The sequence below is a fragment of the Denticeps clupeoides genome, chromosome 4 (genome assembly GCF_900700375.1).
Source record: "Denticeps clupeoides chromosome 4, fDenClu1.1, whole genome shotgun sequence".
Taxonomy (NCBI): Eukaryota; Metazoa; Chordata; class Actinopteri; order Clupeiformes; family Denticipitidae; genus Denticeps; species Denticeps clupeoides.
In genome coordinates, this window is record NC_041710.1 from 28827840 (window position 1) to 28970022 (window position 142183).

At 43.4% G+C, this 142183-nt stretch overlaps 10 protein-coding genes across 23 annotated transcripts in view; 6 read left to right on the plus strand and 4 right to left on the minus strand.

Annotated features, from left to right (window-relative positions):
* The window catches only part of chrnb3a (cholinergic receptor nicotinic beta 3 subunit a), a 12938-nt gene extending 11875 nt beyond the window's left edge, over positions 1-1063 (plus strand). For both annotated transcript variants that reach the window (XM_028977498.1, XM_028977499.1), the window contains exon 6: positions 368-1063. In XM_028977498.1, coding sequence (XP_028833331.1) covers positions 368-502 — 135 coding nt within the window. In that variant the 3' untranslated portion in view covers positions 503-1063. The remainder of the gene's footprint in view (positions 1-367) is intronic.
* Positions 1064-7611: 6548 nt separating this feature from the next.
* On the plus strand, positions 7612-38309 carry chrna8 (cholinergic receptor, nicotinic, alpha 8). Of its 3 annotated transcripts, none has more exons than XM_028978210.1 (12): positions 7612-8052; positions 13954-14093; positions 18356-18400; positions 20039-20148; positions 30430-30509; positions 31237-31404; positions 33679-33816; positions 33976-34032; positions 34795-34881; positions 35314-35423; positions 36512-36844; positions 37379-38309. In XM_028978210.1, the coding sequence occupies exons 1-12, from the start codon at positions 7923-7925 to the stop codon at positions 37568-37570; spliced, it is 1590 nt and encodes a 529-aa protein (XP_028834043.1). In that variant the 5' UTR covers positions 7612-7922; the 3' UTR covers positions 37571-38309. The 3 variants fall into 3 exon arrangements, with proteins under 3 accessions (XP_028834043.1, XP_028834046.1, XP_028834044.1); XM_028978213.1 differs by having other exon boundaries at positions 7706-7746; XM_028978211.1 differs by lacking the exon at positions 7612-8052 and adding an exon at positions 8640-8753.
* A 12865-nt stretch (positions 38310-51174) lies between these two features.
* fbxo10 (F-box protein 10) lies at positions 51175-59279 on the plus strand. Of its 2 annotated transcripts, none has more exons than XM_028976836.1 (11): positions 51175-51721; positions 52190-52798; positions 53531-54301; positions 54448-54597; positions 55667-55803; positions 56304-56374; positions 56462-56614; positions 56690-56980; positions 57106-57416; positions 58392-58582; positions 58939-59279. In XM_028976836.1, the coding sequence occupies exons 2-11, from the start codon at positions 52208-52210 to the stop codon at positions 59123-59125; spliced, it is 2853 nt and encodes a 950-aa protein (XP_028832669.1). In that variant the 5' UTR covers positions 51175-51721; positions 52190-52207; the 3' UTR covers positions 59126-59279. The 2 variants fall into 2 exon arrangements, with proteins under 2 accessions (XP_028832669.1, XP_028832670.1); XM_028976837.1 differs by having other exon boundaries at positions 57109-57416.
* A 716-nt stretch (positions 59280-59995) lies between these two features.
* On the minus strand, positions 59996-65484 carry polr1e (RNA polymerase I subunit E). Of its 4 annotated transcripts, XM_028976842.1 has the most exons (14): positions 64813-65480; positions 64520-64585; positions 64262-64372; positions 63978-64081; positions 63817-63893; positions 63589-63674; positions 62425-62483; positions 62164-62308; positions 61826-61936; positions 61402-61498; positions 61175-61305; positions 61005-61086; positions 60611-60742; positions 59996-60535 (listed from the first exon to the last, which is right to left on the minus strand). In XM_028976842.1, the coding sequence occupies exons 3-14, from the start codon at positions 64356-64358 to the stop codon at positions 60379-60381; spliced, it is 1278 nt and encodes a 425-aa protein (XP_028832675.1). In that variant the 5' UTR covers positions 64359-64372; positions 64520-64585; positions 64813-65480; the 3' UTR covers positions 59996-60378. The 4 variants fall into 4 exon arrangements, with proteins under 4 accessions (XP_028832675.1, XP_028832674.1, XP_028832672.1 ...); XM_028976841.1 differs by lacking the exon at positions 64520-64585; XM_028976839.1 differs by having other exon boundaries at positions 64520-65480.
* zbtb5 (zinc finger and BTB domain containing 5) lies at positions 64564-69448 on the plus strand. The gene is made up of 2 exons (XM_028976838.1): positions 64564-65083; positions 66178-69448. Exon 2 carries the CDS (start codon positions 66181-66183, stop codon positions 68203-68205), a length of 2025 nt encoding a protein of 674 aa, XP_028832671.1. The 5' UTR covers positions 64564-65083; positions 66178-66180; the 3' UTR covers positions 68206-69448.
* Positions 69449-69817: 369 nt separating this feature from the next.
* On the minus strand, positions 69818-72515 carry grhprb (glyoxylate reductase/hydroxypyruvate reductase b). Its single transcript, XM_028975889.1, has 9 exons — positions 72281-72515; positions 71949-72079; positions 71774-71846; positions 71557-71673; positions 71398-71486; positions 71174-71278; positions 70528-70663; positions 70264-70394; positions 69818-70106 (listed from the first exon to the last, which is right to left on the minus strand). The coding sequence occupies exons 1-9, from the start codon at positions 72403-72405 to the stop codon at positions 69985-69987; spliced, it is 1029 nt and encodes a 342-aa protein (XP_028831722.1). The 5' UTR covers positions 72406-72515; the 3' UTR covers positions 69818-69984.
* Positions 72516-73848: 1333 nt separating this feature from the next.
* On the minus strand, positions 73849-97727 carry frmpd1a (FERM and PDZ domain containing 1a). Of its 5 annotated transcripts, none has more exons than XM_028975883.1 (16): positions 97587-97727; positions 87653-87757; positions 87052-87215; positions 85764-85866; positions 85627-85672; positions 84865-84969; positions 82537-82632; positions 82326-82451; positions 82037-82156; positions 80811-80947; positions 80578-80701; positions 80334-80426; positions 79127-79309; positions 78890-79034; positions 77828-78784; positions 73849-77730 (listed from the first exon to the last, which is right to left on the minus strand). In XM_028975883.1, exons 2-16 carry the CDS (start codon positions 87751-87753, stop codon positions 75278-75280), a joined length of 4953 nt encoding a protein of 1650 aa, XP_028831716.1. In that variant the 5' UTR covers positions 87754-87757; positions 97587-97727; the 3' UTR covers positions 73849-75277. The 5 variants fall into 5 exon arrangements, with proteins under 5 accessions (XP_028831716.1, XP_028831715.1, XP_028831717.1 ...); XM_028975882.1 differs by having other exon boundaries at positions 79118-79309; XM_028975884.1 differs by lacking the exon at positions 84865-84969 and having other exon boundaries at positions 79118-79309.
* Positions 97728-102614: 4887 nt separating this feature from the next.
* LOC114787929 (zonadhesin) lies at positions 102615-116595 on the plus strand. Of its 2 annotated transcripts, none has more exons than XM_028975887.1 (26): positions 102615-102836; positions 102925-102977; positions 103431-103517; positions 104115-104329; positions 104713-104794; positions 105172-105554; positions 106246-106804; positions 107474-107670; positions 107848-108228; positions 109292-109578; positions 109692-109957; positions 110099-110161; positions 110255-110392; positions 110483-110739; positions 111149-111233; positions 111345-111416; positions 111498-111635; positions 112755-113011; positions 113514-113598; positions 113715-113999; positions 114126-114334; positions 114427-114580; positions 114712-115010; positions 115478-115607; positions 115702-115871; positions 116125-116595. In XM_028975887.1, exons 1-25 carry the CDS (start codon positions 102727-102729, stop codon positions 115857-115859), a joined length of 4950 nt encoding a protein of 1649 aa, XP_028831720.1. In that variant the 5' UTR covers positions 102615-102726; the 3' UTR covers positions 115860-115871; positions 116125-116595. The 2 variants fall into 2 exon arrangements, with proteins under 2 accessions (XP_028831720.1, XP_028831721.1); XM_028975888.1 differs by having other exon boundaries at positions 113718-113999.
* A 1050-nt stretch (positions 116596-117645) lies between these two features.
* Positions 117646-119480, plus strand: LOC114789149 (uncharacterized). The gene is made up of 6 exons (XM_028978267.1): positions 117646-117766; positions 118143-118277; positions 118360-118503; positions 118596-118685; positions 118765-118838; positions 119123-119480. The coding sequence occupies exons 1-6, from the start codon at positions 117688-117690 to the stop codon at positions 119204-119206; spliced, it is 606 nt and encodes a 201-aa protein (XP_028834100.1). The 5' UTR covers positions 117646-117687; the 3' UTR covers positions 119207-119480.
* An 8849-nt stretch (positions 119481-128329) lies between these two features.
* The window catches only part of pax3a (paired box 3a), an 18788-nt gene continuing 4934 nt past the window's right edge, over positions 128330-142183 (minus strand). The window contains exons 5-9 of one of the 2 annotated variants that reach the window (XM_028977186.1): positions 135450-135649; positions 134574-134739; positions 134217-134440; positions 129664-129922; positions 128330-128838 (exon numbers count right to left, since the gene is read on the minus strand). In XM_028977186.1, the coding sequence (XP_028833019.1) occupies positions 128804-128838; positions 129664-129922; positions 134217-134440; positions 134574-134739; positions 135450-135649 (884 nt within the window). In that variant the 3' untranslated portion in view covers positions 128330-128803. Of the gene's footprint in view, positions 128839-129658; positions 129923-134216; positions 134441-134573; positions 134740-135449; positions 135650-142183 lie in introns of both variants that reach the window. The other variant, XM_028977187.1, reaches the window with a different exon arrangement.

Below are 142183 nucleotides of genomic sequence, written 5' to 3' on the forward strand. Positions count from 1 at the left end.
CAGCTACAGTCATTATAATCACAGCTGAGGATAGACAGCTGAATTTGGCGATATTGGGGGGACACAATAACAGGACAAGAGATATTTTTTGTAAAATTCCCACTGGTTACTGGAATGAAACAGCCTTCTCAATTTCAGACTCGTGGGAAAAGAAGAGGGGTCATGTGCATGTCCTTGTTCTTCGGAATTCATGGAAACCTTTGGCCCATTGTGGGGTTGAGATCATTTGCCCTCCTTCAATATTGATCAGAATGAAAATTAGTTTTCAGATTGTTTTTACTACAGGATGTGTTGTGAGAATAGATTCTTTGATTCATTGATTCATTGATTCTCTGCAGCTGAAAGTGAATTCCTGCATGTTTTTCAGGTGGTGCAGGACTGGAAGTTTGTGGCTCAGGTTTTAGATCGGATCTTCCTGTGGGCCTTCCTTTCTGTGTCCATCATTGGCACCATCCTCATCTTCACCCCAGCTCTGAAAATGTATCTCAGCACTCCACCATAACATATATTTCCACCTAGACACACACGTAAACACACACACTCAGACACACACAGACAACACACAGACAACACACAGAGACTAAGAATCCTGACAACCATCCCCACCTCAGGACCCGGTTCCAGCAAGAGAGATGCCTGATTAGAATTGAATAAAGAAAGGAAATATATGACAGAGGTGGACAGTTTGATTGACAGGTTGAAATATAAGGAGAGTCCGGATATGACCAGATGACCTCTGACCTTTGCTTGTGAAGTGGAAATGTGGAAATATTTTCTGAACTTGTTGTTTTGTGTGCATCCTATATGTCAGTATTCTATCAGATCAGATCACCTGTGCCTGTGCGCCATTTGTCTTTTATTTATTGCACCCGAGTATAATAACTTTGCCAAATTGTTGACCAAATCTGGATTAACAATTTTCCCTCTAACATTTTGTTTGTCATTTTGCTGTCATGTTGTGATGAAAGAAAACCGGAGTTAAAAAATTTATTTAAATGTACAAACCGGATTCCAAAAAAGTTGGGACACTGAACAAATTGTGAATAAAACCTAAATGCAATGATGTGGAGATGGCAAATGTCAATATTTTATTTGTAATAGAACGTAGATGACAGATCAAACGTTTAATCCGAGTAAATGTATCATTTTAAAGGAAAAATATGTTGATTCAAAATTTCACGGTTTCAACAAATCCCCAAAAAGTTGGGACAAGTAGCAATATGAGGCTGGAAAAAGTAAATTTGAGCATAACAAAGAGCTGGAAGACACTTATTAGGTCAATTGGCAACATGACTGGGTATAAAAAGAGCTTCTCAGAGTGGTGTGGCAGTGTCTCTCAGAAGCCAAGATGGGTAGAGGACCAATTTCCACAATGTTGCGCAGAGAGATAGTGGAGCAATATCAGAATCATCATCAACTGTACATAACATCATCCGAGAATCTGGAACAACCTCTGTGCGTAAGGGTCAAGGTCGTAAAACCATACTGGATGCCTGTGATCTCCGGGCCCTTAAACGACACTGCACCACAACCAGGAATGCTACTGTAAAGGAAATCACAGAATGGGCTCAGGAATACTTCCAGAAACCATTGTCAGTGCACACAATCCACCGTGCCATCCGCCGTTGCCAACTGAAACTCTACAGTGCAAAGAAGAAGCCATTTCTAAGCAAGATCCACAAGCTCAGGCATTTTCACTGGACCGGGATCATTTAAAATGGAGTTTGGCAAAATGGAAGACTGTTCTGTGGTCAGACGAGTCACAATTCGAAGTTCTTTTTGGAAATCTGGGACGCCATGTCATCTGGACCAAAGAGGACAAGGACAACCCAAGTTGTTATCAACACTCAGTTCAGAAGCCTGCATCTCTGATGGTATGGGGTTGCATGAGTGCGTGTGGCATGGGCAGCTTGCATGTCTGGAAAGGCACCATCAAAGCAGGAAAATATATTCAGGTTATATGCTCAACATATGCTCCCATCCAGATGTCATCTCTTTCAGGGAAGACCCTGCATTTTTCAACAAGATAATGCCAGACCACATTCTGCATCAATCACAACATCATGGCTGCGTAGGAGAAGGATCCGGGTACTGAAATGGCCAGTCTGCAGTCCAGATCTTTCACCTATAGAGAACATTTGGCGCATCATAAAGAGGAAGGTGTGACAAAGAAGGCCCAAGATGATTGAACAGTTAGAGGCCTGTATTAGACAATAATGGGAGAGCATTCCTAGTTCTAAACTTGAGAAACTGGTCTCCTCGGTCCCCAGACGTCTGTTGAGTGTTGTAAGAAGAAGGGGAGATGCCACACAGTTGTGAAAACTGTCTTGTCCCAACTTTTTGGGGATTTGTTGACACCATGAAATTCTGAATCAACATATTTTTCCCTTAAAATGATACGTTCTCTCAGTTTAAACTTTTGTTCCGTGATTTATGTTCTATTCTGAATAAAATATTAGAAGTTGGCACCTCCACATCATTGCATTTAGTTTTTATTCACGATTTGTATAGTGTCCCAACTTTTTTGGAATCCGGTTTGTAAATGTAATTTTAGGGCTGTCAAAATGAGCATTGTGGTACTTGGTGCATCAGCTGAATTTAAATAAAAATAAAAAGAGACAAAACAGTTCATATTTTTAATCAACAGACAGACCTAGTTTTTTTTCATTTACTTTCATGCATTTTATATGCACAGCACAACACAAACACACATATAAACCTCAAAGGCAGATTTGGGGTTCCAGATTTACTGAAACCGGACTGGAACGAGGCAGCAGTAGCACCCGCCACAGTTCTGGTTCAGAAGGGAAAGGTCCTCTCAGCAGATGTCCACAGGGTGGCAGTTTTTGACTATATCTGTGTGACCGGATGTGTGAAAAGTGTATTAGCGTCTCAGAAGATTCAAGATTTCCTCACACAGGAATTGAGGATTTTAGAGTTTTAGGACTCCATTAAGGGCTGATGGCAGCTTATTGTGGTCAGCTTTAATGTAGGACAAAAGTAATTGAGGAACAGAAAGTCTGGTAGTGAGCATATAAAAGTTAATATATATATATATTAAAATGTGGACGCCTTTCAGAGGAAAGGGGTAAAGGAAACTGTCTTATGGCTGCAGAATAGGTGATAAGACTTATGTGTGTCTCAGTCATCTAGTGCTTTTAAAGTTCACAGTTATCAGTGTAGCTAATTGAGTGGGTTAAATTGTATTATCTGTGTGTGTGTGTGTGTGTGTGTGTGTGCGCACTTGCATGTTTCCATAGTCTGACTTAATCACTCTGTTTTATAATTCAGGTGGTGAGATGTAAGCTGGTGTGACAGTGTTGCACTCCTCTCATCCTTTTGTTTAAAGGAAAGGACAAGAGGACAAATCTCAGCAGCAGACATCTGTATGTGTGCCTGAGTCTCTCTCCCTCTCTCTCTCTATGTATAGTGGATATGAAACATTTGTACATCCCTGTTAAAATGTCAAGGTTTTGTGATGTAAAGACATACTTTCTCACCTTTCATCTGACCTATAAACAACAATCACACAAAAAAAACTAATATTATTTTGGAAAAGCATAAGTGTGCACACCCCTTCTTTAAATAACATTTTCACTTTGGGCAGCAGATTGAAGTGCCACAGACAGAATGACACACTAACACAACTCACACATAATAGCTGTGAACGTAAGCAGCATTCCCATTACCACCCCATTAGTGATGAATGTGTTCACTCTCTGCAATGTGACTGATGATTTATGATTTATGAATACACCTTGGAGAACAAAAATGACATTGTTGGAAATGTACATCATCACATGTTGCCAGACACAACTGGCGTTGATATCAGGCTGCCATTTTAGCTCATGCTCAATCTTCCTTCTTCCTTCTGTAACACATGGAAATTATGAGCACATAACACAACAACCAGCTGAATCAATGCAGTGTACACAGTGCATTTATAGTATATAGTGTGTAATAGTATAGGATTTACTGCAGCTGACAGCATTAGTTAGTTTAATGTTGTGATTTAATGCAGTGGAAAGTTCAAGGTGCATTTGCATAAAATATGCAATATAGAGAAACACTGATTGACTGACGCTCTCAGAGAAGGCCAGCTTTTCGATATCTGTACCTGCTACATTCAGTAGAAGGCAGAAACATCCGTCACACATCTACCTGGCAGCTGCAGTTTTTACCTGGTTAGAGTCCATTTCCAGACAGCTCAGATGTACGTGAGGTGACCCTCTATTGCATTCTATTTGCTTTCTCATTAAACAGCTCTGCTGAGTCAGCCGCACATGCTCACAATATTCTGTGCAAACAAAGCCAACTGGAGTGTAGTAAAGGAAGAAAAATGCACAAGGTTTGACTTCAAAAAACGAACATCACTACAGGGGTGTCCTGGTGTGATACAAATCTTTCGTCCTTTATAGACTGGTTACTAGTATACATTTACAGGATTTATTAAACACCCTTAGTTACAGGGACAGCCCCTCCTGGAGACAATCAGGGTTAAGTGTCTTGCTCAGGGACACAATGGTAGTAAGTGGGATTTGAACCTGGGTCTTCTGGTTCACAGGCGAGTGTGTTACCCACTAGGCTACTAACATGAACTACCACTGAAAGGCGAGTTTTTTATGGTACAAGAGAAAAGTTTCAGGAATTTGTATTGTATTGTAGTGGAAAAAGGGATCAACGAAAGTGATTAGTTGTCAAATGTGACACCACAGCACAGCACCCATTGCACACAGTGAAATATGGTCTCTGCAAAGAACCATCACCCTTGGTGAGCTGAAAGGTGACATGAAAGGTCAGAGAATGACTGACTCACCCTATACAACCAGTAACATGTAGTAAACCTTGGGTTATACATTGTAATTGCAAGAGGATTGAGGCAGAAAACAGTGGATTTTGCAAAGGCTACAAAATCAAGCCACCATCTACATAGTACAGCACATTCGTGATTTGTCACGATTAGGTGCAGTTGGAGACTCACCTGGCACCAATCTGCATGACAGCAGGGCGGTTCTAAGGCGCTTCTGAGCAGCCATTAATGGCTGCGACATTTTTATGTGGACCGTGCAACATGTATGAGTACAGTTGTTTTCAGTTCTGCCAATCGCCACACGCCTACGGGTTATTTTTTGTTCTCCCCTTTGGTTTCCACTGTTTTTGGCCCTCGTGCCATTTTCCTTTGTTGTGTTATTATTAATAAAATCCCATTCCCAGTATGTCCCGCCTCTGTGCTTCCTTCCCCCATCAGCTCGCAGACGTGACAGTGATCCATCAAGATCTCTGCTGGATTTTCTCTTATTTCCAATCTCTGGTCATCTCAAAACTAGACTGCTGCAGCTCACGTCTGGCTGCTTCTTGACCTCTCCAGCTGATCCAGAGGTCTGCAGCTCGACTTGTCTTCAACCTTCCCAAATTCTCCCACACAAGTCCACTGCTACGTTCACTCCGCTGTGTTGCTGCCGCGGCCCGCATCAGAATCAAAATACGGATGTCAAACCCTCCAGTACAGGTATCACCATCTCTCAAGGTACTAGGAAAGCATTCAAAGTATAAAACAAGAGTTGAGCAAGCGAAATGAATATCCATCCAAAACCAATACTGGGGCCACGCCTGATGTTCAGTGTAGGCCACTTCATGATGGAGGCATAAACTCCTCACTCACAACAGGAACATTCCCCACTGCTTTCAAACAGGCTGTCATTACTCCCCTGCTCAAAAAACCCACATTAAACCCATCTCTACTGGATAGCTACCGCCCAGTCTCCAACCTTCCTTTTCTTTCAAAAATTCTTGAAAGAGCAGTCCTGGCTCAACTTTCCTCATTTCTCCACAAGCATGATCTTCTTGACCCTTTTCAGTCTGGTTTCAGGAAAGGGCATTCTACTGAAACCTCCCTCCTGGCAATGATGGATGACCTTCGTGCTGCAAGAGCTGCCCGCAGATCATCCGTCCTTGTTCTACTTGATCTATCTGCTGCCTTCGATACAGTTAACCACGAAATTCTTCTCACCACACTCTCTGATTTAGGAGTCACAGGAACCGCACTAGATTGGTTCACCTCTTATCTCTACGACAGGTCCTTCAAGGTATCATGGGGAGGTGAGACATCTGTCCTCTCTAGGGTAACCACAGGGGTTCCACAAGGCTCTGTCCTTGGCCCCCTTCTATTCTCAATATACACTCTCTCACTTGGTCACATCATCCAATCACATGGCTTCTCCTATCACTCCTATGCTGATGACACCCAGCTCTATCTGTCATTCCCACCAGAAGATGCTACTATAGCAACAAAAATTTCGGCCTGCCTCTCAGACATATCGGCATGGATGTCTGAGCGACACCTCCAACTCAACCTATCCAAAACCGAGATTCTGATCTTTCCGGGCAACAATTCTCCTCAGCAAAACCTTTCAATTCAAATTGGATCGCTATTGTTAACACCCACGGCATCTGCAAAAAGCCTTGGGGTTTGGATAGATAACAAATTGAGTTTGAACCATCATGTTGCTGCGATCTCCAGATCCTGCAGGTTCACTCTCTACAACATTCGCAAGATTCGGCCTTTTCTCTCACAACAGGCTACGCAGCTCCTCGTCCAGGCAATGGTAATCTCCAAACTCGACTACTGTAACTCTCTCCTGGCTGGAGCCTCTGCAGTCACCATAAAACCACTCCAGATGGTCCAAAATATGGCAGCCCGCCTCATCTTCAATCAGCCAAAATACACCCATGTTACACCTCTCCTTACCTCCCTCCACTGGCTCCCGGTAGCTGCTCGCATTGAGTTCAAATCCTTGATGCTTGCCTACAGGGCTGTAAATGGAACTGCGCCCTCCTACATCAACACACTACTACCTAGATACACTCCTACACGCTCTCTCAGATCGGCAAACGAAAGGAGACTAAAAATTCCTTCTTCACGGGGTCTCCGATTCCAATCATGTCTGTTCTCCGTTGTTGTCCCTGGCTGGTGGAACAACCTACCCTCCTCCACACGACTAGCCGAGACTATCACCACTTTTAAGAAGAAGGTGAAAACCCTCTTATTCCAAAAATATTACAGACAAATTTAACACATACACATGCATACACATTTAACAAACAAATACAAAATGTATAAATACATTATAATTTTTCTTAGTCTAGCACCCAACACTCTCCGAGCATGTTCTTCAATGACAAGTCTAAGCCTTATCAGGGCTCTTAGTTTGTATACTTGATATTCTATAGAAATCGAACGAGAATTGCTGGTGTCTTCCCATTGTAAGTCGCTTTGGATAAAAGCGTCTGCCAAATAAAGTAAAGTAAAGTAAAGTAAAGGCACCGAGGGCCCAAGGGTCATCATCCAGAAAGCTTCCTCAAGAAGACACACTCAGGAGCCATCTAAGCACACGTGGACGCCAGGTGGACCACACGGGCTCTCCAGAACGTGGGTGTCTGTGTGCCTGGAGAATACCCGACGCGCGTAAAAGGCTTCAGACCGGAACAGGTTGTATTACGCGCGTTGGAAGCGCCCGCCATTATGTAACGGCCCGCGTGTGCAAATCCTGGAACGAGTTCCCCTCGTTTGCTTCCCGACTAATCTGACTCGACCACATGGCTCTGAGATCGGGGAGCGGAGAGCCGCGACACTCGCGCCACACGCAGTCACTCGGTTCATTACGCATTCCCGCTTCCTCTCGTCCACACTGCACATTGTCGCTAATGCAAACGTTCGCACGAGAGCAAGGGACCCGGATGATCGAAGTTACGTTCGTGTCAGTACAGCGGTTTGGAGCTGGGCTATTACAGTGACACCCATCAGAACCACGGAGACACGGGTGCGCGCACGGACAGCCTCCTGGGTGTGAGCGCTTACAGACAGACAGAGAGAGAGAGAGAGAGAGAGAGAAAGAGAGCCAGAGCTCCCTTCGCTCCGTCGGATGCAGGGCTGCGCAAAGTTTGGCCAAGGCGCGCAGAGGGACCATAATAACCCGTTTATTATAATGGGGGAGTCGAAATCCGGCGGATTTTTAACGGCCGCGCTTCTGGTCTGGACTTTCTGCGTCAGAGGTGAGCTGCGCGGGGTTCGGGGTCCGGTGACTCGGGGATGAGCGGAGGAATGGATCGTGCACCATAAATCTGCCTGATACCGGCGGTCAGACGAATGAATGTGTTGTTGCTTTAACTTAACATCAGTGATGCGATTAGATGACAGTAAGAAAGTTTTTAAAAGCGCGTGGTGGAAAAGGGAATAAATCTGATTCCCCGCGGGCAGATGCGACGGCGCTACGGGATCACGCGTGTGTACGAGCGTCTGTGCTATTGTGTGATTTTTTTCTACCTTTTAACCTTTAATTGCTCGCGAACATGTGGCCAACATCCGCAGAGATTGCGCACGGACCGCTGGAGACGTTGCCGCGCCAATGCGCGCAAAGTTACTTTTGCGGTTAAGGGCGCACAGCGGCGCTCTAGTTGGAGGTGTGGGTTAGTATTCCGGAGCTCAGGCTATGGCTGCTTTCAATTCACCCGTTCCTCCCACAGGCTCCAACTGCTCTGAACGGCAGCCGCAGTTGCCTTTCAGAGTCAAGGGCAAAGTTTCAGCCAAATGCGCAAAGAGCGCGATCACATGCGAGGCCAGCTCCGCCCAGGATTCATTCATTCGACTCATTTCACAGAGAGCAGCTGACGTGAACCTGTTCCAGGTAGAGCAGCTTCAGGAAACCAGGTGGACGTCGCTGATGCATATCCGTGGGGGGCATACGTGCATACATGTAATGACTTCATTGGAATTTTAATTTCATTTTAATTGGTTTCTGATTACACTTCAGATTATCGCCAAAAAATGCATTTGTAATGCAAGCTCATGATTCTTAATCATTCTGCAACCCGATGATTAACATAATGGTACAAAAATAAATGAAATCCACAAATGTTTTCAGTCTGGGATTTTCTATTATCTATAGAATAAAAAAAACTTAATAACTTTATTGCACTGATGATTTAATCCAGTCAGGCAAAATTGTATCGCAGGAGCTAGAATTATATTCCTGTGCAGGAATGTCGGGTCTTTTTGAACATTTATGTGTTCTCCTCAAATAGTCACGGTGTGTTTTGAGAGTTTGCTGTTGTAGTTTATCTTTATTTTTATTCAATGACTACTATTAATACTAACATTCTTATATGAAATGAATGAAATATTTATTTTTATTTGTTCAGTTGAATTCTTCTATTTTACACATCTCCCTCATTTTGGAAACAGAAAAACGAACCCTTTACCCATCGGTGCCCACCAGCATCTCCCAGTAAATGGAGACCCTGCAGTCACCATTACCTCAACCTCACCATTCCTGGTGGTGTTCATGTCACCACGACAAATGCAAAGACCAAACGTTGCTGATAGACACTCAGATTTGCGTTCGTTTCTGGTTAGGTGAGTCATGTGTGACGTGCCGGCTCTGCGTTGCTCTGAATCTTTTCTGGTGACCCCATCAGTTGACAAACCCTGACTGATTGCAGAGGTTGTTAAAGCTGACGGTTTCTTTCCTACAAAAAGCCTGAAGCATATTGAGCTAAACGCACTGCTGATTGAAGTCAGAATTGAACACCTCTTAGGGACAAAAGACCTGGAATGGAGAATGGCATAGAAACTAACCTCAGTCCATTTAAAAGAACTGGCTGGGATGTGAAATGAGCTTGAATGGAAATGAAAGTTTTGTTGACAAAAGTTGTTTTACACAGAAATAATTGATCTAGAGTGTAAAATGCAGCTCGTTGTCACGCTGGTTTGACATGGCAAGGAAGGAGATCTGAAACGATGGCTGGACATGGCGAGGAAGAAGGATGCATACGCATGATGTCACGAAACGGGTTTAATACAGAGTGGACAGGGGAGACATCAAGCAACAAGGACCCGACGGCAAACAGACACAAACTGGGCATCTTTATACAACCAGACACTGGAGAAAACAATCAGGAAACAAAACAGCACAGGACCAACATGAAACTGGAGGTGCGCCTTCTGGACCAGATCCTGACACTCATTTGACAACTTTTACAGGCAGGATGCCCGTGAAAATATATGAGAAATAATTTATATGAACTATTAATTAAGATATTAAACATATTTGAATGTGTTGAATACAGCACAAGGGCTGTAATGATTTGTTAAAGCCCTCATTCGATGGCGTCACAGTTCAGTAAAGTTTCCGTACAGCACCTTACAATTAACCCAGCATTCATAGTCAGACATAAGTTCCATTATTCAAATAATCTCTGGTTAAAATCTCTGCAAATCATCATGCGGCAAACACGGTGTAATATTTCCTCTATTTTCATTCTGATATATTTAACATCTCGGAGTAATGTCCAGGTGTCTCCCCATGAGGCCGAGGCTCTCTGCACCTCCTCCGCCCGTGCCGGCGTATATAAATGCCATTTATGCGTCAGCATGAAGGGCACCTGCAGCTGTGCCGGTTTGACCTCTGCCGAGGCGGAGCGTTCAGTCACTGGGATGCAGGGGATTTGTGCTCTTCGGAGTGTTTATAGTCGCCTTTTGACAGCTGTCATAAAATGTTAAAGGCCACCAAATACACGGAGTCCACGCCGCTAAGCTTGGTACTGGGGGCATGTAGCCATGTAGTACGCATCAACACGCTCAGTTTACAGAGCCCTGCCAATCAGTAAATAAATACAGGTACGCACATCTTCCGAACGAGCACAACAACGTGTTACACACGCAGTGCACCTTTTTCAGGGGGCAGAAATAATGAGCTTTAAATCGCCGAGCTTTCGCGACTGTATACAAATGTTGTACACGTGCATTGTGTCTGGGAGCTGACGGGATGGGCTCCAGCTCTCTTCAAACCATTTCATGTCTAGGAAGCCCCAGTGGCCCGGCTGGATTAGTCCACATCCCCGCTGCTACTCTTTTGGTTCGCTTTCTGTCTGTTTTCCAATGAACGGATGCTGTGTCCCTTGGACGTGGATGTGACTCTTGTTCATCTTTGGACACATTTTGTCCGTCATCCCGGTTAATCTGGCATCAGACCCAATCCCTCTTGAGAGCAGCCTGACCCAGTTATTCTGCTGAGATTTCCTCCCGCAGGAGTCACCCTTTTTCACATCATCACTTTCCATCATTTAATGTGTTCAGGAACGACATATCTCAGTCCAATCAGCCTAATATAATTCCTCTCCTCCTAATCCACACAGAAAGTGTCCGCAGTGGCTTTATGTAATCACAAGTTTAATAGAAGATTAGATGGGCTTTATGCCTGAGTCACAACACGGCGCTTTTTTCCCTTTCCCCTCGCTGACTTTTCCGTCCGCCTTCCTCTCGCTCCTCTCCCTTCAGTGACCATAACACGTGTGACGGGGATGGAAAGGGGGGAGAATATGAAGATTTCTCTTGTCCCTCTTTGAGGAGATGAGGTTTGAAGGGGAGCGCTGGCTCAGCACTAGCTGCAGATTCTGTGGAAAGTGAAGACCTGCGTTAATCCACCTTCCACCAGGAGAAAAATGCCTACCTGTTGGGCTGAAGACGGGAAAAGAATAAAATCCTTTTAATGTCAGATATATATTAGTGTTGTTTGGTATGTGTGAAAAGTGAAAATTTAGATATTTTAAAAAACAAAATTGCACTGATTTTCAGTTTAATTTTGCATCACAGGCTTAGTGATTGGATAAAAGCTATAAAGCTTATTTGATCATTTTCAAAAGCTTTTACATTTTAATAACACCATAGAATAAGCAGTTACTTAAAGTCTATATAAAGGCTCTTATGCTATGTCCGCTACGTCTGGAGGACTTGTCCATCCACCACATGCTACCACGTGTAGCCACAAGCAGTGTTTCTGTCATGGCTACTGTTACAATGCAGTATTATAATCAGGGCTGTTTTTAAAGAATTAAAAAAGAATTCAAGAATTCAAAAAAAACACAGAGGGGAACATCATCAGTGTAATAAAAAAACTTAAACCGGACTACTGGTGCAGATTGATCATGTCTGCCTGGAATATCTCAATTGCTGATAAATCAAATTAACTCCAGAGCTGCCTTATTAAAACATGACCATTTTAATCAGTGCAGTACAGGAGAACGTTTCACAAGAAGGGTTTCAACATGCAAAGTAGTTAACAATAAATGTGTTTATATTTTTAGTTTTCAATTGCATTACCAAATGAAAATGAGATTAATAATATTGGCACAATTCAATTTCAATTGTTAAGAAAATCTGGAAAATTGTGCAGAATATACCACAAAAAGGGGCAGTAGTGGCCTAGCAGTTAAGGAAGTGGCCCCATAATCAGAAGGTAGCTAGTTTGAATCCCGAGGCACCACTGAGCGAAGCACCGTCCCCACACACTGCTCCCCGGGCGCCTGTCATGTCTACCCACTGCTCACCAAGGGTGGTGGTTAAAAGCAGTGGACACTTTTCACTTTGTCACCGTGTGCTCTGATGCAGTGTTTCACAATGACAATCACTTCACTTTCAAATCTAATAACTGACTATTGCTGGATAAAATAATCCTCTCGTACACATGATTTTCAGGTACAAAAGGTGCATCTGTCGGGGTACCACTAGACCGTAAAAAACAACTCAGCATCGGAGAGTGTGTCTATTTTAGTCCTGCGGTCACCAAAGCAGTGTGACCAGAATGGCCAGAGCGTAATACCCACTGAGAAGAAGACAAACACTGTCAGCGCACTCGGCTCCAAAACGGCCGTAGAGCTGCTCTAACGCAACTCGGATTCATTCGACACAGGCGCTCACTGCTACGGGGGTCTCGCTCAGTTGATTTAGCTGGTCTGCTTTACACGCTGATGGGACCTGCGGGTGGATTCTGGTGAAGGGGAGAGCAGCGGCCTTTCATCATCAGATCTGTCTGCAGAAATCGGTGACTTCTGATTGATCATGAAAGGCATTTTTTTTGCCTCTTTTGGCATCTGTGTTAATGAGGCTGGAATCAAAGGTGACATTGACTGAAGGCTGTTTACTGCAGAATCGCCTGACACCTTTTAGTCTGGCTTAAGGTTTGTTTTTTGGCATCTGTACTTCTATCATACTGAGGACCAATTGTTCTCATAAAGTGAAAGTGAAGCGATTGTCATTGTGAAACACTGCAGCATGGCAACCTTCTGATTACGGGGCCGCTTCCTTAGCCGCTAGGACATAACTGCCATGGATAATCATGCAAATATTTAAATATTCTAATATAGGATATATAGGACTAACTACAGTTCTCATGGTGGAACAGGTGAACTGCACATGTCCATGTGAGGTGATCAGAGCTATCACTGCAATTTCATCTCCTTCTTAGGAAGAATTTTGTTAATCTACAAATGCACATTTGAAGGCCACATTCTCACGGGGAACGTCTGGAAGCGCAGAGAGGGGCAGAATCCTGCCAGACCCCCACAGACTCGCATTTGTGGTGATTAAAATTTAGCCCCCTGTGACAAATCTCCAAGCAACTTCAGTCATAAACGCGTACACAAAAGGAAATGTTTGCCTCCACCAAGGCAATTATCACATGATCACAATAATAAACTATTAAAGTATGATTGTTCTAGAAAGAACTGTCAGTTCTATCGCATCATCCCCAGATAAAAAAAGATTTTCCTTCGCTCTTGTTCCTTCGAATTTGTGGCCAATTAAAGGACAATAAAGAGCTAAAAAAGAGAAATGGAGCAAGTCGGCTGTGCAATTCCTCCACTATGGTGGGACTTTATTTTAAATGCAGTTACTGTGAATTGATTTGTATAGAAACGAACTGAAATCTTGTTTCTGGGTGCTAATGTAGTTTCATGCCATGAGCTTTTGTGTGCGTGCATATGTCATTTTTTGAGTGTGTAGTGTGTAGTAGAAGCTCCCCGTACATCAGTAGGTCAATGGATTATCACAGATCATAGTGCTTGTTGTAAATATTTGAGTTAATATTGAATTACAGTAATGCTGCTGTTCTCTCTCAGGCTCGTGGCAGGGGGAGTTCCAGAGGAAGCTCTACAAGGAGCTAATGGCCAACTATAACCGGCTGGAGAGACCTGTTCTCAACGACTCTTCGCCCATAACCGTGGAGCTGGGACTGACCCTGCTGCAGATCATTGATGTGGTAATTGTGTTTGTGTGTGTGTTTGAGTGTGTAGACTGTTCATTCAAGTGTTTTAAATAAGATCCTCATCAACTTGAAATTGATTTAGCAGAATTAAAGACCAGCACTGCTTGTTCTTAGTCAAGCAGAGGACATTTACGGCATTTATCAGACACTCTTATTCAGAGCGATTTACAACGGGTAGTTGCAGGGACAGTCCCCCTTTAACAACTCAGGTTACGTCTTTCTCAGGGACACAATGGTAATAAGTGGGATTTGAACCCTGGTCTTCTGGTTCATAGGTGAGTGTGTTACCCAAAAGGGCTACTACTACCCCACTACTGCCTCCTGTACACTGGATGATGATGAGTGACAGTCTGGTGACACATCTTGCAATGTTTTTTGGTGATGAAACAGTGGCACCATATCTTGCCATAACCGGCAAAGACTTCCATTCGCTATATCTTCTATTGCAAACTTTTTCAGATCAGAGTAAGGCTTTAATCAAAAACTGTAGAATTATAAATTAAATGGTAATATGAAAATAAAGGGTACATGTACACATTGTGTACACCTATAAAATTTGATGGGATTTTTTTTTGTGATTTGCATTAATTCATAATTTCAGGTTTTGTGAAGGCACCTTAAGAACTGGAAATATGTGTGCATGTGTGTTTGCAGTGTGTGGGATTTGAGGAATTCATTCTCTTACTGGCAGTCATATTGCGTCTCCATCTCAAAACATCTACCACTCTGTGCGCCTGCTTCTCATTTTCTCTGTATGGAAAAGCAGCCTGTCTATATGAGATTCCCTTCATTCTCCTGCTTAATGTCTCCCTCTTCGCTCACTGTCTTGTCCACTCATCTTTTGTGGGACGTTCTGTGCCCTTGGTCTGACTTTGTTACACTGGGCTTTCTTGACGCTCATTCCAAGAAATAAATTGCTGGCATGTGTCTTAACTTTCTAGACTAAAAATGAATAGCCACCCCTGTACATGTCCCAACAGTGCACATGAACACTTCCACCCAAGATTTAATCATAATTCATCTATACCGATCAAGGGTCCAAGGGTCCAATGGCCCAAAGCATCCATTTTGGGATATACTTTTATATTGAAAATGTAATATTTTAATAATCCTGAAGATTATTTGGCCTAGAACGTCTGAGAACTGAAGATAACTTCAGATTAGTTGATGGACCATTATTTCTGAAAGCTGTGTGCTGTTTATACTGTATAAATACTGTAGATCTCTAGTTCTAGTGTCACGGGAGCTGCTGCAGTGTGCGTTTGCTGAAGTCCCACATTTGTCCTACATTTTCCCATAATCCTTCCTGAAGATGCCAACAGAGCGTTTTTGTTTTTAAACCAGCATCTTAAATCGGTTGTTCACTCAGTGACAATAACCAGAGACACAAGTGAAAAGGATACATATGTATGTCCCCACAAATTTACCATTTTATTTGAGTATCTTAGTAATCAGGATACATTTTCATTTCTTCTGAACATTGACAGAAAGCTACTATAGGACTAGCTGGTCAAATTCTCAGTGAGGATATGAGATGTGAGAATTCCTGAAATAAGATTCTCTCACACCCCCCCCAGAAAACACAACATAACCGTCCATGTGTGGTTGAGCATAATCTTCTCCATAAACACTTACTCCCAATCAGGCCATCCTGGGACCCAGGGCACAGCGCCAGCCCACCACAGTGCAAACACACCACAATGGAGAATTTAAAGTCGCCAATCCCCCTGGTGTGCATGCCTTTGTGTGATGGGGGAGAGCACATAAACTCCACAAACCCACAGCGGGAACCTGGACTCGAACCTTGGAGTGTGCCCCTGTACACGGTCACAGCAAATACAGTGTACTCTCTTTACACATGTATGTGTGTGTGTGTGTGTGTGTGTGGGTGGGTGGGTGGGGGGGGGGGGGTTTGTTTGTGTATCCAGACAGTACGTGTCGTGTGTATATGTTGTCCAGATGGTAAAGTGGCAGTAGGCTGAGGCTGATTGGCTGGGAGGCTGAACGCATCACTTCCTTCTCATTAGCGCGGGAGGCAGCTGCTGTAGAGCTCTACTGAACTAAACACCTGAATGTGTGTGCGCTTGCGTGTACACGCATGCACGCCATGTCTGAATGTGTGTGTGCTTGTGTTATTGGGTCAGGACAGATACACCTTCTGAAGCAAAAACCCAAGTCGCTAACTCCATCATCTCTCTTCGCCTGTGTGTGTGTGTGGGGGGGATGAGGGCTGTTTATTAACCACAGTTTAGGATCGCTGGGTGGTTAGATGCGCTCGAGGAAATAGAAGTAATGGGCAATCTGTTCATTTTTTAATATAAAGAGAAAGAAAGCCAAGGAGATACATGGAAGGTCAGACAGAAAGTGAAAAATAAATAAAAGAAGGACGAGACGGATGAGACAACCAGTTGGTCATGTGTTGCACTGACATGGGATACAACGTTTGATGATAAGCCATTACATTTACATTACATTTACTGAGCTCTGGATTATTTGCTGCAATCTCATGTTTCTTCTTAGCCGTTTTCCAGTTGACAGACTCAGTTTGTCTGGCTGTCAAGCAGAAACACACACACACACACACACACACACACACTCACTCACTCACAAAAAACTTATTTCAGTCTCAAAACAAAAGCTTTGGATCTGAACCTCCTCTCATTAGACAGTTTACACTGTTTCACTGCTAGAAAGATGGTGTGTGTGTGTGTGTGTAGTCCAGCTGACATTTATTCTACCCCAAGAACTAATCCCTTTCATTAACAAAAAAAATTCCTCTATGGTTTGCAGCTGCTCTGCCTACAGCAAATCTGCCGATCTGGGACAGCACTGAAATGGGACGTCCACCCTGTTGCCGATTTTTCGCTGAGCTCGTTTATAGTCTCATCCAAGACGGCATGCATTATTTACACGGGACAGTTATGACACCCCCAATCCGACCCCCCTTTCCAGAATCCTCACAAATCCACACGTCTGCTGCAGCATGTACAGCAGCCGTTGTTTGAGCTGAGGCAGTGTGTCATGTCATGTTGTGTGAGAAAGAGTCTCAGGCTGGACTGCGTGTTATATTTGGCCGTGTGTGTGTGTGTGTGTGTATGTGTGAGTTGAGGTTAAGGCTGGCGTCAGGTGGTACCCTGTTCTACTTATGTAAATTTAATCTGTGCCATTCTGTTACCCTGTCCTGCTTTCTGTGGCACTGCACATGTGCGCAAACACACACACACACACACACACACACACACACGCAGAAGCATAGATGAAAAATGCATGAAAAAAATAAACAAATGCATATTTGGTCTTGATTCGGTGGGATGGAGCGTCACTGCATGGCTGATGAGTATGAAATTGATGTAAATAATGTGAAATGACACTCTAGTCACTGGATCACCTCCACATCCACTCACCTTTTGGAAGGTTGAATTAGAGACTAGAGAACCTGTCACGCCTGAGGTGCAGAGGAACGATGGAGATCGAGGGGTATGAATGAAAAGTAAACAGAGTTTATCGCTGAAAAAAATCTCTGTATGGCAGATCTGAAGACACACAATAACGATGAGCACCAACAAGTATGGATGGGACGACAACAGATATGGGAAACATCTGGGTTTGTGAGGGAGAACAGCTCTGTAGAATAGGGGAAGGAACCGTAGAGAAGTGTACACTAGGGGATAAGGACCAGAAAGTGGTGCGGCTACACATGACACGACACGCAGACACAGACATAAACCCTAATACTCAGGGGTAAGGGGGTGTGTCGTGTGTGTGTGTGTGTGTGTGTGTGTGGGGGTGGGTAGTATTGTTCTGACACAATTTACGTTTGGAATCAGAGATGGGCCACGGGCGTTTCTGGGATACTGGGCTAAGTAACATTTGTCTACCTCCTTACCCCTCATTCACACACTTTCCACCTTTGGAAGCAGGGTTGCAGCCATCAGAGACCATCTCAAGACATTGGGCACAGGGCGGGGCGCCCGCACACACACCGTCCATTCACTTACTCACACTTTGGGTCAGGGTTACAATTTAGCCATGCTATTCCAACCAGTGTACAGGAAACCAGAGAACCCAGGGGAAACCCACAGCAACATCGGGAAGAAATTTAGTGTATATTCTGCAGATGTATGTGTAGAACATATTTTCTCCGGAGGTGCCTGTGCAAAGCCCACTGCATTTTTGCTTATGAGTTTTTGCGTATGAGTTTGGCTAACCTGCTGTCTCCCTTGATCATTTTTTCTTTTCTCTCTTTATCTCACCAGGATGAAAAGAACCAGGTACTGATAACCAATGCCTGGCTGCAGTTGGTGAGTGGCCATGTTGTTCCTTTGTGGGAAGGGAATCATTTGAAAGTCTAATGCTGTATGATGTTAAGTATGCAGTGTGTGTACGGTTGTGTGTGTTGTATGTGTGTATACATCTGGGGAATGTGACCGTTCGTGTATCTTAGACCACTGAAAACCATTCATTGCTCTGGCTGCAGCCAAGAGAGAATTGCAGCTTTAGAAATTAAAATAACACTGCTTTTGCAGCATTGCAGGTAATGAAGAAGTGCACACACACACACGTGTGTGAGCACTATTCTAGGTAAACAATGCCTCAAACTTAATCCCTAATGAATGCAATTTTAATATTTTAATCTATGAATGATTTGAGTGGTTTTAACCTTCCCTGTTCAGGCATTTAAAGTTAGAGTTAGAACTAGTCGCATGCACACACACACACACACACACACACTGAGATCACACTGGTCAGCTTCTAGGCTCAGAGCTGAGCAGTATCGGTAAGGCCTCTGACCAGACCTGTGGCTGGATGCTGAATTGACATTTTTAATTACTCTCTGTTTTAAGCTTCTTCTTCCATGATTGTAGTAGCAGGTGATGCCTGGGAAACAGCAACAGAAAAAGCTGCTTGCTTTTAGTTTAGTTTGCTTTAGTTTATTTTAGCTTCGATTTTCTTGGATTTTGATGGCTTGGTCATGTCTGCTTCCAAAAAAAGGAACATATACATGTACATATGTTTCTTTTTTCAGCATTGAGCTGCTTATGTCCCATGAAGCTATTTGTTTTATTTTGTGTGCATACAAGATAATTTACATTTTACATTTATATTGTGACTTGTTGGGTATTAGGGTGGATTTGTTCTTCTGCACCACCCACCCAGCTGATCTGCACCATGCAGGCTATCCTCCTCCATTGCATATCTAGTGCTTGGACCAAACAGTTCCAAACATATCCTATGCCTGGTAGGGACGTGGACACATTTAACTTTACTCATTTCTCACATTCCTGTGTTGCATGCTTCAGGTGACCATATCAGGGCTAGGTGGAGGTTTTATTTTAATAGGTTCTCTATTTTATTTATTCAAATTTATCTTATGACACAGAGTGTTGACACAGTGTTCTTGTGTTAATGCCATAAGCTGCTCTATAATTGAACTTGTGAGTATGGGGTTCTTTTAAAGCCATTTGTTTTGGAAGACAGGACATTGAGACCATAATGTCACATTGTGCTGAATGAAAATAAAAAGGACCCCCCCCCCCCCCCACACACACACACACACACACACACACACACACACACACACAGGTGACAAAGAAACATAAGAAGCCACAAATGATTCAAAGGTCAGTCCCTGTGTTGATGCTCTGAGTGTTTAGCATTACAACAGGAGTGGCAAACACCTCACAATCGTGTCCAAAAACACTTCTCATGCTGCATACGTGTGTGCCAATGTTTACCTGAACTGCAGCCTGATTCAATAAACTCCTGAATCAATCCAAATAAATTCCATCATTTTTTTATTTGACAAGGGATTTGCCCTCATCCACTTTTGAATGATTTGTTTTTCTTGGAATGAGTGTTTGTAGGCTCTAATGTCCCATATAGACTCTAACCTTTCTGCATTTGTGCATATGCTTGCATGTACGTGTTCGTGTTTGTAGGCCTGGGTTGATGTGTATTTGACCTGGAATCCAGAAAACTACCCAGGAGTGCAGAATCTGCGTTTCCCCTCCAATCAGGTCTGGGTTCCAGATATTCTTCTATACAACAGGTAAGAATGTTTTATTTCAGTGTGCATGTACATATGTGTGTGTGTGTGTGTGTGTGTGTGTGTGTGTGTATATATATATATATATTGTTCAAAAAGGGCAAGAGGGTTTGTTGTGCAAATACTGTTGTCCCATTTAAAAAGATGATAGAGGTCTTTACAAAAAAATTTACAGTCTAGTTTACAATTGGTGGCCAAATACTTTTTTTCCACAATGTGAGCATTTTATTAAACCCGCGAGGAAAAAAACTGGAGTCCATTTCGCCTATTTCTTCATACCAATTGAAAGACTTCATGAACTGGAAGGGGGCATCTGAAGAGCTGGCGTACCTGCAGACATGAATGAAGAACCTCAAACTTACTGATCCATGGCCCACCCTCAAAGAGGGCCGGCATTACATCCAACCTGCTGAACTCAGACCCACAGCGATCTCCTCCAAGCAGCTCTTGTCACCCTGACGCGTCTTGCTTTGGCTAGCGGTTCGCAGCTAGCGCTAGCATCTTCAATTTGCTTGTCACTCTCGGTCGCATTTATAGGGGCCAGTGCTCAGAACAGCTACACATCACCGTGACTGTGAATATCCAAGACAAGCTCTGAGACTGGCCACAGAGAGAGCGACATCTGTAGACACACACACACACACACACACACACACACACACATGAGCTTACTGATATCTCTGCCACAAACTCAATGTGTACCAAAAGGAATGCAAGTTTCCTAGGCTTCCTTGACTTTGGCTCATCATCTGTGAAGAGCACATAGCACATTTTTAATGACTTGACACTGTATATCCACCCCTCCCATGTTTGGGCATGGTTGTGGTGGGGGCGGCCTGCGCCTGCGCCTGCTTCCTGCGACTTGCATCACTAGTCAGGCAGTGGCTTTGGAAGAATATCTCAACTTTTTCTTTGCGGGGAATTTTAAAATTGTGCCACTTTCTTTAACCTTGCCTACCATGAGACAGCCTTTCCAAGTTGGCTCATTTTACTGGTCTTTCTAATTTATTGTTAAATTGCTTCTTTGAGATTCAAATGTCACTTCCAGTTCTTTTGCTTTATCTCTCGACTACCCACAACTGAATGAATGCATTTAGGAACATGGAAAATTTTGGATATACAGACCTCCAATTTTTTTTTTTTTACACTGTGGTATAAACAGTCTAAGACATTCCCAGTCACAGCCACTTTCTGATAAAAACTATTTTTGTTGGCAGAACAAAATTTCCAATTCCAGTCTCCAATTCACCTAGTGTACATACCTTTTGATGGTTGGAGGAAACTGGAGAACCTGGAGAATCAAACTCATTTTTGAGGTGGGAGGCCACATTGCTAACCACCACGCCACCCTCTGGACCAGCAGGAATTCACAGCTATGAATACATTTTTCATTATGAAATGCTTATCAATTACGTGCTGCTCAGAATATCCCACTTTTATTTTTGAGGATGTGCAATCTCTGGAATGTCCTAGTGTCAGTGTGAGGGATCAAAAGAAAAACATCAGAAAAGTGACCCCATTACCAGCAGGTCTTGTAACTAAAGGAAGCTGGTGAGCACGGGTTACATAATCCCATAGTGTACTGTCCAGTCTTGAGTGGAACCATCTGGAAGTTTAAAGAGAATCTGTCACTGTGATTCCAAGCCTGTCAGTCAGCTGTCTGACCCTTGGTCCATGATGCTCCAAGAGTCTCCATGATGAAAATGGGCCGTTTGGATATGGATGGGATTTAGCTGTGATCCAGATTTCACTCCCTTAAATGTCTTCTGACATAAAAACTCAAGGGCTGTGGGCAGTGTGTCCAGATGGATTTACTGTTAATTGACGCTGACAGCCAAGATGATATTCTTGTGGTTCTGTATTAATTCACAATGGTATGTCTACCCTAACAAAATGGCATCTAAAAATGATAAGGCTTGTATGAGGACCACAATGACGAAAGCACATCTTCACAACACAAACTAGCTATGCACAGCTAAGGACACGGTCTTGTGCCCAAAGTGAAATGTTTTTAGAACCTCACTTTGGGTTATGTGTACTTCAATGGTTGACTTATTAAAATAAAAAGGAAAATGACATACATTTACTATCTAAAATATGAGTAATAGTCATGCATCGTTTCATTTTAATTTAGCAGTTCATGAAAGCCCTGCCTGCCATGGTGCTGAAAAACCCCACTCATGCAGTGTGACACGGCTTACTTATGCCTGTAAACAACACAAATTGGTGATGTACATATTTACACAGAAGTTCTACTTTTGATACATTACTCCAAATGGTGTCAATGATGCATGGACTATGCACACATTCATAATGTGACATAACTGACAATATACTTGACACAAATCTTTCAAAGCTACCACAAGCCTTTTTTGATATGTGAATTCTAATAGCAGTTTGAGGCACAGTGCCCTTGTAACTGTGGTCTCATTTGTGCTCAAGTTAGTGGAAAAAAATGTACATAATGAAGACGGCACTCTTGCCATTTTCCAATTTTATGTGCTGAGTCAATTTACAACCAAGAGGCATGTCATAAAATCTGCTTGGGGAGAGTACGTGACAAATTCCTGAAGCTAATTTAGGAGGCCACTCAGAAAGTCATTTAAGGACCTACTCAGAAGCAGAACAACAGACGCACCTGCCTCCATCTTGAACAGCACATGAGAAAAGCATTTTTTAAGAGCATTTTTGGTTCTAGGTTCATACCTTTCTCTATAAATACGTTAGTTATGTGGGTGTAGAAGGGATTCTTTCTTTCTTTCTTGTACCAGAATGTGGAGGAACTGATAGTCTTAAATTGGAGTTTTAAAAAATAAGACCTTGCATGTCATTAAAAATTACTAGTATTCCTTAAAGAAAAAAATTCTAATATGTGTTTTGCATTTTTTCTAATTTCTGCTCTCGTTGGCGGACATGTTTTTAAAAAAGTACTCTGATATTACTGATATTACAGCGAGGAGGGAAAAGTATGTACCTACATTTATTTTTTTCTAAATAAAATGAAAGAAGTGTTCAATCTGTCAGAAATCCACGGTCATGGTGCACTGCACACTTCTGGGTTCACAAGAGCAGCGCCGCGCAATCACAATGTCAGATCGTGCGATTACATGAACGCAAAGTGATGCGATTTGTAACATGAGTCCATGGACTGAAGTGACAATATATTTATTACATTATTCTCTTGAAGTTTACCAACTGACTAAACTGAGACCGGCTGCTCAATGTCTCTTCACTCTGTTAACCGTTCCAAACTGGAATGCAGGGAAGTGCTGGAAATTAATTTCTATCTTTTTAATCTGGGTGAGCTTGCATAGTAAATGAGCATTCAGCAAACACTTCCAGTCTATAATACCTATCCTTTCCATATGATTCGCTGCTTGTAAATTTATAAATAAGTTTTTCGCATGTTGTGAATAAATGTATTAAATATTAACTTGATTTGGAAATCTCGGCCACTGTCGTCAGGTGCTGGTGACTGCATATACACAACATATATAAACTCTGGGGCTAACCTGTTCTTCCATGGCAGGTGATGAGCCAATTTAGTACAGAGCATTTATCATTGCAGGGGGTTAATTACTTTTTAAATGGTTTTATCCAAACACCACACCTCAGTTCTTACTCTGTTACACCCAACCCATACAACAGCACAGCTCTCTTAAAGTGCCCCACAGATTATACAAGTCATATGAGTGACATCACACCCACAGCCCAAGTGGATAGCGGTGGATAGTCGGGTGACGGTGAGGCAACACAACAAATTTGTATCAACACCTAAAACACATTTTTGTATTATATTTGTATTAAGCTGCAGTATTGGGAACATTTGCAGTGATGTACAGATTTACTTATTATTCATTTTATGTAATTTTCTTTATTGATAGGCAAGCAAATGCCAAATTCCAATCATATCGCAATATAGATCTCAGTATTGATCATGCAGCCCTGAAATAATAAATGAAAAATATCACAGTCAGTACAAGTAACATTGACAAAGGCTAAAAAATAACAACAATTTGGTAGGATAATTAGTTTATTGAATAATAATGTATTACTTAAGATAAAATATAATTAATATTGTATTTTAGAAGGGCATTTGGGCCTCACAGTGTCTGCCAAGAAATGGAGAGAAATGAAGTTGACGACCCCAATGAAGGGTCTTAAATTTGATGAAAGTGGCCTTAAAAAAGGTCTTTAAAAGTCTTATATTTGGCTTCCTTAAACCTGCAGAAACCCTGGCTGTCATATAAATATATTGAAATGATAACAGAATGAGATGATCTACCGCCAGTAAAAATGGTTTTATAGTTCTTTTATAGTCGGTATAACACATTTACTGAGGCACTAAGGCTTAAACAGTACACTTCAGCAATCAGTTGCATTTGTTTTAAGGATTTCTGATGTCATTCATTGTTTTAAAAATCATAGGGAGGGACAAGCTTCTGGCCCACACTGTCCAAAAGTCTATTACTGCAATCATATATTGGCTAAATATGTTGTGTTGTAAACAGTAATGTATTATGTCTTTATTGTATTATTTTATATGTTTTACCAAACACTGATTAAGAGGTAATGTTGATTAAGTAATAATGATGTTTGAATAGAACAAATCCACAAAGAGTGAAAGCTAAGGTATCTCAAGACAAAAATAAACATGCACACACACACACACACACACACACACACACACACACACACACACACACACACACACAATCCAGTTAAAAGCTCAGGCTTTCTCACTTTGTTAAATTTGCATTAGTAAACTGAAGACCTACTTCTGCTCTCCTCTCATGCGCTTGTGATACTCATGATGTCATCCACCCCCCAAGACATTTCTAACCCATCACAACATCTGCACCATCTGGAGTGACTTGGTGGGAAGTTAATGAAAATAAGTAAATAAATAATCGGTCTGTGCTTAAAGCAGCCTTAAGAGTATTTTCCTGTTTTTACACACACACAGCTGATGTCACATTTACACATATAGCATACATACTGCACACACTAAAGCCTACTGCCCTCGGGCTCTTAATATTTTAATATTAAATAAACTCTTTTAAAAGAATATATCAGTTGGTGAAACAGTAAACTGCATGTGACAGTGACATAAACATGTGTGCCATAGAAATTCACTTTTATATATATTATACAGTGCAATTGAAATGTACTCACATTTCATCACTTTTTCCACATTTTGTTTCCACATTTTGATACAGCCTTAATACAAGATATATTCAATTTATTTTTATCCCTCAGAATTGTACGCACAACACCCCATAATGATAATGTGAAAAAGTTTAATTAGAGTTTTGGCAAATTTATTAATAATAAAAAACAATATATAAGTATTCACAGCTTTTGCCATGAAGGCTGTGTCACCTGATCATACTTGAGATGTTTTTGCATCTTAATTGGAATCAGTCGATCGGACCTGATTTAGAAAGACACACCACACCACCACACACCACACCACACCAAAGACACACCAAACCAGAGCACAAACCAAACATGAAGTCACAGGAATTGTCTGTAGACCTCCGAGATACGATTGTCTCGAGGCGCAAATCTGGGGAAGGTTACAGAAAAACTTCTGTTGCTTTTGAAGGTCCCAATGAGCACAGTGGTCTTCACCATCCGTAAGTAGAAGAAGTTCAAAAACACAACTTCCTCTGCGATCGGTGGAGAAGGACCTTAGTCAGGGAGGTGACCAACACCATCCTTACAGTGAAGCATGGTGGTGGCAACATCATGCTGTGGGGATGTTTCTCAGCTGCAGGAACTGGAAGACTAGTCAGGACAGAGGGAAGGATGACTTGCAGTAATGTACAGAGACACCCTGGATGAAAACATGCTCCAAAATGCTCTTGAACATTATCCTGATGGAGCTTGAGAGGTGCTGCAAAAGAGGAACGGGCCAAACTGGCCAAGGATAGGTGTGCCAAGCTTGTGGCATCATATTCAAAAAAGACCTGTAATTGATGCCAACAGTGCATTGACTAAGTATTGAGCAAAGGCTTTGAATACTTGTTTACATGTGCTTTCTCTTTTTTTTCTAATAAATTTGCCAAAACCTCAAGTCAACTTTTTTGTCATGGCCTGACATTTTGGGATGGTCCGGTCCTGTGTTCCGTGCCGGAGTTTAGTGTTGTCAATGTTGTTGTCCTGATTTCCCTAAGTGTGTGCACCTGATATAAATATATAAAGGTAGTCCTATTGTATCTACTCATTGCATGGATGTCTGTCTGTCTACTTTGTCTTGTATAATGTTCAAAGCAAATCCCCTTTCTTGTGCAAATGCATCATCTGTTCTTCCTGCCATGTCTTGCCGCCATAACATTTTTTCACGTTGTCATTGTGTGTGTAGAATCCTTTGGAAGAAAAAAGCTTTTAATCAATTTTGGACATAACAAAATGTGGAAAAAGTGATTCGCTGTGAATACTTTTCCGGGGTGCACTGTATATAGATACATTTTGGGGGGGCAGTGTGTCGCCAAACTTCAGTATCAGCCAGTGAATTCAGAAGCTTACTACCTTTGGGTAAGATGCAGTCAGACTGTTTTAAACCTGTGCTGCTCCAGTGGGACTGACCCTATAATTAATTAATGTTAGTCACTTTGGATTAGAGCATTGGCTAAATTAGTTAATGGAAATGGACAACAATGGGCCATTGGGCTTTTGTTATTTAAACCTGGCCTTGAGCACTAAAGCAGAATATTAAATCTGTTTACAGGCATTTAGGGTACACTTCAGTGCAGGTAAACTGCGGGATGCAGGGAAACTCTGAACACTGCTGTGTGTTTACTGTGTGTGTATGTGTGTGAGTGTGTGTGAGGGTGAGAGAGAGAGAGACCAAATGAAGGCTCTGGTGCAAGGCAACATGTCTAAAGAGATGAGCGATAAATTATTCATATCATCCTCACTTCATTTCATACGCTCTTACACAATCACACACACACACAAACTGTTTGCAGGTCCCACGGTGACTGCTTGTATCTCACCTCTGAAATGTGACCTGTTTAAAACAACATTTGCAGTCTAGTGTGTGAGGAGGAGAGCGAGAGGAAGGCTTTTCCCCTGCAACCATTTCACTAAAGACAAATTTCATTTAAGTCTCTCTATCAACTGTCCATGTTTGTCAAGCCGCTTATTATATTAGCCAATGTAAATTTTCAGTTCTTTGACTCGGAGCCTGGTCCCTAGGTTTTAAAATGACCTCAAGATTCTTTCTCTTCAACACTTACCAGGGTTGTTGATGGGATATGATGGCATCCACCACCAACCCAGGACTGTAACAAAACCCTTCCTCATTTCCACCAGTCATCTACTCTCTTCTTCACATGGTGTGACCCATCTGTCTGTTGCCCTCTTACTGATGCTCTGCCTGGTCTTGTCAGTGGTTCTCTTGTGTCTTCCTTTGCGTTTTTAAATGTAATGATGTAGCTATTTAAATGGCAAACTATGCCCAGTGAATGAATCCGACCTCACTTCAGTTCCAGATGATTCCAGATCGTTCAAATGTGAAGACCCTGATTAAAGATCTCCTGAAATGAAAACAGATTTAACATTAATACGAGTTCCGAGTTGCCCTAGCCTGTCTATGATCCTGCAGTGGCTAGAAATGGCAATATGTGTAAAGAGAGCATTTGGTCATTCTGCTTCGTGCTCAGAAACACAGGTGAATACAGTGAGGAAATAATACACATAGAAGGTTGGACATGAGGTCTAGGTACACTTTGTCTTACGTTCGGCCTGTCAGTGCCAGAGTCACTTGTGTCAGAAGCTACTTTTCAAATATATTATTAATGCAAAAAAAGTGTTACTAATTAACAGGAACCAGAAAACCACAAAGCCACAGGTTCAAACGCCACTTACTACTACTACAGTGTCCCTGAGCAAGACACTAAAACCTGAGTGTCTCCAGGAAGACACTGTAAGTTTGTCTGGACAAGGCGTCTGCCAAATGCTGTAAATGTAAATACAAGTTAAGTCCAGAAACTTTAAGTACAGCAACATACGTTTTGCAAGGCTGTAAGGGGCAGAAGAGCCATTATGACAGGGGCAGTGGTGACCTAGCAGGTAAGGAAGTAATCAGAGTAATCAGACTCGTAATCAGAAGGTTGCTGGTTCGAATCTTGAACTGCCAAGGTGCCCCTGAGGTGCCCTTGATCAAGGTACCGTCCCCACACACTGCTCCACGCCTTTCATGGCTGCCCCCTGCTCACTAAGGTGATGCAACAATTTCACCTTTAAGGAAACACCAGTAAAAAAGTCCGTGTAAGGCTGTGAAGCGCGCAGCAGCTTGTGTAGCTGTTGTGTTCAGTTCCCCAACTTGTTATAAAATGCAGTAAAAGTTACCACAGCATGATACATATTTAGTTTACATTACAAAAGTTGTTGCTAGAATATTTGAATATCGATCGTCAGCAATAACAATATTATTTTTCCTGAAGGCACTGTTTTTTGGAAGAGCAGCGATTAATGACGTGGGTTTGTGAGTTTGAATCCCAGCTTGGACCTTGTGTGTGTAGTGTTTGCATGCTCTCCTTGTATTGGTGTGGGTTTCCTCTGGGTCCTCCAGTTTCCTCCAAAGGCATGTACAATAGGTGTATAAGCGACTTTTAATTGTCTGTAGGTATGAGTGAATTGTGTGTGTGTGTGTGTGTGTGAGTGTGTGTGTGCTCTGCAGTGGCCTGGTCTTTGGCCGCAGCAACCTTGAGTATCAGGACTGAGAGGTAATTGAATGTGAGTGGGTGAATTAAGGGCTCTGAGTTGAACTCAGGAGCCACATACTCCGTAATAAAACCCTGTGATGTTAATGGCATCTCAACGTCAATAAAGAAATCCAGGTTTCTTTCTGACTAAAACTTGGTGGCAGGAAGTCACGGTCAAAGCAATTTGGTGACGCAAATTTCACTTCCATTCTCATTGATTTCATTGAAAGCTGTTCCTTACTTTTTACTTCTCTTTAATATGCTCATTAATAAAACCTTAATAGGACAATACCAGTTATGCACAGATATAAAGTCTTCATTGCTCACTGATGCGCAGTGTTGATGTACAGTGGGTTACTGCCATATGTTTTGCCCTTTACACACTGAGCGGCGTGGCCTTTAATCTAAATTATGCTATGTACTTAATGTGACAGGAAATGATGCAGGAGGCACTCATCCCACTTCTTGTCTCATAAGTGCTGATAAACAACAGCAGTAAAAACAAGATAATAGATGAAAGTTGCTCTCAGGCCGCTTATAACAGGAGCTCCTGCCAAAGCACTTTTCCCAAAATATGGCATCTGTCCGCACTGTGCTCCCCATAACAATAAAGCTTAATGACTGCCAGTCGGGTTTGACTTTGAATGAGAAGTTTTTACTGAACCTGAACTTATTACAATAAAATATGGAAAATACACAAGTTGAGCAGTGTTTAACCAGGGGGAGGCTGTTCAATTTTATCAGTGATATTTGTATAAGTCGTATAGGCTGTGCATTTACCACTTTATACATCAAGCAAACCAGACTTGTTTCATCCTTTGTGTTATTTGAAAGAATTGGAATTGTGGCAGGAATAGTTGGTGTGTGTTCTGCTTTTAAAATGTGTTGCTTCTTTAATGATAGGCCTGTTATTATGTATGGTGACTTTGTATGGTTTTGTGCTGAGGCTGGTGCTTTAAAATAGCTGGGGCACATTTGTATTCTTCTGTACTTCTGCGTCTGTTGTGATTTACATCTAATTAGGAATAAAGGACACAACACCCCATGGTAATACTCTAATGTTTCAGAATAAAGATAAGGGCCTGATTTATCAGACCTGGGGAAAAGCGGCCACCCCCAGGTGACAATAATGGAGTGTAAAGTCAGCACTGTTGGTAAAGCTAATTAAGTCTTTAGGAAGGAAAAGGGAATAAAAGTGTTCAAAACGGACCAATTACCAATTTAATATTTTAAGATTTTTTAAAAAATTATGCAGTTTATAACAGTGGAATGAATTATAATTCAGGATCAGGCTTGTGAACCGGATTGGCATAAAGCTGTAAAACGGTTCCTATCTTTAATGTGACCTATAATCTGTACACTTTTCTTCAGATCACCAAAACCTGGAATTTTTATAAATTTTTAAACCATCAAAAAAAATCAACATTATTCAATATATCAGCTCATCAGCCTTCATGACCTTCACTGTAGTACCTCCAACTTTTTTATACTCTGCATTAGAAGAACCTGTGTCTTGCTGTGATGTAACCTGATTAGACTGAATAATAACTTCTTGTTTGGTCTTGCGCAGTGCTGATGAGAGATTTGATGCCACCTTCCACACCAACGTGCTTGTAAATGCTTCTGGGGCATGCCAGTACATCCCGCCTGGTGAGAGACCCTTGCTCAAATCTGTACATGCATGTTGAATGTCCCTGTTCAATTCCCAGTATATTAATATAATATAATACAATGATTGTAGAGGAGTCTGCACAATGAGTGTGTCGAGCACATTCTTTATTTAATCCCAGTTTATATTTTTTGACTTATTGATTCTAATTCTTGTTCATGAAAAGCAATACACAGAAAATGTGTTTCAATTAGAAACATATTATATTATTTATATTATGGGTAATTAAGTTAATACAGTGTGATCAGTTGTGCCATTGTGATGGTCTGTAGTCTGTCGCACTGCACTGTTGTAAACTTTACTGCTGGGTCAGCTCATGGTAAGATCCATAATTGGTTAAAGAAGAGAACAAGCTGTTAAAACTTAAAACAGACACTTAAAACAGAGGCTGAGAGAAAGAACGTGTGAAATGGAGACAAGACAGAAGGCAAATGGAAAGAATGAAAACAGAGCAAGTGAGAAAAGCACAATGGATTGGACAGAAAGCAGCACTGAAGTGTTAAAAGCACTAACTGGAGATGAATGATATGCTTGAAGTGCAGGATGGTGATGTTCAGTCCGTGCTCAGATATAAACAGAGAGCAGAATAAATTACCTTAATGCTATGACTGTTTAAATATGGATGTATATGTATTTCAAGAGATGGATTAAGTGTAAGTTATGCATATTTACCAGTGATATATCTTTGTGTGTGTGTGTTTGTTTCAGGGATTCTGAAGAGCACGTGTTATATTGACGTACGCTGGTTCCCTTTTGACGTTCAAAAGTGTGATCTGAAGTTTGGTTCCTGGACCCACAACGGCTGGCTGCTGGACCTGCAGATGGGGGCTGTGGACATCTCCACCTACATACCAAATGGAGAGTGGGATTTAGTGGGTGAGCACACGATGCACACGATGCACACAACAAAATGTGTCCTCTGCTTTTTTTAATTACCTTAGGTGAGCAGTGGGCATCCATGACAGGCGCCCTGTCATTCTGATTACGGGGCCGCTTTCTTAACCACTAGGCCACCACTCTAAGTCCGTTACAAATTGTAAGTCCCTCTGGATAAGGAGCTGTAGATACAAACATGTAACTGCAACTACAAACAAAACATGTCAGTAGCACTTTTTGTCTATATTTGCTATGATTGTGAAACCCAAAATGTGGCACCAACCCATACACAAGACCCGATGACTTGTGTGTGAAGTTTGTGATTGGTGATGCATGTAAGTGCTCTTTCTCACCCCCAGGGGTCAGTTTTTGAACCTGTTGTATGCCACGTATAGTGGTATTCGGTATATGTTTTCAGCCCATATCTTTTTTTTTATTATTAAAAATCACGCCATGTCATGCACATGTGCCTCATGCTTCCCTTATGGCATGATAATCACAGGGCATATTTTATAGAAAATATTAGCAGATATATATTTGTGTTTGAATGAACTAAATCAACATTTGATTTCATGAACAAGCCGTACTTCCCATTATCCACCTCTGGAGTCCCTCACACTTCACATGGTTCACATGTTGGGCACACTTCTCCCCACCTGGCCTCAAACTTCGGTCTCAAGGACACCAAACATGCCCTTGGTATTTTCAAGCAGAGAGCATACTCAGCAATAGTGGATGTGTGTGTATTCTGGAAGATGTGTTGAGATATGTGTGTATTGATTTGTGTTCTGCTTGTATCACCTCAGAGCCGCGTGAGGTTACTGTATATAAACACACTCATCCACTCTGACTTGCTGTCAGCTTTTAGACTGACACACATCTCCCCACTGAGCAAAATCCCAACATAATCGTCCGCTCAGTGCATACTGATGCCTGACATATGCGTGTCAATCCATTCTAATTCAGTAAGGCTTGAACTGTGTGCACACTACATATACATATATTTCCTATACAATTACAGATATTTAGGAAGACATATTATTTCTTGTTTTTTTTCCTGGAAGCACAATATGCAGTAAATTATTCTAAAAAGTGAGACATAAAACCACAGTCATTTGTTAGTTTTGATTTGCATTCAGAAGAGTTGTTTACCATTCAAATGAGGAATTAATGCATAACTTCATTTGGCAAAAATAGGGTAAAAATATGAAATTTGTGGAACAAATAGGAAGGGAGCTGGCAGGATTGTCCAGAGGGTAATTATCTGCTGATTAGCTGACGATTAACCAGTCCAGTGCATTTCTCCATCTTCATGTCTTTCACTCGCCCCTACTGGTTGGCACAGTGACCCGTACCTGGGTCTGTCTGACAGATGGTCATCGTGTGTGTGTGTGAGTATATGATGGTTGGATTCACACAATGCTTTCCTGCTGCTGCTTGCATCGTGCCAGGTTTGGGGGCATGGCCAACCAGTGAGGGCAGAGACACGAGCTGGCAAACACACACACACACACACACACACACACACACACACACACACACACACAAACAGGTGTATGCTGCTAATCCACAGAGGACACAATTTACTTTGAAGTGATTGCTTTTGAACCAATCAAGTTAAAGTGTGAAATCTACATGAAGGCTCCCATTTGGAATTAATTATTTTCATTTAAAAATTAAAAATAGCTTAATTATTTTAATGCACTCTAGGGCCAGAGTGTGACAGAAAGAAAGGAAATGCACACACACACTCACACACACATGCTTTATGCCAAAACCTCCTTAGAATTAATAAGTGATATGAAATTGATCTGTTGATGGTTTGGCATCTTTGCCATAAAGTGAAATGCTTGTGCATGTTTACGGGAAATATCAGAAAATATCTTTCTTGCATTGCCTCCTTTGATTCTGATGCATGAGTAACGCCTGACTCTGATGCATTGATTTTCAGCCCTCGGAGGCCACTGTCAGATTAGATTGCGGCACATGAAGACATACCCAACAAAAACGACAAGGACAAACACTATTACAGAATTAATCAAATCTGTATTAATCATGTTTGGCTTGCTGTGAGCTGACGTGGATTAGAGTTCAAGGTGTGTGGTTTATGGGGGCAGCTTCTCCCCATACTTTCAGTCATGAGAAATCAGAAGAAGTGGATCAATTTGAGAGGCTGTCGAGAACTACACATTTTCAGTTTAAGAAGTATTTCTGCAGATTCGAGAATGCAGATGGTCTGTGTGTGTGTGTGTGTGTGTGTGTATGTGTTTGTAGATGTCCCATCCAAACGTAACGAGCTGTATTATGAGTGCTGTAAGGAGCCGTATCCTGATGTGACGTTCACAGTGACGATGCGCCGACGCACTCTTTACTACGGCCTGAACCTGCTCATTCCCTGTGTGCTGATTTCAGGTGAAATGCACACTCATTCTCACAATAACACACAGTCATTCTCAGGCACACACTCATGCACTGTAAAGAGTACTTTTTAAATGACACTTTTATCAGTTCTTTGTTTCAATAGACACACATATTCAGGATATGCTGACAATGCCTTCTGTATTCATATAGGTCTTGCCCTGTTGGTGTTTTTGCTTCCTGCAGATTCAGGAGAGAAGATATCACTAGGTACTGCACACACACACACACACACACACACACAATTGTGTTTGTTAGGCATTGTAGCTACCTCTACAAGTTTATTTTAGTTTTTCTTAATGAAATGTCAATGTCTGACACCAATGGACCATAAACACATGACCCTATAAGGTATGAGAGAAATATGGACCGGTGCAACAATCTGTCATTTTAGGAATCAGAACCATGGGCAGCTCCTCTTTGTTCGAAATTTATTCAGGCAGCTATATGAAACCAACACATGGAATGGTTAAAATGGATTTTATCCTTATCCTGATTCTAATAATCATTCCCAGGTTCTGTCAATTGGGAGTTTTTTGCTTGGGAGTTTTGAGTTTGAGCTTTTGAAAGCTTAAGGCATTGACTCAGGGCATCACTGTCCTGGTGGCATCTATCTGGGTCAGGTGGTCTGGCGTCTGCAGCTCACCTGCTATACTCTATATCATGACTGACCTCCTTCCTGTCAAATGTGTCATACCTCTCTTTATGAATGGAGCTCTATGGCTCATGGCTTTCTTCGCTGTGCATTAAAAGAAAAGGGAAGGGGTCTAGGTGACCGAGGTGTTGACTGGAGGATGGTGGATTGGGTGGACCACCTTGACTATCCCGACACCCATTCTATGTATTTGTTCCACGCGGCTCTGCCACTAATAACACTATTGAGAACTTAGTAACAAGGAGGAGGTGTCTAAGGTGACTTCAAGTAAATCACACTGATGGCAAATTAAATTCTTCACCCCTGGTCTCTGTCAGGCATCACTGTGCTGCTGTCCCTCACAGTTTTCATGCTGCTGGTGGCTGAGATCATGCCGGCTACGTCAGACTCTGTGCCTCTCATAGGTGTGTAAACACATACATACACATTTGTTAGGCTCTTGAATTACAAATCCTAACTATAATGGAAGAAAGTTGCAGGTTTATCAACCGGTGACTGGTGTTACAACTGCTTGGAGATGAAACGGTTGTGCTCACTCATTTGCAAGTGGGACATATGGGGGGTATGGAATATGTCATACAGAGTTATTACCTAGATTTTATGGCAGTGGACATGTCTATTTGCATATCTACTGCCTACGTGACTAATGCTTTATGATAACAGGCCCTCCGGCAGATCATGCCTGGTTATGAAGAGTCTTCAAACGCACATGCACCATACACACTACAGAATATATATAAATGTAAATGTGTATGGATGGACGGGTTGGTAATGTATATGTTTGTGTAAGGTGAAGTGGTCACATTTTGACTGCTTTGTGTGTGTTGTCTCTACAGCGCAGTACTTTGCAAGCACTATGGTGATTGTGGGCTTGTCAGTAGTTGTCACAGTGCTGGTGCTGCAGTTCCACCACCATGACCCCCAGGGAGGGAAGATCCCAAAATGGGTATGTCCTAAAGTCTGTGTGTGACATTCATGCCCTCTGAGACTTTTTGGCAATGTGTGTATGTCTCAGGATTTACGTCTCTGTGCGTGTATATATATGTGTGTGTGTGTCTGTATGTGTGTGTGTTAGAGAGAGAGAGAGAGACAAATAAAAAATTTAAACGTGTCTCTAATCCTCAAAAGTGTCCTATGTCAAAGTGGCTTTTCATCTGCTTAACACACACACAGACTCATGCTTCCAGAAGTCTCTCTAAGCACCAACTGTTTATATTTAGGACCTCAAACAATAGAAACCTGCTGTTGTGTCAGAGGTATAGGCCATACCCTGGCTACGTTATTACCGTCGAAGCTCTGCCTTCCACCTGACCCCGTACCCACCACGAACAGCCAAGCTAATGGCTTTCAGCTTTTCAGCCTTCAGCCTCATATACACAACTCCATTTTTGGCTGCATTAGGAACCTCCACATTATCAGTTCAGATGGCATGGCCTGTTATGTTCATGGGTAAACTCATCGAGAATGGAATTCATGTTATGCATATTTATGCTTCCTATTTTTATCTGTGGCAGGCTATTTGCTCACATGGACAATAATTTGATTATTATCCTGTACATTATGATTATGTCACTCCTGTGGCCCAGGGGCACGCTGGGTCCCCATTTAGAACGGGGTCACAGGTGAAGTCAGCACAACTAAAGATTGTGGTCTTGGCATGCAACAATAATCATGGGACAACATCATTAAGGGGACATTTTTGTAGTGAACACAATGTATAGGATACATACAGCAAACAGAGAAGATAGGGTTGAGCATAGTGGATAATTGGGGCTCAAGGCCATGCAAAAAGCTGAGCCATGCTTAAAGCTGTAACTTTTGGCATCTTTGCACAAATTATGTGAGCATATGGTGCATTTATTTTCTGATTTTAAACATCAATTTGCACTACTTACCAATACTACAGTAAAATTGTTCTGTCCAGTGAATATTTGGGCAGACACTGTAGTAGAAGTATACTTCGATTGCTAATCTTGGGGGATATTTACTTATGTACTGGCCACCTAATTGTTTCCTGTGTTTATGTAACGTGAGGTTCGGGTGGTGCTGCTGAACTGGTGTGCCTGGTTCCTCCGCATGAAGAAGCCAGGGGAATCCCGCGTGGAGGGTGGCGAGAGCAGTACTTTTAAGTACGGCCCCCCTTCCACCCCTCAGCACAGCGCCAGCAGCATCCAGATGGGTGCTGTGCCAGGCCAGCCAGGGGGCACCAACGGGCACATGAACCTCTACTTCGGCTACCACTCCATGGATGAGGGCTGTGACTCAGGGGTGGTGTGCGGGCGGACAAATGGCTCCCCCCATGAGGAACAGGAGGGTGGGCGTGTTCTGGGCGAGAGAATTCCAGAGCTGCAGCGCATCATGGAGGAGGTGTGTATGTCAATGTGACTGTGTGCATGAGTGACAGTCTCTAGGGCACCTTCATTTACATATTTGTAATATGTCACATCTCTGTAGTTGTTCTAAATTGTATGCACACACACACACACATGCACACACACACACATGCATACAAAATATAAGAAACTGTGGGATGCAGTCTTATTTTTTTTTTTACAATATAATACCAAATAGGAAATAGTGGTGCTATAACAGTGCTACACTTAGTTCCAAACTATGTTACCCATTTGTTAATCATTTTTGTTAATCATTACAATAATAATAACTGAATAATAATAATCTATTTAAAAGTACAGTTATGTGAAAACAATTAGGACATCCCATTATATATGTAGTTTCTTTAAAAAAAAACACAAAAGGTTTTTAAATGATGTTTGTTGTGCAAATTGGATCACATGTCCAAAAACAGGAAACAAAAATACACTTTAACTAATGAATACACACACATGACTGTATCATAGTTTTGATATAGTGCCATGTAGCCAGATTTTCTCTCTGTGGCAGGTGTCGTACATTGCACGGCGTTTCCGGGAGCAGGACGAGGGCGAGGCTGTATGCAGCGAGTGGAAGTTTGCGGCGGCCGTGGTGGACCGCCTATGCCTGGTGGCCTTCTCTCTTTTCTCCATCATCTGCACCTTCACCATCCTCATGTCCGCCCCCAACTTCATCGAGGCCGTCTCCAAGGACTTCACCTAATCCCCTTCACCTAAACAATGCTAGACGATGTCTCACGTCTTCACTCCGTAATGAACGTGCCCTTAGAGCGTGGGGATGTCTGTCCTGCCTTTTCATAGTTTTGCAAAACTGGCTCTTTTTTTCAATTTGATTTTGTGTTTCTATATTTGGAGACACTTCTTCTGCAAAATCTTGGCTGTATCTGAAAGGATTTGACAAATGAGTGTATATGAGTGTGTGTGTGTGTGTGTGTGTGTGTGTGTGTGTGTGTTCTCTGTCCACATATACCATTGATTTCTTAATTATTTCTGTTTCATGAGATATCATAACAATGAGCCCACACTGACTGGGGGAGAAGTTGTGTTTTCATACGAACTGCCTGGCTTTAATTCCCCTCTGAGGTGAAACTGCGAAGCTTTCATCCACCAACAAATTCACTGTGACATTTTAAAGCTTTATATGTATTCAACAGTTGCAACTGTGACTGCGGGCGTTTCTGGGGCGTAACCCATTAACACTTCCCTAGCCAGTGGTGGAATGTTTGTACCATGTAGCATAAAGTTATGGGCTTTAACATACATGCAATGTTTAAGCCAAACCAATTTCACATGCAATGTTTTTGGCCATTTCAGTCTTTTTAATGTGTGGTTTATCAACCTTTTAGTTCATTATTTTTTTTTTGTATTTATTCATTTGTAGGGTCACCGTGTTGAGCATACTCACTGTACGTTTCTCTGTTGAACTTTTCTGTTTGTTGCCTCTTTCCCAAAGTGTGCAGTGTATCTTAATCATTTAAGGTGTATAAAACAATGCTTATACTATATGTTAGGTTTTATTAGAAAATATAGATTTGAAATAAAAAAAGACACATAAAAAAAACAAAGATCTATTCACTTGGCTATATTTTTATTTTTGTGTCCATCTAAAACAATTTATACAGTGCTGCTAGAGAGTATGTGAACCCCATTGAGCAGTTTAGATGTTTCTGTTGTTTTACTGTGATTTTCTTATTTTATCATCACCAGTTTTTAAGTATGAAATGTCAGATATATGTTCATCAATTGCATGTACTTGTTTAGTGGGACTTGTTTAAGTAGCTCAAAACTTTAAGCTGGCCTGCACTAATTAAAAGATAGAGGAAAGCAACCAAACCACTGTGGTCCCATACAAATCAGAAATGCCAAGAGCAAAAGCAAAATCCGTGGACATGAAGAACAGTCTGGGGAGGGCTATAAGACCATCCATCCACTGTAAGACAGATACATTCCAAATAGAGGGCCTTCAACATGACAGCAACTTTGCCTAGACGTGGACACCCATCAAAAATATCACCCAGAAGCACCAGAAAAACTATCTGGCCACCCCAAACATCACCTCTAGAGAGTTGCAGACCTCTCTGGCAGCATCTGCGACAAATGTGCATGTGTCTACACAATTTTCAGACGAAAATTGAATAGCCATGACATTCAAGGGAGGGTTGCGTTTGCTCTCAAAAATAAAAAGAAGGAAGCCTTTGCTCAAAAATAAAACCAAGCTGCCCATTAAAACAGAGAATCTGGAGGGCCTTCTGGAAGTCCATTCTCAAAATAAAATTATTTGGTCACAGTCAAAACCGACAAACTTGGAGAAAAGCCAACACGGCATATGAGGAAAAGAACCTCCTCCCAACATTGACGTGTGTTGGTGGAAATGTGAAGATCTTGTTCAGCTTTTCTGCTTTAGACCTGGACGACTCCATATTATAGCATATCAACACATTTTTGACCAGAATCACCTGCCAGCAGTCAAGAATTTGAGATGAAAAGGGATTATGCAATAAGACAATAACCAAAAGCATTCCAGCAAACCTACAAAGGAGGGGCTTTAGAGAAAAAGATTTGCACTCTGGATTGACATAATCAAAGTCTGGACCTTAACCCAATTGAATCGTTGTGGTGAGACCTGAAGAAGTTAGGTACCTACCAGATGTCCCTCCAATGTCTCTCAACTGGCTGAGTACTACAAAGAGGAGTGGGCAAAAAACCCTATAGGCAGATGGGAAAGACTGGTTAGTGGTTACAGAATACATGTAGCTGAAACGTTACATTTTCAGTTTTGTGAAATAAACTGCCTTTATTGGATTAAAACAATGAAAATATATCAACAACAACAACATTTATTTCTTATATAGGCCAAAATCACATACAGTATGTCTCAATGGGCTTTGACAGGCCCTACAGTTGACACCCCCCACACTTGACCCTTCTGCACACAAGGAAAAACTCCACACAAAAAAAACTCTAGGAGAGAGAAAAAAAAGAAAGGAAGAAACCTTGGGAAGGAGTGATACAGAGAGGGACCCCCTTCCAGGGTAGAGTGAGCCTGCAAGTGGTGTCAGTGCAGGGTTGGATATGATATAATGATAAGTCCTACGGTTGTAGGGTTTGAGAAGTCCAGGATGTATTCAGTGTCATGGTCTAGATTACGTCTAGATAATGGTCCATAATGATGTTACTGGTCCATTTGAAGATCCCTGAAGCTGTAGTTGTAACGGTGGTGGTGGCTGTGGTGACCCTTTGGTTTGTTTCATGGTATGTCCTTGTTAAGCAGTTGTCAGGAACCAGGATTTATTTGCTGGTCTCTTCACTGGGGTCTGCCAGTAGTCTGGGTGCTTGATTCCGTGTCTCGGAGAAAAACAAACAGAAGCAGCGGCAGACGGTTGCACTGTACGACCGATACTGAAATATGTGGTTATAGTGGTATATTGGTGCTACAGTGGCCCGGTACCCTAACTAGGACAGCCTAACTGGTGAATTTAACTTTGTCTGTGTCTAACAGGGGGACTCTGTGATAAACTGGACTTTATAATTGACACTGCGTCAAAATCAAGTGAAATGAGGGTCTAGGACTTTAGCAAAAAGCCAGATAAAACAGATAGGTTTTGAGATTGGATTTAAACACTGAGACTGTGTCTGAATCCCGGACATCTGTGTGTGTGTGTCCAGTATTTGGAAGGTGTGTTACAAATTAGGATTTGGATGTATATTTAATAAGATTGTTTTATTGTTTCTTATAAAAAACAGTGATCATGTCTGGAGGGTTCACAAACTTTCAAGCAGCCCTAAATCTTATGTGTACAAAATGCATCCCCATTATGCTATCTTGCATGATGATGCTGCACTGAAAAACACTGGTAAGTCTGCCCTGAATGTGTTCTAAAAGAACCTAAAGGTGTGGCTGTCTTGCAATATACCCAGCTAAATGGTTTCTGCAAAGGAAAAAATACCAGGCTGTAGTGTTTGGAGTGATGGGCTGAAGTGTGGAGGCCAGATGGGAGTTGACAACAGAAAATAGGCTAGTGATGTTTCTCCTCTTAAGGTAAAAAAGGCCGTTTTTGATGTACTCTGGGCACTTGACCTGAAAGAGCAAAGCATTTAGTGAGTCCTGCTCAGATCATACTCACATACTTACACTGTTAAGGCATCAACGTAGGTGCTTCTCATTCACTATGAATCAGGTGAATACAGGTTTGTACCAAAAAAATATGTCCTCATGACATTTCTGTCACATCCCTCACAAATACCAAAAATATTGCATTTATGCCCACACAGAAAAATACAAAACCCATCTAAATGCAAGCTCAAAAGAGCAATTTACTATTGCACCACTATTAACAGCGCATCTTTCTTAATTCCATTTTACTAATGCAGTAAGTACATGACATAGAATGGGTCTGGATCTGTTGTCAGTCCAAGCCCCATGGGATTAAGGGATTCATTATGAAATGAAACAATGCTTAATTATCAAACAGGTTATCTATTTTTAGCAGGAATAAGCACGAATAACCATGTGTGCATCACCTCCAACTGTGCGGTGTCTCCACAAAGCCTTACCTGCACATGCATTTAAGGTTCCACATATTTTGATGCACACAAATGCACACATCCCTCCATAGTGAACACTTTCATATGGAATATGCTTTCCCTCTCAATAATGGATATACATTATGCAGGTCTGGTGGTACTGAAATTTGCTGAAATTTCACAAAACACCTATGATAATAACAAACATGGAGACGAAATAGACACAGAGCTTTCCCTTTAATGTGTGGTATGATTACTTTTAGGGCTATTAGTAGGCTTGAGTTGATATACTACCTCAGGAGTGTCCAGAGACAGGTTTGTGCAGACTGTCCCAGACAAGCTGAATAAAGTTGAGTTGTTTGAAATGAAACTGATCCATTGCAGGATGTGGCTTTTGCATCATCCTTGACTTCACTCAAGGCAGATTAGAGCTGGCCCGCTTGTGAAAATTCCTTGTAAGAATATGTGGAATGACCATGTCAGGGCAGAGCAGCGTCTGTCAGCCTCAGCTGGAGTTCATTCAGGCGGGTGGAGCTCCCAACATCACCCCCCTCGCTCTGTGCATCAGGGACTCTGCTCATTTCCCCATGGGTTTGACTGATAAAACCAATCCATCCTGCATTGATATATTCTTAAAAAGAGGCCATGAAATAGTAAAGCAGGGATTTCACCTCCCATCATTTGAGTCATATGATATTTTAAGGATTCACAATAAAAACATTCCCATAATGTGAGGTGATGTAAATACAGTTTCAAATAAATTATACAAAAATTAATCTTAACAGCTTGTCTTGTCGGAAGGGCAGAGATTTCATCCATCACAGCAGCAATCTATCTATCAGCCTTTCTACCTGTCACTCACCCGCCACCTCCCTCTCCAGGGCAGATAGATGGATGACAGACAGTGAAATGCAATCTCTTCTGCCATATTACTGTGAGTGTGTGTGTGTGTAGTCTTGCTACACACCTGTCCCTTAGCCCTGAGAAACCGCACACAAACCTGACATGACAGCACAGCTCCTCTCTAACAGTGCATGTGCTTCCAGACACACACACACACACATATGCACACACTCAAGCACTGTATTCCCAGTTGTAACAAGATTTCACATAAAAAAAGAGCATGAGATCTCAGGCCGAAAGCCACACTGTCACAATAAATCCATACAAATTCATGTACAATAACTGAGAATATTCACTCCACTAATATCCAGTCTGTGGAGGAGGCCAGGAGCAGAGATGTTTAGAAATGAATAATCTGTTTAAGAAAGGTCATCACTTATTCTAACGCTCAGATGTGACCGCTTACATTAGCAGCTCGTGGGTGGGTTCAGTTTCGCCCTCCAGAAGTGTTTGGTATGCTTTGTTTACGTGGTGTTTTGCCAAAGCACTAGCATGAATTTGATTAAAGAAAATGCGTCAATAGCAAGAACACCCATTGGCCCTTTAATTGGTTGGTTTATTTGCCATTAGCCCGCGGCAGGCTGATTTACGCACTTCACTCGGCTGTTACCGGGTTCACGCTTCCACGTACACAGGCAACATTAAAGGGCAACATGACACTATATTATGAGTTTATTTTCACTGCTGTATAAACACTCTTATTCGGTCTCGGCCATGTTTAGTGTCTCAGAACCCGGACCCGGACACGGGGCCGAAAAGCTGATGCAAGGATGGCTGATGTGAGAGCCCTTTTCCTTTAAAATCCGCCACTTATTGAGGCAAAGATTTCATGACTGAATCAGAGATGAGACGGCTGTTGGCAACATTTGTCATTCTGTAATAAAACCTGATGCCATTCAATGAATGTAAACTGAGTCACTGCTTGTCACCCTTTCAAGATATAACACCTCCCACCAGCTCCGGCACTCGCAATTCATACCCAAGAAAAGGATGCTGTCAACTGCAACAAGGACAAATGGCGATTTTGGCAGTAAATTCCAGGCCGGGGGAAAGGCTCTTTTGGGAATTGTGTGCCGTGGTAATGTCACCACATATGTGGCCTACTTCTGATGTCAGAATGAATTGATGACATATCAACTGACATGCTGAAGTACTTCAGCACCAGACTATCATTTGCCTTCAATGGAGGACAGGCGCACGGGGGTCCCTCTCGGTGACGGCTCAATAGGGTTTGACATCTTCGGGGAACCTCCAGCCTCAGACTGTCAGCCCCTGCTGAAAATATGAAATGGGCGGGACAAGGTGGACTTGAGGCATCATGGGTGAGGTGGTTCGCAGTGTGTGCTTGCCAGGCAGAGTGAAGGACTGGAGAACAGCTCGACACAGTGAGCCGTGGCCCACTGATGCGATGTCCATATGCCATCCTGGGGGCTACCAGTTGATAGGGATCTGCTCCAGCCCTCAGTGTGAGTTGGCACCGCTAGCACGCTGGTAATGCATAATAGCTTGGCACCAGCAAGGGAAAAGCTCTTAGCTTTGGGGTTCTCTGTCTGACCCAATCATCTCTGTTACTCAAAGTGTTACAGATCCATTTTCCGTCTGCAGCTTAGGGGGAGAAAAGATGTTTATGTGTCGTGGTACATCTCAGACATGCAGCCAGAGTAGTTGTTCTGCAGGGGCAGCCTTACGGCGTTGCCAGGATGCAGTTTGATATGAGATTTATGAGATATGTGCAATGTGGATATGTGTGATATGTGATACCCTCTTATTTCCCTGTGCTGCTAATCCTTGACGAGCTTATTAATGTTAATCAGAATTCAGGATTTAAAGATTTAAAGTCAGTTTAGTGATGGAAGTGTGCCGAGGTACCAGCGCGAGACAACTGATAATGGTGCTAAATGGTGATTAGTACAATGTTATCGATTCAAGGCCTTGAAATAGAAAAATGCTGACAGCAGAGTGATTGAACATAACTGAAGTTGAATTGGTGACTTTCCAATGAAAGCAAGGCAATATAGTAGTCAACAAACAAGCTGCTCTAATATCTTTATCTCACTTTCATGAATACTCTAGATTTGAGATACTTTACAATAAACATTTTTGTATATTGTCCAGCACAAGATTATATTGTCCATACAAAACAAGTTACTGAATCTAAAAGAAGGTTCATTAGAGGCAATATCGAAGGGCTAATATGTGCATCTGTGGTTACAATATACCCCCATACACACACACACACACACACACACACACACACACACACACACACACACACACACATATATACATGCAATCTATATTTCAAAGATCTTTTTGTCAAATAATGTAATGTCATATATCTTCACACAGAATCTGAACCAGATGATTCACAGTTTCAAACATGACATGAAAACATTATTCAGATTCATATTTGGACTAGAGTCATTCCAAACATTATGGATAAACCATGAATATCTGAAAAGACCTGGCTTTGTACAGCTGTCAGGTCAGCTGTATGCCCTGGCAATCAAACCACTGCTGGTCAAAATAAGGGAATGACTGTCGGGTTTCCAGGTGCCAGTGGCGTGTCTGTCCCCAATGTGTAAAGTTTCATCTAACGCAGATGATGTCACAGTTTATCAATGATAGTAAGGATGTGGAGGCTCTTGAAGGGGAGCTGACCTTACATGAAAGGGCTTAATCAGCTAGTGTTAACTGGGACAAGAGTGAAGCTTACTGGGTTGGTGGAGGGCAGCAAAAGATCCAGCCTCCCCAGTTGCCTGGAGGCTTGGAATGGGGCAGGGATAGAGTGAAACATCTTGGTGTTTTTTGGGGGTATGATGTCCATCTCCAACCGAATTGGGAATGATTAGTGGAGAAAGTGTGCCCCCAATTGTCTGAACGGCGATGGCTGCTGCCCCATCTGGCCAACAACTTGATTGCCTCGTCCTTGTGGCTTAAATGCACTGTGTTGCAGCTTCCATCAGGACTGGTACAGTGGATCCAGAAGATGTTGGTAGATTTTTTTGATCAGGGAAGCACTGGGTTAGAACATCTGATTTGTACCTTCCACTACACAAAGGTGGGCAGGGTCTGGTGGACATTTATTTTTTTTTTGGACATGAACTCTTAATTTTAACTCATTCTTGCCATCCCAACTGCTGTCCTTAGCTACACTGCACTCTCGGTTGGTGTCAGCTGGCTGTGTTAAATTGGGTCACATCGCAAACTCAAGCCCAGACGATTTGAGTGTGCGCAGGGGTGTGGCATCGGTTTGTATGCTGGGACAACTGGTGGCAGGAGTGCATGGTTGTCTACCACCTGACCTGCAGACCATCCTGGAGGATCCTGTGCAAATGGAGGGAGGGGAGCAGTTACCCATTTCCGTCTTTGAATGTTGCCAATTTTTGCGCCAGACCAGAATGGCGTTGAGGGACCGTTGCTGTCCCTGGATGTACCTGGGTTGACCAACTTTGAGATGGAGGCTGGCAAATGTCTCTACCTTGCATGTGTGAAGGCATTTGGGCACAGGTTCTCTGTGGCATTTTGTCAGCCACATGGTCGGAATGTGTGGAGTACATACTACAAATTGGGGAAGAAACTGACTGCGTTTATGTACATTTGGAGGGTGCAAGGGGTTTTGTTCACGCTTAACGATAATGATAAACTTTTGAAACTGACTGATGTCCTGGATAGCGAGTTGGATTGTACTACCTGCTTTCACCTTGTGTGGTTTTCTCTGTTTTTTTTTTTGTCTGATTGTGTTCACGTTGTTTTATGTATAGTGAGAATGATCTGCATTGCTGGATTTAGAAAATAAATAATACATGCAAAAGGGACTATTAAATATGTTCAATTTATATAGGGTGGTAGTAGCCTAGAGGGAATGACATTCACAGGTTCCAACCACACTTCATACCATTGTGTCCCTGAGCAGGACACTTAAACCTGAGTGTCTCCAGGGGGGGAATGTCCATGTAACTACTGATTGTAAGTTGCTCTGAATAAGGGTGTCTGGTAATTGTTGTAAATGTACATTTTCTATTTATCTTTTGCAGGTACAGGCTTGGATTAGAGTAAATATGATAAATATCCAAAATGATTTTGTTCTAAGTTTGGGACTGATTAAACATGTACCCATATTCAGGTTTGACAGAAATCAATAGAGCTTTAGTAAGCAGTGGTCAGAATAAATAACAGCAATTTTGGCCTTTTCTGCAAGTTTTAAATTAAAATGTGATCAGGTGTGCCTTCAATGGATCATTTCAATTGAAATGCATTCCCAGAGGCAGTCAGGTTCTCATATTATTTTGCTTCAGTTCAGTAAAAGCTGTCTTTAAGTTTATTTGCAGAGTCTGCCATCAGTCGTCTGCCTCCTGTGACCTTGCTTCAGCGTGTGTGTGTGTATGTGTGTGTGTGTGCACCATGGAGATTTAAATCCATACACCTTTTTATTTATTTCAAATGAATGAGACACGGGTGGGCATGAAACACACACTCTTCTCACAAGGCTTTCTTTACATTTAAAAATACAATAATTGAAATCCTCTGATCACAGAGATCCCACTACGGGTCCCTCTATCAATTTCCTCCCCTGTTTGTAGTTTCAAGGTGGAAGACCTCACTTGTCAGGAGGAAACGACACAGTCGGTGTTGCTGCATACTAATGAGCTGTTTCCCTCTCCTGGGATCCAGACCACAAGATGTCTGTTTTATGCAGAACCTCCATCACAGACTGCCAAGTTATCGATGATTTATTTTAGAAATACATATAAGACCCTGATTACCATCAAAGGTGAGGTACACTATAATTTTCAGATACTGTCTATTAACTTCATTAGCATCTAATTACACTTGACTATAGACTTAATAAATAACACAAATGGTAATCTGTTTGCGATCACATTTATGCATGAGATATTCCATCTGGTAATGGCAGCTAATTTGCCCTTTGATGTTTTCTGTCTGATAACTTATTGAAGACCTCCCACTTTGCAATTAAAATACATGCCATTAAAATACAATGAAACAAAGCCTAGTCCCAATACAAGTTATCTATTTGTAACACAGAAGCAGTAAATGAACTGCACACCTTTTGCATGAGGAGAACACAGGATTTTATTAAAGCATTGTTAGTGGCCTTGGAGAAAGATCTTAGGGGAATCTTTTTTTCAAGGAATCTGTACCAACAGGGCAAATCCCTATTAAATGCTAATTAATGCATTTGTACGTTGTAGGGACATGATGATAAGCAGAGACTTCTGTTCCTAATGTGATGCCTATGGGTTCTTAAGGAATCCGAGGAAATTCAGGAGAAACGGCTTATCCTAGGGATCCCTATGGTAAAATAAGCATGGTAGTGTCCTTGCCTTTACATTTTGTTGAGTCTGCAATGACAAACCCATAAACTGATTTTAGACAACCTGGACTGACCAGATAAGATGAGGTTTAAGGCTTATTTTGGTGGGAAAAGAACAGCATTTGGTGGCCAGACAGGTTATCCCACCAATAGCTGAAGCCACTGTGTTATCAGTGTGGATCCTAGAGAAAAGTGAGATGAAAATGACCTACCTGACACTGCTAAAATATTTAAAATATTAAAAAGAACTTGTTTGTTTATTTCACTATTTTTTACATTCTTAAAACTTTTCCAGGTCAACGTTCATTATTAGAGGTGTCCCAAACTGTGTGAAGGTGAGGAATGTGAACAGTTTGGACTTGATTGCTCCTTAATTAATAATGGAAGCATTCAACAGATCTGGTGAAAGAAATAGCAGAAGTATTTCCTCCTTTAAAACCCCCAGAGAAGATCAGTCCTCAGACTGGAGAACCAAAGTCCAAAAATACTCTAAAGGAGGATCAGCTTGGAAGAAACTGGGCAGGTGTGTGCATCTATATAAATGTATATCGCTGTGAAAATGAATGAAAATAGATTTCATGCAGAGCATTAAAGGACTAACAGTAGTAATAAACTCAATACATAATAATTTCTTCCATGAGACATCAGGTAATGTCTGCTAAAAGCACCCAAGCGGTGAAAGTCAAACAAAGTTCGTTGTGGTGTGTTATGCAATCCCCAAACTAAGCAGAATGTTCCGGAGTGGTCTGCAAGTGGTCTCCTGCTGCCATGCTAAATAACTCCTTTTTTGTCTTGGCTTGGCCTCCGCTTTTTCACCCTGAGGAGTCCCAGCTGCCAAAGAAGGAGCGGAAGCCTTTACTGACCCAAAAAAAAGGTCTACAGATCTATAGTAAAAGTGTTGGGAAATTATATATACTCAATAACTATTTCAAGAGACAAAAGGAAAAAAAAAAATCAATTAAAAGTCAATGTTTTATTGAACGTAATCATTCTGTCAATTAAATTCCTCTTCAGGAAATATCCGGGAGGACGCAGGAGGTGAAGACACAACAATACCTGTAATGTGCTGCCCCTAAGTGGACAAATAAGGATACAACAGAAAGTAAATATTCATGCCTGGACTGAAAGACTATTTGGACGACTATTTCCCCCATTATACATTCTACTATTATTCTGTATTTAGTATGTTCAAAGAGATATAAATGAACAAAGATGCAATCTGGTTTAAGAGGTGTGATGTACAGACGGGAGGACCGCAGAAACGACTGGCTGGGTAAATTGTTCCTCCTTTAGAACTTACATTTTTATTAAATCAATCAGTAAATCTAAATGTATTTGTTTGGGACCTTTTATACAGATAGCAATACAAAGCCATGTGGGTGGAGAAAAGAAAGCATAATTGTAAACAATTATGCAAATAAATACCTTTACATCAAATAAATAAAAAAGCTGTACAGTGATTATGCTAAACTAAAGAGGCATTATTTAAGGTTACTTGAACAAACACTTACATATTTACTTCTGGCAGGCTGCACTGTAAAAATTCAAATGTACTAAATTGCCACTAGCAATATTTATTGTCAAGTCCTTGTATATGGGTGTAGAGGAACATGACATGGACGGATTTGGGAAAGGGGTAGAGAGACACACGAAGGCTAGCAAACTTTACAAATGTGAATTTATTTAAAGTGAAGCTTTATACAAGTAACCAACAAAATATTCAGCAAAAATAGACACACACAAAACAGAGGCCTAACAAAAGGAGGGAGGTATTAGTTTATTAACTAATAAACAATCACATAGGCAAATAATTCTATACAGCAACCTAAGCAAACCACAACCAAAACCACAGGGCGAGATTTCTAGCAGACCTCCAGAACAGTCTGAGGTCTCCTTTTAAATCCTTTTAAAGATAGACACACATACAAAGGTGGAAACATATGGCCCGACGATACCGGGACCTAGCATTTTCTAATAAAAATATCTGCAGCTTTAAAAGTTTAAAAAGTTAAAGTGAAGTTATTGTCACATATGATACACAACAGCACAGCAGCCTGCCAGAACGGCCTTCTCCAGCATGCACACTGCCCGAGCAGTGTATGGGGAAGGTGCTTTGCTCAGTGGCACCTTTTGGCGGCTTGAGATTCAAACTGGAAACCTTCCTAGCGGGTCTTCTTCCTTACCCGCTACGCTCCAAAAAATTAAGTTCATTCAATTATGACACCTACTTCCACACCTTGCTGGATCAGGATTTGAACCGCTAACCTCCTGATTACGGGGCCTCTTCCTTAACTGCTAGGCCACCACTGCCCAGCGCAAGTGGTGAGATACCTCACTCATGTAAGCAGAGAACAGGGGTTATGCTGAGTAAACTAATACACGCTCAATATGGGAAAGACAGGGCCAACTCCCGATTTGCATGCTTTCCGAAGCACCTTCATCCGGACGAACGTGGAGCCACATGAAACATTTTAAATCATCGGCACCAGTGGTCCGAGAAGTAGCCATGGCGCCTCCTGCGCGGTATGCCAGGCTGATTGCTTCCACCAGATAACTAGATAAGCGCTGAGATGGAGGAGCCCAAGTCACAAACAGCTAGTCGCTCCCCCTGAAAAACGCCGCAAAACACGTACACAGTATTTGCACCTTCATTATTCATTTCACCGGTTGAGCTCCGTCTGTCTCATTGTTGTCTACGCGTTTTATTTAAATGCTCTTCTTGCACTGCCTGTGTCCCCTGTTTGTAGCCCAGTCTGTCTGTCTGTGTCGCACACGTGCACTTTATGTCGGTATGTAACATTGTTTAAATGTTACATGTAGCACCAGGATCCGGAGAAATGTTGTTTCGTACCACTATGTACCGTCTTCAGCTTCAACCAGACATTGCAGCCCTCGATCTTCTCCAGAAGCCAACGGAGGGGGTGAAAAGCGCTCAGTTAACAGCCTTAGGAACTACTGCAGGGTTAGGTAACAGCACGACCCTAGCAACTCCCTGGGTCTTCTGAGTGTGTTATCCACTGGGCTACTACCACCCCTATACACCAGATGGTGGCGGTGGTGGCCAAGCGGTTAAGGAAGTGGCCCCATAATCAGAAGGTTGCCGGTTAGAATCCCGATCCACCAAGGTGCTTCTGAGGTGCCACTGAGCAAAGCACCGTCCCCACACACTGCTCACCGGGCACCTGTCAAGGCTGCCCACTGCTCACCAAGGGTAATGGGTTAAATGCAGAGGACAAATTTCACTGTGTGCACCGTGTGCTGTGCTGCTGTGTATCACAAGTGACAATCACTTCACTTTACACTTTCAGATACACTTTAACGGTAGAAAAGGCCCTGGGCTTTTGTCCAACATGTCCAACATGTCCTGTAGGAAACATAACACGTCTCTGTTCACACCAATGCTGGAAAACCTGGGGCCCTGGCACCCTGGACAGTGGCGACCACCCCAGCGGGGAGACCGGTTGAGTCCGACGCGCCGACGCGCTGCACTTCCTCCCGCGACCACAGGGGGCGCACGGCCGTCAGTCTCCGGGACGCGTTATTGGACAGCAGCGTCACTTCCTCGTCGGCGTCTCCTTAAAGCGATAAGATGCACGGACTGTGGTCTTTTTTAGATTTGTATATAAACACCACACCTGTGTGCATGGAGACCCGTGTAACCTCCCAGACATGAGGGACCTGGCCCGAAACGCCATCTGTAAAATACGGTGCAGAATAGTAAACATTACGTCCGCTGGAATGCACAGGATGCGCGCAGCCACGTTACTCGTGTAAACTGCTGCGGGTCTCCTGTTCTTGCTCGAGTTTTTTCCCCCCCGCGCCATACGCACCCCTTTGGGTTTTATGCCTGCTGCCCCCGTTTCGACGCCCTGCTGTCGTAAACCGGAGGAGAAACGCCGAGGAAAACACCCGAGTCGTCGTCCGCGGTGGACGTATCGGTGGAAATGCGGGATCCGGAGCCCGGCAGCGGCGACATGACGCCCGTCGAACGGGAACGAAGACGGTAACGAGCGCAGCAGATTTCTCGCCTGTTCTGTCGGCGTGTTGAATGCCGCAGATGGAAAGTTGCACCGTTCCGGGGATCAGTCGGTACGTTCTGTGATCATGCAGATGTCCGGATCAATAACATCAGATATGTGCGCTACATGTATCGATATCCTTCATCAGTTCCATCAGTTAATTGCAGAAGTGCGATGTTATTATAGGAGTTTTTTTTTTTTTTTACCAAGTTTGGAGCTTCTGAGGCACTGAGAGTTCCATCCTCCAAGTTATAATGGATTTGGAATGAAATTGATGCTATAATAATACTCTAATAAAATGTAATATACTGTACAGCGGTCCGCTACTGTGGAGTGGGAGTTTGTTCAGTTTCTGTAAGATAAGAGCATTAGTAATACAAGTTGTCCTCATGAAAAAGATTTTTTTATATATATTTTACTTTCACTGAAGGTTGAAGAGAGGATCTGATTAAAAAATTCTATTCAATAATAGAAATTTGTGATATGTTGTAGTCTTGTTACCAGTAACGTCCTCATTTACCTTGTCTCGTGTCCTCAGGTGACTTGGTGGAGTGTGATGGAGGTGGGCTCCTTGCCGGTGGAGCTATGGCGGCTGATCCTGGCCTACCTGCCTCTGACCGACCTGGGTCGTTGTTGCCAAGTATGCAGAGCCTGGCGCGAGCTGGTTCTCAGCCTGGATGCCACGCGTTGGCGTCAGCTTTGCCTGGAATGCCGGGAGTGCCGCCACCCCAACTGGCCACGGCACCCGGACCAGGATCCAGCTTCGTGGCACGAAGCCCTCCGCCAGCACTGCCTGGCCAGTCGCACCTGGGCTCAAAACGTTCCAGAGCTGCAGTCGTCGGCTTGTCTGACACTGTTTCGCCGGCGCAAGGACAGGCGGGTGTGGCGGGTGGGGTCCGGGCCGGGCTGTGAGTTTGAGACGTTAAGGGGGGCTCTGGCAGTGGCGGGGCCCTACGACAGGCTGGCACTGCAGCCCGGGCTTTATGAAGAGCAGGCCGAGGTGGCTCTGAAGGTGCCCGTGGAAATCGTGGGCGCAGGCAAGCTGGGAGACGTTGCGCTGCTGGTGAGCTTCGACCAGCAGTGCCCCACTGCGCGGCTGTGCAACCTGGTGCTAATGCCCGCCTGGTTCTCTCCTGTGGTTTACAAGGTGAGGCTATGCTAACACCAGTTGCCTGTTAATAATTCACAGACTCCGCAATGTTAACTCCTGCAGTAAAGGCTACATTACATCTGGTAGCAAGCAGGACGCCGGGCCTGTGTTGATGCTAAAGTTTGCATGACCTTCAGAGCAGGTATGTCCAGTCTTACCTGTGCACATGCAGGTCTGTTTTTAGGCCAGGCGTTGACACATCTCAGTCCCTTTTTCAGAAATCCAGTTTAAGACCAGCAGTGAAAGCATTCTTTAGAGCACAGGAACTCCTAAATTGCTTTAAGTAAATGGAGGGATATGGAACGTAGAGTACATACTTCATGCCAGCCCTGTAATATGAAGAGTTTGCTGTGTTCCTCGCACTAATTGCACATGAAATATTACATTGGATCCCAAGCTCTGATACCATACTCAAGCATTCCGTAAGGATACAATGGCAGACTTTTTTTTTGTGTGTGTGTTTCTCTCTCTCTTTAAAAGATGAAATATCACCAACAAAGAGTAAAATTCATAATACATGTTAAGTGGGCCCTACAGGCAGTGTTAAATGGGCTACTGTATTATAAGTAGACAATAATGGTGGTACTTGGAGAGACAAGTACTTTTGAGGTGGTGTTCAGTTCGATCTATTATGCTATATTTCTGTATTACCATGTTGTTTTAAAGATTGCTGAATCCTCAACTCTTCCTTTTGACCTTGTGTGTGTGTGTGTGTGCGTGTGTGTGTAGACCTCAGCAGGCCACATCCAGTTGGATAACTGCAATTTTGAAGGGGCCCAGCTGCAGGTTCGAGGTCCGGGCACGTGCCAGGTTCGCTTCTGCTCGTTCACCCAGGGAGCATGCGCTCACTTCCTGGGCGTGGCTTTGAGCTGGATGGACAGTTGTGAGTTTGGCAGCAGTGACTCCACCTCCATTACTGTGGAGGGTCCGCCTGTCACCGAGCGCAACTGGGCCTGCAAGCATCTGGCGGCCCTTGCTAAAATCATACCGGTCAACAATGCAGCCATGGCGACAGCGGAGGACTCCCTCTCCCATAATGGGATGAGTGGAACACCTACGGGTGTGTCAGCCGGTGGCACCTGGGCTACCCAGGACGTGGATAAAGACGGAAGGACTAGAGGTGGGGGAGGTCAGAGCACGGTGCTGGAGGATGGATGGAGTGAAAGTGAGACGAGTGAGGATGAAGACGGTAAAGGGACAATGGTGAAGAAGAGTGAGCCGTCTTATACGCTCTCCTATGATGCACATGGACTATCCCACCTTCTGGGCAGCGGCAAATATTCAGCGGAGGAACCTATGCTGCGTACTCTAGGAGAGGAGCTCCAGCGGGACTCGGAGGCGCAGTCGTTGGTGGCGGTGCTTCAAGGCTGTGTGATACGCCACTGCCTTCTGCACGATGGGAAGGGCGGAGTCCACGTGTGCAACTATGGTCATGCACGTCTGGAGGCCAACACTTTCACGCGGCTACACTATGCTGTGCGCTGCATCCAGAATGCTAAGGTATACACGGTTATGTTGCCCATAATTGCAAATATTAACTTCCATGTCTGGGCAATTTGCTTAAAGACTAAACTGGCCTGTGGTCCTCACAATGCTGGAACATAAAAAAAAAAGAAATTCCTTATCCAATTCCGTGTGTTCCTCAGGTAGTAATGCTGGCTAATGAGGTGAGTGGGTGCAGGGCGTCTGGAGTCTTTATGCGCCTCTCTGCTCAGGGGCTCATTGCGGAAAACAACATCCACTCCAATGCGGAGGCTGGCCTGGACATCCGCAAGGGAGCCAACCCCATCATTCTGGTAAGATTTTTAATGAACACTTTTATAAACCTTATATGCCTTGCTTGCTTAAACACCCAAACGTTACGGTTAGACAAAATACAGGGGGGTCTTGATTTTACAGGATTGAAAGGGAAGTTATTGTCATTGTGAAACACTGCAGCACAACATACAGTGACACAACGAAATGTGTCCTCTGCTTTTAACCATCACCCTGAGTGAGCAGTGGGCAGCCATGACAGGCGCCCGGGGAGCAGTGTGTGGGGACGGTGCTTTGCTCAGTGCTCAGTGGCGCCTCAGTCTCAACTTGGTGGACCAGGATTCGAACAAGCAACCTTTTTTATTACAGACAGACACACAGACAGACACAAAACAGTGAAATGAGTAGTGAAGGTGCAACATTAAAATAGTGCAACTGTGTTAGCACAGTGCTATCTGGCATATGTAACTCTTACTGTGTGAGTGCTATATGTCCAGATCTGTGCCCTGTGAGGAACAATATGTGGTTGTCTTGACAACAGTTTTGTCTAGCACTGTACTGTGTGGGCTAGCTGTGCTTAGGTTTGCCACAAATCCCATTTTTGGGATGAATGCATCATCCCATCTACATTTATGGTGACCTGCCTGCTTAGATATGAAAAAAGCAATTGTCAATTCTTTCATTACTAATTTAGTAAAAAATATATTTTATTCAGTTTTATTTTTATGTTTATTATCTAATAATGAAATACTTCAAGTATTAAGTATAAATCTTAATACTTTCATGAGACCATAGTTAAAGTTATGATTTACCACCACTGGTTCGGCACTTGACTTTAATAGGCCTCCTTTTGTTTTTCTGCATGACATGTGGCTACTTTAGCTGTGCTATCTTTGTGGGGCTTTTCTGGCTCAGGCCTCACAGCTGGTTAGTATTAGCTCCGTCTCAGGAATGTACCCAGTTCTGCCACACCGGCATGCTGGAAAGCAGTACGTTTTCATTTGAACGGAATTAGGAGGCTTTTGAACAAGGTTGTGATAATGCAGGGCCAAACTTGTTACTGGGTTTTACATATTATATAGCTCTTTTTTTTCCCTTCTCTCTTCACAGTGTAATAGAATCCACAGTGGACTGCGTTCTGGGATTGTTGTCCTTGGAAACGGCAAAGGTTCCATTCGTAGCAACCAAATCTATGGCAACAAGGAGGCAGGCGTGTATATATTGTTCAGCGGGAACCCTGTGGTCAGGTAGTGAGGAATGCCGGAATGGCTGTTTCCCAGAGCATAACAACATTCTACGCATTTTTGGGTTGTTGTTTTAACTTGGTTACAGGCACATTTGCATTTATCAAATAATAACTGGTCAAACTCAATATTTTTTTTGGCATCCTGTTAATGAAATGCAAGTATCTCCTTGTTGTTTCTGCTGAACTTGAACTGCAGTCATAAGGCACAGAATCACTGTTCCATTTGTATAGTGTCTGCTAAAGTAATTATAGTGTTAAGACAATGTTGGACTTATCAGTCTGTCAATCAGTCAAAACTTTAACCTCAAAATTCAATGGGACAGAATGTAACAAAGCAACGAAAGCAGCCATGTTAAGAAACAAAAGATGATAAAAATGAAACTCCAGAGACAACAAGAACAGGAACTGAAATAAATGTACTAATATTTTGTACACTTTACAGTAATGCATTGCTAATTCAGTGTTAGGTGCAGCTGTATTAACCGCGATTCTCTGCCACAGTGGGAATCACATCTTCCAAGGACAGGCAGCAGGCATTGCAGTGAATGAGAATGGCCGTGGCCTCATCACAGGTAGCCTTGACCCTTACTTTCATTCCCATTGTTTATTTTTTTTCGTTTTAAGTCCTACTGTTTTATTATGCGATCTCTCCGCATTAGGGAATATGATTCGCGAGAATCAGTGGGGTGGCGCTGACATCCGCCGAGGAGGCGATCCCATCCTGAAAAACAACTTCATCTGCCATGGCTTCTCAGACGGAGTGGTTGTGGGCGAGAGGGGGCGTGGTCTAATTGAGGGAAATCACATCTATGGTTAGCTCTTTCCTTATATTTCTTTTTTGTAGGTTAAACATTTATTACTGGTTCATAACTTTTGATCCTGCGTAGGCAACAAGGGCTGTGGAGTCTGGGTGATGTCATCCAGCCTACCTCAACTGATAGGAAACTACATCACCCACAATCGCATGTATGGACTTGCCGTCTTCTGTCGGAAGGATCCAGAGGTCGGTGCCGGAAGAGAGGAAGGGGAAAGAGGGGGAGGAGGAGGAGAGAATTTGAATGAAGAAGGCGAATTGTTGGCCTGGGAGAGTGATCTGGACAGTGAAGATGAACGGTTCTCAACTCGACGGCCAATCAGTGTTGCCCTTGTGGAGAACAATTGCATGAACCACAATGGAGGTGATAAAAGTTTTAATTAATATAAAATGTTAATTTTACATTTAGTAAACAAAATAATATATATATGTACTGTACTGTATATAATATTGCAATTGACAAAAACTATATATTTTTTCTTCATGCAGCAGTGGGTGTGTATGTCAAGAGCTGCGAGTGTGTGAATGTTGTTGGGAACATGGTTGGCCAGAACAGAGGAGTGGGCGTGGCTGTGCTGCAGAGTACCCAGCTCACTCGATTGGTTGACAACTGTGTCCATGGCAACACTCACTCTGGAGTCACCGTCGAAAGGGAATGTCGCGTGGAGCTCCGTGGCAATGGTGTCTATGCCAATGGCAGCCATGGTGTTTGTTACCGTGGAGACGGACTCATTGTGGAGAATGACATTGTGGGCAATCGCCGTAGTGGGGTACGAGTGTCGGATAGTGCAGATGTAAAGGTCAGTGACTGCAGATGAATTTTACATGATTGCACACACACCTACCCTGTTTGGTGTAGATGCAGAGTCTATAACAACTGTTGCCATCCAGTGTGTGATTATGATGATGGCAGTTAGCTTGATTTGGGTTTTGGGGACCCCCCCTCAAACCAGCATAACACTGGCGATGACAGTGTTGTGTTGGGAAAGGGCAGTGTGGGGTTAGCAAAATGTGTACAAGAGAAGATGGGCTGGAGGTGTATTCGCCTCTTAAAAAGTTAGCCCCGACTAAGCCCGACAATACCATCTTTTTAAAAACCTGAACCCGTTTACAGCCTGATATTATTATGGCAGCAGAGGCTGGCCAACATGACTGTACCAGCATGCTTTGCTCGCACTAGACTAAGTGGACAATGTGTGGGGAAATGAGCGGGTAGGATGTAAATAGTTGCATGTTGAGATGTCAGTTTAGTGTAGGTGGCCATTTAGACACCGACTCTGTTATGCATTGCCGTAGAATAAAAGCAGCCATGTTCTTGTTAGTCAGTAAGTAAAAAGTGGGCATGTTGAACTGTTGTCTTCGCTTACTAGCAGCCAGAAAGTGTGCCGAGCGTTTCACAGTTCTTTTTATTCATGGTCAAAAATGTTCAACACCTCAGACTTTGCTTTCATTGCTGGTGTAACCAAAATGTAATCACCAGATGCTATCCTCCAATATGGGCTACACAAAATGACGGGGACAGTTGCAACCTAAAACTACCTAATTTGCATGGGGCGATAGCAATAATTGGTGAAACTTGAGAGATGACTCATATTGGCCAAATTTGCCAAAGGTTTATGGTAATTAGACAATTTTCACAGTGGTTGATTTTATGTCATTGCAAAATCTTGGAGGTACTGAGTTATGTTTTTGTCATAAGTGTAGAGTTACTTGCATTCATGTGCATTAATATATACTGAACTCTTGTTTATGTGTTTTATTGTTTCGGCATCTAGGTGCTGAGGAACCGGGTTCAGGCAGTGCTGGGCTGTGGAATCAGCATTCATGAGCAAGTGCGAGGCCTAATCCAGGATAACCTGGTCTTCCAGGGCCACCCATGCAACTCTAAACCACAAATCCATTTGGCCCCTAAAAACCAGGACTGTCTGCTGATCAACAACACACTTCTGACACACTCCAATCACAGGCCAGTCTCTTTTTAAGTGTACCGCCGCTGTGAAAGTCTTCTGGTTAGGTTTATCCCAAACCGATTGTTTTAATAGGAAAATGTACATTTACAGCATTTATCAGACGCCCTTATCCAGAGCGACTTACAATCAGTAGTTACAGGGACAGTCCCCCCCTGGAGCCACTTAGGGTTAAGTGTCTTGCTCAGGGACACAATGGTATTAAGTGGGATTTGAACCTGGGTCTTCTGGTTCATAGGCGAGTGTGTTACCCACTAGTGTGCCACCCTCCATTTCTGATCTCTGAATCCCCTTTCAATTGGATCTTGCAGATTACATCCAGAGTGAGACTTCATGCTTTTTGTTTCCCCCTCAGGACTGGACTGCCTGACTTGCACTGGGCACTGGAGAATCCCCCTCCACGCCCCCACTGCAACGATCCTACTGCCTCTACCCACTCTGCCCACCCAGTGAATCTTGCCCTGGCTGTGACAACTAGAATCACGGCATCTGTGGAGAGTGGCTGCCATAATAATGGCAGCATCTTCTGCTCCATCCTTTGAAACAATATCCACTCCATGAAGGATCAGAGGTCTTATGGGTTATTACTTTTCATTTGTTGAAATTAGAGAGCACGTGGTCCCAGTACAATAAAGCAAGACTGGGTTCTCACCATATCTCACTCAATGCTAAACTGTGAAGAACTGAGATTGAGAGGGGGGGGGGGGGGGGGGGTGTCCTTTCCCAACACTGACCATTATCACTTACTCTCATGTCTACTTTACGTGTTAAAGATGTTTGCATTACTCTGCACTAATCTGTGACATGCAGACGAATTAGCGTCAGAACTGATTGTGCTGAAACAAGGGGAAAGCTGAAGGCTCCGAGTGTGACAAAGGGATAAAAAAGAAGAGTCTGCTGGGAATGGTAGTAGCAGGTAAACACGCAGCAGGGGACCAGCATTCCCTGTGGCCTGACTGTTATTCTGCTGTGGTTGCAACCTAAGCGACAAACTGTACCAAACCTGGGCGAATTGGAAGCAAAAGCGAGAAAAAAAAAAACATGCAAAGTGCACTGGCTCTTTTTCTTAACAATGGCTAAGAGTTGGCTCATACTGCCTTCTGTTCTGCACTTTTACTGTAACGTGGAGTGCGATTCAGTGGCGAGGGGTTCATTAGTGGTGCAGTGTGCAGGTTCCACACAGGCCCATTAAAAGCAAACCCTGGATGGAGCGAAGGCAGGTAGAAGCACCGGCTGTATGGATGCACAACCAAACAGCTCGCTTTCTTATTTCTACACCATTTCCATTACTGAGCTGCTATCCATAGCTAGAATTGAGCCTGTGGTGAAGTCTGTGACATGTACTGCCTGAATATGTGCCTACCTTTTTATAAAACATGTAAAAACACAATAATAAATTTAACTTCTGTGTATAGCATGCCTTTGTGAAATATTACAATTGTTTATTTCTATACACACACAAATTAAAAAAAAAGAACATACTTTAATAAAGATGTTCAGAATTTTTAAGAGGCTGTGTTAAAGAAATTGACAAAAGCACAGCATTACATGGAATTATGCATTTTTAGTTCATGCTAGAGTACGGCATAATAATAACCACATTTCCTTATTCCAAGACCGTGTGGGTCACCATTAATGCCTCAAGCAGTATTTCAATTTCCTTTGGATTGCATACCCACTACAAAACATTTTTCCTAATTTTTTCTATGAATGGTCGTGTGAGCCTGTCATTTTTATTTTATACTATTAGTTTCTCCAATTCCCTTTCTTGATTTTGGTTTTATGATGGCTGAAGTTAATGGAGCTTCCTGCGCTTATTCCTCTGGCCTGGATGATCATACTTTGCCAACGGTAACTCCAGACAGGCTAACCGGTGCTGATCGCCACGCCCAATCACATCTGTGACCACTTTATTTAGCCTCAGTCCCATGGCTTTAGCCACTTCCAGGATCCTGAAACACATGCTAAATATGAGATCCAATAGCAAAAGACTGCCAGATAGATGCTTTTTGTACAACTACACAAACCTGGTCTCTGGAAGCCCCAGGTCCTGGTGCAACAGTGTGAGGTTGGCAGTCATGCTGTTCATATGAAGAAGCAGGGCCAGACAGTAGGAGGCCAGTTTAACTTTCATGGAGGATGAAACCATATTCATCACTCTGAAAAAAAAAAAAAAAAAAAAAAAAAAAAAAAAAGCCTCAACTAAGAGAAAAAACTTCAACAAAGCCAGGAGACTAAATTTTAGAATGGGTCTCAGCCAGAGATAATGAAAACAGAAAAAGCAGTTTTCATGGTACAATTCCCCAAACCAGCTACAGCTAACAAGCAAGCCATCCATTTTTATGTTTTGTTTTTAGCATAAATGTTTTTTGAACAAAATTTGTCTTAATTTGTACACTTTTAACAAATTTAACCACACACCTGCCATTGTTGAAGCTTTCCACTGTAAAAGCCTTCATCACTTTATTCTGTATGATCCGTGGACAATCATCCTTACTGCCAACTAATAAAAGTGAAGAACAAATTAATTAAAAAAATAATAAATAAAAAAAACCACAAGCTTTCACTCACATTCCATTTCACACACTTACACTTGCGATTGACTTTTTTTTCATGGGCCAGGTTGATGAGAAGCGAGAGGTACCACACACACCTGGACATTCGGTCACGTGATGGCGTGTCAGATGGCAGAAACTCCAGATGCCGCACGACCAGCTGTGGACTACAACAAATGAAAATGTTCACAATCAAAGGTTTAACAACACTGGGTTAAAGTGCTCATGGTTTAAATCTGCATAGGTGCATAAATGTGTCCCACCTTCCTTTCTCTTTCATGCTGAGCAGTTCATCTTTGGAGAGTTCTGACATTTTACGACCCACAGACTCCAGAGCGTCAAACTCTATATCAGACAGCACTGGGTACAGTTAAGGACAATGACACACACCTATCCAGCACACCACACATCCAGATGATGACACTGTGGCAAACACAACAAACATTGCTTTAGAACAACGGAGAAGGGGAGGTGGTGGCCTAATGAATCCCAAACAGCCAAGATGCCACTGAGCAAAGTACAGACCCCACACACTTCTCCCCAGGCACCTGTCATGGCTGCCCACTGCTCACCAAGAGTGATGGTCAAAAGCAGAGGACAAATTTCACTGTATGTACTGGGTGCTGTGTGGTCATATGACAACTAATCACTTCACTTTTAAAAACACAGACATAGGCACAAAGATACGCTGGTTGAAGGGGTAGACATCCGCTTCCTTTTCAGCCTCAGGGTTACATGGCGGAAGGTATAAAGCTGCCTCTGCCTGAGCCTTTGAATCAGCCACCTCCTGCTGCAGCACTGAGAGATTGAGAGAGGAGGAATGAGAATGTTTCAGTTTCTGGTGATTGGTGTGCTTGATTTGCAAGCGAGTGAAGGTCAAAAAGCTGATGACTGATGTGATTTTAATGGCTTCAGTCTTACTGCACCATGTTAGATCATGGCTATGTGCGCCTCAATCAATAGAACAAGAAAACATTTCTACATTCTACCCTTTGGGCTTTAACGGATTTGCTTGAGTGTTTTACCTTCTATGCCCTTTTGTTGAATGATGTTGCTGGCCGCTTGGGCCACAGCCTGCTGTAAAGACTCACTACCCACTTGATTGAGGCGACGGGAGCTAAGGGCACGCTTCTGTTTGTTTGTTCCAAAGGCTTCGATCAGGGAATCCACCTACAAACAGAATTAACAAAAAGAGCCTCAATAAATAAGAGTGACAATGCACGTCTAGGGTCAAGATTCTCTGTCGGCATTTCCAAACTGAAAAGGATCCCCAGCAGTTTGAGCACCTTTTGTCTGTAGCTCTTAGTGTCATGTGCATCAGTCTCATCCTTTGCGGTCGATTCTCCTAAGAAAGAGAGAAAATATTGTGTAAGGGGGTGGTGGGGGGGCATCACAAAGAGTCAAATTTATCAAAATAATGTTAAAACTAAATTTATGACACCATGAAAAGCTAAACTTCAACCAAGGCATTTCTTCCTCCAAGCTCACGCAGCTCGATCATGTTCATGTTATTTACACAACTTTTAAAAGGAGACACGCTGTGGAGATGCTGGAATATGGAAGCAATGCACGCAGCACCACGTGCAGTGGTGGCCTAGCAGTTAAGGAAGTGGCCACGTAAATCGAATCGAGCAAAGCACCGTCCCCACACACTGCTCCCCGGGCGCCTGTCATGCCCACTGCTCACCAAGGGTGAGGGTTAAAAGCAGAGGACACATTTCATTGAGTCACCATGTGTTGTGCTGCAGTGTTTCACAATGACAATCACTTCACTTTCCATCACTACATAAAACCAGCAGATATACTCAGATAAGCTGCATAAAGTTGTTTTATGGTTTGGGTTATATGTTGTGTGCTGTGAGGGTAATGTGAGGGTGATCACTGTGAGGGCCTAGGGGTGTTTGGCGGCGTGAGCTGTGGCCCTAAGTGGCTCCTGTTGGTTTAGTTCCAACAAACCCATGAAAAGTGTCCCTGCCTCCGGCTCAGTTTGTGGGAAACAGCGGGGCATTACAATAAGTGGAGGGTCCTCTGCTTTTACCATCACCCTTACAGAGCAGTGGGCAGCCATGAAATTATTTGTATAATTAATTTTTTTCCCCCAAACTTTTCAAGCCCTCTCCTCAGATTACATAACTTTTCCTGGTTTTCAATGGCCGTATGAACCCTGAAGATTTTCAGATAGAAAGACTAAACCAAAAGTACACAATTTTTTGGCTGCTCTTGTCTTGTACACTTGTGGAACTAATAAAGTATCATCTTATCTTATTTACCTCATCCCTTGACATCACCTGAATTAGACTAAATTCAGTATTGAGTCCTTTCTCTAACATTGTTGTACAATGTTGATGCTGAAACCTACTGGTTTAGGAATGTTTTATAACGTCTTAGGGTGCTGCATTCCAATGCAGTATGCAGATATTAATGATATTAGTGATAAGCAGGACACACACCAGGAACGACAGGCTGCAGACTGAAGAGCTGAGCATTGTGCACCTCCATCTGCTTGGTTTTCTTGTCCAGAACCCCCACATAATACCTGCACATACAAAAAAAACATTAGCAACAGCCGCCACAAAAAAAAGAAAGGAGGAAAAAGGTCTCATGTTTATTCCAGCAGCAGCCAGAGAGGCTGGTAGTGGGTTAAATGAATCACGTGGTGAGCGATGAGGAGCGCCTACTTGCACAAGCTGTTGCATTTGAGGGATCCCGTGCTGAAGTTGTTCCCAACATATGACAACCTGTCGGTTTCTGCTACCTAAAAGACGACAGCGGTTGAGTCTCAACTTATGGAAAAAGTGCATTCACCATCAGATGATGGACTGGACAAATTAACCCCTACCAGAATGCGGCGGCTCTTCTTCCTGGGGTTACTTTCATTCACGTCCTTGTAAAATGTAAAATCCAGCTCGTTTGCATTCCTCACGTTGCCGTTGGAAAAGTTAACTGCGGCGGAGAAAGTTGTGTGTCGATTAGAACACTAAAGCCTCAAACAGACGCGCTACCCACGTGGCTAGCATGGACGCGTTAGAACCACGCCGTCCGTTCTTTAATGTTCTCCCGAGTCGTGCGACCACACAAACGTCACCACGAAAAGCAAAATGAGGAGGGGAACAGCGTACTCACCGAGAAGAACATGATCCCCTTCTGTTTCTTCCTCGCAGCACTTCCACTTGCAGCTGGTCGCAGCCATGATTGTTGACAGAAATGAAGCCCTGCCCATTTACCCACAAGTCTCTAGACCCGGAAGTGCGTAGCATCGTGGAAGAGCAAAACAATGTTTTAACAGTTTTTTTATATCGTGTCGCGTTAAGCTACTATTGACAGCAACCCACTGAAACTGTACATTTTTACTATATTATTTATCAACAAAATAAAACGTACAACAAACTTCCGGTCTGCTTTAAGTTCCTCGTGAGCACGTCTAATCAAGGCGCGTCAGACGTGGTTCTGCTGCGCGTGCACGGAACGCACGCGGGTTCCAGCCGTCCGTGCCACACAGCAAATTAAAACATTAAACATCACGCACACATCCAGCCCTCCGAATAGACGCGAGCATGAAAAACACACACACGAGGTGCCCGTCGGTGTCGGCAGTAAAGCCAGAAATGGCACACACACCACGATCGGGATTAAATCGACTCGTTCGTGGATTTAATTTGGCTTTATCTGCAGACCTGTAGTCACGCCGCGAAGTCGCCAGTCCGCGCCCGGGGCGCAGACGGGACTCGCTACACGGAGGCGCGGCGGCCGACGTCGTGTCCGCGGCTTCTCGTCCCCCTCTAACGCGCTGCTGGTGGAGAGACCGCGGCGGCCGCGCCGAGGACGGGACGCAGCCAGCGACGCGCCATGTTACGTCCGTCCGCCTCGCCAGTTAACAGGTAGCTGCTATGCTAACCAGCGGCGCTTGAGGAGCCAGCGACAAGCCTGCTTGTTTCGCCTGCGAAGGTGAGTGCTGGGCGGTCAGGAACGTTTTAGTCCGATTATATTAATGGTGTAGAATTCAGGCGACCGAGACCCGAAACGAGGACTTTGCTACGTGGCGCGCCATTGTGCAGGCGCTAGCCACAATTTCGGCGCTCTTGTCCGTCGTATTTTTTGCCATTTGCTTTAAGTCCTTTTGTCGATGACATAATGCGTTCATATCGTTTTAGAGCGATATCGTCAACAGGTAAAAAAAAAAAAAAAAGTTGCATGTTAAGTTGACAGTCGAGCTACATGTCACGTTTCCAGACATAATGTTTTCATAATAGAACGATTCTGTCATTTTAAAAAGGAGTGATTTAAATATGACGTTTGTTCATCTGTTGATGTATCGTTAAAAGTCGCGTACGGCGGGGAACGTCTAGACGCTGACGTCGTTACCCCGGATGAACCTGGCAGGCGTCGGCGCGGTCACGCCTCCTAATGCTTTTACTGCTCACTGCACCCCGTGCATGGCCAGAGGGGGTTAATAAACGCTGTTTATTAGTTATAAATGTGTGTAGTGCAATAAGGTGTGACGACAAAACAGCATAAAGAGGAATGCAGAGCACAATCAATAATGTCCTGTTCTTGTGAATCCTACATCGTGTTGTATTGTCTTGTGAGATGACCTGTTTGGCTCATCACAACTATATCGGTCTTATTGTTCCCCTACTACTGTATATGAAGTCTCTTTCCGAAATTCAGCCGGGGTATTTCCATGAGATTTTCTCCAGGACGCGCCGTTTCGGTGTCTGTAGCTTGAAGGGTTAATGAGGAGGAAAGCGGCCTATAGAAGCGAGCGGGCATTCACGGAAATGACACCATTCACCAGCCACAATGTTTGATGCAGACAGGAAGTTGCCGTTTTTCCACAATAAATGAAATCCCTTTATGACGACCATCTTGAGCTGCCGCTCTCTGAACGGTGAAGCAGAATGACAGAACGCACCCTTTATATATCGCCGTTTCTAGCCACTGCAGGACCATAGACAGGCTAGGGAACTCGTATTAATGTTAAATATTCTCACAAAATGAAAATGTTCATGTTCTGATCTCTTTTTCGTATTTATTAATAGGAAATGGACTTCCCAGGACACTTTGACCAGATCTTCCAGCAGCTGAATTACCAGCGTGTACATGGGCAGCTCTGCGACTGCGTGATTGTGGTGGGCAGCCGCCATTTCAAAGCCCACCGCTCCGTGCTGGCGGCCTGCAGCACGCACTTTCGTGCCCTCTTCACCGTGGCTGAGGGGGACGCCAGCATGAGCATGATCCAGCTGGACTCGGAGGTAGTGACGGCGCAGGCCTTTGCGGCTCTCATCGACATGATGTACACCTCCACCCTCATGCTGGGTGAGAGCAACGTGATGGACGTGCTGCTGGCAGCCTCCCACCTACATCTGAACGCAGTGGTGAAGGCATGTAAACACTACCTGACCACCCGCACGCTGCCGCTCTCACCGCCCAACCCACCGCAGCACCACCACAGCGAGCCTGCCTCGAACGCTGCAGCCAGCTCTTCGGCCGGTTCCAATCCTCGCATGCAGCGCTCCTTCCTGCTGCAGCAGCTGGGACTCAGCTTGGTGAGCTCCGCCCTCAACAGCGGACTAGATGAGGAGGGAGGTGGGGTTGTAGAACACAGAAGCTCCTTTCCCATTCGCCGATTCCACAAGCGCAAGGCTTCCTTGCCCCTGCTGAGCTCCGACACGGAGCGTCCGAGACAGCGACACCGTCCGCTGGCCGCAACCGAGGGGATTGTTATCGGAGTTGAAGGTGGTGGTGCTGGTGCTACGGATGGGGGACTTCTCTCACCAGACTCGCATAACAAGCTCGGAGAGGACTCTAGGTTGGAACTGGGCGGTGGGGTGGTTGCCATGGACTCGGTTGCCAGTAGTGGGACAGACTATAGCCACGGAATTTTGTCCCAGGAAGATGCGCAGATGCCCAGCCAGTCGGACGGCGGAAGGGGCTGCGCTGGAGTGGCCGCGCTTGGCAAAGAAGAGGAGTGCCCCGAAGATGTAGATGGAGGTGGATGTCTCCACAGTGACCGGAGTAGCAAAGAGGGAGAAGAGCAGATGAAGGTGGTGGTAAAGAGCGAGCCCATCAGTTCCCCCGAACCACATGACGAGGCCTGCGACGGCGCCTCGCCGGGCGAGGACCCGTCGGAACCTCGCCGGGAGAAGAGTGAACCCAGCCCGGCTGGCAGTGAACAGAGTTACAGCGGCCCTCAGCCCAGCACCGAGCGCCTGCACCGAGGAGAGAAAGAACGAGAGGGAGCGGTCCAGTGCAGCGACGGTCTCGAGATGCAGTCGCCCGGATACCGCATCGCCAGCTTTCTGGGTGGGAGGAGCTTCGGTGACGACCTGGCCTCCTCGACCAACGGGAGTCGCTTCCTGCTCGGCAGCAGTGACGCCCTGAACGCTTCCCCTTCTTCCTCCTTACTCCTCCCCTCTCAGCATCGTCACCAGGGAGAGTCACATGGGTTTGGGGAGGTGCAGGCGGAGCCCCTATTTCTTCGGCCACACCATGAAGGCCCCCTGGGGACACAGAGGTCCATTTCGGGGCCTGAGGCCCATGCTGCGGACTACCAGCGCTCCAGCCTGGGCCTACACACTGTCCCCCGGTCGCCGAGAGGCTCAAACCTCGCCACAGGGGCGCTATCGTTAGGTTTCCCCGGATACCGCCGCATCGCCCCCAAAACCGCCGCGGGGAGCGCTCAGCTCCAGGATGCGTCCTCGTCTTCTTCCTCTGGCTTAGTGGGACCCCTTCTCATGAGCGCGGGAGCGAGGGGCTTTGACGACTCCGCCGGCCCCCCGCAGTTAACCCGCGCGTCCGCCGACGTGCTGTCCAAGTGCAAGAAAGCCCTGTCCGAGCACAACGTGCTGGTGGTGGAAGGCGCCAGGAAGTACGCCTGCAAGATCTGCTGCAAGACCTTCCTGACGCTGACCGACTGCAAGAAGCACATCCGCGTGCACACCGGCGAGAAGCCGTACGCCTGCCTGAAGTGCGGCAAGCGCTTCAGCCAGTCCAGCCACCTGTACAAGCACTCCAAAACCACCTGCCTGCGCTGGCAGAACAGCAACCTGCCCAGCTCGCTGCTCTAGGGGGTTTTCAATTTGTCACGGTGCGCTCAGGCGTTGGCCAGCTTTCGCATGAGGGGCGGGTATTAGAGGGGACAATATTATAACGACCCGATCGGCCATTTCCCTGTTTTTGTTGCCCTGCCAACCGGCTTAATCCTCCTTGGAATCAAGCCATCTCTGGACAGAAATATTGAGCGGAGTGGGTGCACAGAGATGTAGGACATGTCTTACTGATTTGCACAGGAAGCTCATTTTCACGATGAGTTCACACACACACACACACACACACACACACATATATATATTGCCCCAGCATTTGATTTTGTATGTTTTGTAGGTGAGCTGGAATGAGAGCAGGAGTGTGTGTGAGTGTGAGTTTAGTCCTGACTGCTGAATCTGATGGTTTTCCCCCTTTTAAAGAGGAACTATGTAAATATAATGCATCTATCTGTATTAGCGAAGTGAAACTACAGTAACGTGTCTTAAATTGTAGGGGTCTTGTACTCGATCTGGATCTGTGATTAAACTCCCATGCCGTGGTGTTACTTGTTAACAAAAAAAAAAAAAAAAAAGTCACATGTGAACATGCACTGCATGTAAAGGGGCGAGGAGATGGAGCTCAGTTGGCTTTAGAGTAGCCCTTGGACCAGGGCTGGATTTGGAATTTTAAATTGGAGGAATGTTGGTGATATGCAGCCGGGTTCCGATCCCGTCAGATGAGACAGAATTCGGCATCGTGCATAATGCTATTATATCTTTATATTTATTAGGAAATATACACTGAATATTAAATTCGTTTGAATCTTCTCTTTCTGTGGCCATGGGGCACAGTCCAAAAAAAAAAGCCCTCTGCCTCCTACACTCCTACTTGGAGTGCCGACTCATGGTGCTGTGTTTTAGTGTGGGTTTTTATTTTTCTTTTCGGTTTGTGTGTGGTGGGGTCACAGCCACTTTTTGTACTTGGTGTAAATTTGTTTTTAAGCTGCACTGTTGGACATCACTCGGAGCTGTATGGATTTGGCTGACATTCAGGAGAAATCTCATGTGGGACATTCTGTTAAAAGTGAAATGGTGCAAAAAGTAAAATTGCCTTATGGTCCAAGGCTTCTGAAGCCAAGGTCTAAAGATGCCAAAATTGAAGGATAGACTCTCATTTGCTGAACTTAAAAAAGAAAAAGTAAGATGCTCACTAGCAGTGGAAAGTTTTACTTTAGTGAAAGTGTAACCTGTAATAAAGGTGGAGACATTCCACATTTTAGCTGAACTTTTGTGTCTGTTGATGTGTTTGCATGTGTATATTGGGGGAAAATAATATAACACATTTGTGTGTTGTGCACTCAAGGGTACAAACAAGGCCTAATTCCTACTTGACAAATTACAAAGTTAATCAGCCGTAACATTAAAACCATCCACCTAATATTGAGTCGGTCCCCCATTTGCCACTTCATCCCATGAAGACATTTTAAGTAAACATAACTTCCACGTTCACTTTCCTAGGTAAGCGTGCACGCACACACACAGACACACACAGTAATTTACATGATCGTGCTCCCCATCCTTACGCTTGTCCTTTATTTTTCTGATGCTGGCAGGTGCAATGGAAGCTGCATAATCCACAATATTTGTAATGTAATATTTTGTAATATGTAATATTTTATTTCCCACTCCTACATATCCACGCATGGCTCTTTAATTTAGTGGAAGGCCGCTTCCACACACATGTACTTATAAAAGAAGTGAAGAGTATTTTGGAGACAGGGTGTGCAAGCTGTAACCATTGTGTCTGGTTTCATGTGCATGTTAGAGTTTCAGCTCCTTTTCCATTGGCTCCCCTCTCAGACCTGCCAGCAGGTTATTGGCTGCCAGCACTGACATGGCATTCCGGGTGGTGTAGGAAGCACTGGCAATGTGGGGCAGGATCACTATTAACACACAGATAACAGAGAAGAAGAAGGGTGCAGAAGTTCAAAACCAGCACCTATTGGTAAATTGCTAATTGCTGGCAATTAGAACCATGGTAAATGTAATTAGTATACTCATTAGTGTATTTGAACACTGGACAGGCAAAAAGAAGCTCACCACAATTCTTCAGTGTGAAGAGAGGGTGACTGGTGGGCAGCGGCTCAGGTGTAGTGACATCCAGTCCTGCACCAGCAATCTGACCAGTGGCCAGCGCCTCATACAGGTCGTCCTGATTCACTACACCTCCTCTGTTCAGACACACGCGATCAGTCACAGCTCTGCAGCAGTCCTGTTTCAACATCAACTAACATGGTTCTCTAAAGAACTAAAAAGTTTATATGTTCCTTTGGGGTGTCCTCTGCTTCTACTTGTGGAGTTCACCTGCTGGTGTTGATGAAGATGGAGGTTTCCTTCATCTTGGAAAACAGGTTCTTGTTGCAGATGCCCTGGGTCTCCGGTGTCAGAGCGCAGCAGATTGTTAGGAAGTCTGACTGCTGGGCCAATTCGTCCATGGACACTGGACACACAAACCATCAGTAATCAGATTACTGTGTCGAAGTCGCATATTGTGCACAATTCATTCATTAATTTTAACTAACAGAAGACGTGCTTTAAAAATGAAAAAAAAAAATGCAATTCATTGGAATATGAAAGTGAAGTGATTCACGGCACAACAACGAAGTGTCCTCTGCTTTTAAACCATCACCCTTGGTGAGCAGTGGGCAGCCATGAAAGGTGCCTGGGGAGCAGTGTGTGGGGACGGTACCTCGCTCAAGGGGAGCTCAGCGGTACTTTGGTGGTTCGGAATTTGCTCCTGCAACCCTTCTGTTACGGATCCATTTCCTTACCCACTAGGCCACCACTGCCCCACCTGCATAATACAGTATGGTATTCTCCTGGATTTACGTTTACTCCTTTCCTCCACCAGGTGGCGTGAGATATTAACTTGAATTCAGTTCACATATCCTACAGAGTAACTTCTGGGAAGTAAATTTATGGATGCATATACATGTTTGCAAGTGCGTACCATACTCTGCATTAATCATATTTGCCAGCTCAGGCCTGGGAGCAACATCTGTGTAAATGAACTTCTTTACTTTGAATGGCTTCAGTCTCTCAGCAATGGCAACACCTGGAATAAAACACACACACAAACCCACAGAACTCATTCGGTCTGACTAGCAGCAAATGCCTAATCCAGGAAAGTGAATCGTGAATCGTTTCTGAGTGGTTAAATGTCTCCTGTCTTACCAATCCTTCCCAGGCCCAGGATTCCCACTGTGCTGTTAGCCAGTTCATATCCACACAGCCACAGCGTCCTCCAAGTGCCCCAACCTCCACTTCAAACACAGAAAGAGGAAACTGTGCAGACCAGCTCATTCACAAGGTTGAGAAGTGCAGCGTACATACGTTTTGGCCTCGTGTGTTGCTTCGACGAGGCGGCGGGAGGTGCAGAGCAGCAGCGCCACCGTCAGCTCAGCCACAGCATCAGTGAGGACATCGGGAGTGTAGCCAACTCGGATCCCCCTACACAAATGGAAATGGCAATAAACACACTCCACTAACATAAAAGGGAAAATATGAATGGGGTGAACGTGTGTCAGATTTGCGTATGTGAGAGCAAGACCTTTTCTTCAGTTCTTCCAGCGAAAGATGGTCATATCCTACTGACATTGTGCTCACGACCTTTAGACCTGGACCTGAGGGCACAGACAGTGACACACACAAACAAATAGGTGACAGGCTGCATCCTCGCCATAACACACGCACACACACACACACACACAAACACACACACAAACCTGCAGCATCCAGCAACTCAGCATCAACCTTTTCGGTCAGTACACAGAGGAGGCCGTCCACTCCTCTCACCTTCTTCAGCAACTCCGCACGAGGGACTGGATCATCCGTGTCCCACAGCTCAAACTGCACCCTGGGGTCAAAGGGCACAAGCAGAGTGGGGAAGAGATGCAAATGACTACGTTGGAGCACATTAATATTGTCAACAATCGATATTCCCCCTCACCCATGGCAGAGTATTTATTGATCTTCTTAAGTGATGCAAAATGCACCATAAACTGTAAACCTAATCAACACTTGATATCAATCAAAATGGCATGAAGATCGCACGTACCGTCCGGACTTCCTCAGGACCTCCAGGCCGTCTGGCGGGACCTTGCGCGTGACGTAGACGCGCGCGCTCTGCATGGCGGCGGCGGCGACGCTGAAGCTGCGCGCGGCGACGCGACTCAGCCACATGGCGCTGCCTTCGACGGGCACTGGGGTGGGTGGGTAAGACAAACGGGGCAAAAGGTTCTATAAACGCCCCACCGGAGCTGGACAGTCCGAGTTGAGCTTGGCTGAAAGCCGCCGACAGTCGGGAGGGAGGCGTCGCGAGCTGCCGGGGGGAGCCAATCACCAGCGAGGGAACGGAACACGGACACGCCCACTCACGGAGAACGGATGGAGAAAGAAGTGTACTTGTACCGGTTGAATATTCAGAAATTCATATTTGGTGTCCCTGGACGAATTATGATTTTTTTTTAATTTTGTCTCACTCACTCACTTTTCCAACAGCTGGCACACTTTTATTTTATGAATGGACCTAAAAAGCTAAAACTGGCATAGGCAGGAAACGTAAGAGGCACCTCAGAATGTAATTTCCACCACAGTCAATTCTACAGTACTTTTTAATTGAATAGTCAAAATCTATATTTATTATTATAAAAAAAAGCTATTTTATTTCATTTTAGTTGGGATTTTTTTTTCTGAATGTTGATAACATGTTGACATCAGTTTTTCAGAAGCACAAGAACCTCAGTCAGTTATATGAAATACCATTTAAAATGATGATGCTATATTTTTTAACACTTTTCCCTTTCCTTTTCCCACAAATGAACTTTTTAAGGTAAGTTGATTTGAAAACTTTTTTAGAATGTTCCGGATTGTTTATCACCATCTTGTGTTTTTTTTTTAATTATTGTTATTGCTGTTAATTTCTGTGCTCACGAGTTTCGGTTACAGATTACTCAAGCCCAAGCAAGCAGCAATTCCCCCCAAACACATGAATGCATGCATAGACAGGGCTATCCTATAAATATTTGACTTGGACCTGACTGGTGAACTTTGTCTCTTCAAACAGAAGAGGGGATGTCTGTTCAAGTCCTCAACCTTAATTATGAATTAGTTCAGAGAGTCAGCTCAAAATGTGAGCTTTACAGTGAATCCCATGTGTGCAGTTTTCGTACATGGAGTAGAAGCAAATTATATCTGAATGTCTGACTAATATTTTTTAGATTAATTTACTAATATGTTGTTTTTGACAAGGTTGGCTTGGCAAATAGCTAGAAACTTTATTTATCTCTATATATCTATAGCTGATATCTGATTCATAAATAACAGCATTTGCATCCAGTTGAATTTAACTTCAGGTGACATTTTCAAATTAGCGAAGCGCTATTGCGGATTGCCACAATTATTGTGTTTATGTGGTTAAAAAAATCTCAATTTTCATCATTCATCTTATTTGACAGGACATTTTCCCTAAAGGGTAAAATTATTGGCACTTTTCCATTCCATTTAGTCAAACCATTATATTATAACGACAAAGTAATTCAGAAAGATGCAGAATAAAGCCAGTGCTCGGACATGTTCCCACTTTTTTTGTGATAACAAGGAAATAAGACTGTGCATACCACAAGATAAAATGCATTCAAAAATTTATTTTAATAGTGTCAATACATTACCAAGCAACAGCCATCTACCCAACCATTCATACGTACATACATACACACACATTCCCCTGGAAGACAACAACTGCAGATATTATATGGGTTTCTCACATGCCAATAAATCATTGTGCACAGCTCATTTTAATACACATATTCAAATAAAACACCAGTTACTTAAACATACACTGTCATTTTCAGATTTTTCAGATTTTCAACCATTAGTAGACATGGATGTACTGCAGTTTGGTCGAATACAAACAACCCTCAGGAAACACAGTGCTGTTGTTTATCTGAAACCTTTGATAAAATGTCCAGCAGCATTTTGTATGGTTATCTTGTGGCAAACAGTCACTGTGCTTTTGGAATGTCTGGGTCAAACAACAGTGCATTTTATGTGTAGTGCAACTTCAATGAAAAGGATGGATTTAAAACTGATATAATAACATTTTGTTGATATGAGTTATATTTTTCATTAAATGACCAAAACAGTCATTTTCAGGATTGTGTTTTTTTGGCTTGTTGGCTTTTCACCTCTCGTTGGGATCCTTATTACACACTGTTTGCCATCTCCAAAAGCAGCAGTATGGAGACAGTAAAAAGCACAACAGAATTCTTTGGGACAAACATAAAGCATACAGAATGTATTCCTCACTTTACATGGTCTAGCTAAAAATACACCAGTCATGCCTCTTTGGTACACATTAGAGTAGAATGCTAAATGACATTTGTTTCTGTAAACAGTTAATATGAGAATTATTCTAATGTTGATTTGGTTCATATAAATAAATAAATACATAAATAAATAAACAAACAAATAAAATAAGCCCATAAGTAAAGTTTGGTATAACATCAAACGCATTTGTCTATGCATTGGGGGGGAAAATTGTTCATAGAACAATATTTGCTGATGAGGCAAGGGACGCTAAATATCTGAAGCCAAAAATGGAATAATACGATTTTTTTTCTTTAACTCATTACCCTTAAAATGTTCTACCACAAGCTTGTATGTCACTGGATGTGTGATACTGCAGTCATGAACAGTGACCCCACCCCCCTTTGCCCTGTGTGTGGGAGTGTACATGCCCTCTGTGACCAAGCCTGCGCTGGAGCACAGTAATTGTAAAGCACATTCGTATTAATCTCATCTACTCTTCGAAAGATCGGATTCTGTTCGCCTTTACATTTAGCCAACACCTAAAAGTCCTTCCCGACTTCACCTGGAAACCTCATCTCAAAAGGGTTGGTCAGACCTCATATGAGACATACATTCTTGTCCTTCAGACAAAGCAGACCAGATCTTCTCTTCCCAAAATTCCGTTTGTTCATTAGAACAATTCCTTCACCTCAAAGGACCTTCAGCACACAGCGGACAACATTGGTGGCACCTCACAGGTCATGGGTCAGAGTGCAGTGAGGGTGCGGAAGAGTTGTGTGAGGCAGAACACCGAGGTGGTGAGGGCTGTGCACTGGCGTGCCAGCAACTTGATGCTGAGGTCGTGGCAGCTGCTCGGCTTGCCGGTGGCGGTGCTGCCGACGTGCTCGGCCGCGCGGGCGAACTCCCGGTACGTCCGCGTCACGTCCGCCAGGCCGGCCAGTGCCTGCGCGTGGCGCTCCTGGCACCGCGCGCAGCTGGTGAAGTACAGGCAGATGGACGCCAGCTGCACCAGGGCACGGAAGCTCTGCACCAGCGCCTGCAGGGTCTCCTCGGGGCTCTGTCCAGTCCGCACCACCTGCTGGCACCCCGCTAACAGCCCGCGGGCCTCCGCGTGCAGGCACCTCTTGTTTTCCGAGAAGTGTGCGGCACACGAGTCCCTGTGATGCTCCAGTGCCTCATGGATACCGCCACGCGTGGACAGAGCACTCCCCAAGAGGGACAGGAGCGTCTCTACGTCCTTTTGGAGTGCTGAGAAGCCAGCAGGGGCTGAGGAGTATTTGCGGGTCAGTAAAGCAGCAATGGTCCCGTCTTCGCGCTCAGACAGGAAACAGTGGACACGCTCGAGTGGGGAGAGCAGGGGGCTGAGCTCGTTGGAGGGGGGTAGGACCACACAGGGGAACGATGGAAGGGGTGAGGAAGAAGAGGAGGAGGAGGTGGGGGAGAACGGGGAAGAAGAGGGAGGAGGGGGGATGGCCACAAAAGGAAGACCCCCAGTGATGTTTCCTTGTGTGCGGCAGGAGAACTCATAAACCGTCAGCTCGTCATCGAAGCTGTCCTTGTCCAGGACGCCACTGAAGCAGTTGGTGTAGACAGACTGGCAGCCACACACTTCCATCGGGGTCTGGACTCCTTCCAGAAGCACCTCACAGCCCTGGGCAAGCATGGAGTTACAGCCTAAATCCGGCTTTCCCTGCGGGCTTGCGTTGGGCAAAGACTGTGGCTGGGACAGGGTAGGCCGAGAATCAAAGTTTGTGAACATGCCACACCCCGACGGGAGAAAGTGCATGTGGGTTTGGTCACCAGCATGGGGGCAGCTTATCCCCCAAGGTCCATTCAGACTCTGTGTGGTCACTACCACCATTGGTGGGCTGTTGTTATTGGTGGGGTCATGTTTGAACGGGACGTCTTTCTGTGGCCGAGGGCTGTGAGGGGCGTTCGCCTCGGTCCGGGAGGCTGGGCTTCGCTGACCAACCTCCAACACCTCCTCGATCACCTCTGTAACCTCTTCAGACACAATTGTCACCACCTTCACCTCAGTGACATCAGAGGTGACAGCTTCCTGCTTTTCCTCATGCACATGCTCATTTCCATGATGTCTTCTCCCTCTCTCTGTCTCTGAGAACCTTCTTCTGAACGTAGGGTTAGATTCAACAAAGTCCTCACTATTCATTTCTTGGGAACGAGACAGGTAAAGCGGAAGACTCTGGATCTTCCCCCTCAGTGTAGAGGCTGATAGACGACCCATGATCCCTGTGGAACATGGAGACATTAAAAAGCTAGTCTGGGGCTCCAAGGATTTTGGGGGCTCCTGATAGGAAGTCTCCCCAGTGCTATCTGTATCTTCCTCTTCTTCCTCAGCCTGGGACAGAACCCTCTGGCCTGATTCCACCCCATTCGACCTGTTAGTGGAAGACACGAACGGTTCCATTTCCAGTTCTTCTGATCCCTCTGCATCAGAGTTCGATGTGCAGAGTATGATTGGGATGGAGTACTGGTGCAGAGTGGCAGGAGGCTCCTCCTGGTCAGGGCAAGAAGGCCTATTTATCTGTCCATCCTCATCGTTCGCTGAGTCGTGGTTTTGTATCTTCCCGTCTGGCTGCCTGAAAAATAAGTGGCTAGCAAAGAGACTTTCGAACAAGCCACCTACCGGTTCCCCTTCCCGGTCAGCATTTCTACTCTGGTCGGGCTCTGCACACGAGCGCACGGCCGATATAGCAGTGGGCAGAAGCTCAGTTACCGCTTTGGTTTCCATGGCATCAGGTTCTACCTCCATCTCTGTTAAGTGCCGCCTCCTGTGGTTACCGTGCTCGCGGAGAGCACTGCTGGCCGCCCTGCGGCGGGACACGGTGATTGGTTTGGATTCGAGTTGGTACGGTTCGGACTCAGTACAGGTAAAAGACATCACTGTAGGGCATGGATTGTGGCCGATGCCCTGAAACCCCTCAGCGCTGTGAATGGGTCCCCCGTCCTGTTGCCGCCATCTTTGGTTCTGGCCTGGAAATGACACGAGGGAAGTGAAATCCGTCTCCAAGAAGGACCGGCGTTTTCGCGATCTTCTCTCCGACAGCGAAAATGTCCTGTCTCTGTCCTCTGTTTGCCACGCCTCTCCTCTTCTCTCGTTGCTTCCTTCAGTCACTTTAAGGCCAATGTCACTCAGACTGAGAGTTCGTTTTATGCCACTGGATTCAGTTGAATTTTCTACATGCAAATAAATACACACATATGAATCTATATTTTACAACGATCAGTGATACAGCACAATTTCTGAATCCTACGTAATAGAACTGTTTCTCACCTCGGGTCATACTGGCAGATGATGGCTGTTCTGGGGACACCAGTCTCTCCTGAGCATCGAAAAACTCGTCATCTGAGCTGCTGTCCCCAAAGCCAGGCGGGGGCCGAAGGAGGGGTACGGAGGCCATCTCTCGCTCTTCTTCCTCTCCCTCCCCCTGCGAGGGAATCCTGGGTAAACTGCGGGCGCTGTCGGGTGTGACACTGGAGCATATGTTGTAGAAGTGGCGAGCGTCGCTCTGTTTGAAGGTGAACACGCAGACATCACTGCCCGTCTCCTCCTCGCCACCGTCCTCCTCTTCCTCGCTGGCCTCCGGCGGACTTGGCAGACTTGCTGCCATGCTCGAGAGCGCTGCCAAACACTGGAAAGGGTCACTGTCCCCATCGCTATGGGACAGGCTTCGGTGGCAACCATCGATTGACGGAGACTCGTGGCGTGGCACTGGGGACAGGCTTTCGTGCAGACGGTATGCGTCTCTCACGCTCAGATGGCAGGGCCGGGTAGCAGAGAAGAACGTTAGCAGGTCATCTTCCTCCAGGGCATCCATGGAATCGCTGGAGACACTACAGAGGACATGGGAGTCTGTTCGGCACGAATCAGACGCCTCTGATGCTGGCTCCTCCAACAGTCCTGTCTGTCCCTGTTCAGAACTTTCCTCATTCTCCACAGTCGCTCCACCTTCCCGCTGCATATTTCTGATCTCTTCGTCATGCTCCTTTTCTTCCCTTTTCTGTGTCTCGGTTTCTCTTCCATTCTCTGCTGAATTGTCTGTTGTGTCTTTGTTGTCCTGCTCCGTCTTCTCCTCTCCACCCTGTTCTTTATCTGTCCTTTCCGCCTCTTTCGCCAGTGGCTCTTTGGCCCTCTGGTGGCTGTCATGTGCAGCACTGGCCACGTGAGCCAGCAGAGCGTCCACGTCGGTGTCGGAGTCTTCGGAGTCGCTGCCACAGCGAGACACATATCCTGCACGCAGAGAACTAAATGGATCTCACTTTTTATAACTCTTCTGATAGGATGCAGTAATCATCTGATAAAAATGATGATCCCGCCGTTTGTAGGCATACATACCCTCCTCTGCTGATATCCGAGGGCTCTTGCGGCTACTTGTCCACGGGAACACGCAGACGTTCGGGTTCACCATCAGCTTGCAGTAACCAGCCACCAGACAGGACAGCTCTTTGGCTGCCGCCGACTCCAGCAGCAGAGTGATTGGCTGTAGACAAACAAGGTGAAGGACTGGCAGCGCTGTCACAAGCAGGCACACAAACATGTCTTTCCGTGTGTTGAGGTTCATACTTCTTCTACCTTGATGTCCTGGAGGTAGATTTTGACCAGGCTGACGCGCTCAGACTCCGGAATGAGCTCCACTCTGGTGATGCTGGTGAACTCTGTCAGCGTGGTCATGATGCTCAGTTTGTGGTTGATCACTTGGCTCACGCCATACTGAGCACCAACGAGTAAACTCACCATGGATTCTCTGTCTTGAAGCTGGAGGGAAGAAACTGAGTTTGTGTTATTCAAATGAAATAATTCTATCATATTAATCTAATTTGAATCTAAAATGTATCTACTACTGTATTCACAATATAATTGTTTAGAGTGATCATTATATCATGTAACAGCTTGGATTGTATGATAATATGCAAAAATGATAAGTATATGTGATCTATGCATTTGAAAATACTGTAAATATGATCACCTAAATCTATTTTGACCTGTCAATGCTGCAAGTAAAATCTGCGCCTTGCTGAAACTCATGAATCTGCCATGATACGGACAGATTTTTGACAACTAACTGATAATCTGTCTGCATAACTTTTTGGTGGCATCCTTGAAACGCACATTTTCTCAACTACAGAAGCACCCTCAGCCACACCAAACATATTTTAGTGCTGCTGAGTTGGGGATCGATCCTAAATATCGATACTACCCATACCAAGACACTGGAAGTAAACGTGCCGAAAATACTACTCCTCACACTTCAACATGACTCAGTGATGTCACAAAAAACTACTTAAGTACCGTAACGAATTACATTGACTTTGTTAATATCCACCACTGATTCGTAATTAAGAGTCATCCATCACGAGTAATCATACTGATTAACTGTCTCAGTATTTCTCATACGTAGGGCATAACGTAGGGCATAAAAATAGAATAAATGTATAAATACACTCAATGTCAACAAACATAATAATAAATGGTTTAGGTTCAAATGAATAAATAAAAACATTTCAGAATTTCAGACTAAAAGCTAAACCTAGAGCCATATATGATTTCAAAGCACACTGATCATTCTGCAAAGTCTATTAACCAAATCCACCGTGAGGTGTTTTTCGTTTAACACGGCATATAAATGAGCAAGAAAGTGGGCAGAAACACCTGCCTGTAGTCACTGAATATTTTATTACTCAGTAGAATGGCTATTATGAACTTTAAATATCTTTAAAAACAGACGAGTGCAAAACTAGCGCACACATCAGTAAAACATATGATGTCGAGTGGATCTTACCATTAGAGTGGCACTGAACGATCTCCCCCCATACGACTTGAGCTCCCCCATATCATTCAGGTAGTTCAGCCTCGCCTGGTTCACAGAAATTAGCTACAAGGATGTAGGACAATATATCAGCGCATGAATAAGCAAAAGACCCTCCAGCAATTTGGTATAAATGGAGGAATTTCCAAATGTTGTCCTCCAGTTAAAATACAAAGTAGGCCCCCTGTCCGCAGTATCAAGAGAGCTGCTACCCAACCTTCTGTTTAGGCTCCAGGTTTATGGTTCTTTTCATATGGTAGCTGATGGCTTTCCTCAGGTCCTTCTCTCTCATGTTCCTCAGCAGGGTTGTGGAGACGAAGCTCTCAATTCCCCACTCCTTCCTGTAAACCGGCAACACAACACACACTATAAGTAATCACACAATCAGTGAATTTTCTGTCTGTGTGTGCATGCTTTTTTTAAGCATGTCTTGAGTATTTTGGTCCTTACGTGACAGTTTTCAGTGGGGTTTTAGGGGACTGTCCAGAACTGGCCAGTCGCTCCTGAATGTGTAGTGCTGCCAGTCTTAGAGCAGTATTACACTTCATCTCCACTGCAAACCTCTCCTGCAACACATCACTCACACACTGCGCACAACCCCCGACACACACACACAAACACAGACATGTATTCAAATTCAAGAGTGCAACACACCACTTAAGGCGCTGCAGTCCGTATCCTGCATTCTTTGTACATGTTTTTTTACACATACTCAAAAATGAATGGAACATATACAGGGATGCAATTTGCGAGATCTGCACCCAACAGATTGCTATTTTAAGGTACAGGTATTCATTCATTTATTTGGTTTTTAACCTTGACACTGACCCCTTGTGGTAAGGAGTACACACTACAGATTACAACACAAGTTTACGGACACAAGTACAGTCATGGCCAAAAGTTTAGTGAATGACACAAATACTGTTTCACAAATACTGTTTCACAAAGTTTACTGTTTTTTAAATGCCACAATGTTATGAAGAGTGATCAGATGAATTGCAAAGTCCCTATTTGACATGAAAATGAGCCTAATCTATATTAAAAACAATGTTTGTGAAACTGCATTTTACCCATTTCACGCATTGGCTGCTTCTCATTCGAAGGAGTGGACTCACTCACAATTTTGCATAAGAACACAGCCAGCAACTTTCCCCAACCATCTAAGAACAATGTCCCTTTTCCAGAATGATGGAGCACTGTGCCATAAGGCAGAGGCTCGGGGAACAAAACAAAACATTGACATTTTGGGTCCATGGCCAGGAAACTCCCAGGACCTTAATCCAATTGAGAATTTGTGGTCAATCCTCAAGAAGTGGGTGGACAAACAAAACCCCACACTGATTATCAAGGAATGGGTCGCCATCAGTCAGGATTTGGATCAGAAGTTGATTGACAGCATGCCAGGTCTTGACAAAAAAGGGCCAAAACTGCAAATTGCATAAACTTGATGTAATTATCAATAAAAGCTGTTGAAACTTGTAATTACACTTCAATACACCACAGAAACAACTGACAAAAAGATGTAAAAACACTGAAGAAGCAAACTTTGTAAAAAACAGTATTTGTGTCATTCTCACGACTGTATATCAGGACAAACGTTAACAACACCACTGTGTCCAGATATGCACATGTAGGTCACAGTGAGTTCTGGCTTTACAGTCTACAAACACACACACCTGAAGATACAGGTACTCAAAGGCCACCGGGTCGTCCTCCAGCATGTCTTGATGGTTTCTCGGCACAAAGCAGATCCTAAACAGACACCTGTAGTCATGGGTCTCCTTCTTCCCCACCACCTAAAACAATTGGTCTATTTATGTGTGTGTGTGATTCCCACAAGGAATAATTCCCTTTGATTTCTGGATAATTTATGTGTACAGTAAAGAAAATTACAGTATTTGCGCAAATAGCTATTCTTGTGTTTTATTTTCATAACGACCTCAAAACACATGTATATGCATTCACCTGCTGTATTAGCTCCTCCTCGTGCAACATGAGGAGTTTATTGCTGCTGTACTGCTGCTCCAGCACCAGAGTGAAGTGCTCGATGCGAGCGATGGAGAGCTTCTCCTTCAGGGTCATCACAATGTCCTGCACAATGAAGAGCAGAACCTTTCACACCAACACCCAGATTCAATTTTACGAAAAAGAACTCAATCAGTTTAGTAAAAGGCACCTTAACGGTGGTCTTGCTGTCAAATTTGAAGGCCTTTGTCTGACCATTTTCCAGGTACACCTTTAACACATTTGGAAGAAATAGCAGAGAGTTGCCCTAGAAACAGAAAAGACAGAAAAGACACTTTAAACATGTTGGTTATTTAAATAATGGAATGCTGATCGGGCTAAATCGCAATGTGATTACGACACACATTTATTCCACTGCTTAGCAGAGGTTCGAGTTTAAGCAAATCTCAGTGCTGCCTTCTGAGAGTCATTTCAATTATCAGTGTAGAGGCCACTTAATGAAGCTCTTGGATCTGCAGTATGCCACAGACATGCACACACTTATATAGTACTGTGTGTTAACCATGAACTTGTCCTCTATCACTCACTCTCATTCACTATCCATATCTGCTTGATCAATATCAGGGTCACGGCTGCCATCCAGCCTTCCACAGGGTGACAACATTATTTAGTCGCATCTATGGAAAATTTAAGTCAGCAATCCACCTTGTGTGCATGTCCTTCATATTGAATAAATGTCAGGATTACCTGACAAATAATGAATGTGTTTTAGACAGACAGACAGACCAGCAATGTATTCCAGACATGTACCATGCACAAGAAAAAAAAACAGAAAAAATACAAAACAAGAATTAAAAAAGTGCTAATAGCAGATAAACAAGTATAAAACTAGTACAAAAAAGTAAAAAAAAAAAAACAACAGATCAACAAACAAACAAGTACAGTCATGGACAAAAGTTTAGAGAATGACACAAATAGTGGTTTTCACAAAGTTTGCTACTTCAGTGTTTTTAGATCAAAGGTTTTTATTGATAATTACATGAGGTTTATGCAAAAAGATCATATTTGCAGAGTTGGCCCATTTTTTCCAGACCTGTGCAATTCGCTCTGACATGCTGTCAATCAGCTTCAGGGCCAAATCCTGACTGATAGAACCAATTCCTTCATAATCAGTGTTTGTGGGTTTACGTTTGTCCGCCTGCCTCTCGAGGACTGACCACAGGTTCAAATGATGTCCTCAGGACAACAGTCTGGTCATGGTGCTGTGCAGATGGTGGAGGGCATTGCTCTTCCCTCATCTTTTTTGAACATCTTTGTAGTTTGAGGTTTTGAAAAGTGGGTAGTGGGCAGTGGTGGTCTTCTTGACACAAGGCCATCCTCCAAAAGTCTTCACCTCACTGTGTGTGCAGATGCCCTCACACCTGCCTGCTGCCATTCCTGAGCAAGCTCTGAACTGGTGCCTACCCCCGATTCTGCAGCTGAATCATCTTTAGGAGACTTGGGAACCCTGAATCCTTCTTCACAACACCTGATCCCCTCTCCTTAAAGGTTGATTTAGGTGCAATCTTAGTAGCAGCAATATCATTGCCTCTGAAGCCCTTTTTTATTCAACACAATGATGACTGAACATGTTTCCTTGCAGGTAACCATGGTTAACAAAGGCAGAACAATAATTTCAAGCATCACCTTTTTAAAGCCTCCAGTCTGCAATTCTAATTAAGTCAGCAAGACAGAATGATCTCCAGCCTTGTGTTCATCAACACTCACTTGCGTTAATGAGAGGATCACTGAATTGATCTCAGTAGGTGTTTTTGTGGCAGGCCAGAAATGCAGTGGACATGTTTTTTTGGGATTAAGTTCATTTTCATGACAAAGAGGAATTTAGCAATTCATTATAATCATTCTGATCATTCTTCATTACATTCGGGAGTATATGCAAATTGCCACAATGAAAATGGAAGCAGCAAACTGTATTTGTGTTGGTCTCAAAACATTTGTCCAAAATGACTGTACAAAAATGAAAAAAGAAACAACACAAGGGTTAACATAGTCAATCCGGCAGTCAACTGATAAGATGCAACAACGCGATGGCAAGGCAGCCAAATAGCAAGACAGTTGTTTGGAGGAGATACAAAGGTGTATTGCATGGGGGACATGTCCTCAGGACAAATGTCTGGTCATGGTGCTGTGCAGATGGTGGAGGGCATTGCTCTTCTCTCATCGTCTTTGAACATCTTTGTAGTTTGAGGTTTTGAGAAGTTTAATGGATGTAAGACACACTCATGCATTCATTTGTGACCTGAAGAGGAAGAGGCTGAGCATATTTATGCATCCCAGCAAGGATCTTCCGAGACAGGTCAAATTTCAGCACAGCAGATCCCGATCAGGGAAATATTGTATTTCCACTAATGACACGGTGTCCTACTGCGGCAGGTCTTTTTAAAGCAACTCTAACAATGGCATATCATTCAAACAGTGTTAACTCAGTTAAGCGAGAGCTCTGTGGTGTGTACCGCACTGTTCAGTGCCGATGACTGACCTGAGTGTGACCATTGACTAGCACCTCCTCTGCAAATCGCACCTTGACCGGGTTAGACTTCAGCTTTGCTCTCTTCTCTGGGGTTATAAACGATGACTTGGGGCCCTGGAATACATTTGATTTTCAGAGAATTTTTCAAATTCCACTCTTATTAAGAGTGGCTTTGAATAATGAGTTACAGCGTTCAGATGATGCTTTGCTGATGATACGCACGCCCCATAATATTTATTTATTTATTTTGGCATCCAATCACTCTGTACCTCAGCACCAGTATTACTGCAGTTGAGAGTGGACAGCATGTTTGTATAAAGATGAAATTATTAGAGAATGGGGTTTTGCTATGCTACCCACACTCTCTACTTGTATATAGCAGTTTTAATAACCATTGTCTTCATGGTCTGTGTACTTTTCAGTCAAGAAAAAAAATAAAGGCAATACATTTGATTAACCCCTGAGCAATCCTAGAACATTTGAGGAACATTCCAGACACCAAATCCATGTATTTATTCCATGCCATTATTGCATCAATAAAATGAATAGTAAAGAGGAATCTATAGTGGGTGTCAATGACAAAAGCATTAAGGGGTTATTACATGTGTGCAACAATTTGTATAATATCTATATCTGGATATTTTCTATATCTGGATATCTACAGGAGCGCACTAATGCAGAAAGCCCACAAATGCTAGGTTGGATGCACAAACCCACTTGGAGCTCTAAAGCTCTTACACTGCATTACATGTTTGTGAGGAGGAGGTTTACCACGGTATTCCTGAGGACTGTTATTGTTAGTGTGTCTTGACATTCCCTATGAGAAAGGAAAAAAAGTAAATAAGGAATAATGAAACACAGGATTTAATCACATGATATTCAGATGACAATAAAAGCAGCTAATGTACCTGATGATGTCAGCGGCCTGCTCTGCAGAGAGGTCATCAACAGCGACACTGTTGATTTTCAGGGGCTGATCGCCAGGCACAAGTCTACCATCTGCTGGGCCACCTACAACAAATGCACAAACACAATTTTAGTCCTATTCAGTTTTAATTTTAATGGTGCTAAGAGCAGCAGTTTTGGATTGTTTGTCCAATATGGAATCAAAAAAGGCCTGACATGCAGAAGCCACAGAGGTCACCAATCCTTCCTGCCCTACCCATTTACCACAATATTCAACTTACTACTCAAACAACTACAAAGGGGAATTAATTATATTTAAATCAACATTCATTTCAAAACTGATATGGTAATAGATACGGGTATGGTAATACCTGGCTATTCCAGGAAGAAACAGATAAACACTGAAATCCTGGAAATGCATCACTCTGCGTTGCTTGATATCTGGCACTTTTAATAAAAGCGACTGCATTCGTTTGCAAGAGCTGGCTGTGGGCAGTAAGGGTAGAACAGATGGCATAAGCTGATACTGACTATTCATTTCCTGGTGTGATATCCATCCCTCCTGCCTGCTGCACGTGGGGGAAAGGCACTCTTGTGTGCCAATCTACAGTCTGCTACATCCTGTAGTCACCGATCACACATTCACAATTTATCTGTACTAAAAAAAATATATATATATATATTATATATTTATATAAAAATTCTGGGAAGCCTTTAACTTGCTTTTTACCAAAAGGAAGCATCCGAGTGATTATGGGACGCCATTGTCAATGAGCTATTGATTTCCATTAAACACATTTCCTGTGTTCATAAAACAACTAGCTGTACTTCCACAAACTCAGCACAGGGTTTCCCTTCATAATATCAGCTCACCTTAATGGTCATAAAACACTCCACTGTGTATATATCAGCAATAATCGGCATTTGAATGGTTAAATAAATGTTTAAGCAGCTATAGTAAATCCTTTCTACTAATAAATGAATAACTTTAGATAGATTAAACATGCTGTTACATGTGGATATTTCGAAATAACATTTGTTTAATTATTTACTGAAATTATAAGACGCTAACCTGCAATCCAATGTGTAGTCTACCTGAAGACACTAGTGTGTTAGCTCAGTGTGTCTTCATTCAAGTATGTAATGAAGCATCTATCTAGACCTCGTGTCCATGTTTCACCTGGGGTTAACCCGACCGTGCTAGTAGAAATCTTAACTGTCTGAAAAACAACCTGTAACAAATATGCACAGAGACGAACAACATTTCAGTAGGGTTGTGGTCTTATTTACCTGGGGTCACATCATGCACGAGTAAAGGGGACTGTGTGGTCACAGTGAAGCCATGAGATTGAAGGGTCGGGTCTCGTAGCAGCTGAACCGTCACCCTAATAGGAAAGCTTCTCTGGTCTGAGGCTCCACTATCAACCACCCGGCCTTCTTCAAGAACACGCTCTCTATTAAAGGAAAAGAAGGATTATCTTTGTATAATTTCATTATTATTATTTCATATTATTTGCTAATTTCAAGAAATAAATTGCGATCTTAGGATGAGTTCAACAGGGGCTCATTGATTTGCTTAAAATGTGAAATTTTTCATCAAAAAGGAAACTGTGACAACTTTGCTGCAATATGATTATTATTTACAAATATTTCACTTTTACAATAAAAAATGCCTTGTTCCTGTACTGCAGGGTCTAATAGCCACACTTACCACTGGCCCTGTCACATCTATTTATTCAGTTAAAATTCATAATTGAAACAGCTGAGCAGTTATTGTGGGCATTTTTTATATAGTAACAGTGGGCAAAACTACAATATGGACTGCAAGACCTCTGCGATATTGGTTGGGGAATGAGAGAAGGACAGGGAGTGAGTCAAAGATATCACACACCTGCTGGTGGAGTCTCTTGAGCGGCGTAACCAACGCCCAACAACCTGCTCCACTCGGCTAGTCCGGCGGGACGGAGACCGGCTTCTGTCCCGCTCCTCCATTTACCTGCAAGGTTAAAGGTCAAAGGTCACCACCCACAGGTCAGATGAAAGCAAGTCATCCCAAATGTGCTGGACTTGGTTCAGTTTCCTTTTTCTGGTCCCCATACTGCTTATACAGTGAGACCTTGTTTATTCACCTCATGTCAGTCAAACGTCAATTGTGACATGATGATGCAGAGATTAATTTTGGACTTTCTGACCTGTGTCTGCTAACTTGACACAGTTTAATAGCTCCCCATTCAATGAACTTTAAGGGTCAAAACAATCAATATACAATAATGTAAAGTAAATGGAAAGATCACTGGGAGCTGACTGGCCAAAATACACTGCTGGACAGCAGACATCATTCTTTGTATAATGGACATATATATTATGGCAATGTCTTTTTCAAAATGCAATAAAAAGGAAAAGGACACAAAACTAAAAAGTGGGCGAAGTGGGCTCCTCCCCACTACCTCTCCACCCTACGACTCCTACTGGTCAGATTCTGACCTGATGGACGATGGATGGGAGTGGGAAGATACGCTGGGCGAGACAGAGAGCGACGGCGAAGATGAGGTTTACCACTCCCCGGCTCTGCTTTTCCATTAGGGTCGATTAGCATTGCGTGGAAGAGCCACTCAACTGGTTAAACAAGGAATAAGACAATGGTGGAGAATGGGGTTCACCATGGGAGGAAGATGTTTACAGTGGCCGCTTGCTGAAAAGCTTCCGGCGATGAGACGAGGTCAACACTGACCAGCCCATCCCAGCCGCAGGGCACCCGGCCCTGCTTCTGGCTGTCCCAGTAGGGTGTTCTGATCTTCAGCTGGATTACCCTGATGTTTGTCCATCTCTCTCTCTGTGTCACAGTGTTCATGCTGCATGTCCTGTTTGTCTCTCTCTACCCCCATCCTGCTTCTGTCTCCCTGCAGGTAAAAAAGCTGTGGTTGACACACGCCTAAGCCTCAATGCCCTCAACCCACCTCCCAAGTGCCACCAAATTTGAGGTGGCAGGTCCAGGGATCTATCCATGTCCAGCCGGTGGGGGTGCTAAACAGCACCAGGGGTGTACAGTACAGACAAGAGTTCCTGGCCCCAAGGTGGGATGGAGGAGTGGTGAACGGGCGGAGCCAGAAAGGGGGAGCAGGCCCAGACTCCTGGTGTCTTACTTTACTTACTTTACTTAGCAGATGCTTTTATCCAAAGTGACTTACAAGAGGAAGACACCAGCAATTCTCATTCGGTTTCTATAGATTTTGAGTTACAAAACTAAGAGCCCTGATAAGGCCTAACTTGTCAGGAATAGAACATGCTAGGGACAGAGGGACTGCAGAGCTTTGTCCCTCGATTTGGACGAGACACTTAAGAGAGTGGCTGGGGCACCTCCTGGTTGACTGGGAGGGAAAGGTAGAGATGTCTGAGTCCGGCCAGGACAGAACGGGGACAATGCCCTTGTGGGGGGTCTACAACAACAACAACATTTATTTCTTATATAGCCCAAAATCACATACAGTATGTCTCAATGGGCTTTTAAGGTCTATGTGATGCCAAGGCAGCTACCAGTCACATGCACACAAGTGTTCTAATCACCTGTGCCCAATGAGCATCAGCTAATGGGGTGATTAGAACCCTTGTGGTTATATGTTGGTTTTCTCCCTCACTCCCTCATCCTGCATGGGTGATGTATATGCTGCATGTCTTTTTTTTCTTTGTATTTTGGCCATTGTGCCTTTTTCTGTTCATTAAAATCCACTGCTTGTTCCACAAAGGTCGAGTGTGTTCATTTCCATCTTCTCAGCCCCATGTGGCATGACATGACTGCTGACTGCGCTGCAGTGAAATAGATCCTGAATATTGCAAAATGCTGTGGTGTGATAGTTCCTTTGTTATATGGGACAGTGTAGTTGTGGTTTTTCGCTAATATGGTCAAATGTATCAACTGCTCCAAAAAAGCAATGGCACAAGAAAAAATACACAGTGCGAGAGAGCGACACAGAGAGCAAGCGAGAGAAATAAAGAGAAGGGTAGAGAATGGAAGAATGGCCTCTCTTGAGAGGATGACTCACTGCCACATTATCTCATTTATGCTCTCAGATTTCACTGTGTCTGCTAAGCTGCAGCCCTTAACATCATCAGTACAGCACAATTCAGGACAATCATCATCATCACCATCACATTTACACATCCTTCAAAGCACAACAGATTGGCGTCATTTTCACCAACACAGCACACTGCTTCACTCTCCAGATAACTGCATTGTTTCTGCACACTTGGTACAAAATTCCTGAAAGTGAGATGAAATGGGACTGTGGCTTGATCTGAGGGATAATGGGACATACCTTTTACTGACAAACAACAATAAAAAAAATACAATAAATAAGAATATGAAATATACATATATATTCATAACACATTGTTTTCTATGACCTACATGGTGGTTCCAGTGGGCATTGTGCAAACTGGCTTTGATCTATAAAAACTATAATGTCTAATGTACAGACTGAGAAGCACTTAACATGCTTTTAAAGCACTTTACAGTTTATAGTCAAGTTCTGAAAGTTTTGAAAAAGGAGAGGTGGGGTGGAGTTGAATACAAATCTGCATATAAGAGGTATAAGAACCATATTTGTACCTTTTTGCATGGATCGATTTGACATTTAGAAACTGGCAGTTTGGCTAAATGTCTGGGCAATCTCTGAACTGACAGCAGGGATCAAAAGGACATTGACCTGTGACATATTACTGACATTATATTGCACTCATGACAGTAGTTGTAATAAAAAGACTACAGTAAATAAAGAAGTGTTCTCATCAGTGTACCTCTTTGTGCATCCTCTTAATGGATCAAGGCTCATTTTATTGCAGGTAAATCAAACCGAATCATCAGATTTTGTGCATAAGGTAAACACTTTTTATCACAGAACAAGACTTGATGCTCCAGTCCTTCAATCAATAGACTGATTTTATGGTGGGGAGGACAAAAAAGTCTGCATGCATCTGTCTCTGTCTCTCGCTCGCTTTCTCACTCACTCGGCATAAAACAGATTAAAGGGCACTCTGTGAAGGAGTAGGATTTCCATGTATAGAGGGGAAGTCCTAATGTGCGGCCATGTTAAAACCATTGGATACAGCTAACGGGTTAAACGTAAATGATAGTTTGCTAATTGTAGTGGCCAATTAGTTAATTAGTTAACCACAGCGCATGTAATAAAATCTTCATACATATATTCCACTGCAAATGTTTGGGTGTCACTGTCAGACTGACAAACAAAAGCCACACCCAGATGACTGAGGGGTTATGGAAGGGTAAGATAATGGGATTAGATGTTAGGAGCTTCATTAGGCTTGGACAAGTTGTTACTGCGTCACACACAGAGCCGATCACAGCAGCTAACCCTCACCAAAACACACACACACACACACACACACACAGTCATACACAGGCACATTCATAACATATATACAAATGCAAATGTATTTTGCATGCAAATAATGTATGTAATAAGCACAAGTGTAAGAACACAACTCTTCTTACATCTCTTTTTCATGGGTACCAAATTCAACATTTGTGTGGGGATGATACCTTGTTTAAGGGGACCTCAGTGGAACCATGGCAGTTTGGGATTTTAACCAACTAGGCCACCACTGCTTATGGATTTGTAAAAGCTTTTCTCAAGACTTTTTCTCAAAATTATTTTATTAACATAACAAAATTCATAAACGATCAATTATGTGAACAGTCGGATGAAGGTAGCAAGAAAAGGGGAAATGTTTAACGAACTAGGCTAATGCCGGCCAGGAGTGTCATAGGCAAAAACACATTGATACATGATTTTACTGTGTTTTGTAGCTCCATTTGATTGCAGTTTCACTGAGAAAAAGTTTTTATTTGATGCCATCTGAACGTGCGGCTCAAACGGCACGTGAACGAAGCCTTAACTCTCATCTCACTGACATTTTTCAAAACATAATGTGAAATAATGTAGAAAAATTGATGGAATACATCATGATGCATCGATAATCAATGCATTAATAATCATAATCGTAATTGAATGGAATCATGAGAGAAGTTAAGGTACACACCTCTAGTGATAACAAGGTTAACCACTTATTGGCAGTGAGCTATAAAGCATTTTTAGGTCATTTTCATATATATACAAAAAGTAAAAAATTTATAGGCTGTCTAAAAAGGGCACTTAAGATATTAAGGGACAAAGAGGCAGGGGTTCAAGCCCCTAAAGGAAACCCCTCTGCATGTGCCTGGTGAGAGAAAGCAGGAAAGAATGAGCATCCTTTTTCACACTGACAATGCATTGAAATGTATATATAACGAATGTACATGAAACATTTCTAAATATATTGTGTGAAAGTGAGTGACATAGTGAAGTACAAAGAGCAAAAGAGAGAGGGTTCCTAGCTCATTGGAGTCTCCTCTCTGCCCATTTTCAGCTCGGCGTCTCTGAATAATTCATCAGGCCTGAGCGGAGACAGGGGGAGCTAGAGGAACAGACCTGCTGGGACTTTCTTTCCTTCTCCATTTATTTCCTTCCCCTTCACATTCCCCTCCTCAAAGACACTCTTCCACCGCCTTAGCTTCACATGTGTTTATCTCTCCATATCCCCCTCACTAAGCCTATTAACAGATCTTCTAATGTTGCAGAATTTTTATATGGGCCTCGGCGTGTAGGTAACACAGTGTTCACTTCACAGGAAGTGCTGCTGTTATGGAGAAGACAGCTTTTCAAAAATAAATTTGCATCTGAGTTTAGTTCCGTCTTGTTCCCGAGTGCGAGGTGAACAGGATGGGACAGGCTGGATTTACTTTGTGTTGTATTTGTGTCCCTGTCCTGTCACTGGGGCGAGCCGGCAGCTAATGCAGCTGAGAGCTGGGCTGACCCACAGAGTGCAGCCCCATCAATTATATATGCAGATAATGCAGCCACACACACAAATACAGACTGACAAAAACACACACGTGCCGACAAATGCACACTCGCTCATGCTGGATCATGCACGAGTGCACATGTATGCTAACACAATCACACACGCGCAAACAAACATATGACAAGAAGCCAGGGATAGAGGGTCGGTTCGGAGACCGGAGGAACAAAGCGAAAAGAAACAGGGAAAAGGAATTGAATGTGAAACCAAGTTTAAGGCAAGGAGAGAAGTGAAAAGTGTATGAAAATGACCCATATGACCACACTATTTCTTCAGTGACCTCTGCCTCTCCCAAAGGATCAAAATGTCATCTGTAACATATGCATACAGCTTCGGATTATGAATGAAGGTCTGCATTCAAGTCACATCCAATAAGCCTGGAGCTAGACAATGACACCTATTTAAAAAGGAAAAACACCTGCTTTTTCTTGTGTGCAGAATGGGTCAAGTTTAAGTGAGCTTTATTGCCATTTCAGCTACATACAGATTAGACTGTATATAGTGAAACAACGTTTCTCCGGAACCCAGTGCTACATGTGACATTTCAACAAAGTTACAGGCCGACATAAAGTGCACATGTATGCAACACTGACAAACTGGGCCAACAAAGAAATTTAATAGAATTGTAATATAAAGGGAAGGAATTGGGGCAGTGGTGGCATAGTGGGTAAGGAAGAAGACCAGCTTGGAAGGTTTCCAGTTTGAAGCCCAAGCCGCCAAGGTTAAATGATAGGTTAAATGCAAAGGAAACATTTCATTGTGTGCACTATGTGCGGTACTTGCTTTGCTTCACAATGACAATCACTTCACTTTCACTAAATTAAACATTGTGTTTTAATTCAATGATTTGGACTAGATGTAACCAAGTAGCCATCTATATATTGCATACATATTCATGGATGAAATATCTATTCATCAGTGTATTCTAATTAAAATAGTACATAATAAAATGGTCATGTCTATCCATCTAGACCACAATGCTGCAAACTTCTTGTGGCCATGAATGATTTCAGCAGACTGTTTAATCCAGTGTCTGTGAGCTGCCTTTGGATTTTCTCCCAGAAGGTGAATACTGGGGTATGCTGAAACACTCCCTGGTCACTAAACATGACCTTTCGACCAAGAGTACATTTACATTTATGGCATCAATCAAACACCTACAATCAGTAGTTACAGAGGAGTTGTTAGAAGTTGCTGACCGGTCAAGCTGTAGAATGGGCGTACTATGGCCTATCGTCACCCAACTCTGTTTTGCTGTCCTATCCGGCCTTCGCAATAAAAATAAAAGCCACTTTCTGCCATCCGGATGCGGTGGAGGATGTGTCCTTCCAACTTTATCACCTGCACCAGGCTTCCTCATCCGTCAACCAATTAATCGGCATGCTCAGGACACCAAAACACTGTTGGATGCCCACACCCTCTGGATGATCTACTATGAAGGCCTGACCCCCAGGATTCGCAGCGAGATTGTCAGCCGGGAGATGTCCACCACTTTTGACGCACTCATCCAGAAAATGAAAAAGAGCGAGATGTAAGAAAAGGTCTGTTGTCAAAATTAGAAACCTCTTACAAATACATTTCAATGTTGTATTTTCGTTTGATATTATGAAAGTTTAAAAAACTTGGCACAAATCTGATTCCATAGTGCCCGGGCCAAGAAACCTACTACTCCAGCCACCGACCCTCACTGTCCACTGCCCATCCCTTGGATCCACCTTGCCCTGGATTTCATCAAGAAAAACATGCGTGCTTTTTGTGCGTTCGGTCAGTAGTAGAGGAGTAGAGGAGTAGAAGGAGTAGAAAAGCAGTCTGTGTTTAGTCCACGCTCACCTGACGCCATGGACGTCTGGACCAGGCCTTTTTCTGGCTTATGGGCCGTCAGGTGAGTGCGGGTGTGTCCACACAGGTGTACGAGGTGTAACTCTTGTTTTTGAAAACACATTTTTGAATGTGACCATGTAGAAAATGTATGGTCTGCATCATGATGATATTGGAGCATTGATAATCATAATCGAATCGAATCATGAGACCTGTGAAGGTTCACACCTCTGGTTACCACCCTCAGACCAATGGCCAGGCGGAGAGAGCCAACCAGCAGCTGGGACGTTATACCTGCGGTGCTTCACTTCTAACCACCAACGCACATGGCCTCACTACCTCCTGTGGGCGGAGCTGGCCAACAACATGCACGTCTCATCTGCCACTGGCTGCAGCCCCTTCGAGGTCTGCTACGGTTACCATCCAACCATCTTCGCCCACCAGGTGGTGTCCCGTCGGTCCAAAGCAGGTCTGCCATCATCATCGCCACCTGTCATCAACAACACGCCCGGAACTGCAGCGAGTGATATTCAGTGTGTTTATGTTATGCTGACCCCTGTCTCTTCCAGCTGTCTGGAATGTGCAATGTCCTTCAGTGGGACATTAGGCCCTGTAATTAAAGAGGACTACCAACCAAAAGATTGTTGCAGGAATGGCAACAAATTCCCCCAGATCTCTATTTGATCTGGCCAAAATCTAGATACAAATATCTCAAAACCTCTTCAGAAGTCCATGCATCAATGGATCTTAGTTCTTAGTTGGTGACATGAGTCTTAGATGTTAGTTGGTGACATGAAGGGACGTTCAAAGATCCGGCACCTGGTTTTAATATTATGGCTGACTTTACATTTTCAGTTTGGATTTCACCCATGACCCATAGTTTAGGTTTTGAATTAGGTTTTTTGGACTCAAAGTTGTGCACATCACCTCTGAACAATCCTATGGTGACATCTGATTCCTGAAATGCAGCCTGCTTATCCCACATGATACAATGGATGCAGACCATAGGTGCTGGTGCTATCACCGTGATATAGACGGCCAGGGTGAGAACAGTCCTGACTTTGCACTTCTTGACCTTAAGCCCAGTGTAAAATGACGTGAAACACAATGCTAGTGCCTTTGCCAAGGTGGTTTATTGTGAATGTTTTTAGCGTAGTGGCAGATTTTGTAAGTGTAATTATGTTTGGGGTGGGTGGTACTTTGTTTCCAGGAGTAAATCAGAGCATGAGTGTACAGTATGTATCCGCTTCCTCCACTCCAGTTCTCTCTCTAATAGGGATTAGGGTGGGAGGGCACTTCTGATTGGTTGTGATGACAGGCTACATGTAAGCCAATCCAATTAGATCTTCCTAGACCACACAAACACACACACACACACACACACACACACACACACACACACATTGATGTATTTACTGTAAGTTGGCTAATCAATGTAGTGCAGCAACAGAGACAAAAGATAAGTTAGCATGTTTTTTACATTAAGGGTTATGTTGGCTTGTTAGATGTACACATTTATAACAAGTGAACATCTCCTCCTTCACTGCTGGAGAAGCAGTAATAATCACATCAGTCTCTTTATGCATGCTCTCAACCCGCCATTATCCTAATGAGCATTTATTCCACCCACACCAATAAAAGCCATTCGACTCCAGCGCCCAAAAACCACTTCAGACACAAACTCTGAGCCTTAATGGCACAATCAGCAACACTCGCTTATGGTCAACCAGTCACTTAGCTTAAAGCAAGGAAGGACTTCTGACATGAGGCAGAAGTGGCCTCATGTTGACCCTGTTTAACACTCCGATAATGGCAAAGGTTATTTTATTACTGTTTCCTTTTATAAAACCAGGCATCCATGTATACAGCTACTCGTAAGGCTACTTTGTAAGATGGATTGGTGCTTGCATAGGTTAACTAGGCTGTGACCCCTCAGTAAAACACCCAGACACCTACTGCAAATCTTTGTTCCGCGTGGTTACTGCATTTATAAAAGGCTGCGTCGAAATAAGAGCTGCCTATGGTGCTGATTTAATCATATGTTAATCATAAAAACTTAAATAGATTCCTCAAGTATGAAACTATTACACAGACTTTGTCTCTATGATGCAGGTAATACAGGGAACTTTGATTTTGCTGTCATGTTACACACACACATAGGGTCTGGAGTGACCCTATAACCATCTAGCCATTGTATTTGTTGTAATGTTGGTATTCATGCATGTTGCACTTGTGAATGGCTCTGCAAAACGATTCATATGCCTTTTTTTTATTAGTTGTTATTCGCTGACAAGTATTCAAATATTCAGCACCCAGTAAAAATGCAAACATATAGCTCTGATGTTGAGGCGTGTGTTTTCTTTTCTTTTCCATATCTCCCATATCAACTCCAACTCTGCCTTCCATCTCTGCTCCTTCTCAGGAACGACAATTTTGTCATTAGATCGCATTAAACTACAGACATTTTTTTAAAGACACGAGCCCACAGAGAGGGAGACACAGAGACAGGCATCAGACAGTGAGACCAACACTCCTACAGCCTTCACAGATTTGCCTAAACTGCTGAATGTTTTGCTTCACAGACCACAGACTAGTCACCAATCCACACGCATTCTGCTGCTTGCATTAATATTCTACTTAATAATAATAATAATACTTCTCAGAAATGGAATGAGAAATGGTCTCCAAGGCACATGGTCTCTGGTGGCGAAGTTATAATCCTGTTTATTTGCTTTTAATTCATTTCACACGTCTTAGTATGAGCGAACAAACCAGCCCTAAACTGCGTTAGTCATGTTGTAATTATTAATGGGTCTGATAATCCTGATGACAACCCAAATGTCGAATTACATAAGAGAATATCCTGCAATTTGTGTCAATAGACTGCTGGATTGGGTCATCGGCGAGGTTTTTTTTCCACTACAATGGCGCAAAATACATTTTGTTCTAACTGTATATCTACATTTGCGTTGACAGAGGCCTCTGCGTTACGGTAGGACGGAAAGTCTCCGGTAATTCCTCGTTAATCTGAGGACGGCGGCTGCCTCGTTTTGCAAAAATCGCGATGGAAAGTCCGTGGTTATTACACTCACCCTCAGCATAGACGTGCTCAGGCCGGGCTGCTAATCCACGGCATCCAGGATCCGTAAAATCCCAAATTACGGGCTGCTGGAGCCGAGCGGAGGCGCACAAGACGCACGTTTACGCACGGAGGCGCCTAATCCGCCCGTCCCTCCCTCCGTCCCTCCGTCCATCCCGTCCCGTCCCGTCACCACACCCACACCAGCACCACGCCCATCATTCTACCTCGCGTTCCCGACACGCAGCGCACTAAATCCGCCTTCAATTCATCCCAAATCTACTGTGTTTCAACTATGCGCGCTTTTGTTATCAGAAGGGAGTTCGAATTATTAGAATGATTTGCTTGTTCATATTTCAATGTATATAGGTATAACAATATGCGATTGATTATTGTTATTATTATTGTTGTGGTTGTTATTATTACTACTACTACTAATAATAATAATAATAATATCATAATTTTCTTTTACAGTAATCAACAGCCAGTACAGTCGAATACAGGGAATATGGTTAAAGTTAGCAGAAAGTCCATCAGATGAATTATGAAAATTGTCAAACAGGGCAGTGAAGCTGGTCGGCCTGAATCCTGCATGTGTGTCGCCCTCCAGCGGGAAAAGTCGGTCACTGTTTACGTGCACAAAGATAGTTTTTTTTTTTGTTTTTTACCTTCAGTTCTTGCTATCGCTCTCATTTCTTCACACAGTCACCCTGAAAACCTCACTGCTCAACAAAAGAGTTGTAACGTCCATGCTGAACTCCAGCATGGATGTGGTCTCCATGAATGCATGTTATTATCTGCATTGTGGCCTCGCAGGCCAGGAGATTTTCAGTGGTCAGGATGGATCTGTGATCATTTTGGGGTGGCGTACATGTCTGTCAAAAAATGCAGGGCTATTTAACATTTTAATGGCATGCGTATCATAGTTTAGACAAGAATTTCTGAGAGACATTGCATTACCATAAAATATCAACTTTGCATGAAACCCTTTTGTATATTAGCTGATGCTTGGCGATTCTCACATACAGCCGGTATAAATGGAGATTTAGTGGTAAATCTCCATCTTTAGTAAATCTTTAGTGGTTTAAAATGGTCATTTGTTTTTTTTTTTTCTGGATGTGATATACATTTGGCTTCCATAGTCCCAATACAATGTTTTGCTGTCATGAATCAATTACACAATTTACAGATTGAAATGTGGTATTTACAACAAATTAGCCTCAGAACTAATAAATATCTTGCAATGGGCAATTCATAAATGGCTAAAAGGAAGTTCACTTACTTGATGGCAATTTGAGTGACATAGTGGGCATAGTGGGCATAGAGACAGATGACAAACTGGAAGATATATAATTTGTCAATTGATATGTTTTTCTCCTTTCAAAATGGTGCGTTTTCCATAAGTCAGACCACGTCCACCCCCAGCCTGGCCACAGCTCCGCCACTGCTACCGGATAAGGAAACAGACTCGTAAGCAAAAGGATGTGGGTTCAAATACTGAAACGGCAAGGTGCCACTGAGCAAAGCACCGTCACCACACACTGCTCCCCGGGTGCCTGTCATGGCTGCCCACGGCTCACCAAGGTAATGGGTGAAATACAGAGGACACATAATTTGACAAACACTCTTATCCAGTGCGAATTACATAAGTTTCTATGGGAACTGCTTGAAAAATGCAGAAGATTTGATGGCAACCACGCAGGCTTTTTTGTGTTTGTTTTATCCTTTTGCCTAGGGTGGTAGTAGCCTAGTGGGTAACACACTCGCCTATGAACCAGAAGACCCGGGTTCGAATCCCACTTACTACCATTGAGCAAGACACTTAACCCTAAATTGCTCCAGGGGGGGACTGTCCCTGTAACTACTGATTGTAAGTTGCTCCAGATAAGGGCGTCTGATAAATAATGTAAATGTTTTATCGTGCTTTTTTTTCTTGGCCTCTGCAGCCAGGTGAAGCCAACAGACAGCTTGGATATCTTGCTTGAATCTTTGTTTATTTCTGATCACTGATATTTTGTTCATAAATGTTATGCACTTTTGTTTTGTTCAGGTTTCCTCCTCTTGTACTCAGACCAGGGTGAGTTTCTGGATCTGACGATCTGGATGGTACCTGGGTTACAAGAGAAAACTTTGACCACATTTCAGAATTCTCATCACTCTAAGCAGCTTTAAGTTATTACGTAGTGTAGCGATAAGGCTCCATGATGGGGAGAGAAGAGACATCTGCATCCGCGCTGTCCCCAATCCCCAACAACAAAGTCCAAACCCCCAACGTCCAAATGTCCAGTCCCGGTATCGCCCTGGAGTGTGCCACCTTCTCCCTGGATGCCGCTCCGGAGTCGTCTCCTCAGGCTCCTCGCAGTCTAGTCGTATCCGCTGCCCGTCTTAAATGGAATGCGCTTTTTTCGCGGAGCTCTCACGCCTGTGTCGCTCCTCTTTGAAGACTCCCCATCCCACTTCTGACACCAATGATGTAGCGTTGGCAGCCAATAGGGCTGGCCTAATTAGCATAAGAGCCACCTCTGGGGTTAGTGAGGCAAGGTTTTCCCACCGTTAGGTTGGGGATGTTGTGTTAACCTTGTAGTTGGGAGTAACTAGAGCAGGCAGAGGGTGTGTTATAATTTTGGGTGAACACCTCCCCTGGTGCCCTGCTGTTGACCTCTTCTGCTGGTACCTGGTCCTAAAGGTGCTAGCTAATAGATGGCTTCCACGAGCTACTCCGCTGTGTTGACGTCACTTCTCTCCCCATCACGGAGCCCGTTTGCGACAATAGTTAAATTTTTAGTTGTCCTGATGTTGATATAAATTTGGTCGTGTTATAGTCACTGAGGTACACACAGTTACTAGTTAAATGAGGGCCGCACAGCAGTGTAGCAACTTTTACATGGTGATACTTTAGTTTGCTGATATCCGTCATTAAAAAGAATGAAAGTGCTTGAAGAAGGGCGCTTTTGAAAGAAAGTGAAGTGATTGTCATTATGATGCACAGCACGCACAAAACACAACAAAATGTGTCCTCTTAACTTGGGATGCACCAATAACACTTTTTTGGAGAACAAGTACGAGCACTTGCATTTCAGTACTTGCCGATACCGAGTACTTAATGAAAACATGATTTAAATTTACAGGTAATAGCTCTAGTCATATAATTTAACGACAAAACAAGGGACTAGTTTGGAATTAAGAACATTTATTTCAAATGAAAAGCATGTTGTATACCCCATGTCTGGAGCATTTGCTCAAACACATGCACGAAACTCTCGTCTATCCCCTGGGAGGTTAGGCTAATTAGCGACACGGGGCTAACACGGCTTGTCCAAATATCCGTGTAGTTTAGGCAGCTCCATATCAGTCATGTAGCGGCGGCTTGGGGCATCATATCTGGGCTCCAGAGCATGGAGGAGACGCAGGAATCCCACATTTTCTACCTCCGAGAGTGGCTGGTCACTCAATGCAATGTACTATTTGCCTGTGTTGTTTTCACATGTCTATCATTGAAATCCTTCATTTGGTTCACTAGGACTAAAGTACTGTCTGGGTGAACGGTCAAACCTGTCGTGTTATTTCTCCCTCTTCACCAGGTTTTATCATCTTAGTTTTCATCCCAACCACCATAGACAACCTGCTATGACCTGTTGTGTGGCTGGTCAGGATATTCGGGAATGTTTCCTGTCACCTGCTACTGTAAGCAAGAACGTATGATTAATGAATAAATCGTGTTAATAGAAACAGGATACAATGAAAGTCGTGTTACTGCTTGTGTGTACATTTATAAATGATTAAACTGCCTTTTCCGCTCCAACCTCTTCATGGCATCATGGTATCTCGAGCAATGTTTAGACAATGAATTTAGTTGTAATGCTGCAGGCTGCAACAAAATCACTGCAAAGTACAACATGTTCTGCACATCACTGTCACTGATGAACATGCTGCTTTATGGACGACTGTCTCATTCTCAAAAATTCTGTTCATTAAAGTTTACATATATTTATTCCACTTCTAACTTAAAGTATATATATGTGTGTATATGTATGTGTGTGTGTGTGTGTGTGTGTGTGTGTGTGTGTGTGTATATATATATGTGTATGTATATAGTTGTATTAAAATATGTAAAATATACTGGAGTGAATATAGCTAAGATGACAATAAAGTGTACTTTGACTTTGAATATGTATATGAAAAAGATATTACACTTAGAACTGTGTTTTATTACACTTAGAACTGTGTTTTACTACATTTTATAAATTGGATAAAGAATGAACATTTGAATACCTGGGAATTCAGTCTTTGGTCCTAGAATTACAAAACTTTTATGCAGAGAAAATACATTAACTGTTTTTTATAGTCTCTGGGGACTTGATGGATGACAGGGACACTGTATACAACCGAGTTTGTCACATTAATGGCACAAAGATTTAAATGCATAATTAAAACAAGCACCCGAATAGCAATATATCACCTAAAATTTGCTGTACATTGAGTTTTGAGGAACAGAGGAACAATAAAATAATGCATTTCACTCATGAGCTGAGGAACACTGTACATGTAGAAACAGAGGTCAGATGCACATTCCCACATCTTGAAATCGACACCACAGTATAATATAATAATGGTAGCATTGGATCCAAAGTATGATCAACACAGACAAGCTTCCTGAGATTTAAAATTTAAGAGATCACAAATAAAAAAGCTCTTGGAAGTTCCACTGGGGACCGAAGAGGAAAACCCATCTGGACGCTTCCCAGGCTTTATGGGAACTAAGTGTAGATTTTGATCTTCATTTTAAACCTTTATTCTTCTGAAATACTGTAAACTGTATTTATGGCCTGTTCTGCATAAGTTAAATAGTATTTAGTGACAAACTGCTTCTAACGCTCCCCTCACACATAAAACCACATGACTAATGTGCTGCCTGGACACCAGAAAGCAAGCGTATAACCACGTAATGATTAGCCCAGCAGTGCTCCGCACTGCTTGTCTGAATATCTACCAGATGAGCTTCTGATACGCAATCATCATTTCCACTCTGTCCCCTCCCCTTGTTCCCACACCTGATTTACCACCCGTCCTGCCCCCCGCTGGCCTTGAAAGTGGCAGAAGCTCACCACTCCCTCCCCAGTCGGAGTAGAGAGCAGGGGAAAGCGTTCCTGGCGATGCGGAACTGCCAGGTAGGGTGGAGAATCACCATGCTGCGTGGTGTCCATGTGTGGCTGCTCTCCTACGCCGCCTGCCTCTGGATCCTGGGTGGAAATGCCTACACAGGGTGATAGTAGCTGATTTTTGAAACCATTCGCCTTTGCATATAGAATTCTGCATGTCGTAACTTTTTTGCACTCTTTGTCGTGGTTTAGATTTGATGGTGGAAATTCATCAAGTATATTTCCAGACTGGATGTTTGGAGCAGGTGAGACATTTATTGCAAATAATAATCTCATGGCCCATGGCCAAGCCAGGTGCCAGTTCTCATGTGTGCTGGGTCCTGATCTTAATAGGCAGCACCCATGGGTGCAGGGTGCAGTACGTGTTGTACCTTGAAGGGATTTTAATGCAGCCTGCAGTGTTTTAGAACATGTAGTCAGCATTACATCTATATTCATTGTGAGCCAAGGTCCCTCTCTTTCTTTGTGACCAGGAGACATTTGTGTTTCGGTATTGTATGTGTTTTGGAATTGTATGTGTTTCCCGGCCATCGTGCTGTGGTTTTGTTCCCTCCTCCTTTGTTTGCCTCCTCCCTCACATGTGGCATTACAATCAGTTAATGCAACTATATTTATCCATGTAAATTCTTATATAAAATTTCATTTTACCAACTCTAAACAGTCTGACAGCTGTGATTTTTTTTTATCTTTTCTTCTAGACTATGTCTCAAAGTGTGAATTTGATAACCTTACCTCCATCTGTGACTGGACTTCAATATCACAGTTAAGAAATCAGTCTGGAACAGGTACAAATAATGGCTTATAGGCATATTCACTAAAATCAGTTGCAACCAAATGAGTGTACTTAATGCTTATTGACCTGTTTGTTGCTACAAAACAATCTCAAGCATCATGCTGCTGATCCAATGCATACTCAAAGCTGTAAATACTACAGTAATAAACTTTTATGATGTAATATTCTGAAGAGACTGATGTCATCAAGTCAAATGTACCAGTACTGTGCTGATAACTTGGGAATCACTCGTTTATCAAAGCCATTGCAAGGTTATCTCTGTATATTGTATACTGAGTTTCTTTCAGCTGTCACATAAATTCCAATGTATCGTTTATGGTCCAATATCAAAATGAAAAAATGTATTCAGAACGTCCCCAGCGCATTTCTCATCAGACAGAGCAGAAAAAGATACATTTGTTGTGCAATTGATTAAATCATTTAGTATTTACCAATTATCTGGGAATGTTTGACACTGACTGTAATTGTTCATGTACTGTGTATGGTAGCATTGGTTATTTGAACCTGTTATTTTAATGCATATGGGTAATGAATGAATTAGACAGTAAGGCCTAGTTTTACATTCTGGCTGTGCATCTTCCTTCCTCAGTGGTTCAACTTGTGAGTGACTTTCTCAACATATCGGAGGAGTCTTGTCTGGAGTTCTGGTACTATTTACCTGTCAAGAACAGCTCCGAGCTGAGGGTTCTACTGAGAGATGACAGTGGAGAGGCAACGCTGTGGAGCACGGAGAACACTGAAGAGAGCGATGCATGGAAGCAAGTTCTCATTCCACTGGTCCTGCCTGAGGAGACCCTCATTCAGGTATTCAAACTATAATAACATAATAAATGTCCTGATACGCAATTGTTAGTTTCTGTATTTACTAAGGATATAATGATACACTGTGAATCGCTTAAAAATCCTTAACTAAATAAAAACACAACATATAAAATGCTATTAAATGCTGTTGAGTTTTGATAAAAGGGAAACTAATTATATTTTAAAGTTCATATAGAAATAAAGTAGCATTTTCAATCACAAATTGTCTTCAGGTCGCTTTTCTAATAAAATATTTTGAGAAAAGTGTACTGTAAACTTTTGAATCGTTAAAAAGTTGAAGCATAAGCTGAGTGTAATGTTAAAATCCTAGAATTTACACATTCTGTGCGGATTGTGGTGAAACTGATGGTGGTCATCTTTTCTAGATTATTTTGCAGAATACTCAGATACTGTCTGTGGGTGAGGAAATCAACTTTGATCATGTTGGAGTGAGGAAAGGACAGTGTGGTATGTCATTTTGTGCCAGTACAGTCATTTTGAGTCTCATCTCATGTGATGTTTGGTCCTGAATTTTTGCCTAAAGTTTATATTTAATTCACCTGTAACTAACTCATGCCTGAAAAATGCTGTGTTCACATGATTGAGATGGAAAATGCTGACTCCATTCTGTCAAAAGTTCAAATTTCTCAACTTTTCCATCATGCCCCACTTCCTGTCTATTTGAAGTAAATGGAGTGTAGCGTGAAGATAAATAGAACACTTGTTAGGTGAACCTCCAGGGAGCATCTTGCACAAACCTGTCATAGAACATGAATATTTCTCTGAAAGATACACCACGCAATGCAATGCCTTAAATAAAGTCACTGTCACTGGCTCACTTCCAGGGGAGCAATGTGGAGAGGATTCCAAATTCTGGAACGACGAGACCACATTCTGTTCCTGCAGGAGTGGTCTGCTGTCCTGCTCCCCAAGCAACTGTACGGAGGGACAAAGCTGCATCCAGAATTCCGGAGCCGTTTATGGCACCTGTACGGTGTACAGCAAGTCTCAATATATGACATTTGACCGGGCCAACTTCCACTTTGTGGGAAACTGCACCTATGTTCTGGCAAGAACCTGTGAGAACTCAACAGGCCTCTCAGACTTCAGTGTGGAAATTCGAAACAAGCAACACAGCAATGCATCTGTCTCGATTGTTGAGGAGGTCATTGTCACTGTAGAGGGTCTCAGGGTGTCCCTACTGAGGAAGGAGTATGAACGAGCAATGGTGAGAACAGTTAGTTCATGTTATGTAGGGTTGTAATTATTGCACTAATGTTCTTGGCCTTTTATACTGACACCCTATTCACCACAACAACAATTCCTTTATCAGTCCGGGTCATTGCATGAGTTTTGGAAGCAGATTGTTCAAATGTTCACCTACAGACTACATGAAAAAAAGAAAGGGTATTGTTTCATGGACAAGCACTTCACTTTCACAGTGAATGTTCCTGTCATGCATGAATGGGGAACCTGGTCCATGGAAGTGATCTCTTTTGGAATGATATCTCGCTAAGTCAGTAATAAAAATGAATAAATCCTCTAATTATAGGCGACTGAGTGATCATCTCATCCTGTGCCCAGAACGGCTCCCATAGATCAGATTTGTACATGCTGAGACACAGGATTAACATGGCTGAATGTGCCTTGTCCAACCTCCCCTCTCCTTTTTGAATCTGGGTAGTCTCATCTCAAGCACCATTGCTCATGAGGCAGAGAGCCATAAACATGAAAACCAACAGCCAACACTCAACACGTTCTGTGCCACCAAATTAATTATATATCAATGAACTATCTGTTTTCAAAACTTTGAACTTTTTGAAAAATTTTGCAAAAAAACATTTTTGTAAATATGTAGGAACTTTCCCCCCAAATTACCACTGTTATATTTATTAAATCTGAGAATCATATTGTTTTAGGTTAGTGGGATTTGGAGGAAGCTTCCACTGGTCCTGCCTGGCCGTAGGCTTATGATCAGAAGGCAGGAATCTGCTGTCGTCCTGGAAACAGATTTTATGTTGTCAGTGTCCCTCCATGCATCTGGGAAGGTGCAGGTAAATGCACCGCAGTGGTATTTAAACAATCTCTGTGGCTTGTGCGGCAACTTCAACCATGTGAAGGAGGACGATTACCAAAGGCCCGACGGTTCTATGGCAGAGGATGTCTGGTCCCTGGGCGAGAGCTGGCGTAGCATTGATGCCAGCTGCCACTTGCCTTTTCAGCCCAGCTCGTGCTCACTCCCAGAAGAACATGAATATGCCAGTGAGCCCTACTGTGGCATTCTGTTGTCTGAACATGGGCCCTTTGCTGATTGTTCTGTGGTGCTCAGTTTTAAGAGCTACTTCAGCAGCTGCATTTCAGATATGTGTGCCAATAACGGAGACCCTGTCACCTTCTGCAATCTCCTTCAGACCTATGCAGATACCTGCCGCAAAGTTGGTATCAGTATACCTGCATGGAGAAATTCAACCTTTTGCCGTGAGTATTTAACATCCTTTTCCTGAGCAACTAGTATAACACTATAACATACAAAGGACATAAAAAATGGTTAAAATGCCAGACTTTTATGATGTAACAAACAAGACCACAGTAAGTAATTTCAAAATGTTTCCCACCTCTATTGTGACCTCTACCTGTATCATTCAATTCTATAACAAACACATCAGTTTGTTCTGGTTGCTTAAGTGTAACCTAAAATATTGCTTTATTGAAACACCTTTAACCACAGCACTCTGCCATCATTTAAAGAGACTCTCATGAACAGCAAATAAAGTTAAGCTGTCCTATTAGGGTTTTCTGAACATTTACTCAGTTCCCTGCTATAGCAAATGACATGGTTCAAAGAGAGCTTACAATGCATCAAAGGGATCTCATTGTTGAAAGGTATCAGTCAGGGGAAGGGTCCAAAAATTTTTTATTGTGGTCATATTTTTGCATCACAAAAACCTTGCATTTTGTCAGGGATACTTTTTCTATCCACTGATTCAGTATTATTCACAAAATCTTAATATGTATTATTTATTTATTAATTTCAGTTGTAATGTGATAATCTCCAACCATAAGTCTTTAATAATATCATAATTCTTAATATAAGACAGCAAAAAAGATAAAAACCCTTATGACCTACGATCTATCACACACCTCTAGCTCTTACTTGTGCTGAGAACAGCCATTACAATTCCTGTGCCAGTGGCTGCCCTGATGCCTGCTCCAGACATGATGCCCCAGAGAACTGTGAGGGTTGTGAGGAGAGGTGTGAATGTGAGCCGGGCTTCATGCTCAGTGGAGGACAGTGTGTGCTGCCCCACGACTGTGGCTGCTGGGTAGATGGAGATCACTATGAGGTATTTGTCACACATTTATGGGATCTTTCTGAGTGCTACACATAGACTACAGAATGAAGCTATTGCCATAAATGTAAATTTAAAGTATTTGACAAGATCATCAACACAGCAGTAACGTACTTAACATCTTAGGATCACATCTTATGGTGTAATGATTTCTTGCATCCCCACATTCAGAAAGGCATGACCTTCATGGACCAGAGCTGTGAAAGAAAATGCCAGTGCATGGGCCAAGACATTGTTCAGTGCTCAGCAGCATTTTGCTCAGCAAATGAAGTCTGTAAGGTCAAAGATGGGGTCATGGGCTGCTTCCGGGAGAACTCTGCAACCTGTCGTGTTTACGGTGACCCCCATTATATGACCTTTGACGGGAAAGCCTACAACTTCCAGGGTGGATGCAATTACACATTAGCAAAGACGTGTGGCCACAGTACTGTCCAGTTTACTGTGACTACCCGTAACGAGAACTGGGAACAGCCTACCTGGTCTTCACTGAACTCAGTGTCTCTAGAGGTGGATGGTCTGCACATTGCCTTGAGAAAAGACAAGAAGGTCTATGTGAGTACTGTTTGAGCAAATTGTTCATTTAATTGCATAATAATGTTAAATTGCCTGTGCTGTCTCATAATTCCACTGTGCATGGTAGCAACTATAGGGTCAAATCACAATGGAAAGCTCCAAGTGAACTAGTTTAGATCATACAGTACAGGCCAAAAGTTTGGACACACCTTTTCATTTAGTGTGTTTTCTTTATTTTCATGACCATTTACATTGGTAGATTCTCACTGAAGGCATCAAAACTATGAATGAACACATGTGGAGTTATGTACTTAACAAAAAAGGTGATATAACTGAAAACATGTTTTATATTAAAATAGCCACCATTTTCTCTGATTACTGCTTTGCACACTCTTGGCATTCTCACGATGATATTCAAGAGGTCTTTCCAACAATCCCAGAGGTCTTTAGCACTTGTTGGCCCCTTTGCCTTCACTCTGCGGTCCAGCTCACCCCAAACCATCTGGATTGTGTTCAGGTCCAGTGACTGTGGAGGCCAGGTCTCCACTTTTTATTAAGTACATAACTCCACATGTGTTCATTCATAGTTTTGATGCCTTCAGTGAGAATCTACCAATGTAAATGGTCATGAAAATAAAGAAAACACATAGAATGAGAAGGTGTGTCCAAACCTTTGGCCTGTACTGTACATTTAGTTTTTTTCGTAAAACTGATTGAAACATACAACCTGGCTCAGATGTGTCTGTGCACAGTCTGTACAGGCTGCTTGATCTGAACTGCCATTTCTGCCTCAATGGCTCACTCATAATAGCCACATGAATATACATAACAGATCTAGCAGATGGTAAGGATCAGTGAGGAGCTGCGTGCTGTGAAACTGGTTATAGAGGTGGGCAGCTTTCTGGTGAAATAAATATTTTTGTCAGTAGGGAGCCACCCACCACATGTGTTAGATGACTATCTATACTTTTATAAACATCATACCCTTAAAATCTGAATATAACTTTAGATCATGAGGGTTCACTTTGGTCAAACACTATGATCTGAGACTATTCTAGCTAGTCTTCAATAAACTAATCTCCTTTGCACTTTGGCTGAACAGGTAAATGAGGCTGAGGTAACTTTGCCTGCTCAGCCCAGCGCTGAAATTCAGATTTCCATCAACGGGTCCTACGTCCAACTGCACACGTCCTTTGGGCTCATGCTCCTGTTAGATGGAGAGCACAGGCTCTTTGTCAAGGTTAATGAACGTTACAAGGGCCAAATGTGTGGACTGTGTGGAACTTACTCTGGAAACCAGTATGATGACTTTGTGACTCCAGAAGGAGAGATCCTTGCTAAGCCAAACCCATTTGGGAACAGCTGGAGGGTGCCTGATAACAACTGGAAGTGAGTGTACGCTGTGTGAACTGTTTATTTGTGATCAAATTATTTGTAGGCTGTAGAATGAATGTGTTTATTCCACTGTATTTGTTGACTGGACATCATTTATTTCATCACAGGTGCTCCGAAGAACTCCCCGAAGAGCCAATCTGTCCGTCTGAACTCAAGGACGAAGGCTATCTTCACTGCAGCAAGCTTTATGAAGATACCTTTGCAGACTGCCACATACTGGTGCCCCCACAGATCTATGTGAACAGTTGTGTAACTGACTACTGTGCCACAGGAGGGGATGAACAAAAGACCTGCACATCCCTGACCTCCTATGTGGTTGCTTGCGAAGTTGCAGGACTCAACATGGGAGAGTGGTGGAAAGACACAGCCTGTGGTATGAAGCATTCATTGAAAATGCATAATGTTTTTTTTTTTAGTTTCGTTAAGTACCAAATTTTCAATATACAGATTATAGATAGAGGTCTTTTTTATTTATCCATGTGGGACCATTTTTTGGTCCATACTTTTTCTTCAGCAATACTTAAACCTACACCAACTTCACCTGGTCCCGTCACTACTACAACACCAGCTCATGGACGTAAGCATTTTTATTATTTTCATTATTGTATGAATGTAGATGACAGATTTCCATTGGCAGGTGACCTGAAGGTTATGTTTTCATGCACAACAGTTTGCCACTTAGACTGCAACTTTGACGTCAATGAGTGTGACTGGGAGCAACTGGTACAAGACAGCTTTGACTGGACAAGATTTTCAGGTCCCACCCCTTCTTCTCTCACTGGACCATCTAATGACCATACAACAGGAAGTGAGCAGTTGCATGTGGTTAATACTGAATGAAATTAAACTGTTTTCTAGTGATCAGAAAAAATACTAAAAATCTCCAAAAACTGTTTAGGGGGTTTCTATATGTACATTGAAGGAGACAGAGTTCACCAAGGAGACTCAGCACGAATAATGAGCTCATCCTGTCCTATTCTGGGCACCCATTGCTTGGTGTTCTGGTACCATATGTATGGTATGGCTATTTCTATGGCCATTAATGTCTACCAGCTTCAGGGCAACAAAGTTACCAAGATCTGGTCCATGGCCAACAACCAGGGCAACACTTGGCGGGTGGCAAAGATCCAGTTCACTACCTCAGAAGCATTCAAAGTAAGTCTGGTGGTGAATCAGATACTATTTTACATTGCATTTAATTCCAACCTGCATTTTGATTGGCCGAGAGGACTGCCAATGTGATGCGGATACGTTGTGCATCAAAATGTCACTGATGAAAGATTTATCTGTGTAACCATTTCATTAGTGGAAGTCTTTATCGTTGCAGTTAATTAAATGTTAAAGGGTAACCACAATAATAATTGAAGGTTATGCTGTATTGTGAGATGTTGGCAGAGGTGTGACTGTCTACTAAAAACAGCTCATTGCTGCCAATGACAGCATGATCTTGAGGGGGTTCATGCTTAATATAACTATATTGACAGTTGTAGTTTATGCTGTACTGTTTAATACTGTATAATATTACTTTACCACCTGGATTAATTGGATTACAACCTCTTTTTAGATCATAGTGGAAGGAATCAGAGGTTCTAACCCTCTGTCTGACGTGGCCATTGATGACATGACTTTAAGATTTGGAGAATGTGGAGGTAAGATTTCTTGCGAATGCACCCAGTGTATTTTTATATTAACAGTCTGGTCATCAGAAGAACTGTTATATTTGTGGTGTGAACTCATGAACATGTTTTTCATCTTAAAAGATTTCTCAGACACGGAAGTTGAAGTGACTACAGAGTTAACTGTAACAGATGAAGTCTTTGAACCACATGAAGGTAAACAATTGCTTTAGTTGACAGTTTTGCTTATCAGTACAGTCTGTTTTATTACTGACTTTCTTTAACTCTCTTGTGTAGTCTGTGCCATCAACTGCACTTTTGACAGCGACTTCTGTGCATGGCATCAGCTCCTCACAGATAGTTTTGACTGGACTTGGCAGTCTAACTATACCTCTACACCAAAGACTGGTCCATCTTTTGATCACACGAGTGGAGGTAATTATAATATAAAACCAAAAATATGTTAACTTCTGATGATTATAAATGATAAAAAATGCACTTCCTGTCTATCGTACGGATACTTTCCATATGAAAAGAAGAAACCCTTTTGACATTCACCAAAACAAATTTATAAACTTCATATCATACGGAAAGGGTGAGTACAATAGACATGCACGCAATGTAACAATCAAACAGTGGGTAAACCAAAACTGGCCTGCTTTTGTCTTTCCTGTGGCACGTGTTTACATTTTTTAAAGTGTATCTGAAGTCTCTTTCCGAAATTCAGCCTTGGTGCAGAATTACAGCAACTTTGATCCAGTCCCACAGTGAGATTTCCCCAGGACTCTGTCTCTGTGTGTGTGTATAGTCTTGATTCATGTTACATCAGTATGTACCATCATACCATTGCTTTGCACGTGAGTTCAAAAGGTGCAGCCTGAGATTTAGGGTCACCTAGAAAGCTGACCCCAGTTGATGAGTTTTGCATCAACCCCCCTAAAATTTCATACAACCAATTCTTATCCAAATATATCCCTAAATCTGCAATATTTTATCAGATGGCAAGTGTAACCAACTGACTTGGAGGCCCTTGTCCTGAACAAGCTCTGAAGATGATCCTACACAGTGTAGAAATGGTTCTTTAGGTCTTCTTTTGTGCAACTCTGTACATATCAGTTTTTAAAAATCTATTTAGACGCCATATCATATGTATCCGACTGAAGGTAAAAAATTATTAACAAACTGTTAAACAAAACAACTGATGTGTCAGAATGTGAATCCACACATAGGACACATGAATAAGACTTATTCTTGACTTCTGCCAAATGCAACTGTCTGAGATTGCAATCGTGTTAAACAGTCATAATAGAGACATTGCCGTGATGTAATCAAAGGAAAGTTTGCACTTCCCAGGCATTTTACTTTTTAATGTGTTGGGTATGTTGTAAAAAGACAAATTTAACATTTGTCTAGATCACAAATGTCAGACTACATCACTTTTTAATATTTGATGAATTTTGAAATTTCTGCCTAGAACCAAAGTTATGAAGCTCTACACTTAAAATAAGTAGGAAAAGGACAACTGAGCTCAGCTACTTTGTGTTTGTCTTTCAGCTGGACACTATGCGTACATCGAAGGGGATGGTGTGAGTAATGGAGATACTGCTCGCCTCCTGAGTAAACAATGCTCTGACCATGGCCCCCAGTGTCTACAGTTCTGGTACCACATGTATGGCACTGCCAGTACCATGGGCCTCAGTGTGTATCTGCTTGAAACTGGATCAACCCAGTCTGTGTGGACAAAAAGAGACAACCAAGGGGACAACTGGAACAAGGCACAAGTGGACTTAAACCCTACTGGACCATTCCAGGTCAATTTCAGGTTTTCGCTAAGAATTGAGCCAATGAGTTGTATCCAATGTTCGCCATTGTATTTGCCGTTTTTGGCCATTTAAAAACAACCTGAATTCAGACACAGGTGAATTGACTAAGTGCAAGTGAAGTGATTGTCATTGTGAAACACTGCAGCACAGCACATGGAGACACAACGAAATGTGTCCTCTGCTTTTATCCACCACCCTTGGTGAGCAGTGGGCAGCCATGACAGGCGCCCGGGGAGCAGTGTGTGGGGACGGGACTTCGCTCAATGGCACCTCAGTGGCACCTTGGCGGCCTTGGAAAATTTCATGTGCTCACAACACACCCACCAGACTTCATAATTCTCATTTCATTAGGAGCATTGCTGTTAAAATTTAATGGACAATGTGATATATCTGTTTTACTAATATTGGAGATGTCATCACCTCTCATGTCCTATTTGGCAAAGCTAGTTTTATAGATCACTCACATTATTTTCTTTGTTTCTGATCATAGATCATTTTTGAAGGACGAAGGGGAACAACCGAGCTCTCTGATGTTGCTCTGGATGATGTTTCTCTTCATCGTGGCTTTTGTTCAGGTATTTTGTACCATAAAACCACGATTTTATCTATTACAAGAATATTAATGACAATTCTGAAGAACTGAGAATTTCCTTCCTCTTTCTCTTATATTTTTGTATCTATTTTTCACAAGAAGATATAGAAAATGCAGAAGAACCGGTGGCATCTGTTGATAATAATGCAGGAGCTCAGCTATTGATATTAAACCCCATTAGGCCACCAAGACCAACTCTCAAATCAAACACAGCGGCACCGCCATCTGCTAAAGCGCTAAATCCAGATACGCCTTCAGCTACTGAACCAGTAGGCCCAGGCCCTTCATCATTCGCACCAAAGACCTGGCCGCAATTCGTCACTGCCTCATCCACGTCAGAAGCTTCGGCCATCACACTCCCCACCCCTGCAGCTCCTCAGTCAGGTAAAGTTGGGTCCTACCTACACACTGTTTACAGAAAAATGATTCCACTTTAAACAATACCAAGGTATCAATTGAATGATCCAGGTAAAATCTAAAATGTTTTTTTTTTATGTATTTGCTCTACAGAATTATCTTGTTCGAGAAACAGTCATTACACCAACTGCATGTCTTCCTGCCAGCCCACCTGTCAACACCTGCGTGGCTCCCCTCTGTGCACAGTTAATGAGCCCTGTGTGGAGGGCTGTGTTTGCAATGCTGGATATGTGCTCAGGAACCAAGTGTGTGTCCCAATACACAACTGTGGCTGTCAGGACGACAGAGGAAATACCCATCATGTAAGCCAATTATTTTGCAAATGACAGTTTTTTTTATTCTAATTCATGGGTTTTGTTTATGCATGCACAATAATGTGTCATACGAATTACAGTTTGATGAGGTGTGGTACACGGATCACTGTGCTCAGAGGTGCAAGTGTGAAGAGGGGCGTGGAAAAGGCGAACCTGAGTGTGAGGATTTTGTGTGTCCCGGAGACTCCGTGTGCCATCTCAGCGAAGTGGCACAGTTCAGCTGCACACCAACAAGTAAAGATTTCTTTCCAGGATAAAAAAGGAACAGCCGAGTGCAGAAAATGAGCCTGCAGAGGTTTAGGGAGTACATTTCATTAATAGCCTATTGATTGCTTATGTTGTTTTTTTCATATTTCTGTAAACAGATTTCAGTGTTTGCAGCATTGAGGATGATTTTAAGTTCCAGACATTTGACAAAACAGAATATAACTTTGAAGCCCGGCACTCCTATGTATTGGTCAGAACTACTGGCCTAAGTCTGCCAGAGGTCTACATAGAAGCTGTTTATCAGACATCAAGCAGTCAGAGTAATGAAGAAGATGCAGATGACAGCGATGAAGATGAAAACAGCGATGAAGAAAATTCCAGGCCTCATTACCTGAGTGGGATCAAAATAAGAGTCTACAACCACACAGTGGAGCTAAAGAAGTACTTCAGTCTCACTGTATGTAATTGTTTATGTGCTTATGTGCTGTTTTTTTATATCTTGTAGCATGCGGTTTTATCAAATTACTTTTTAGAACCAGCATTTAAAAAAAATCTCATAAAGGTTGACCCAGCAAGTCTAATGAACTAAATAAACTGACTTGACTTCACACACACAAAAATGCAAAATACATTCAGATATATTAGTTCTTGAATTCTCCATTTTTACACTCACATTTACTTACTATGGATGCGAGAGCAAAAGTAGAGATTGCAAAAGCTAAAAAAAAACGTGTGTGTGATCAACACAGCAGATAAAGTGAGAGGCAAAGCTTCAAGTTCCACTAAACTGCCCCTCATACCCTAAATTCCCTCGCTCTGATGTTCTGTGCTTCAGCTAATGTTTGTATTGTTCATGTGGGATTACAAGGCTATTTGACTGATTGAAAGTTAAGTGGTGGCATCTGTCTCCTTCATTTCTCACAGCTGGATGGATTAAGTTCTTCTGCACCAGTGTCCCCTTCACCAGGCCTGAAGATCCTCAAACAGTCTTCTCAGATACACCTGAAGACAGACTTTGGCCTCTCAGTGAAATTTAACAGTGAAAATGAAGCAGGTATTTGAAGACTAAATCTCTGTGTTACCCATTTGATACATGTCAATAATGGACAACCATGGTTTTCACTTCCTTTGGCTTTTTATGTCCCTAGAGATAACCTTACCTCAGACATACAAAAGGAAAGTCAAAGGCCTGTGTGGAAATTTTGATGGCAGTAGTGGAAATGACATGAAGAAACCTAATGGCAGACGGCCTACGACCCTGAAAGAATTCATAGAGAGCTGGCAAGTTGCAGGAGATGAAATCTGAAGCGCAGAGGAGGTAAGCAGCCCTCAGAGACCTGTCCATCCAAAGTTACGTCGTAAGGAAGAAACTTACTGCATTCATTTAAAACATGGAAAGTTCAAATAATGCATCTAATTTTTGGAACTGCATGTTATTTGGTTTAACTCTGATATTTGATTTGGCCTAAAAAAAGAAAACTGTATTAAGATGCCTTGAAATTTTGATTTATAGTGTAATAATTCACAATTTAATGTCATATTTATATCACTTTCTTTATTCCCACCCCCAGGTTATCGTGACTGGATCTCAAGCCACGTGTCTGTATGACCGCTAGTTACCAGAACCAGATTTCTGTTCAACAATTGCTATGATTCATTATTTTTCATTAGTCACAAGCACTTATATCTGTTTTTGTTATTTTTAGGAATGTAACGATGCACAAGATAAAAATCCATATATGTGTGTTTTAAAATAAATTGAGGATTAAAATGAATAGAGATTACGTTGAAAAGCTTATCCATAATCTACCTTCACTGTCGCCCCTCATTCACAGCGAAGCACGAAAAGCTATATTGTTCAATGCGCGAAACACGGATGTTGCGGTGAGGGACATTCCACTGCACACGCAACGCAGAGTGTATTTAACTTTTGTTTAGCCAATTTATTTTTGTACTTGTACCTGTTTTAGTTGCAGTTTCAACGAAAAGGAAAATGATATTTTGCACATTTTATATAAATAAATAAACATTCTCAATCATCATTTGTCTGCAGCTCCTTACATCCTTACATCCAGGTTATTGTGAGGAAATCACATTCAGCTTCATTATGACAGTGCAGATATTAAACCGCTTCACTTCAGAACCCCTGGATTCAGAATTCAGAATTTCTTTACGACGCGACTGCGAATGTTCTGTCAAAGATGTTTTGCGGTGGTTTGCTGTGGTTACTCCTGTTATGTGATGTGATGGATAAATAATTCGGGCGCCAACAGCAATAATATGGACACCCATAATGAAACCTTGATTCACCATTCTGTTAGCTTGGCCTACGTGTCACACTACTGGCCTTCAAACACCTTCAGTCCACACATTCAGTCTATGTGGGCGTAGCATTTAGTGGCTGGAAATTTTTATTCTTTTATTGGCTCATTATTTGCACAACAACACAAACTAACAAGTAGACCAGTGAACAACGTTTTTTTTATATACACTTACCACTGTAATAGTTCTGTTTACCTCGGAACGTGTGAGTGCTCTATTGTTTATTTGAGGAATCTGAAGTATCTTCCTTAGTGCGGAGAGACAGCAGTGCTAGACGGCTGTAAAATGTAATAAGATATCACCCTTTCCACACAATGGCCTTATCTGTCCATCGCGTGCGAGGGAGTCAACATTTATGCGCAGATTGTTAAGGCACAAATTAGATTAGATATTTTAAAATAAATAATAATCAGTTACATTTACTGACACTACAGGCAGATGGGGAGGTCAAGACCCAGTCTAGAGTTAGAGTTTAGAACTATTCTAGAGCCTCTTGTAAAGTTCAGTCACCTAAAGGTTGTGTAGAATTGTGTAGCCGTGGAAAAAGTCTTCCAGTACCAGTAAGGGATCTAAGAAGTGGAATTTGAAGTTGTAGTGAAATGAAATCGATCAGTTCTCTTTCTAGATTCTAGAAAGGCTTAACATTTCCGGCTTAAACATTTTAACATTTGGGTGCTGTCAGCGCTGAAAAAGAGACTTCATTTCCTGTCAGACTACAACAGGTTGGGTGTAGTTGGGTGCTCATGTTAATCACACTCTTACATCCCCACTCACATCAGCGCTGGAGTCACGCCGAGAGCTTCGATGGGAGGATGAAGACGATGTCTGTGGTGGATCACTGGCTGCTGTTTCTGCCTCTTCTTTGTGCTCCTGAGATGGTCATCTCACAAGGTACTGTCTGACTAGGCAAACCAAGCAATAACGTTAAAAAAAGTTTTAGTTTAGCACTTTGATCTATGAAAAGGTCTGAATTTTACTGACATACGATCAAATATCAGAATATAGAAGCTACGAAGTGTTGGCCAAGTGGAAATAATACAGTATTGAGTATGTCTGTAAGTAATGAGTATGTCTGACACATGCAAAATTATTATTTTGGAACTTTGGGTATAGCTGCTTTATGACCTGTTGTACATGGAGAAGACCTGTCAGATTTATGGTACAATAAAATGGAGAAAACCTTACAAAATGAAAAGAAAATAAATCAACACAACAATGCAACCCATGAGACACATTAAACGCTTTTGGTTCGATTTGCACCTTGCAGGAAAATGTTCCGCTCCCTCGGTTCTATGCTGTGTGGGACAGAACAACTTCTGCTATCGAGGCTGCTACTGTGACCAGTTCTGCATTGAAAACAAAGACTGCTGTAGTGACTATATCCCGACCTGTCAACCAACCAGTTAGTTTGCCGTTATAGTTTATCACCTGAATGACGGTGCGGGTTCTTCTCCGGCCGCATCATTTTCTTCACCTCTTTGCAGCTGCAGAAGCAGACAGTACCGCTTTACCCGCACCACAGACCACTGCAGACGCTGCTGTCACTACAGGTACCACGCTCGCAGGACCCGCCACACCAAGCCAAACCCCTGCACCGCCACCAAAGAGCAGCACTTACAGAGCAGAAGGTAGAGAGCCGCACATACACTCTCATTAGGGTGTGTGAACAGCATTTGTCCTAACCGCAAGCAAATCGGACCGACTATTTATTTGTCAGCAGCATTCAGTAGTGGTGGAACTGCAGAGTCCACTCTGTCCAGTACTACTTCCACCGGTCCGAAAGAATCACCCCCTGCAGGACCTGAGCAAGGTGATTCGACTTCTTCAGTTACAAAAAAAATACTGCAAAACAATATGTATTTTCATGCCATTGATATCTTTTGCAATAGTGCCAATAAGAGTTTACATACAGGCCAAGGTGGCCCAGATGCCTGAGCATGCAGCTCTCAACACACTACAGAACGTGAGTGAGACGTTATTTTGCTGTACTTGTATAGTGACAATAAAGTCATCTATCTATCTATCTATCTATCTATCTATCTATCTATCTATCTATCTAGCTATCTGTCTATCTGTCTGTCTGTAATGCTGTATATGGGGTTATGTGTAACTGTGTGTAGCTTCTGTTGTTAGGTCTTTGCCTCACAGATTCTTGATGTAGTTTCTTTTTAGAACATTTAAAATATTTATTTTAAGACACAAACAATGAATCTGTGTCTAAATGTCCCTTCTTTTGCTTCTCTGCAGTTTGTTAGGCATGTGGAGTCCAATTTACAGAGAAATGTCTGCAGTGATTGTACTGTGACAATTCTAAGAATCGAGAAACTCTGATTCCCAATGGAACACATGACGTAATTCGACCATGAACACATTCAATTTACCTGTCAAAACTTTGTAGAAACCAATGTAGTAAACTTTGTGTTTCTGTTTTTGTGGTCAAACTTTGCGTGAGATTTTCTTCTCTGGAGGGTGTATTGTATCAATCCATTTGTGTCAACTGATCTGACTTAAATGTTTGATTAACACTTAATTAATTTATCTTTCTTCAAACAAATTAATGTTACACAATACTGTTCAATAAATAATTCGTATTTTCTTTGGATTAGAAGATTTGCTGATAGATTTGCATTACCTAATATTAATGTTATTGCATTTTGGTTGCATTAATTGTTATTGTACTGAATTAATTCCTAATGAAAAAGAAAACAGTAGATCAAGCATAAAGATACACAAAGACCATCTTCACCTCAATGTCAAGCATGGCCCTTACATGGCCTGCTTTAATTATAACCTTATGTTCAATTACTTGTATACATTTTGCACTTATATAAATGCATTAGCTGAGAAGATCTGAGGGAACTTATGACAGGATCCCCATGTGACCCCTAGATGTCACCCTCCTGGACTTGACTGCTAGGAAGTAAACCAGACAGTGTCATCGCTTTCTCATGAGAATGACATAAAAAAAAACCCTCTTCACAAAACTGTGACTTTCTTGAACTTAGTCTCAATTCGCCAGGACGGCGTACAATGTGGGAGTATCAATAACAGGCAAGGACAGGGTTGAACAAGAGAACAATGTATAATGGGTCAAAAACAGTACAAAAAGTGTGGTGCACACACACACACACACACACACATATATAAATAAACACACACATTTTAAATGTACATAAACATTTATAAACATATATAAAAAGTAAAGTAATCTGTCACACTAAATATCGTAGCATTGACGTAATGTAAATAAACAGGATACAGCTGGTTTATTTACATTATGGCAATGCTAAAATATTAGGTGTGACAGATTACTTAACTGTATTCAGTTTTGTGTGTGTGTGTATAGTGAGAGACAATGCAAAGTCATGTCTAGACAGAAGAACTGACGTGGAATTAGCGGCACAGCGTACGTGTTTTATTTCTGTAACATGAGACATGTGGTTCAGTTCCAAAATGACTAAATTCGCAGCAGCTTGTTGGCATCTGAAGTATGTCAGGTTTCCAGAGTTTGAGGTAAAGTTGAACTACAAGACTGCCTTTTCAGGTTTTTATCTTAATAAGATAAAATACGATGAGTCTTTGTTACCTTGTACACACTCAACTCCATCTAGAGCACCACAAAAGGAAAGCAGAAGTGGTGCAATTGATCAAATCGGTGTCTTTTTCGGTCGAAGCTGTCCTGTGTCGTGAATGCTGTACTGACCTTCCGTTCATCCAGTGAGCCTGCTGATTTCCCTGAACACCCTGTTAACACTGAAGGGCATGTGTTTCACACATCCCTGCCTCAGTTGCCACCCATCAGTGTTCAGCGCCGACAGTACCGACTTACCGCCACTAGAGGGCAGCAGACATACAACTGCCAACTGTACCCCACGTCACGGTACGCATATTTACAGTAGAACTGTGGAAAGGGTTTAGGTGGCAGTGAAACTAATTTTATGTATAAAAGTGTGAAACACACAAAAATGGATGAAAAACATGATATCTAGAGAACTGGGTGTTGGTCTCTCTTAACTCTGTGAAATAATAAATGATCTCGAACAAGCAAAAGTCTACATATATTACAGAACAATATTGTATTTGTGCTCAGAGAACAATAGAATAACAGTCTCTTTCTTTACACACATCATGTTATGGTTTTACAAAAATTCTGTTAAGAACAGCTTAGGTAAATCATTAGCACAAGACCAAAAAAAAGGATGATTTCACATCATCCTAATAAATATGATTATAGTATAAAAACTCACATGTTTAAGAGCATAAATAAAACGAATATCCACCCTGTAAAAAAACAACATAAAAAAACACAAAAATTGTTAAGCTGTTTTTCAGCCTTGAAGTAACCTGTCTGATGGTAACAACGAAAAGAGATGATGAGAGGGGTGAGTCCCGTCTCCCGAAATATTCCTCACTCTGTAGCAACTTTTAATGATGAAGTCTGATGGTTTTCTGGAATGGATTCGAAAGAGTCCGTGACTCCATTGCATGTTGATTTGCTAACTTCTGGTATGGAATTTTCTGGCCTGCTTCTGCTTCTGCATCTGTTGAATTGTTCAAATATCGCTGAAATAGAACAGTGGTACCATCAACCCAGAGTCTGCTAAACCTTCCTGAAATTCGTTGGGCTTGCCTTCTCTTTTCGTGATCTTCCAGGCCTCCACTGTTCCTGTAAAGTGACATTTTTAATAAGTCTAACTGAACACAAAATCTTTCATCACAACTACATTACAATCACTGAGCAAAGCGACTTGCAGGTAGTTCTTTAGCTCCGTCTTGTCAGTACCAAATGGAAAGATGATGGTCACATTCAGTAGTCTTTATTGGTTGGATTTAGTGAATTCTTCATGTTGTCCTGATGTGACATGGTGATAGTGGCATTCACAGTTTAAACTTCAGCGCAACATTTAGTGAATCATTTCTGATATATTAAGTAAATAAATAAAGTATATCAATTATAATTATATATGTCTCTACTCATTTTGTCACTTGGTTTTTGGTTTATTTTTGAATATATTAAATTGAATATTAATTGCTGATTAAAACTAGAACTTATTAAGTTTCTTTATGGAAAATATTAAATAACATATTTTAAAAAAGATCTTCTGTCTGAACCATGAGCCTTGCAGAGAGTTGCAGATCTGCAGGTCACCGAATGTTCACAGGAACAGGCATTCTTCAAAAGAATCAGGTTCAAAACACGATGAGGACACATGAAATTGACACCCGCCTATGAAAATTCTTGTTTTCTCATTCAATTTACATTTAATATTTTCAGAAATGAACTCTGGCTGATCAAAATTCCTTCCTGTTCACATAAGCTCTAGTTAAATAAAGCATTGTCCCTTGCATTGCATTCTCCTGAAGCTTCTGAAAACTTCTCTGCAGTTCATCGGCCATGTGAATGTCACTTTAAGGAAGGGAGTCTGCAGTGACAGTGGCTGGTCATGATGATGACCAGGATCTCATCTGATTCCCAATTATGGCATGAAGTTGGAGAATAGGAGCATGGATTAAATTCAACAATAACGGTGTTGGTTTTCAATGCCATCAATCTGGAATTCTTTATTCATATAAAAACAAAAACATTAAGTTCAGGCTAAAATTAAGGACAACTAAATGTTTTATCAGAGTGAAGAATAAATATTTCCCTTTACATGTCAATACAGATTCAGAGTTGTAAAGTTTCCAAGTAAACAAACAAACAAATAAATAAATAAAGCCTGTGCATCATCTATACATTTTATGAAAAAAGGTGTGTATGAATATATTATTTAAAATTATATATATATATGTATATATATATTATGTGAACATTTGTGTATACACACACACATAGAGATATACTCTAAATGAATATATAGTCAAAATTGCCGCAAATTCCTTTTTTTAAGTACTATGAAGTGTATTTCATACACACAGATAGGTGCGGTTTTTAGTTATTTTATATACATGTATACTAAACAGTGTAATGTTGCTTAAATAATTACCCAACTGATTAACCAGCACATAATTATCATCCTCATTGTCTGAAATATTTCAAATATTCATGAAAAATATATAGAACACCCTTTACAGAGCCAAAGCAAAGTGAGAACTGATCAATTGACCTCCAAGACACTCAATGCAACTCTAAATATATTATTTAATTTATTTATTTTTATTATAATAATCTCAATAAAAAGGACATTTAGTTTGAAATAAATATAGCTTTCTGAATCTGGTCTGTAATGACATTAATAAAGCTGAGTCCCATCTTATAATGTTAATGTTGCTTCACATGTATGAGCTTCATTATAGGCTGTCAAGCTAAAAAAAAAAAAAAAAAGCATCAAAAGCCAGCTGAAGCTTTGCCCAGGGGCATGAGGGAGACCCTAAGAAGAAGATTATATGGTCTGACGAGAACAGAATTGAGCTTTTGGCCCCGGTGCTGAGCACGGGCCAACACTGTGTGTATCATCCTGAGATTATTATATCTACAGGGGTGGACAGCATGTAGGAACAGGGGACAGGGGGGCTACTTACAGGCCCGTACGGACCATGTTTAACTGAACATCATTAATATGTTTTAATGCTATTGTTATCAAAGATAAAAAAAAAAAATTATTTCTCGGAATTGATAAAGTTATTTTGGTCTTTATTTTGTTATTTTATAATAAAAATAATATTGTAATTAATAACAATGCTTAAGCAGAATATCGATCTACATGAATGTGTTTACTTCCTATACCCCCATCTCTCTCTCTCTCTCTCTCTCTCTCTCGCACCTCGGAGCGTTTCCTCGGTCTAAGATAACGCAGCAGGCGCTCCACTGGTGCGGGAATCGACTCTTAACTTCGTTAAGCGGCCGCGGGGCTCGCAGCCCCTTCAAAGGCGCGGAGCGGGGCGGATAGATCGAATTAGAGCAGGTCGGCCTCTTGAACCCAGGATGCTCCTCTTGACCCGGGAAATTCTGCCGTCTTCCTGGCCGTCCGGTGCGGCTCCAGTTCACACCCCGCACACCGCAAACCATCTCCGTTCCCACTTTAAAGGACCTTACTGACATATTAAGCCACTAAAAATCATTATCATCGTTATTTTAAGGAATTATTTTCACTTGCGCAAATAAATAATTGCCGCCTCTTAAATCCATATTCTTATTGTTGTTCCTCCGCCGAGGAATGTAGTTCTTTCGAGCCGAATGAACGCGCGATTCTGATTCGCCGTTACAGGTGTTCGGTTCTCGGGCTCAGCCAATCACGTCTTAGAACGAGAACTCCGACTTTTAAAAACGTGCTTTGATGTAACGATGGCCCCCTTTTTTTCTTCTTTTTGCGGGACATTTAAGCTGCAGCGGCATAGTAAATGAGGGGAGACAACTGGACCCGATCCGAGTCTCCAGGAGGCCCCAGAATCCACCGCGAGTGTCCCCGCGAAACGGGATACCTGCGTCACGTCGTGCTCGTGGGCGGAGGCGCTAAATGTGGATACGAAAACGCGGGCTGTTCGCTTGTTGCTTCATATTACGCGGCTTTTTTGTGTTTGTGTGTGTGTGTGTGTGTGTGTGTGTGTGTGTGTGTGAGAGAGAGATTCGAAATGAAAAGCGTATGTGCTCATTAGAGATCCCGCTACATGCAATTGTCGGTAATTCTCGGGCCGATAAAGGCGAAGCTTCACGTCCCCCTCATCTCTCATGATGGGGTCATCGGGAGGTTGGAGTCAGAGAACATGACTCCTTCGCAACCATGAGTCCATCACAAGCTGAGAGTCCGAGCAGGTCACCTGACATCATATAAAAAAATCATATTTATTTACATAAACATATGTATAAATATGTCTTTTCAAAAAGCATGTGTCCACATATACAGGAGCGGTGCACCAGCAGAGCAGATCTACCAGAAGACCAGTAGGGCAGTGGTGGCCTAGTAGGTAAGGAAGCGGCCACATAATCGTTATGGGTTTGAATCCTGATCCACAGAGGTGCCACTAAGCAAAGCACCGTCCCCACACACTGCTCCCCGGGTGCCTGTCATGGCTGCCCTCTGCTCACCAAGGGTGATGGTTAAATGCAGAGGACACATGTTGTTGCGTTACCATTTGCTGTGCTGCAGTGTTTCACAATAACAATCACTTCACTTTCACCAGAGCACTTAGGATCATCTCACCCCGGGAACAAGCTCAAACGCTTCAAGGTTGATTTTGGCCAGGAGGTGCTTCTTCCAAAGGAGCTTCTGTTCATAGAAGCACAACTGAGCTCTCCGAACCATCTAAGCTGCCTCGCATTCCATCATGGCATTCAAATCTGTACAGAAATGTCAACTCGCTCAGTTCTGTGCCATTACATTACATTACATTACACGCTTCCTAATGCAAAACCTCCCAAAACACGCGGTCACATGCATCCCCAGTGGCTGGGTTAATTAACATGTCCTAATGAAAGCACATATATGGTGTCTGTTGTTTAATGAATTAATAAAAAAGAAGTGGTTCGACATGTGAACGGATATCTTCGATACATACAAAACATGAATCACGTTGTCATTTTACTTTTGTCTTCTCTTCTTGCAAGGTTTTTCCTGCATACAGTTCCGTGTTTTCCTGAAGAGCTGCTCATCAGCACGAGGGTCCAGTTTTCTATGACGTGGTTTCATTTACTGATGATTTCAACAGTTCCACTGGGTTTTCCAGGACCTTCCAACATCCACCCGGAGCAACAAACAGAGAGAGGGAGAGAGAGAGAGAGAGAGAGGGAGGGAGAGAAATCAGTAACAGAAGTCAGGCTGGTACATATTGACGTTCTTCTCATTCAGCGATTGTCAAAACATCATGACGTGCTCAGAGACTGTTCTCCTCTTCAAAGTCAAACTTCTCCACCGTAGGGCCTGCGTTGCATTTTGGGGATGATGGATCAGACCCCATGAATTCTTCGTAAGGGTCCTTTCTGGTCTTATCGCGGTGCACAAAGCTCCTGAAGAGGGTGAGCGCCAGGAAGCCATAAAAAAACATTACGAAAAGGATGTAGAAGTAGGCGTTGTCATATGACCCCCTGATGGTCCCCGTCACAGCCGCCGGGGCGTCGGTGGCACTGACGTTGGGGCGGCCACCCTCCTGCTGGCTCCTCTCCATCTCGCGCAGGACGGCCAGCCTGCACCGGGAAAGCAAGGCGAGGAGCACGGTGTGGTTCATGGTGAGCGGAAATCCCGTACGTTCTGTGCGAACCGAGAGGCCACTCGGCTTCTGGGCACATTTGTCTCCTGCCGCGTGCAGACACCAGACGGGGTTTGTGCCACTTTGGGAAAGGAATGCTGACCCCGCTGCTGGTACTCAGGAGCAGCCTTGATAAAGGGAGGCTTCTGAGATAAAGACGCGTTGTGGAGGGGCTCCTGCCCACGTAGTCAGGGCCTGGAGTACCTTCATAATGGGAGACGCTGAACTGTCCCAACCTGACGTTCCTCAGGTACCTTTTGTGATTTAAAATGGATCAGAAGTCATGTTTAAGTTGATTTATTCCAAGGCAGATTCATTTCAAAGAAGGAGGTCACGCCACGCAAGTTCTTTCCCTCCTCCTCCTCCTCCCTCACGTCCTCCCTCTCCTGCATTCCCTCGCCACTCTTCATCCTCGCCACCGGTGGACCACAGAAGCCCCAGTAACTCTCGGACTGTCAGCCACGGTCAGGTAGTCTGGAGATTTCAAAGGCTGCAGAGGTCAGAAGTTAAGTTGTCCCCAATGTGTGCTATTGCCTGAGTGACACCAGGTTCTGACCCCACAGAGAGGTGGCCCCCTCAGCCGGAGCTCCGGCAGGTTCCTCAGATCGGGGCAGAGAGGGACAAACACGGGAGAGAACCATAAAAAGTACTTCTGCGTGGTAACGCGGTGAGAAGGGGGATAATGCTGTAACCCGAATTACACACACACACACACACACACACACCTAGAAGAATGGCATGGACAGCTGCAGATACCTGACCCCAGCAGACAAAGAGAGGGAGAGACTGGGAGCTCAGTAAAAACACACATCAATAACGGCAGAAGTCGGCGAAGTGCTCCTCTCAGCCCGGCAGCCTTGCGGCTCTGCACACCCGGCTTCCACGGGAACCCCGCGAACACCAGTGTGGGGTGCTAATATCGTTTACAGGGCTCTGCTTTAGCCATTAAGCATTTTTAAAGGTTCCCCGGAGAGCAGGAATTTGTCAAGAAGGAGTGTTTATGAAACAGGAGATATTTATGAACCAGGGCCCGAGAACGTCAGAACCTGATAGTCGCTGTCCTCCGTCATGCCCGTTGCCTCCTTAATCTTAATAAGACCGGAATAAAAAGCCATTTCATACACAATTTATTTTGGGATAACAGAGTTTTCTTCCACACAAATCCACTAAACCAAGTCAACCTGTCTTCATTCAGCCAGCAGAATGTGGCTTTTATTTTATTGCTTTTGTTTCTTATAAAAAGAACCTTAACGGGAACGAAAGGAAGAACACGTCCTACTTTTTGCTGTCAAATAATGATGCAATCACCCGTGAAATGAAATGTGAAAAATAGGCACAGGGTTCATTTGTGTGCTTTTATTTGTAATTATAAATAGTAAATAGTGCTGCATTTGAAACAGACATTTTACACCAACATTTTATGCAGTCATTGAAGGACAACAAAAAGATATATGCACTGTATATATATATAAAAAAAAAATACAGATATTCTGTAATGGTTAAGACAAACATAGGGTGGACCACTGAGTGTTATTCTGATATAAGATGGGAGGAAAGTGTAGCACCCATCAGGAGAATAAATATCCGTTTTATTTTTTTATTTTTATTTTTTTTAACTCGACCCTTCACACACTTGAACTTGGAATGGCACAGATGGGTTAAAAAAACACAGTGAGTGAAAGTTTTCTTTACATGGCAGAACATGTCAAGGTAAGTGGGAGGCGGGTTACATCATCATGGAAAATCCGAACGATCTCGTGTGTTCTTCAATTGCATTGATCAAAGTACCGTAATTTTAAGACGAGCGCTGCTTGTTTGAGGTATACACATATTGCACTTTCTTTGGGTTTCAGTTTTGTCGTTTGTGGTGTCCTTTAAAGACTGGACTGCTGATGGTTAAGCAGGTTAAACCCTCTACTAATATTCTGGGAGTTTCCTGCTGCTGGTCCTTGGTCCACATTAATGCTTTTGTGTATCAGTTCCTGAGGCTCTCTCTCTTTCGCTCAACACACACTCACACACACACAAAGCAACAACATTCTAAGCCACATGGTTTCTCATGGTCCCTTAGAAATGAGAAAAAAAAAACCTCATGCACCTTCGGCTACGTACAGCATATACAGAATATGCATTAAACCCCCTCGTTCTGTCTAACAGCGTTCTACTATGAAAATTAGAACTTGGAATTGTGTGTTTTACCCACTTGGAACACTTGGGTTTTCGCAGTTTTTGGCCTCCACTATGGGAATGATCCTGGACCTCGTGAATTTACTGGAGGAAGCGGAATCTGTTTTTTTTTTTTTTTTTACGAAATCTGGTCTCAGCTTGTTTCCCTGACATTCATCACAAATTAAATACAGAATTTATTTTTTTTTCCTTCTATTTACTCGCTGCCCTGCCCCCTCTCTTCTGTCTTCTTCCCCTTTTCTTCAAGCGGCTGGAGGATGAAGCAATGCTTCTCGTTCAAAGTAAGGCAGCGCATGGACCCTCGTGTCAGGTAACTGGAGAGGTCGGCCCTTTTGGTCCTGATTATTCGAACCCGCTCCTCCTTCAACCAGGTCAACTCCGTAACCCTCGTTCTACCCCCCACCCCACAAGTTCCTCAACTAAAAACAGCTCTCTCCGCTCCTCTCTGTCCCCCTTCAGTCCAGGGACAGGGAGGGCCGGGGTGGGGATCCGGGCCGGCAGAAGGGGGCTCCTCCAGTGAAAGAGTCGGCCGTCGGAACGTCCAGTGAACTCCTTCACTCAGCCGATGTTAGGCTTCAAATAATGAAAGGCACCTGAGAGAGAGAGAGAGAGAGAGAGACGGGGTTTAGCGGTGGGGGGGTAATGACAGGATCTTTTTAGGCGGTCGGGGATGTTGTCAGAGGCGGGAATTTCAGATCTGAGACGCTCCGGCCCTCGGTTGGATGTGGTCCAGTGATCAATAACAGCTCTGGATCTGACCTCTGCCAGACACACATGGTTCTCGTTGCGACCTGCCAGGGGCCATTTTGCTCCCCACAAACGAACCCCCCCTCCCTCGCCTCCAAAGCTCCTGCAAACTGCACGTGGGTCTCGGGGACGGAGCAAATTAATAACATCAAGATGTTGACAGTGATGGGGCATCTGACATGTGGTCCCTACGTCCACTACCCCCCCAGCCCCTCCACAACCTCGCTCTCCCGTCCTGTCAAACAAGACCCACTCCTTTCATTTCGCCTGCGCATAACGAGAGAGCGAGATCTTCATAACCAGAGGTCATTACATGGTTAGGTTAGCAGCTCCTGTGTCTGACGAGCGAGCTCATCACATGAGGTCAGACAAGGTCTTGTGTGTGTGTGTGTGTGTGTGTGTGTGTGTGTGTGTTGGGGGGATGCTGGTGATGGTGGCTGCTGTTACACGCACTGTTTCTCTTGGGTTGGAGCGCAATCTGCTCTCGCGCTGGTCAATTTGTGAGGCTCACTTATCGTATTTCTTTTTACAATCACACACTGTAAGTTCACCTCTCCGGGTAGGATGATGAAAAGGGGTGCCAAACCATGTATTCTGTGCTTAGCTTTCAATCATGCTTCAGAAAAAACGAGGTTTTTAAAAAGCAGTCTCATCTGAGGTATTCACCTTACTTTGCCCATACTGGCCGTACTGGTAGGAGGGGACGTGGTCGACGCTGTAGGCTGGGGAGCTGTAGGTGGGTGGGCAGTAGGACTGGGAACTTGGCAGGCTGGGCATGCTTGCCAGGCCAGGGAGGGTCTCCAGCCGCTGGGAGCCGTGGCAGCTGGCAGCCATGCCGCTGCCGGGCTCCAGGCCTCCGGTCAGCGGCGACAGCGCAAAGTCACCTTGGGGCTGATGGGGCACTCCTCCTGGGTTCAGAAGTCCCATCACCTGCACGGAACAGAAGCTGGAGTTAGGGACGCGGCGGTGGAGTTAGGGGTCGTGGGGTTGGTGTACTGTTGCAGCAAGATGAAGAACTTGATACGACGTAATCAGACGAAACCGAACGCCGCTGCTCAAAAGCTTGGATATGTTTGACGGCACGATTCTGGAGATGTGGAGACTGTGCCAAATCAAGTGCCCTTTTTTTTATGCAAGTATTTCAACTGAAACCATATAAATGGGAAGAGGATTAACATGAAAACAGAGCCTTCAACATCCCCCTAAACGAGCTTGACTATTTTCATTGTCACCCAATTTTCAGTGGAAGCTTCTCCTTGGGATCATTTTTTATTTATAAAGACAAGCAGCAATTGCACTCGGCTTTGTGGTCCGAGTCTTTAGAGAAATTCGCAATCCCCATATCTAATAGGCCCCAGTTTTAGCAAGAAAAAAGCAGCAGGAATAAAGTATAATAACAAACTGTGCCTTCAACATCAATACACTCTCTCAAAAATGATGACAAGCCAAAATGATACACTGAATGAATCGATTCCCACTGATCGCATAACTTACGTTTCTGTTAATCATTAATCCAAAGCAGGTTGACCAAAAAATCACCACTCACTTGGTTTGGCCCATAAGAGATACATTATTCTCCATCCCCCCACACATGTTTTCCCTTAAATCATTTCCCAGTTCACAGACAAAGCAGCCGATGTCCGTTCTGGAGCAGCGGAGTTGTATTTCTTTACCCCGGTAACATTTCCCTAAAAGTCATCTTGTGCACGGAGCTCCGTGTTTTGACAGGAAAAGTATACCGTCGGAGCGGGCAAAAGGGCGGGGAAACAGAATTTGTGGCTTTCTCACTCACTTGGCTGGCAGTGCCCCATTCCCCAAGAGGGTCAGCTGGACTTAAGATCCCAGAATGAACCGTGTCCGAGGAGGGGAGGCCGGAGGGCAGACAAAATGGGAACAACCAAAGGCTTTCCAAGGTTTCCATATTGGAGACACATGAGGATTTTGTGACAAATAAAAACCCTTGTTTGCCATTTGATTAAAACTACTTCAAATTAATGTTTTTTTTTTTATGTTTGAACCAGTTGGACTGAACCAACTGATTCAATGGGACTGTTCTTCACCCAGGAGTGAAATGAGTTCAGTTCATGTAATATTGACCATTGTCAGCTGTGTGAGGTTAAAAAGTCAGCCTGGTAGTGTTTCACTGACTCCCTCTCAACTAAAAGAGAAAACAATGAACCATTAAACTCAACCGTAAACGATTTCATTTAAAAGTTCTATCAAAACCTTTATTTTTCAACCAATGTGTGTAAAAAAAAAGTCCCCAGAATGAAAAGTCTGCTTCAGATGGTAAAAACGGTGTGAAAGGTGTGTCTCGGTGCATGTGTGGATCCAGACATGTGTGTGGTTTGCACGTTCGGGTTCTGTCAGGGGTCAGAGAAATTGATTTGGTGATCCTTCCTGAACAGCTGTGCAAGATCTTTTCCGAAGTGTAGAACAAGTGAGCGAGGAAGAGGTGGAATGGGTGAATTAGGGGCCGAAAGAGAGGAAGTATGCGGAGCGCGGAGGTGGCTGTTTCCCACTCGCAGCCACACACACACTGGCCGAGTGTAATTTACAGGAGCCCTGTAGGCCTGTCAGAGGAATCTCCACTAACGCCTGTGAAGAGCACAGTGATGTGTGACTCCTGACAAATGGAAACACATGGAGGTCAGGAACCCCCATTCATCTCTCAGCATGGCAGTAAAGGGAGCCGGGGAGGGGGGTGCAGAGCTACATGCATACAAGCAAAAAAAAAGAGACAAAAAAAAAAAAAGGCCATTCAAATGATAATTAAAAATGCAGAAATCATATTAAATTAAATAAAATTGAATGACCTACACACAGTGCATCTTATATCAGGGGGGGCCTATGCACCCCTTGATCACAGGAATATTTGTGTCTCTGGGTGTGCCGTATGCGGTTAGTTCTGCGGGCGGATCTGTTTTGAGATTGTTCCGGGGATTAGGTCCTCGCAGGGTGAAAAGTCTACAGGCTGGCAGCGTTGGTGAGAAAGGATCCCGCTGGTATGTGGCGGCTCAGACACCAAGACGTGTGAAATTTCCAGCCTCCCGCTACAAATACAAACACCACACGCTGCAATTGTGTCGAGGGAAAGGGCACATAGATTATAAAGATGTTCGATTTGGAACTGACAACTAGTTACAGGTTAGAAATCCAACAAAACTGAAATAATTGTCTGTTGTCGTCAATACATTACATTTTTTTCCAGGCCATAAGCACCTTTAAATTACATCTCATATTAACACAAACCCTTACCAATAGATAAATGCAAAATGTTTTCATTTGATCTCAATTCATGGTAAACACAGTGTGATGCAGTTCAGTCTATTTATGGTTTTTATTATATTAATTTATGGTTTGACTCAAATTAAATATTAAAAAAAAAAAATAGTCTGAACCAGCTAACATATTATGTTGCATTCTAGAATTAAGAAGAAACAATTCATGATGACAGCATAAATAGTTTATACTGAGTACTCGATTCAAGTTTATCCTCTAACTTTAGGTATAAATTTTATTTATAGTACGCTAAACTTTATTATATTGGTCTAATTTAGAACACATCAGTAATACTGATATAATATACTATGTGTGTATTATAAATATGATGTTCTAATAGTTGAACATGGGGAGATAAAAAATACTAAATAAAAAAGGTTATTTCCACAAATGAGTTGGAGGAACTAGATTCAGGTAGAATGCAATATACAAAATACAATTACATTTTCAATATCCTCACAAGCTCTTTTCAACCTATACAGATTTCAGGATGACTGTCTTTGCTGCTACAGTGAATGCAGAGCACTTTGCCCATACATTAAATCACTCTGGTAAATACACAAACGAGGAGAAATTAACCAACGCAGAGATTCATCTGCATAAATTACACACAGCATTAAAGAGGATAGCCTCTTTCATTCCAATCAATTAAGAAACTGGAACCTCTGTAATTGCCATTGCAGACTGTGAACTGCGGACAGCCAAAGTGTCTGGTGTGACAACCGAGGGCCGAAAGTCTAACCCTGGCCGCTAATGTCGAAAACAGACACATTCTGAGCAGGTGAGGTAAGCAGCCCTTTGGCCCCCCTGGCCAGGGAAGGGTCACTTAATGACATTAATTTGGTGGACCGCGGCCTCTGGAGTTTCCAAACTTACACAGCTAGTTGTTACATAAACACGCAAAGAATAATAATATTTGTAAAAATATTAAGACTCAATGACAATAATCTTGCTTAATCTGGCTAATGTGCATATAGTGTATATGTTATAGTCATTATATTTAACAAGATATTTAAATTATGCTATGTAAATATGAGTTGCCAAAAAAAGTCAATCATTAAATAAAGGAGTAAAAAAAATCCACTGGACACCATTCTTTCAAAAGCATTCCATCAGCTGGGGTTTTGTTGTTTGGTGGAGATGCTTTACCAGATGTTCCTCCAAATGCTGGGCTGAGATCTGGTGACATGAGGTCACACTTTGAATAATTGTTCTATTCTGTCTGAACACATTTTATATTTGTGCGTTCTAGTCGATGGGCACTATTTTCTAACTGACGCTAGGCGCAGCGCTAAGATGGGAATTGTTCACTTGTGCTTAATATAGACAAATAGCACAATCAGCCATTTGAGTACACATTTTGTGTATTTGTATGTGAGGGGGGGTGTTTTTGAGAGAGAAACAGCACTGGTCCTCCCTTGTTGATCTCACATGTGCCCTCAGGCTGCACTCTTATATGTACCCTTCTTGTTTAAAAGAGAGACATTTTTTGGTTAATTTATTGTCACAAGGCAGACCCTGTCCAGTGCTTGAGAATCCTCCGTTTGCCCAAGGTGAGGCTCCAGTTTTGGGTCCAAGCTGCCTTTGTGGCTGTTAAAAGCTCATTTTCTGCCTGTTAGAAGGGCTCTCGCTACTTAGCGAATGGCTGATAGCTGCTGATGAGTGTGTAATTGGCTATAATTGTCTTTTCACTTTTCATTTATGTCACTAGCCCACTGGCGTGCTGTCTTCCTCATCCTTAATGTGTTCAACCTTCATCCTTTCATTCTTTCGCTCATTCAGCAGCAGTTTTTTTTTTTTTTTGCGTGTTTGGCACAACTCATAATATAATCATGGTGGCATCCGGGAACCTCGCATTCAGGGAACCTCGCGTGACCTTATTTGTACAGGAAGTGGCCTACATCTCCAAAGTGCACAAGGCTAAGAAAGTTTTTGAACTGACCTGGGAGGAGAGGCCGTTGCTGATGGCCGGGTTGACTGCGTTGGAGTGGCCAGGCGGGGGCACAAAGCCGTCCGAATATCCAGAGAAGCCGTGGCGTCCAGAGGACAGGCAGTAGGCTGAGCTCCCCTCCTGGGGTCCTGCTGCGCTGCCGAGCCCGGGCTGGTGCACCGAGGTGGGGGGAAGAGGCTGAGGCCGGTGAACTGTGCTGGCCTGCTCAGATACCGCTGACGACGGGTGGGAGGGAGATTTTAGGTTTAGTAATTATACTGAGCTTACGTATAATGCTATTGTCTTTGTTGATGTCTATATTAATCTGTCCCTTCTCCCAATTCTTTGCACGGAATTTGAATTCCTTACCTTGTGAAATGGATGAGGGTGGGTAGGGGTTGTCCGACAGTTGATAGGGCTGGAGACTTGACATGGCTGACGGAGGAAAGCCTCCGGGGATCAGGTGATTGAATGCCATCAGCTGATTGGCCCCTGCTTGTTTCCTCCACCGGGCCCTCCTGTTGCTGAACCAAACCTGGCAAAGGGGCGAAAACCAGAAAAAGCGTTCAAATCACTTTCTTCAGGGTCAGCCGGTTCACGCAAACAAAATCATTTTCGTGAAATCTGGATTTGTCACAACGACAAAGTCGCTTTCAGAGCCCACTCTGAGCTTATGAAGTTGAAGTATGTTCTTTGGTGACTGCGCTTTTCTTCTGGAGCTCAGCGGCCCACAGCTCCAGGCTAATAAGATAATAATCAAGACATCTGCGCTTGTAAAAGATGGTGACATCATGACATTATTGAGTCCAGTCACAAGGTTTTTTTTTCTTCAGAGAGTGGGTTCTAAATTTGGAAGATAATTGCACTAAATGTGTTTAATAATGGCCCTTTAAATGAAAGCTCATACAAAGCTAGGTCTAATTCTGGCATCTGTTTGGGTTTTTGTTCCTAATAAGAATACCCGCAAAAACAGGAAGCCGGAGCCCTGGGAGAACACTGCAGGCCTGTATGCGACCATGTTTGTGCGTGTGGTCATGTGACCAATGGCTGGAGGGGCGGGTGGGGGTAGGGAATGGTGCCAAACACCATTTCGCGTCCATATGCTACATATCCAATAGGGTCTGAAACCGTGCCCATGAGTGTAGGCCCAGCAGCAAGTCAGGGTGCGGAGGAGGAAGAGTTTAGGTTTTTGTGTTTCTCGTGAACCATTTCTCAAAGTGACACTAGAGCATAATCCACATTTACCTGGACTCTGGCCTCGGTGAGTTTGGCCCTCTGGGCCAGCTCCTCTCTGGTGTAGATGTCTGGATAATGTGTGCGTTCAAAGGCCCGCTCCAGCTCCTCCAGCTGCTCGGCGGTGAAGGTGGTCCTGCTACGCCGCTGCTTCCTCTTCAGGGGAAGGCCTGGCTCTGAGTCCACATCAGAGCCCTCGTCCGAGTGGCTAGCTGAAGGACAAAAATATACAACAGAGACAAAATTACAGGCTACTATTTTCCAGGGATAAATCTTGGGGTTCAAGGCCAACAGCATTGGGCAAGTAAAAAACTTTTACTTTTTCTCTGTTAAAATGAATAACATTTCACTTAGTTACTTGATAGTAATTAGTTACAATAATAATTATACTACTGTATTGCTTGTGGTGCCCTGTCCCCTAAAGGAATCATATAACGCTCTATTCATAAAATAAAGCTGGTGTGAAAAACTATGAATCAGCAAATAAAAGTGCAGTCAGAACCAGTATTACATGTATTAGTTACTGTAATATCAATCAGTAATACTCGATTACTGAGAAAAATTAAACCATGAAGAACAGCAGTTTTACAAACCAAAAATTGTAACTCAGTTATAACAATAAGTATGCAAAAGTGCATTAAATAGTCCAATGTGAGCTGACACCATCTGTGATTTTTTTTTTTTTTACAAAATAAGAGTAGCAAAACCACGCATTAACAAGCCTGCAGCAAATGCTGCCTGGTAATTAGATATTTACATTAGCAAGTGAGCAAGTTAAAGCTATTTAATCCCAATCACCAGATTTGAAGCTCCCCAGAAGCAGGCTTTGTCGCGTTTTTTGTGAACCTGTTGCTGGCCCATTTCACCACATCGCCTGTTCACGCACGGAATATGACTCTTTTATGAATTGTTTGCTCAAACCTTAATTCCTTTTCTCTGGAGACCCCTTTGACTTCATTATGGGGGCGAGGGCCCCTGATGTGAAGAGAATCTATACCCTAAGTTAGAGACATTCAGACGCAGTGGAGGCTGAAGGCCGGTTTCACCGGCGAGGTCAGGGGCCCAGGTGCCTTCTTATCTGTTTGCTCAGTTTAAGTTGGATGCTGGTGGTGGAGGGGTTGTAGAAATCGGGTCTTTCAGAGCTAATTCAGCAGAAGAGTATGTGAGTCTGGCTGCCCTAATGCCTAAGGAGTCGGGCACCACTGACTGAGCCAGGGTATCAGGGGGTTACTGGTCTATTAAATAATGATTAGGCTTCTCAAACTAGTGTGACAGCCCGCTATTGTGCGCAGCAACGTCTCTGTGGACAAAAAAAAAAAAAAAACTTCTCCAACCGCGTATACGCATCTGCTACGTTCGACTCAGCAGCTCTCCTTTCACTCTCGCCCTCACTGAGAGAGACGATATTTCATCCACAGATGGCTGAGAACAGAAGAGACAAAAAAAAGGCGCCTGAGAAAAACAAAATAATAACAATAATAATAAAGCATAAAGGCCTGAACCAAGGGAGTTGGCCTGAATGGTCGTATTGAGGTGCATCTGCATCTCGGGGAGGTTTAAGTCGAGGCCTGTAGGGTTGGCACCAACGCCGTTGTGTAAAAGCCCGGGGTGGCTGGGGACTGGCTTTGGGCACACAGAAGCTGGGGCACAGGGTGAGAGGGCAGGGAGGAGGGGTTTTGGGGAACAGGTTGATGGGGCAGCGGCATGGGCCAGCTTGACTGGTTTAGGGATGGCTCCAGATTTCTTTCTTTCCTTTTTTTTTTTTTTTTAATTAAAATAAGCAGGAGGAGAGTCACGCAAGCAGGGGTCTGTCTCAACTCCCCCCCCTCCCTGCACCCTGTCCCCACCCGCCCCCAGCCCCTGGAGCCGTGCAGGAAATGCTTGTGCCTGTTGCCAGCGTGAGCCTCTCCAGGCATTTCGAAAGGGATTTTGGCCCAGGCGGACCTGGGCTCGCCGGGGAGAAGCTCTTCATTACGTTCGGAGCCCAGGCGCCGAGGCAGCGAGCACCACCATGGGGTGCCGCAGATACACAACCCTTCCTGCACCAAAACACACCGATGAAGCAGGCGTTTTGGGGGATGGAAATGAAGAAATACAGCAAAACTGGGCAAAACTGGGTCAACGACGGACTGAAGAAGCATTGTGCCCTCGCTAAGAAAATGGCAGAAATAAATGAATGAAGCTCTTTTACAGACGACCGCAAAAACACGGATGAACAAACACGGAGGCAAACAGAGTGGCCTTTAAAAACAGGGATGAGCCGAGCAAGTCTCCGGAATGAGGATGAAAAAAGCTCCCAGGCGGCGGCACTGTATCATGTTAACCGTAAGGTGGGGGGCTGGACGCTTCTGTTTAACTCTTTCTTTCTCTCTCTCTCTCTCTCTCTCTCTCTCCCCCTCTCTATCGTTCTTCTCCCCCCATTGGTAAGTGGCAGAAAAAAGCACTCCATCACAGGCTGTGAGTTAATGGTAAATGACACTGTTGCTTTTGTCATCCGGCAGACCTTTCCTTCTCCCTCTTTCCCCCTCTGTCCGTCTCTCCCTCTCTCTTTCTCCCGCTCCCTCCTTTTGGAGGTTTTTGGCCGCCTTTTGTTGGCCTGTGAGGAGCGGCCTACGGTTGGGGCCTTTTCGAGCGATTTCCACGCTCCATCTGCGGGATCCATCACGGCTGCCTCTGCCTGCATTGAGGGCCTTGTCACCTGCCCGGCAGGGGAGCGGGGGGTGGGTGGGCACAAAGAAGGCCGCAGTGGGGCCACTGCGGGGATGGAGAGGAGCACAGCAGGGGGGCAGCCCCAATCCTTCCTCCTCCACAGCCAGGGGGTTAAGGGGGCTGGAGGGGTGGGTTTGCAGGGCAAGAGAGAGAGAGAGAGAGAGAGAGAGAGGGCGAGAGTGGGAGTTTGGGTGGGAAGGTGCCCAAAAGCACCTGGAAATTTTCTTGGAGGAAGCTCACTGGGGAAGGGTGGCTATGGCATCAGACCTCATTTTATGCCCCGCTCTGACACCGCGGCCTCACCCTGATCCTCCCAGCATCTGCCGGACGGGGAGAAAATCGATTTCAGTCGGGGCCTCGCTGTTCTCACACATCTTCATCAGGCAGCAGAAGAAAAGGACAGTGAACCTACAAAGGAGCTCCCTGGCAGGGAAATCAGATTTCGGGCTGCAGTGACGGACGTTTTCCCTCCATGAAGCACGCAGCTGGATGTTCACCAGGCCAGTCACATGAGATTAGCATCCAACTCAAACGCGAAACAGTGGATGGAAAAAAGTCTACTTGATTGATGGATGTGAAGACAGACAGCTAGTGACAGCGCTAGATGAGCTTTGTGGGGCAGACCGGGCAGCAGGACAGGATGCTTCCAAATGGTTTCCAGCAGAGGCCTGAAGTCTGCTCACAATAGCATACCTGGAACTGGCTGGAGTGCGACCAAACCTCCTTTTTAAGAATAAAAAAAAAAAAAACCTTCCTCCCTTCCTCCCTTCCTCTGGTCAAACTCCACCTTCAATGATGTCTCACACGGGGGGAACAGTCTTAAAGACAATCCGTCCCTGACAGCAGGCTTTCAAACAGAAAGTCTCGCTCTCGGCCGCGACAACTTCATAGAGCAGCAGCGAAGAAAGGGAATAAAGGGGAGGAAATTTATATATCACCCACAACACCGGCTTTGTTTCACCCTTACCCTAACCCCACAGAAAAAAAACCCAAAAAACAAAACAACTGTATGGTTTCCCAAGATGCCGAGCACACGGCCTTTTCATTAAGCCGATGCAAGGTGCTCTTTTTTTTTTTTTTTTTTTTTTTTACGGAGTTGTCCATTTGTATGCTGGTCACATCGACCCCGTCACGCACAAACATAGAGCAACAATAGAGCGACACCGTCAAAAGGAGCCAGACCTGAGCCGCGGCGCGACCATTTATCAGCCAGAGAGAGAGGGCGCCTGACGGAGAGACGAGGGGTGGGGGGGGTGAAGAAAATGGAGTAACTCTGAGCCCGACAGACATAAAAGAAAAGCCCAAAGCATCCCTGTGAATAACTTCCACCTGCGGCAGAAATATGTAAAGCAGGGACCCTGCGAGAAGCAGCGAATCCGTTTATTTACAGAAGGATGCGTCCTGCCCCCCCCCCCTGTAAATACAGTGAGGTGGGGGGGTACAGCCTCCAAAAAAAAAAAAAAAAAAGTGGACCACAGAACATACCCTGGGTGCAGATGGACGGTGGACGTTAAGCAATGGAGGCTGAGTGGATGTTTCAGGCTTATTTGAAAAATGAAATCAATTCTAGAAATGCATTTTAAAAAGGAGAAAAAGGAGAGAACGTGTTCGGGGGCCGGCCATATGGACGGTTTATGGCCCCGGCAGGGGCAGAGTCGGGCCTTCCTCCAGGGGGCAGTTAAATAGGAGGGTAATTGAGCTGGTGACATGTGTTCCCCCCCGAACAAAACAAAAGGCCGAAGAGACAAATGAAGTATTTATTTGCGCAGGGAAGTGGCGCTGGCCTTTTCAGCCCACGGCCCAGTAAGTGACTGTCCGAGTGAATAAAACAGTACATCGAGAGCGGGGCAGATGCGCGGGGGAGAATGGTTAACTGACAGCTTATGGGCCCATCTGGGCTCGGCATTTTGTTAAGAGGGGAGAAACGGAGCCCACTTGACTTGCTAAGGAGGGCCAGCCCCTTCCAGCTGCCCCCCCCCTCCCCTCCCGATGAAGCGAATGAAGCAGAAGGGGGTGGGCGGCAATGGGAGTGGGATTCCGTGCCACGCCGCGCGGCTGCCGATGACACCCGGGAAAAAAGGGCTGGTTGGACGATAAAGAGATATATTATCAAGTAATGTTGCTGGGCATTGTGCAGAAAACTGGGCTGCACTGGGGCTTTATGAGAGCCCAGCATGAAGCAGTTATTGCTTTGATAGGCTGTGACGGAGGTGACAATTTCACTGTGGCAGTGCCCTCGGGCGCCGGACAAAGCCGGTGTTACTCCCATGCGGAGTTGCGCTGAACGAGACGGGTTGACGCGCTAACCCCTTACCCCTCCAGATAACCAGAATCGGGCCAAAACACAAACATCTTCGGCTGTGTAAAGACTGCGCTCATGGAATTGGCCATAACAATTGCCAAAGAGTATTATTTACCTCTACTGTGCTTCCTTTAATACAATATTTCCTTCGTGCCTTTGAGGGTGGAGGAAAGCTCTACCTGTCACCCCCCAAACAGAAAACATTAGTTTAACCTCCACTTCCTGCACAGTGGAAGTTTGAACAGTCTGTGACCCGCGGTTCCCCTCTGACCCTGCCCAGGCGGCCCATTCCCGATCTGGGCTCAGGAGGGGGGTAACGGAGACCCCTGCGTGCTGTCTCGCTCCAGCCCTGCCATCTCTCTCCAGCGGTGAGAAAGCGCCCTGTTACTTTACACGCCTTTTACACGCTCACTTTACTGTCCTCTCAACCCCACCCCACCCCCCCCCCCTTCCCGGTGTACATCACCGCAGCAGTCTCCTCTGGGGTGACCTTTCACCGTCAACCTGTTCGGTCTGGGACTATATTTTCCTTTAGACGATCTGCTGTTGTCTTTCTGTTATTTACATCAAACCAAAAGTTGTTCCATGGAAATATTAGTAGTATGAACGGGAACGTTTTGTACTACTCACTTTTTTTTTTTTTTTTTTTTTTTTACTTTCAACGCTGGTGCGCAAAACACATATCCATTACGGTTCAGGTCATCCGAATCAATTATTTCCAACAGAAACGGGACTGGCACAAATCTGAAATTATACATTATGATTGCAAACAGGGGACTCTGGAGATTTTCTTTCCCCCAGCAGTGCAAGTTATTTAAAGTCGCAGCACAAGCAACAATGCCTCACTGTAGAGGCTGGCTCATTCCAGTGCTGTCTCGGGACACCGACCACAAATATGTCAGCGAAATATATTTGCCAGTGCAATCAAAGACCCTTTTCGGCTGAAAAAAGGCCCATCCATGTGTTGCTTCATTTTCAACTGGCTTTTTGAATGTGGCATTTTCCAGGGGCGGGGAGATTCAAAATATATAACTTTGACAAATAATATTCTTTTTTCTTTTTTTTTTCTCCACTGCTCATTCCCAGGGGTAAAAGCGGAATAATATGGCAGTTTAAGTGAAGTTCTACAAGTTAAGTGATTGACATAGCTGTCTGGCTTTTCTCAATTAACTATCTCATTGTGTTCCTTTATGGCAAGCCCCTCTTGCCCTCGACCTTTTCCAGCTCCTCCTTTTCATCCTTTCCTTGCAAAAGTTTTGCTTGGCTAATACTTCCAAGAAATAGAGAACTCTTTCTCTCCCTTTTTGCAGCAAGGGCTATTCTCCTTGACCTTCCATTGGCCACTTTCTCTTTCAGCCACTTCAAAACTGTCTTTCAGAGCAGCGGTGTGAATGTGGCGAGTCCATCAGCTCACGGGGGCCGGCCCAGGGCAAGCCCCCAGCCCCCCACTTCAAAGTTGGGTTGCATTCATTAATTGTCCTTTGAATTAATATCAGAGGATCACAATGCCAGTGCCAAAAGAGAAAGAGACTTTAATGAAGCATAGAGCCAGCATTCATTTGCAGATAAGCACCTTTTTTTTTTTTTTACTGCCTGAAGAATGACTGTGCAAAAGTTACACACTCTTGGGAATAGCCGAGAGGACGCATCCCCAAAACAAACACGATCACAGCTCATAATCTGTGACCTACTTCGCGTGGTGCCAGTAGTGTATCATAACTGGTAACAACAGAAT

Bases quoted from the DNA above. Each gene is read 5' to 3' on its own strand.
- LOC114787929 (XM_028975887.1), top strand. From the start codon at position 102,727: ATGCGGAACTGCCAGGTAGGGTGGAGAATCACCATGCTGCGTGGTGTC. The intron at 113,599-113,714 runs GTATTTTGTACC...ATTTTTCACAAG, and splicing joins TCATCGTGGCTTTTGTTCAG to AAGATATAGAAAATGCAGAA. The intron at 114,581-114,711 runs GTAAAGATTTCT...TTCTGTAAACAG, and splicing joins GTTCAGCTGCACACCAACAA to ATTTCAGTGTTTGCAGCATT.
- polr1e (XM_028976841.1), bottom strand. From the start codon at position 64,358: ATGGGCAGGGCTTCATTTCTGTCAACAATCATGGCTGCGACCAGCTGC. The intron at 63,675-63,816 runs GTAGGCGCTCCT...TTGTATGTGCAG, and splicing joins AAATGCAACAGCTTGTGCAA to GTATTATGTGGGGGTTCTGG. The intron at 62,484-63,588 runs GTGTGTGTCCTG...TCTCTTTCTTAG, and splicing joins TCTGCAGCCTGTCGTTCCTG to GAGAATCGACCGCAAAGGAT.
- fbxo10 (XM_028976836.1), top strand. From the start codon at position 52,208: ATGGAGGTGGGCTCCTTGCCGGTGGAGCTATGGCGGCTGATCCTGGCC. The intron at 55,804-56,303 runs GTAGTGAGGAAT...TCTCTGCCACAG, and splicing joins AGCGGGAACCCTGTGGTCAG to TGGGAATCACATCTTCCAAG. The intron at 57,417-58,391 runs GTCAGTGACTGC...TTCGGCATCTAG, and splicing joins CGGATAGTGCAGATGTAAAG to GTGCTGAGGAACCGGGTTCA.
- grhprb (XM_028975889.1), bottom strand. From the start codon at position 72,405: ATGTGGCTGAGTCGCGTCGCCGCGCGCAGCTTCAGCGTCGCCGCCGCC. The intron at 71,847-71,948 runs GTTTGTGTGTGT...CTGTGCCCTCAG, and splicing joins TGAGTTGCTGGATGCTGCAG to GTCCAGGTCTAAAGGTCGTG. The intron at 71,487-71,556 runs GTATGTACGCTG...CTGTGTTTGAAG, and splicing joins GCAACACACGAGGCCAAAAC to TGGAGGTTGGGGCACTTGGA.
- chrna8 (XM_028978210.1), top strand. From the start codon at position 7,923: ATGCAGGGCTGCGCAAAGTTTGGCCAAGGCGCGCAGAGGGACCATAAT. The intron at 8,053-13,953 runs GTGAGCTGCGCG...GTTCTCTCTCAG, and splicing joins CTGGACTTTCTGCGTCAGAG to GCTCGTGGCAGGGGGAGTTC. The intron at 31,405-33,678 runs GTGAGCACACGA...ATGTGTTTGTAG, and splicing joins TGGAGAGTGGGATTTAGTGG to ATGTCCCATCCAAACGTAAC.
- frmpd1a (XM_028975882.1), bottom strand. From the start codon at position 87,753: ATGGAGGAGCGGGACAGAAGCCGGTCTCCGTCCCGCCGGACTAGCCGA. The intron at 87,216-87,652 runs GTGTGTGATATC...TTCCTTTAATAG, and splicing joins TCAAGAGACTCCACCAGCAG to AGAGCGTGTTCTTGAAGAAG. The intron at 85,673-85,763 runs GTACATTAGCTG...CCTTTCTCATAG, and splicing joins CAGGCCGCTGACATCATCAG to GGAATGTCAAGACACACTAA.
- zbtb5 (XM_028976838.1), top strand. From the start codon at position 66,181: ATGGACTTCCCAGGACACTTTGACCAGATCTTCCAGCAGCTGAATTAC.
- LOC114789149 (XM_028978267.1), top strand. From the start codon at position 117,688: ATGAAGACGATGTCTGTGGTGGATCACTGGCTGCTGTTTCTGCCTCTT. The intron at 118,686-118,764 runs GTGATTCGACTT...CTTTTGCAATAG, and splicing joins CCCTGCAGGACCTGAGCAAG to TGCCAATAAGAGTTTACATA. The intron at 118,839-119,122 runs GTGAGTGAGACG...GCTTCTCTGCAG, and splicing joins CTCTCAACACACTACAGAAC to TTTGTTAGGCATGTGGAGTC.